This window comes from Xenopus laevis, chromosome 8L (assembly GCF_017654675.1).
Source record: "Xenopus laevis strain J_2021 chromosome 8L, Xenopus_laevis_v10.1, whole genome shotgun sequence".
Lineage (NCBI taxonomy): Eukaryota > Metazoa > Chordata > Amphibia > Anura > Pipidae > Xenopus > Xenopus laevis.
Window position 1 is genome coordinate 54333753 of NC_054385.1, and position 144179 is coordinate 54477931.

Genomic DNA, 144179 nt, shown 5'->3' on the forward strand with positions numbered 1-144179 from the left:
CCCCGACCTTGACAGTCTACCCTCATAATTTAAGTCTTCCGTCCCTCTAACCAATTTAGTTGCACATCTCTGCACGCTCTCCAGCTCATTTATATCCCTCTTAAGGACTGGAGTCCAAAACTGAACTGCATACTCCAGATGAGGTCTTACCAGGGACCTATAAAGAGGCATAATTATGTTTTCATCCCTTGAGTTAATGCCCTTTTTTATGCAAGACAGAACTTTATTTGCTTTAGTAGCCACAGAATGACACTGCCCAGAATTAGACAATGTGTTATCTACAAAGACCCCTAGATCCTTTTCATTTACGAAAACTCCCAACACATTGCCATTTAGTGTATAACTTGCATTTATATTATTTTTGCCAAAGTGCATAACCTTGCATTTATCAACATTGAACCTCATTTTCCAGTTTGCTGCCCAGTTTTCCAGTTTAGACAAATCACTTTGCAAAGTAGCAGCATCCTGCATGGCACCTATAGTTCTGCACAATTTAGTATCTTCTGCAAAAATAGAAACAGTACTTTCAATGCCCACCTCCAGGTCATTAATAAACAAGTTGAAAAGCAAGGGACCTAGTACAGAGCCCTGCAGTACTCCACTAACAACACTGGCCCAATTAGAAAATGTTCCATTTACCACCACTCTTTGTAGTCTATCTTTTAGCCAGTTCTCTATCCAGGTACAAATACTATGTTCCAGGCCAACATTCCTTAATTAAACCAGTAACCTTTTGTGTGGCACTGTATCAAATGCTTTAGCAAAGTCTAAATAAATCACATCCACTGCCATCCCAGAATCGAGGTCCCTACTTACATTCTCGTAAAAAGAAATTAAGTTAGTCTGGCAAGATCTATTACGCATAAAACCATGCTGGCACAAACTCATAGTATTATGATTTGCTATGAAGTCCAGTATCTTATCCTTTATTAACCCTTCGAAAAGCTTTCCTACCACTGACGTCAGACTAACTGGCCTATAGTTTTGAGGCTGAGAACGGGATCCTTATTTTTTTTTTTGTTTTTTTTTTGTTTTGTTTTTTATTACAACTGTATTACAATACAGTTGTAATCAACTGTATTAGAGCCAGAAGATTTAAATGAGGCAAGCCTCAACCAGAAGAAATTTGCCAAACAATGAGGCATTAGTAGCAACAGCAGCAGCAACAATCTTGTTGTAATCAACTGTATTAGAGCCAGAAAAATTAAATAAGGCAGGCCTCAACCAGAAGACCTTTGCCAAAATAATGAGGTATCAGTAGCAACAGTCATGTTGTAATCAACTGTATTAGATCTAGAAGAATTAAATGAGGCAGGCCTCAACCAGAATAACTTTGCCAAATAATGAGGCATTAGTAGCAACAGTCGTGTTGTAATCAACTTTATTAGAGCCAGAAGCATTAAATGAGGCAGTCCTCGACCAGAAGAAATTTGGCAAATAATGAGGAATTAGTAGCAACAGCAGCAGCAACAGTCTTGATGTAATCAACTGTATTAGAGCCAGAAGAATTTAATGAGGCAGGCCTCAACTAGAAGAAATTTGCCAAATAATGAGGCATTATTAGCAACAGCAGCAGCAACAGTCATTTTGTAATCAACTGTATTAGAGTCAGAAGAATTAAATGAGGAAGGCCTCAAACAAAAGACCTTTGCCAAATAATGAGGCATTAGTAGCAACAGCAGCAGCAACAGTCATGTTGTAATCAACTGTATTAGAGCCAGAAGATTTAAATGAGGCAGGCCTCAACCAGAAGACCTTTGCCAAAATAATGAGGCATTAGTAGCAACAGTCGTGTTGTAATCAACTTTATTAGAGCCAGAAGCATTAAATGAGGCAGTCCTCGACCAGAAGAAATTTGCCAAATAATGAGGAATTAGTAGCAACAGCAGCAACAGTCTTGATGTAATCAACTGTATTAGAGCCAGAAGAATTAAATGAAGCAGGCCTCAACCAGAAGAAATTTGCCAAATAATGAAATATTAATAGCAACAGCAGCAGCAGCAGTTATGTTGTAATCAACTGTATTGGAGCCTGAAGAATTAAATGAGGCAGGCCTCAAACAGAAGACCTTTGTCAAATAATGAGGCATTAGTAGCAACAGTCATGTTGTAATCAACTGTATTAGAGCCAGAAGAATTAAATGAGGCAGGTTTCAACCAGAAAACCTTTGCCAAAATAATGAGGTATCAGTAGCAACAGTCATGTTGTAATCAACTGTATTAGAGCCAGAAGAATTAAATGAGGCAGGCCTTAACCAGAAGACCGTTACCAAATAATGAGGCATTAGTAGCAACAGTCGTGTTGTATTAAACTGTATTAGAGCCAGAAGAATTAAATGAGGCAGGCCTCAACCAGAAGAAATTTGCCAAATAATGAGGCATTAGTAGCAACAGTCGTGTTGTAATCAACTGTATTAGAGCAAGAATAATTAAATGAGGCAGGCCTCAACCAGAAGACCTTTGTCAAAAAATGAGGCATTAGTAGCAACAGCAGCAGCAACAGTCATGTTGTAATCAACTGTATTAGGGCCAGAAGATTTAAATGAGGCAGGCCTCAACCAGAAGAAATTTGCCAAATAATGAGGCATTAGTAGCAACAGTCATGTTGTAATCAACTGTATTAGAGCCAGAAGATTTAAATGAGGCAGGCCTAAACTAGAATATCGTTGCCAAATAATGAGGCATTAGTAGCAACAGTCGTGTTGTAATCAACTGTATTAGAGCCAGAACAATTAAATGAGGCAGGCCTCAACCAGAAGAAATTTGCCAAATAATGATGAGTTAGTAGCAACAGCAGCAGCAACAGTCTTGTTGTAATCAATTGTATTAGAGCCAGAAGAATTAAATGAGGCAGGCTTCAATCAGAAGATCTTTGGCAAATAATGAGGCATTAGTAGCAACAGTCTTGTTGTAATCAACTGTATTAGAGCCAGAACAATTAAATGAGGCAGGCCTCAACCAGAAGAAATTTGCAAAATAATGAAGCATTATTAGCAACAGCAGCAGCAACAGTCATTTTGTAATCAACTGTATTAGAGTCAGAAGAATTAAATGAGGCAGGCCTTAAACAGAAGACCTTTGCCAAATAATGAGGCATTAGTAGCAACAGCAGCAGCAACAGTCATGTTGTAATCAACTGTATTAGAGCCAGAAGAATTAAATGAGGCAGGCCTCAACCAAAAGAAATTTGCCAAATAATGAGGCATTAGTAGCAACAGTCGTGTTGTAATCAACTGTATTAGAGACAGAAGAATTAAATGAAGCAGGCCTCAACCAGAAGAAATTTGCCAAATAATGAGGCATTAATAGCAACAGCAGCAGCAACAGTCATGTTGTAATCAACTGTATTGGAGCCAGAAGAATTAAATGAGGCAGGCATCAAACAGAAGACCTTTGTCAAATAATGAGGCATTAGTAGCAACAGTCGTGTTGTAATCAACTGTATTAGAGCCAGAAGAATTAAATGAGGCAGGTTTCAACCAGAAAACCTTTGCCAAAATAATGAGGTATCAGTAGCAACAGTCATGTATTAATCAACTGTATTGGAGCCAGAAGAATTAAATGAGGCAGGCCTTAACCAGAAGACCGTTACCAAATAATGAGGCATTAGTAGCAACAGTCGTGTTGTAATCAACTGTATTAGAGCCAGAAGAATTAAATGAGGCAGGCCTCAACCAGAAGAAATTTGCCAAATAATGAGGCATTAGTAGCAACAGTCGTGTTGTAATCAACTGTATTAAAGCAAGAATAATTAAATGAGGCAGGCCTCAACCAGAAGACCTTTGCCAAAAAATGAGGCATTAGTAGCAACAGCAGCAGCAACAGTCATGTTGTAATCAACTGTATTAGAGCCAGAAGATTTAAATGAGGCAGGCCTCAACCAGAAGAAATTTGCCAAAAAATGAGGCATTAGTAGCAACAGTCATGTTGTAATCAACTGTATTAGAGCCAGAAGATTTAAATGAGGCAGGCCTCAACTAGAATACCGTTGCCAAATAATGAGGCATTAGTAAAAACAGTCGTGTTGTAATCAACTGTATTAGAGCCAGAACAATTAAGTGAGGCAGGCCTCAACCAGAAGAAATTTGCCAAATAATAAGGCATTAGTAGCAACAGTCTTGTTGTAATCAACTGTATAAGAGCAAGAATAATTAAATGAGGCAGGCCTCAACCAGAAGACCTTTGCCAAATAATGAGGCATTGGTAGCAACAGCAGCAGCAATAGTCATGTTGTAATCAACTGTATTAGAGCCAGAATAATTAAATGAGGCAGGCCTCAACCAGAAGAAATTTGCCAAATAATGATGAGTTAGTAGCAACAGCAGCAGCAACAGTCTTGTTGTAATCAATTGTATTAGAGCCAGAAGAATTAAATGAGGCAGGCCTCAACCAGAAGATCTTTGCCAAATAATGAGGCATTAGTAGCAACAGTCGTGTTGTAATCAACTGTATTAGAGCCAGAACAATTAAATGAGGCAGGCCTCAACCAGAAGAAATTTGCCAAATAATGATGAGTTAGTAGCAACTGCAGCAGCAACAGTCTTGTTGTAATCAATTGTATTAGAGCCAGAAGAATTAAATGAGGCAGGCTTCAATCAGAAGATCTTTGCCAAATAATGAGGCATTAGTAGCAACAGTCTTGTTGTAATCAACTGTATTAGAGCCAGAACAATTAAATGAGGCAGGCCTCAACCAGAAGAAATTTGCCAAATAACGAGGCATTATTAGCAACAGCAGCAGCAACAGTCATTTTGTAATCAACTGTATTAGAGTCAGAAGAATTAAATGAGGCAGGCCTCAAACAGAAGACCTTTGCCAAATAATGAGGCATTAGTAGCAACAGCAGCAGCAACAGTCATTTTGTAATCAACTGTATTAGAGTCAGAAGAATTAAATGAGGCAGGCCTCAAACAGAAGACCTTTGCCAAATAATGAGGCATTAGTAGCAACAGCAGCAGCAACAGTCATGTTGTAATCAACTGTATTAGAGCCAGAAGAATTAAATGAGGCAGGCCTCAACCAAAAGAAATTTGACAAATAATGAGGCATAAGTAGCAACAGTCGTGTTGTAATCAACTGTATTAGAGCCAGAATAATTAAATGAGGCAGGCCTCAAACAGAAGAAATTTGACAAATAATGAGGCATAAGTAGCAACAGCAGCAGCAACAGTCATGTTGTAATCAACTGTATTAGAGCCCGAAGAGCTAAATGAGGCAAGCCTCAACCAGAAGACCGTTGCTTAATAATGAGGCATTAGTAGCAACAGTCGTGTTGTAATCAACTGTAATAGAGCAAGAATAATTAAACGAGGCAGGTTTCAACCAGAAGACCTTTGCCAAATAATGAGGCATTGGTAGCAACAGCAGCAGCAACAGTCATGTTGTAATCAACTGTATTAGACCCAGAAGAATTAAATGAGGCAGGCCTCAACCAGAAGACCTTTGAAAAATAATGAGGCATTAGTAGCAACAGCAGCAGCAACAGCCGTGTTGTAATCAACTCTGTATTAAAGCCAGAACAATTACATGAGTCAGACCTCAACCAGAAGACCTTTGCCAAATAATGAGGCATTCGTAGCAACAGCAGCAGCAACAGTCATGTTGTAATCAACTGTATTAGACCCAGAAGAATTAAATGAGGCAGGCCTCAACCAGAAGACCTTTGAAAAATAATGAGGCATTAGTAGCAACAGCAGCAGCAACAGTCATGTTGTAATCAACTGTATAAGAGCCAGAAGAATTAAATGAGGCAGACCTAAACCAGAAGACCTTTGCCAAATAATGAGGCATTAGCAGCAACAGTCATGTTGTAATCAACTGTATTAGAGCCAGAAGAATTAAATGAGGCAGGCTTCAATCAGAAGATCTTTGCCAAATAATGAGGCATTAGTAGCAACAGTCTTGTTGTAATCAACTGTATTAGAGCCAGAACAATTAAATGAGGCAGGCCTCAACCAGAACAAATTTGACAAATAATGAGGAATTAGTAGCAACAGCAGCAGCAACAGTCTTGTTGTAATTAATTGTATTAGAGCCACAAGAATTAAAAGAGGCAGGCCTCAACCAGAAGAAATTTGCCAAATAATAAGGCATTAGTAGCAACAGTCGTGTTGTAATCAACTGTATTAGAGCAAGAATAATTAAATGAGGCAGGCCTCAACCAGAAGACCTTTGCCAAATAATGAGGCAATGGTAGCAACAGCAGCAGCAACAGTCATGTTGTAATCAACTGTATTAGAGCCAGAATAATTAAATGAGGCAGGCCTCCAACAGAAGAAATTTGCCAAATAATGAGGCATTAGTAGCAACAGCAGCAGCAACAGTCATGTTGTAATCAACTGTATTAGAGCCCGAAGAGCTAAATGAGGCAAGCTTCAACCAGAAGACCGTTGCCTAATAATGAGGCATTAGTAGCAACAGTCGTGTTGTAATCAACTGTAATAGAGCAAGAATAATTAAACGAGGCAGGCTTCAACCAGAAGACCTTTGCCAAATAATGAGGCATTGGTAGCAACAGCAGCAGCAACAGTCATGTTGTAATCAACTGTATTAGAGCCAGAAGAATTAAATGAGGCAGGCCTCAAACAGAAGAAATTTGCCAAATAATGAGGCATTAGTAGCAACAGCAGCAGCAACAGTCATGTTGTAATCAACTGTATTAGAGCCAGAAGAGCTAAATGAGGCCAGCCTCAACCAGAAGACCGTTGCCTAATAATGAGGCATTAGTAGCAACAGTCATGTTTTAATCAACTGTATTAGAGCCAGAAGAATTAAATGAGGCAGGCCTCAACCAGAAGAAATTTGCCAAATAATGAGGCATTAGTAGCAACAGCAGCACCAACAGTCATGTTGTAATCAACTGTATTAGACCCAGAAGAATTAAATGAGGCAGGCCTCAACCAGAAGACCTTTGAAAAATAATGAGGCATTAGTAGCAACAGCAGCAGCAACAGCCGTGTTGTAATCAACTCTGTATTAAAGCCAGAACAATTACGAGTCACCTCAACCAGAAGACCTTTGCCAAATAATGAGGCATTAGCAGCAACAGTCATGTTGTAATCAACTGTATTAGAGCCAGAAGAATTAAATGAGGCAGGCTTCAATCAGAAGACCTTTGCCAAATAATGAGGCATTAGTAGCAACAGTTGTGTTGTAATCAACTGTATTAGAGCCAGAAGAATTAAATGAGGCAGGCCTCAACCAGAAGACCTTTGCCAAATAATGAGGCATTAGTAGCAACAGCAGCAGCAACAGTCATGTTGTAATCAACTGTATTAGAGCCATAAGAATTAAAGGAGGCACAGCTCAACCTGAAGACCTTTGCAAAATAATGAGGCATTAGTAGCAACAGTAGTGCTGTAATCAACTGTATCCGAGCCAGAAGAATTAAATGAGGCAGGCCTCAAACAGAAGACATCGGCCGACTAAGCGGCAAAATTAGAAGCAACATATTTAGAAGCCATGTTAGGCCTCAACCAGAAGAAATTAGCCAACAATGTGGCAGTATTCGAAGAAACATTTTTAGAAGCCATGTTCGGCCTCAACCAAAAGAAGTAGCCAACTAAGCGATAAAAATAGAAGCAACATATTTAGAGGCCATAGTAGCAGTAGGAGCTTTGATAGGCCCCACCAGAAAAAAAATTTGCCAACAATGCAGTAGTAGTGTCAGCAACAGCAGTAGGAGCCTTGATAGGCCCCCATCAGAAAAAAAATTGCTGACAATGCAGCACAGCAGCAGTACTACTAGGGCTAGTAGCAGGCTGCAGCAGCAGCTGCAGCAAGAGCAGCAGGTGCAGACAGATGGGGGATGGGCAATACTACTGAGGAGGAGAGTATGGGCAGCAATGGAGAGAAGAGGCTAAATCTGTGAAGAGGAAGAAGAGATGAGGCTAGTCTCTGCTGTCTGCAATGGGCACTTGGATATACACGCTTATCCATGCCTCATTCATTTTGATAAATGTCAGCTTATCCACACTGCCAGTGGATAGCAGTGTCCGCTTCTCAGTGACCACCCCACCTGCGGCACTGAAGACATGCTCTGACAGGACACTGGCAGGGGCAAGCCAGCACCTCCAGAGCGTACTGTGCCAGTGCTGGCCACTGGTCAAGCCTCGATACCCAATAATGCATGGGGTCATCATCAGGGCAAATGGCACGCTGACTGACCCTATGAAGTCAGCCACCATATGCTCCACCCGCTGCTGGTGGTGGCTTTGGGTGCTGACTGGGCCTGCAGCTGGCTGTTGAGGCTCAAAAAAGCTCTTCCACACACCCATGAGATCTCCGCCCTTGCTGCTGCTGCTAGTCCCCCATCTCTGCTGGGTGTGTGGAGTAGTGGAGGCCTGAGAAGTGACAGACTGGGGGAAGGCATCCACTAGTTTTGAGCACAGTGCCCTCCTCAATTGACCCACCCTCCTCTCTCTCTGGCTGGGTACAAGGAACTCCTCCACCTTTTCCTTGTACCGTGTGTCAAGCAAAGTGGCAATCCAATAATCCTCCTGGTCTTTGATAGAACAGACCCGGGGATCGCTTCGGAGGCAAGTCTGTATATGGGCAGCCATGTAAAAGAGGTGCCCCCAACCAACCTCTTCTTGACTGCCCTCCAGATGCAGCAGCTCATCTGGCTCGACCTGCCCCTGCTCTGTACCCTCCCAGCCGTGGACAATAGCTGGGGTGGTTGGGTGCTCCCCATGCTGTTCAGGCACCCAGTCCTCCTCTCCCTCATCCTCCTCATCGGGCACTATTTCCTCCTCATACACTTACAAGTACATTAGAGGACATTATAGAAAAATAGCAGGGGACCTTTTAACCCCTAAAGTGGATCACCGTACCAGAGGCCACCCCATTAGACTAGAAGAAAAGAACTTTCATTTGAAGCAATGTATGGGGTTCTTCACAGTCAGGACAGTGAGGTTGTGGAATGCACTGCCGGTTGATGTTGTGATGTCTGATTCAGTTAATGCCTTATGAATGGCTTGGATGATTTTTTGGACAGACATAATATCAAAGGCTATTGTGATACTAAGCTCTATAGTTAGTATAGGTATGGGTATATAGAATTTAATTAAAAGTAGAGAGGGGTGTGTGTATGGATGCTGGGTTTTCATTTGGAGGGGTTGAACTTGATGGACTTTGTATTTTTTCAACCCAATTTAACTATGTAACTATGTAACTATAAAGTCAAGGTAAACCCCATACAGTGGTCTCCAACTTCTTTACCTCTAGTCATAGTATAAAAGGTCTTGTACCTCTCTGCATAGTAGCATTACTTGGAATACTGAATACCTCAATTGAGAGACACTTTGAAAAAAATTTCAAGTATTGCAACATGTCCCTAGGCCAAGGAGAGGAGGAAATAGAGAAATAATCTTACTGCAACAAAAAGCGAGATGGATGCATAGACTCAATACGGTCATGCAAAATGGTCTAAATGAACACATAGGGGCAAATTCACTAACAATCGTAGTTTCACCAGGCGGAACTTCGCCGCACTTCGCCGCACTTCGCCACACTTCGCCAGGCCTAGTTTCGCCAGCGCTTCGCAAATTCACTAAAATCCGAAGTTGCGCACAGGGGTAGCGTAAGGTTGCGAAGTTGCGCTAGCATTGATTCGCTAAGTAAAGCGAAGTTACGCTAGCGAAGGCTAATTTGCATAGGGCGCCAAATTCAAATTTCGAAGGAGGAATAGGTATCAGCACTACAAATGCCTAGAAAACCTTCAATTCATCAAATAAATTTTTTATTTTGCCCTACACATGTGCCCACTGTCTAGGTAAGTTGCCATGAGTCAGGAAATGTAGGGGGGAAGGAGGGGAGCCCCAAAAATTTTTTCGATCTTTTTCAGCCTATCACCCATAATGTAGAAAACACGCCAGCGTTTTTTGGGACTTAGAAAAAATTTTGACTTTTTTTGAAACAATCCCTATCTACTCTATTGCGATTTGCCACGTCTGAGGTGGCGAAGGAAGTCTAGCGTAAAAGGTAGCGTTCAGTACACTGCGCGCGTTAGTGAATTTGCGTAGTTACGTCGCTAGCGAAACTTCGCCAGGCGTAAGGGTGCTAAGTAACACTAGCGAAACTACGCCAGCGTTCGTTAGTGAATTTGCGCAGTAACGAAAATGACAAACGCTAGCGAAGTAACGCTAGCGAAGTAACGCTAGCGTTCGGCGCTTCGGCGCTTAGTGAATTTGCCCCATAGACTATCATTGGATTCTTTGAGCAACAATAAATCTGATTATTAGTTAAGCAACTAATCTTGTAAAGGTCAATATATTCATTTCATGTACTGTATAGGGCTCCCCAATTTGGTGAGTACTTGCCTTGTCAGTTAAGTAATTTGTAAATCGATGTGATTTATGAGGTAAGCACCTTGACAGTGCAGTACCTTTATTGGTCATGTGTTTTGTATACTTGCATTCTTATCTTATATTTATTTTTTTTTTTCTCTAAAGGTCTCACAGTGGAATGAATATGGTTCCATAGGTTATTTGGGAATTTCAATTTTCAACCTTATGCATTAGAAAATAATGTATTATGGTACACTGAATAACTCATTTATATAATGGTAAGGCCAAGCTAATAATTATACTAATTTCCATACATTTCCACACATGCATTTTTAATCATTTATATATAAATTACCAAACTCCTCCAGTCTGATTAAAAAAGAAAAAGACTGGTAAACTGTTGATAATTGGACCATTGGACTTTAATATGTGAGAACTGGTTGGCAAGATGGCGGCTTTCACTCTTCCTGTTGGTTGGCAAAGATGGTGAACGGAGGTTGTTTGACAAGAAGGCAGCATTTCCTTTCCTGCTGATTGACAAAATGGCGACCAATGGTCAGCATCAAGAGACAAACAACGTCAAACATATGATTGTACCTGATGTCAGACGCCATGGACACTTGGGGGAGATGGAGAGTACTGGGTATTTTAATGCCAGTAGGTTTGAGGGACACTTGTATATGGTATCACTGATGAAGAAGGTGGGAGGCCCCTGAAATGTTTGATTTTGTACTCCGCACAATAAAACTTTTGAAGGTGTGTTGGGTACACCATATATAAATTTGAAGGCACGTCTTCTTTTTCTGTGTTTGTAAGTATGACCTGTAGGTGTCACTGTGTACAAGAATTTTAGTGTGCATACATAGTACTTTCTATACTGCTAAAAGTGTGAGAGTTTGAGATTCTGCTGAAGTATAATGGCTGCATGAGGATGTTAATAAAGCAATGTTACACCATATTAATTCTCTGCTTCCAAAACATAACACAATGCACAACTCAGTTAGTTTCCAGTATAAAAAATGCTCACTGGACGTTTATGAGCAGAACATATACTAAACAATATCAGGAAACCAACAAAATAATAAATACTGGGTTGGACTGGGACACCGGGACACCCAGGCCCTCATGAGCCCCACTGGCCCAGACCTGATCCCCACAGCCTCCTGAACTACTCTTTGATCACCCCACTCTATCATGGCCGCATGAATAAATAAGTAGGTACATGCTGGAGCAGGGAAGTGGGTGGAGGGGCGTTGCGGATTGGGGTGGCGGTGGGGGTGGTGGAAGGGCTCGGAGGTGTAAGGGCCACTAATGCGCCAGCTCCAGTGCACCCGGTCCGAGGCTAAATAAATAATTTTTTATCACAAATCATGGCAAGAATAAAACACCACACATACCACTCTGTAGGGGTTTAATGAAGATGATATTAAAATATATTACTGTCTCTCAACCCTATAACTAGCTATGAGGTTTATAACCTCCTTCCTAGAAACTGTGGGGTCAAGCAGTCTGTTGTACTCCTTCTAGTTTCTATCTATTAGACTACAGAATTTATTGAAATCATATATAGGAAAGAAAAGATTAGAAAGCTGACAGAGCTGTTGTATGGCACTGAATTAAACATATATAACCGTATGTAAACTATTCTCCAACTCACCTGAACAATCTGTTTGAGTGTTGTGTATCCAGTAATTAGAAGGGAAAACAAAATGCAAATGTTGCCTGTTCTCTATTTTCAGTTGCACTGAAAAAAGTGAAATGTTCCCGCACTTCAGGGAAATTAGAACACTATATCAGTCTCATAAATAAGAAACTTTGGATTTTATTCAGTTTTTTTAAAGGAGATAAACTTGCATAAATAGGATTGTTTTGCTTTCTCATTCTGTTCTTGTATGATGAAATAAACTTAGATATAATTTATGTCAGTTTATATACTAAGCAAATACAATAGGAATTTTAGAATTGCATCGAGTATGTAGCTGTGAATAAACAGTGACATCTTGTGACCAAATCTATGGCTACAACCAAGCATGATAGAGTGTTTTAGAAACAGATGTAAGAAACTAGGATACAGAAAAAGGAACCTGTCTAGGAATTCAAGCTAGACAGGTTATCTAGCACAGACAGCTTGAGTCCTCATGAGGAGTCATGAGTGTTTAAGACTAATGATAGCAACCTTGGGAGTGGCAGCTGTGCAAAATGTTGGACAATGTTGAAGACAAAGGACCTGGAGGCTTCAGAGAACGTGCACTGTGCTAGAAGTGTGCATGTGACTCATATTCTTGAAAATAACAGACAAGTTTACAGGTTGGTTTACTTAAGTCAGCCTTGCTCTGTTTGCTGGCAAATTGGTAGTTCTGATGCATCATACACCATGGTGACCAATGTTCTCAGCAAAGGCCTTTCATATACATACTGACAGGTGCCCACTAGCCTCAGGGGGCCAAGTGGGACTAGTAAGGGTTTGAGGGATATTTTCAATTAAGCACTATACTACATGGTTTGATTGAGTGAATGTAGAGCTGTAATTGACTATTCACCTCCTAATGTGCTTTTGACATGTACACCACTCATTTGAAACACGGACAAGCAACAGAAGAGATCTATGGAAAGCTTCAATAAAGGGGTAATTTTAAAGTTATTTATTTTTAGCCCAGATTCATGCATATATTGTTTATCATTGCTTAAAAGATTAAGGAGATTTTTAGTTATGGGTCCAGGGATAGAATAGGATATAAAATGCCTGCTCAGTAAATGCTATGCATAACAATGATTTTGTTTATCATGTCAAATCTAAAATGAAAGGGAAACTAAAAATGGCAACAGATGCTTCTGCAGGGAAAGGTGCAGAGGTCTAACAAACCTTATTACTGTATGGGATCTATTTGTAAGTAGTTGTTGCCCTTCTCTTGGGAACATGGTTGCTACATTTTCTTCTTGCACAAACAAGCAGTACCTTTACTTGCTGTACAGCCCTAGACCAAAGAATAGCATAGCATTTATACTTTTCTTTTACCTTAAGGGCTATATTTATATGAGGGGCATCAGACTAATCCTGTAGGTGGTGTAGAACTGGTCTTCTGCTCACTAGATTAGGCAGTGAAAATGAGAGAGATTGGTTTTTAGGTTAAATGCTGCTTCTTTACATGGTATTAACAAAAACAATCTGTTCACTTCCCTTATCTGACTTCAAAGTTTGTTCAGTATCCCACAGCAGTGATATTTAGCAAAGGACTGGAAGATTGATACTTGGCTTCTTTCAACAGTGGAAATTGTGGCATTTAACTTAATATCATTTACTTTCCCTTGAAATGTGATGAAATAACCCTAATGACATTGCCTACTTCAGATTGAAATATCATGATATACTGTGATAATCTTAACCAAACATTTTAGAGGTTAATCTTCTTCAGAAGTAATCTCTGGCTAGTGAGAAAGCAGGTGAGGTTTAAAATATGAATAAATAGATTAGGAAACTAGTGATCGTGGGGTATTTTACAATACTCACAGAGATTGTAAACTTTAGAGATAAAAATTCTTGCACAGCTGGATAGATGTGATTGGTAAATTTTTAAAATTCTTCACACCAAATGGCCAACAGCCGCTAACCACTGAGAAGCCATGAGAGGGAACCCAATTTTGCGTGACATATACACCAGTCAGTAAGAGGGAATGGGAAGTGAATGGGTAGTGCTTTGGGAATATAATGACTTGCTGTGGGGAACAAACAGCTAAGAGATACTGAAGCCATTTAAATGGCACAAACATGAGACTCACTCAATTTCATCCTTTGAGAAAGCAGTAAGTGAAATGTTTATCAGGGAATGTTTCTCTGATTTGTAACTTGCTTTTAAACAATCTCTAGAACCTTTTACATATATATACAAGCACTGAGATCATTTTTGAGGTACTGGTAGGAGCTTGTAATCCCTTTAACAGCTTTAGGAAAATCATCTAAAGTTTCCAAACTTGATAATATAGATTAGAGCCTCTGCAGGTGCAGCAAATACAATTTAGACACGGGAAGGTCCCTTTTTTTGGGTTACTTAAAAATAGACTTTGCTTTTTTTCAACTAAGCTGTCTGAGGGGCATAGCTTATCCTTCAGGGACCGACCTCGAGTATAGCAAAACAAAGGGGGAATTGCAAATAAGTATCCAAATTTTTTATCATGCTGTAGAATGGGCCAATATTGTTTAATCTCTGATGTGCTCTATGTTTCTGCTTTGTTTAGAATACTTTTCAGCCTGAATTATGCTCTCCTTTAGGTAAAATATACATATTAATGTCATATGAATAGGCAGCATAGCATCAAGTGCAACATTTGAACGCTTAGGTAGGCTCAAAAATGGAGCAGTTCCTCAGCAGATTCTGTTTTGTCTTTTGTACAATTATATGAATTTCTTTTTAGATCACTTGTCATGGAGGGGCCCGTTTGGAATTTGGATTTCTATTTTGGACTCACAATATGGTTCCATATATACTGTAGTTTTGGACATGCAGAGACAGTACCAGCAAGGGGGGTGTGGCATTCTGGTGTTCTGTTTTCACTCACCTGTACACACTTGAGAAAGGGCCTTTGCAGCCCGAAACATGTCGTGTGGACATAAAATAAAAACTCATTAGCAGTTATTCTGCCTGCTGTATGTTTTCCCACCTTCTCTGATTCTATTACAGAGATGTGCAGATATTTACTCCTCGGAGATTCCTTTCTACCTAGTTCAGGGCATCACCGCTGACGAGAGCTATGGCTGCTGGAAATATGTATGGTGGGACCCATGGAGTGCGAGACTGGAGATGATCCGATTGCCAGTTGCAAACCCCTGGGGAGACCATGTGAGTTTGCCTTCTCTCAGCGTGATGCTGTTCGATCCTAGGCTTGGAGGTGGGCCTGACATGTGGAGGGCACCAGCCCGAGGAGGTGCATGGACAGATCATTCTATTGCAGTACTCAGACACTGCAGAGCCGCAAATGATGCATCCATCCAGCAAGGACGTTCAGAAACTTGCCAGACTTGCCAGTGGTCGGTAGGTGAGCTGAGAACAATCTCCAGCTGATCTTTAATACAAATGAATGCAGGGATCCTCCGGTTGTGTGGGGATGCTTTTTGTTATATATCTATGAGGGGTGTTATATCTCTGCAGTAAGGAATGACTTGACTTAAATCGGCCCTATGGATTTGTCTGTAGGGTTCTAGTGCATGGGACAATTCTAACATTGGGACAATTTTCTTTATTTTTATTTTTGTTTGTATCAATTTTTTCTATTTTTCTTTCATTCTTTCTTATTTAGTGACACAGTTTGTTGCACAATGGGTATACTTGTATGACTGACGTGTTTGACATGAAGTATTATCACAACTTATATATATATATATTTTAAATTTAAGTTAAAAGTTCAAAAAAATTTAAAAATTGTTATAAAAAAGAATTTCCACACAGCATGGGGTAACTTGAAGTTGGTGGGTACTCCTGTAGGAGGTTGCTTTTCACATTGGTGGATATATTGTAAGTCCCTTCACACTGGTTCACGTTATATAGAGGCCTTGATAATAGGATCGTATTAACATAAGGTGTCCTGACTCGGATGCTTTGATAAGTGAGCTGTTTCATTCATTAATATATTATATTACTTTATTTTTTGGATATATTTAATTAAGTGGAGAGCTTAGTTTTCAGGAGTAGACCATGTAAGTAGGTGTAGTTGATTAAATCCCCGAATTAATAGAAACACCATGAAACAATCCCCCGAGACCCTAGGAGCAATATGGCTCATGAGGTACAGCACTACAGGAAAGGGGTGTTACCAAGTGACGGATTAACCATGGAGTTAAATTATCTGACTAGTTCCCTAAATCCAGAAAAAGTGCTAGGCTCCCTGGTCATGGTTTAATCTTCTACCTGTAGCAGCCGCCTTTGGCCTCGGGAGGAACCCTCAGCTACTTAGATGCCACCAGGTCTTAACTTGACAAGAGCAAAGCAGATGTTCTGAATGAGCAAAGCGGCACGAGTGTTTCCAAGGTTTTGGACAGAAGGCAACAGTTCTGGGAGTAGATGAAAAGTGTAGTGCAGGCCAGGGTTGGTACAGGCGGAATTCAATCTGGGTCAGACAGGCAGTGGTCGGTACAGGCAGAGTTCAAGCAAGGTCAATCAGGCTGGGGTGGATACAGGCAGCGTTCAAGGAGCAGTTAGGCAGGCATGGGTCAATATCGGCAGAGTTCAGAATAGTCAGGCAGGCAAGACAGAAATCGTACCCAGGATACTAACAAGTTAGATCTAAAAATGGGCAATGAGTTTGGATTCAAAACCCCTTTAAATATTCTAATTTTGCGCAACTCGTCATGATGACATCACGTGCACAGCACGCATGATGACATCACATGCACAGCACGCATGATGACATCACGTGCACAGCACACAAAACTCAGCACCATAGGAGAACCGGCTCTAAGAAGAGGCAGAAGCCTGTGGCAGGTGTCCCCGCCGGCCCACTGGACCACCATGGTAAATCCTCACAATTTCTGTGCTGCTACCACTGTTTTGCTTTGGGCTAATAGCATTGCTGAAATACAGTCCTGCATTTAGTGACTGGGTAAGCTGGCAAAACTGCCTATAATTCCTCTCATTACTTTAGGATTCAGGGATTTCTCTACCATTTAAAATACACAGTGCCCCGTTCCATTAGTCGAAAAAAACTTGTAGAGTTTAGGATAAATATACACATAGTGGGTTATTTATTTCAAGGTCAAAAGGTGAACTCACAACTCTAATGGTTTCTGATTTACGAAAAAACTTGAATGGAAAAAACCCGAATGACTGAGTTCTGGGTTAACATCCCAAATACTTTAATTAATCTCTTGAACCGCTCAAATTATTTGAGTTTATGAGTGATACCAGGATATAATAAATCACCTTGAAAATTCAAATTTTCCTTTGCCCCTTAGATAAATCTACCCTATAGTATGCACTTGTACCTAATGGTACATTGACTTTAGTTAACAATGATTCCAGATCCTAAATATATTACACAGTGAGGGACAGTGGGAACTTTAGCCCCAAATACATTAAATACAGTGAGAGACAGTGGGAACCTTTGTCCCAAAGATATGAAATACAGTGACAGGCAATGATTTTTGCCACCCCAGAACCCCTTACCCATCCAAAAAGCAGGTTTCCTAAAGGCTGGAGCAGATTTTAATATTGTGTAGATCAAATAAATCCAGACGCACGGTGGGGCATTTGGCCGACCGGGTTGCCTAGGGCGCACTGCTAGCCTGGCCTGCCCCTGAGTGCTAGCTCCTTCTTAGAGCTCAGATTCAGACACAATGCACTTTTATGGCTCCCTACACACTAGTATTATAGCTAAAAAAATATTTTTTGATTCAAGAATACCATTTTAAAGTGAAATTTTAGTAATAAAAAAAGTTAGTAATAAAAACTGTACCAAAAACTGTACCATCATGACGAAATCAATTTCTCTGTCGTAATGGAATCACTTCTAGTGCTATAACCAACTTAAGCTGCACTAAAATGCAATCTTGCAAAGCTTTTCTGAAGCAATATGCAGTTGCTAACAACACCTCTTTCTTCCTGGAGAATTATACTGTTATTGACCACTCAGAATTGTTTGATTGGAGTATAATAGTTAAACTAGTAACAATGTTAAAATTGTGTATAATACAGTTCTACTGTACTTTGCTTACACTCATGTGAAAAATGTATTTAGTTAGCAATGCATTTACTACTACTATTGAACACGAATGATCTTCTCAAAGTGCAGTATTAAAAGTGTTCCACAAGGTGCCAGTATATTAACATACAATGTAAAAGAATACGGCAAAACCTCAATTTTACATGCTCTCATTTTAAGTTTGCTTTATTGTGTATACAGTAGGTAAAACCAGATTGTGCAGTACTTATATCTGGAAAGTCTGAAGGCCCAAAATATGGCAGCATTGTCCTTCTAGAAAAATTGTTTTTTTTTGTGTTTATTAGACTTTCAATATGTTAATTTTAAATATTCTTATTAGTAAATTTAATATTATTTGACTTGTGCTATTTTTATAATTTATGACAGTCTCTAAGCAGCCCAGACCACACTACGCATGTGCACAGTCTTGGTCTTGAAAAGATGTATAACAAAGTTACAAGATGGTGACCCCCCTGTGGCCATATTTAAAAGTATAAATCATTTATTTTATTAGGCTTGTGGTGTAGTAAGTTTAAGTTTATGTTGAGTATACAAAATACATAATTTCTAGCATTATTCTATTTTAGACTTTAGTTCCAAATCTCAAATCAGTGAGGTCAGGGTTAACAACCCTTTTTTAAGCAGAGCCCTCAACAGTGGTGGAACTACCGGGGGAGCAGGGGGTGCGATTGGGCCAGGGACCGCACCCCCTCAGGGCCCCGGCAGCTTCCGCACCCTGTCCCCTCCCCGTGTGTGTGAGGCTCCCCCGCCCAGTCCGTTCAGAAGGAGGGGAAAGTGAAAGGGCAATGTCCTTGTGGAGCTACCGACTGACTTCAGTCTCCGCGCAGGGTCGCAGCTCAGCACGACACCGCACAGATTATATCACTAAACGGCAGCAGAGGATGAAACGTGGGCGGGGGTTTACCTCTGACAGCTGCTTCCGAACAGCCAATAGGGTGCGCTGCGCGATGTCACTGGTGGCGCGCTGTTTTCAAACGGGCCCTGCATTTTCAGCTCCTGCTTGTGATCTTCTGTCTGGAGGCTGCGTCAGGCAGGGGGCAGGAACAGTAACAGCAGCGGCGGCATGGGGGACCTCCAGCCTTACTCTTCCTCCATGAAAAGACTGCCAGGTGCCGGATCTCTAAAGCATATTAACAGCAACGGTCCCAGGTACCTAATATATATATATATATAGCCGACTTTGGCACTGCAGGGGTTACGTGACCCATGTCTTATTAGGGCACTTCTCTGTGAAATGGGGCTTAGTGCGTGTGAGTTTGCCCCCTCCACTCGTGGTAGTCATGCACTGTTTAACACATTCGCCTTTATTACCTGCTCTAATGATAACTTTGTATAAAAAAAAAACATATGGCAGCTCTCTTCTTTCTGTAAATATTTCATTCCAACTAGTCACCTACAGTGAGGCACCAGTTCAGCTATTGCTCTAGGTTGTGCATGGAATGTAACAGGCAGAGAGGCCTTACATGTGCCCCCCATAGTGTTACATTAAAGGGGTGGTTCACCTTCAGGTTAACTTTTAGTATGTTATAGAATGGTAGATTCTAACCAACTTTTCAATTGGTGTTCATTTTTTTTCTTTTAATATTTCTCTCCTGAGTCTTTCCAGCTTTCAAATGGGGGTCACTCACCCCATCTAAACAACATTGCCTTGTAAGGCTATACATTTGCTTTTGGTACTTTTATTTTTGTTCAGGCTCTCTGCAATTCATATTCCAATCTTTCATTCATATCAATTCATAGTTGCTAGGGTAATTTGGACACTAGCAACCAGACTGTTAAAACTGCAAACTGCAGAGCTGCTGAATAAAAAGCTAAATAAAGAAAACTGCAAATAGAAAAAAATGAAAAATATTAAAGTTAATGTAAAGGTGAACAACCCCTTTAATGCTGCACTGATTATCCCTTGCCATTAACACAATAAAAAAATGTATTTCAGACTCCTGTACCTATATCCTTTGAGTACAGGTATGGGACCTGCTATCCAGAATGCTCAAGACCTGGGTTTTCCAGATAATGGAACTTTCTGTAATTTGGATCTTCATACCTTAAGTCTACTAGAAAATCATGTAAATATTAAATAAAGCCAATTTATTTATTGCTTCTAATAGGGATTAATTCTATCTTAGTTGGGATCAAGTACAAGATACTGTTTTATTATTACAGAGAAAAGGACTTTTTTTTTAAAAAAAAGTTGAATTATATGATTATAATGGAGTCTATGGGAGACTGTGTTCCTGCCCAATGCATGGGGGGGGGTAGGGGGGCCCAGTTGTAAATTTACATACCAGAGCCCTTGGGGGTCTAGTTACGCCACTGGCCCTCAAACATCATGAAGGCTATTAACAACTTCAAATGGCTCAGGGAACATCTGCCATTGACTTCTACACGACCTTGATAGGTTTGAGGTGGTGTATTTTCTGATTCCAGCAATTTCCAGGTCGTTTTTTTTTTTTTAAACCCGAAAAATTAGATTTTGGCCTGAAAATCAACATGAAATCTCAAATTTCTAGAGGAAGACATAACTTGACCCTTAATAAATCTGCCCCTAAATATTAGTTCCTCAGCTCTCCCTCTTTATCAGCTTTTAAGAAACCTATACTGTATACACTAATCTATTTCTACAGTATGTTAGCTTCTCACAGGTATAAATAGGGGTTGAACAAGACCATACCAGGATCATTCAACCTCCTGCCCATTGTGTCGTTTACTTGCACTTTGAATACCAATATAAAACAGCAAGAAACTTTAACATGTTTTAATTTTGATATTTAATCAAGTTTCAACTAAGGTGAGAACATTTGTTTAAGCTAAATGCAGTTTCTAGCTTAGAGACAAATTATTTTAACCCTTCCGAATGTGGAATCAGAGGACCAGCTTTTACAGCTGGATTGCATTTTTAGATTTTTTATAGCATTCTGCATTGTTTTTCTTGTTCTTCTGTGTAGTTTTGCCTGCAAAAAGATGTGAGTTATTTTCACTTTGGTGTCTCAACATGCATTGTAATTATATGCATCTTGGGTAACATCCTATGGTCCAAAAATAAAACTGTATAAATTTGAATGCCAGGGCAGGAGTGTTCTGAATACTTTTTGTGGTTAAATATGATCATGTAACATGCATGCTTTGGGACAATTTTCAGACATGTCATTAAAAATGCTAAATGCTGCAAATCTTCAGTTCTGTGGTTTCTAGTAGAAAGACAATTTGTATTGTACGAATTAATATTATCGAATTTTCCCTGTGAAAACTCAACTTTTTTGGAATAGTGGATAAAAACGCTGACTTTTCCAGATTATTCAGAGCAGATAACGGTGTCAAGAAAAAACTTCATGGAAATTTGCCAATGACTTCTACATAACCTCTACAGGTTTGAGAGGTGTCATTTCAGATTCTGATTTTTAGCAGCTTTGGGGTATGAAAAATCTATTAAACATTTAGTTTTTATTTTTCTACTAAAAATGTGACTTTTCCATCTAAACACCTCACCCTGAAAAGAATCAAGGTTTTATAAATGGACCCCTAAATCTTCACTACAGTGGGCGACAAACTGGCCCTTGTTTCACCAGTGGTGAAACATATGCAGTGCAATGTCGACTTCAGAAAGCCGAAGCGCCACATGAGTTTCACCACTGGCAATATAAATGCTAGTCAGTGGTAAGGAAACAAGGGACGTTTTGTCATTCGCGGTAGTGAGGATTTATTGCGGGCAATAAAATGGCTGTGCCATTGCCCTTAAAGGAATTGTTCAGTATAAAAATAAAAACTGGGTAAATGGATTAACTGTGCAAAATAAAAAATATTTCTATTATAGTTAGTTAGGCAAAAATGTAATCTATAAAGGCTGGAGTGATTGAATGTCTAACAGAACAGAACACTACTCCCTGCTTTTCAGCTCTCTTTGTTTCCACTGGTTGGTTACCCTGCAATAACCAATCAGTGACTTCAGGGGGGGCCACATAGGCCATAACTGTTCCTTTTGAATCTGAGCTGAATGCTTAGGATCAATTGCAAACTCACTGAACTGTTATGTCCCAAGCAGGAAGTTGGATTCTGGCTATTATATTAGACATCCACTCACTCCAGCCTTTATATATTACATTTTTGGCTAACTAACTATATTAGAAACATTTTTTATTTATTTTGCATGGACTATCTTTTTAACCAGTTTTTATCTTTACATTGAGCTGTTCCTTTAAATGCAATCATTGAAGCTGTTTCAGCAATTTAGTAAAAAGTGCAAATTTAACAATGATTTAGTTTAGTACAGTAGTTTGGAGAAGAAATACATATTTTACTAGAAACAATTTGTCAGAATGTGTACTTTGTGAAAAAGATATGGTTTTCTTTGGTCAGTAAAGGGTTGCAGCAGTATTGAGTAAGTTGGCAGCATTGGTTGCATTTAAATTAAAAGAAGTCAGAATGGACAGGCTAGTTGGATTTTCTGGAAAAATAGTCCGCAAGCACCATTGCGTTTAGCATAATGATTCACTTGGAATGGAAGAGATAAAACAAATATCATCCAACTTTTTTGGGATATCTGCCTATATATGCCATTGCCATGTAACTTTTCAGAGTAATATGTTTGCATACACAGTATTTTTTTTGGGGGGGGGATTCTGTTCTGTCAGAGCAAATAATAAATACAGATTAAATGAAAAGAAATTATTGTCCATATGTTTAAAGTAAAAAAGAAATTTATTTCCAACCATGCCAAAAATGTCATCCATTTGTTTAAAAATGCATACATGTGTGCGCTTTCTGGCATAGACAGTGTATAAAGCAAATTCTAGGTAGAAATATTTCACATTTAACGATAAAAGTAGTGATTTTACATGTAGAATGCATTTTCCACACTATTGTGATTTTAAACATTAGAAAAACATTTATGTGGTTACTATAAAATACTAGAAATGACAAACTTTTCAAATCTCTTTTAAAAATGCGAATAGAATGTAGTTCTAGTAAAGGCTCAACACTTTTTTTTTAACCTAGTTAGTTACTAAAATCAGTTTACACATAAAAAAAGAGAGACAGAAAATGTTCATGGTATCTAGAGCCTGAATAAATGTGCATTTGCGCAAGTATCCATACATGGCCAAGGAGTCTTGGTTTGGAAAGTGAAGAAAACTCACAATTATTTAACAATAAGAAGCTTAGTAAATGTAACCCTTTAAATGCCAATACTCTTAAATTAAAATGCAACCTGAAGATGTAAAACACATGGCACTGGAGTAATGGTACTTCAATTGATGGCATTTGAAGGGTTAACAGTAAGCAATACACAATACTTAAGCAACAATGTGCCTTGCCTTTGTAACAAGCTTCTATGCATGGCTTTTAACAAGCATACCAAAAGTATAGTGTTTCATTTTTCATTGACTATATATATATATATATATATATATATATATATATATATATATATATATATATATAAAAACGTGATATTCAAGAGGACCAGCACTCCCATGTATAAAATATTCTCATTTATTTCTGTTACATCAATGTCCAACGTTTCGGTCCTTGCTAGGACCTTTATCAAGGACCGAAACGTTGGACATTGATGCAACAGAAATAAATGAGAATATTGTATACATGGGAGTGCTGTTCTCTTGAATATCACATTATATATATCCTAAACCTTACACCCCGGCTATATAAGCCATAATAGTGTGCCTTGGAGTGCGGATACTCACTGGACTGTGATATATATATCCTTTTATCCTTGATAAATGCCCCAACAAGGGCCGAAACGTTGGAATACACGAGTGATATGTCAATAAAATTGTTTGACAAAACTGCTGGAGTGCTGGTCCATTTTGAACTGGATATTATACTTTGACCGTGCACCCACCATTGACCAGTGTATAATTGCAGGTACTTTTGGAATCTTTATATATCTATCTATCTATATATCTATATATCTATATATATATATATATATATATATATATATATATATATATATATATATATATATATATATATATATTTTTTTTTTTTTTTTGTATGTGTTTTATGGGCAAATGACATGGTTTAGAAATTGACTGTCAAAGTAAAAACTAGATTAGAAGCAAGTCATTTTCTTCATTCCATTAACCTATATTAGAAATATTACAGAAGTCTCTACAGACTCTACAGTAAAAAGAAAGTTGCTAGCAATTGGCCAGTGGAAGCTGGATGTGCCCTTTTATGGTTCAATAAAATGTCTGACTTTGAGTTTTTTAAATTTTTAAGCTTGCAAAAATGTAAACATGCTATTGTAATACTCATTTCAATTTCACAGTACACAAGTTTATGACTACATTATGTACATTTCTAGGTGTGTGTAATCGGCACTCTAAATTTGAGGTAAAAATCATCATATATCAATGTGATATACTATAGAAATTAATACAAAAAACCCATCATTGATTTGTACTAATGGAAAGCAAATACATACTGTAATTCAATAAGATTTCATTTACAGGAATGCAGTTAGATAGCTGTAGTCATTAGTTTTTAACTGCCTGCAATCAGTGTTCTTTACACTGATTACAATTCATGAGCATTCAGTGTATAAAGGAACTGTAAACTGAACCGAAAACAGAAAAATAAATATATAGAACATATGTTGACATTACAATGGAAGAAATTATAATACAAAAGAACGAAGACCAATACTAACTTTAGTTACTATTTGCTGCTCTCTGTACAGGCTTTGAGCAACAATAGGGGGGTATACCGGGATTAGTGAATTGCTTGCCACATGACTGTATGCCCTACCTTCAGCACATGAGCCCTTTATTTCAACATCACACATCAGGTGCAATGCTCTACAGCTCACCAAACACAAGTCAAATCATTCATTTTAATAGAATGAGTAGAAAATATGTTAAAGGAAAGACAAGATGATCAGTCTAAATCAAATATCTAATGAACACGCATGGGCCATCTGTATAATTTTAACATTTCTACATTTTTAAAATTGAAATTATGACAACTATCATTTTAAAAAACAGGTATGGAACCTGTAATCCAGAATGCTCGGGACCTGGGGTTTTCTGAATAACAGATCTTTCTGTAATTTGGATCTTCATAACTTAAGTCTACTGAAAAATCATATAAATATTAAATAAACTTAAAAGGCTGGTTTTGCTTCTGTAGGGGTCTGGTAAATTAGCCACCCTTGGTAATATTGGCAGGCAAATCCCCAGTTTTAAAGAAATGGGGGCTCTATTTCATTATTTTGCCTTAAGCTATGCCCTTGGAGTTCAAACAGTGACCAGTAGATGGCACTATGTGAGAGTATAAAGGTCTGGGTAACCATGTGCTCAGGGTCCATTTTGATTTAGCCCGTACCTGAGCAGGCAGGAAGGGAATGGGTATTGAGTATAGGTACATTATGCCTAGTAAAGGATAAACTATACTTTGTAATAGGTAACGCTAGGAGTGACTGACAGGTTATTTAGCTGTGCACCTAAGGCTCCAACGAGGAGAGTCAGAGGGACTAAGATCCCGGGTACTAATTGCCCAGATGAAGGGACTAAGTACAGACTTAGGGATGTAGTGATTCCACTTAGGGAAAAGGCTGAAAGCTGGGTGTACCTTCATTGCTGTGTATGTTCTCTTCCCTGTGGGGACTAATATTGACCAGAAGGTGCTGTGAGTATATGCCTATCCACTGTTGATGTATGATCCTGTTTGCTCTTATGTACACTCCATTGAGGATTGTATTGTTCAAGAAATATGTTCATTGGTTAAGTTATAAGAACCACTGGAGCCCATTTATTGCACCGTGCATCAAGTTACAGTTACGCTACACCCCGCCTCCACACCATTTGCGAGGGCTTACTCCCTAAGAATTAAGGTCTCATACGGAGCACAGTACTGCTACACTTCCAATATGGATTTATTATATCTTAGTTTGGATCAAGTACAAGGTATTGTTTAATTATTACAGAGAAAAAGGAAATTTGATTTGATTGAAATGGAGCCTATGGGAGATGACCATTCTGTAATTTAGAGCTTTCTGGATAATGGGTTTGCAGATAATGGATCCTATACCTGTACTATCTTGGTTATATAAAATGCAGAAGACTTGAAGCTTGATGGCCTTTTCTAAGTAAGCAATTTCAAAAGTATGTAACGGTTACATGCTGATTGGATACCTCATTTCAGTGGAAAATTGCTGCCTTGCTTATTGCTTGTTTTTTTGAATACACAAAGTATTAAAAGTTGATGATCCTATTTCATTTGTTTTATTAATTACAATGGTATTTCATTGCAGGGAAGCTCCTAAGCCCATAACTATAAATTATAATTATCCTATCTTGTCTTCTTAGTATTTACTTATTCCCACAAATACCAGCTGCCTTAGAAAATATAACATCTCCAAATGTTTACTTAACTAGTTAATGTGCAATGTTATTCAGTGTTATGAGGACGTTCATTATTCTACTGGCTGAATAAAAAAATAGAGGAAATACAATTTTAGGTCTGTTAATTTCAGTTTGCAACTTCCTCAAGTAAAAAAAAACCTCTCCTTCAAGTACGGTCATTCAAGTTTAGGTCACAGAGAGAGCACTTTTTGAATGCATTTTTAGTCTTCCATCTGAATAAGTAATTCTATAATCCATATTCAGTGCAAAATATTTCTGACATTGTTTATAGCTTTTAACTCCATTGCTTGATAAACATTTTTTTTTACAATGGATAGAACTCTAGGGCTCAAAGCATGTTTAAAGCACATATTTAAAAAACAAACAAAACAAAAACAATCACAAATAAGAGGACATTATTTCATTGAAATACAACCATTATTTCTATTGTGCCTTAGAATAATTGCTTTTAGTACTTAAAATCTTGAGCACTAACATTAAAAATATATCTATAATGTTTTATGTTAATAACAACTTTTTTTTAGAACAAAAAACATTATGTAATAAAACAAATAGTAATGTTAAAGAGAAGCCAAAGTAAAGGGAAAAGTAAAAATCACATTTTAGTTAAACTGTCCTACACATTTTAGTTAAACTGTTCTACACATCTTTCAACTTCCTTTTTCCTTAATAAAAATATTTTCACTAGTTATATAACAGAATGTGAATTATTAAAATATAAGCCTTTCATACCAATCATCTTTCAGGATGGTACATAAATATATTTGCAAAGACTACATTTTGGTATTATCTAGAATGTTTACTGTGTCCAACCTTTCAGTATGTAACCATGGTTACATACTTACATACCATTTTTTTTGGAATTAAAGTTTGGCACAGTTCATACTGTATATATAGCAAATATCAACAGAAATTACATATGTACACTTCTGCAGGTCAACTTCTTTTTGATTTTCCCAACACCAGTCATTTTAAAGCCAGTGTTCACAGAGAAGAGAACTTGTGCAGACTGTGAATGGTCCAGTGTCTCCTTTTTGCTGTTTAAGTGCAATTTGGAAATATAACTTGTCATGGCAACTTAATTACTACAAGACAAGCCCCAGCTCTTCCAATATTAAGGGAAACATCCTATAGGGGAAAGGTAAAAAAAAGAGTTACGATAAAAGAGGAGATATACAACCCAGTAGGACATTCATTTTTTCATTCTAGTACCCTCATATACATGAAAAATAGTATGCTCACAGATTGTAAAATTTACAGACCATTGATATATTGGTCCAAACGTGTTTGTATATCTAAAAGAGAAGATATACAACCCAGTAGGACATTCATTTTTTCATTCTAGTACCCTCATATACATGAAAAATAGTATGCTCACAGATTGTAAAATTTACAGACCATTGATATATTGGTCCAAACTTGTTTGTTTAAGTCTTGAAAAATCATCCAAAAAGGTAAGAAACTGTTCTAAAAGAAAAGATTGGTAAAATACCTTTTTGAGGTAAAATTATTATGTATTGTTATTATATCTATAATCAAATATGAACTTTTAGTTGCCCTACTCCCACTAATCCCGAAAAAAACATGTACAAAAAAAGTTATATACCTGCGTCCATTCATTGGATTGTGCATCATATGATTCCACAATGTTAAGGTAAGACTGTCCATCATATCCACCCACAGCATACAGCCTGTCTCCCAGAGGACAAACTCCAACTGCATCTCTAGGTATGCTCAATGGGGCCACCATTGTCCAATTGTCCGTTTTGGGATCGTACCTTATGTGTGTACAGAAATACATTATAAATACTTTATATACATTTTTAAATAAAGTCTAATGAGAGGAACATACACCATAACATTTGCTTGAGATAATGTACTAACTAAAAAGATTTTAAACTATTTTAAGAATTACATGTGTTATAGAAAACAATGTCTTCAGCTTTAGATCAATCCTATCTACTTTACTAATGTGATTATACATATGTTTTGATTCTTCTATTCATTTGATTATTAGGTATAACGAAAAAAACAAGATGCCTAATTGCCTTGCATTGAAAATCACACATGCTACAAACAATGGGAAGGACATATAAACAAAATTCAAGTTTGGTTAATAGTGTATGTAACATCCCTTAACCAGGAGAAAGCACTGACATTTCTGGATTAGATATAACACTTGCATAACAATAAAAATACCTTTCAACACAATCAGAAAGTCTAGAGCAATGATTTGAAGCTGGAGCATCATGGCCTCCAACCGCATATAGAAAACCATTATATGTTGCCACTCCAACTCCTCCTCTTCTTTTTGACATTGGAGAGCACATACTCCATTTGTTTGTGTGGGGATCAAAACATTCCATGGATTTTAAGCAAGAACTTCCATCTCTTCCTCCCACAGCATATAATCTACAAAAGCAACCAATGCAATTGACTGAGGTTACACAGAAGTAATTTTAAGCGAAAGGCATATCTAAAAAAGGTTGAAAGATTTTGATCATTTGATTAGATTATTGACACATGAATTATTTTTTTTAAAAACAGAATACTGTACCGAACATTTTATATTTAATAATCAGTATACTGTACAGTATGGTTTTTTTTCATTTTTTTTTTAAATTGCATTACAGGTGGTTTAAAATGTGCTGGTCCCACTGACAAAATATATAATAAGGTATTCTATTTAGAACTGAACTGAACTCTAACATGTTTCTGTCTCTCAGAATAAACAGTATGTAATTGTGTTAATATTTATCAGTTGCTTCAATACTTTTACACAGAAGAACCAAAGCTAGAAAGCTGAAAATAAGTTGTCACATTAATAGCCCAGCTGCATCTGCTCTTTAGTTGCAGTGCTAAGCAATTCCAGCTTCCCAAAATGCCATGTCTGCAAATTAAAATGATGATAACTTTCAAACTTGGATAATTAATACATAAACACTAAAATACTTGCATACACTTAATATACACACAGTCCCCACAGAAATTATTTCTAGTGCAATTTACATTTTTAATCAGTTTTTATTTGCAATTTACAAATCTAAAATCGCATATAATGCAGACATATTATGACTAACATTCTCTTGTGAATTTTATTTGGATGTAAAATAATTTGTTGTAATGGACTGACTTGGGTTCCCTAATGTTATGGATGAACAAGAATTCAATAAAAACAAATAGGTAGGTAACTAATATTGAAGGTTTACAGAGGTAAGTCTTTTTTTATCATTTACGATAATGTATTCTCAATGTAAATGAGATTGAATGGGGGGGTAGATTAACACTATCCTATTTCATTTTAATACACTGCAAGTTGTTGTTTTGGGGTACTTGGGTCATGGTTTTGGGTTCACTTCCCCTGTGTGTATATTTTATAAATATATAATTCACAGTTGTAAAGGCATCAACACTCGCAGGTCTTATTAGTTATACATTTTATTTGTGATGCTAATTATATATATTGACTATTGACTTCTACATGACCTCGACAGGTTTTAGATGGTGTTTTTTCAGATTCAAGCTATTTCCATTATCCATATTTATTAACCCAAAAATGTGAGGTTTGACCAAAAAAAAACCTTGAAAACTTGAATTTTCAGGGAAAACACAACTCAAGCCTTAATAAATCTGGCCCTAAATCTTTGTAAACAGTTTGCTTCTATGTCATTAAACGTGTCATTTAAAACTTGGTCTCTTTCTAGAACTTTCTGCCCTTGTACACTGCCTGTCGCTTATTTAAAAGCCTAACTTAAAGGGATACTGTCGTGGAAAAACATGTTTTTTACAAAATGTATCAGTTAATAGTGCTACTACAGCAGAATCCTGCATTGAAATCCGTTTTTCAAAACAAGAAATGGATTTTTTTATATCTAATTTTAAAATTTGCTATGGGGCTAGACATTTTGACATTTCCCAGCTGCCCTCAGGTCATGTGACTTGTGCTCTGATAAACTTCAGTCACACTTTACTGCTGCACTGCAAGTTGGAGTGATGTCATTACCCCTCCCTCCTACAAGCTGCTGTAATGTAAATAGAGCCTTGTCTGCTGAGCCTGTCAATTGAACAATAGGCAGGAATCAAGATAAACTCCCACTGACACCACTTCAGAAGGACTGAAATAAGATAGTCCTGTGATCACTGCCCCCACTTACGTTTAAAAAAATAAATATATATATATATATACACACACACAATTCATTTTGGACACTGGAAAAAATATTTTATATAGATAGTTTATTATATTTGTTTACACAAAAATGAATGGCAGAAACACAGAAGTACACTCCCAGGACTGATGACAGGGAATAGAAAAAAAGGATAAAATAAGGAGGACATACTTGAAAACCAGGAAAATTTAAGAGGAAGTCTAGGAAGGGTTAAAATAGCTCAGGAGAAAGGACGCAGTAAGTAGTTAATGAAAAAAGAAGTATTGCAGGCAGGAAAGGAGCAAGGTCTGTGTGAGGTGGATAGCAGAGGGAACTCACAGCTCCTTTACCTCATCTAGTAACCAGTAAAACTAACTAGGAAGGCAGCAAGGAGAGAAAGTTCCCCTCACCAAAGGAAAGCAGAGAACAAACTTACAGAACGGCAGGAGCTTTGATAGTGTCTGTGGGAGGAGGGGCTGCTAGTGCAGCTGTAGAGCAGAACGTAGGAAAGTGAAAGTAATTGCTTCCCTGCAAACCATGTGACCGCTCTCCTCCAAACATCACAGTATGGGCAGAGAGGGGAGGGGAGTGTACAGCTAGATTCTCATGTAGTAGTGCGACCTGGCTTTTCATTACAGAGTGGCTGCCTCCAAGCACACAGGTAATGCTGTGCCTGCTGTTAGAGCAGCACAGGATGAATGTGTAATGAGCAGAAATGGAAGCCCCCATGACAAAATACAAACTAAAATAACGTATGCATGGATTTGTGGATTAACATTTTATTTGCCAGACAGTGTTTATGGATGTGTGTTTTTTATAAAAATGCAAAAAAAAAAAATTTTAAATGACGACAGATTCCCTTTAAGGAATTATTATTTTGTAAAAAAAGGCCTGGAAAAATCATACCCTATGCCACATTTGTACTACAACAAAGAGAAAGCGTTTGACTAACCTATATACATTTAACTGTAGGTTACAATGAATGATTCAAGTTTTCAAGGTTATTTTTTTGGTCAGGTTAAAAAAAAAACTTCGAGATTTATTATACCCAACCCTGGAAATAGCTCAAATCCAAAAACACACCATCTAAAACCTGTCACAGTCATGTAGGAGTCAATGGCAAAGGTCCCTTGATTCAATTGAAGATGTTAATGTCTTCATGATGTTCAGTTTTTTTCAGAGGGTTTTGCCAGAAAACTCAATCTGAATCAATTTGAATGATTCAAGGGTTTTTTTTTGCTGAAAACTTGATAAATTTGAGTTTTCGGGTTCTTAACCCCGAACTCGCTGAATCAAGTTTTTTCCTAAATAACAAAACAAAAACTGTGGTACCGTGTTAGCCAGTAGCAAAAATAACAAATAAAAAAACAAAAAAATACAAAAAGTATTGTAGAAGTGATACCTACAGTATATTGATGATCAAATCCACGGAGCAACTCAAATACCCAGAGACACACTATTTGATTACAAAGAAAAGACAACAGGGTACCTATTGTAGTTACCTACAACCCACAACTGAACATTATTAGAAAAATAGCCAGAGACCTGCAACCCATGCTCCATACAGATACCCGACTTAAACAAATATTCCCGGAACTACCTCTCTTGTCTACAACCACCTAATATGAGGAAAATGATTGTCAGAAGTGTTCTTCCTAAAACAACTAAAGCAGGTACATTTCCCTGCAACAGCAACAGGTGTGAAACCTGCAAATACATCCTGTGCAAAGATCAAGTTGCAATTCCGAATACACAAAAAGTCTACACCATTCTGGACCACTATTCGTGTGCTTCATCCAATGTGGTATACATGATTACATGTACTAGGTGCTCTACAGGAGGCATATACATTGGTGAAACAGGACAAAAATTGTGCACAAGGATGAACCATCACAGACATAAAATCAAATCATTTGATATACCAGTGGGGCAACATTTCTGCAGTCAAAATCTTCAGGACATGCAGGTCTTAATTCTAAAAGGGGACTTTAAAACTGAATGGGAAAGGAAGATTTATGAATATGGAGTTATTTAACACATTAAGACAGGGCCTTCATTTAGGGTCAGGTTTCATGTTATACTATGTGACCTGACTGAATCCAGACTCCTGGACTATTTACATATCACCCTAATTCATTGTATTATCTCTACATTTGATCTCTATCTATCTGTAACGTCCTAATTTATTGCCCATGAATACCTTTCACTGATCTGACAGAATATATGCTGTGCCTTTCTAGCTTTCATTTGTATTTTGCCTGATGAAGGGGCCTTGGTGCGCTGAAAGCTTCCTAAATAAAAAAACATTCAAGTTGTGAGTTCATCCAAGTTCATTCTAGGTATAAAAAAACTCTAAAATTTGTCCTTTGATAAATAACCCCCTAAATGTCACCTGTATAAAAGCCTGTGGCTTTGTACTTTTATATGGTTGCATAACTGTTTGGTAACTTATAATATATTTATAAATTACAGTAGAGAGTACACTATCCACTGTAAAATGCAAAAAGAGGAGCACACAAGAGATATTTCAGGGTGCCGAGAGCTGCACCCAACTCGAATACAGTGCCACTTGCATTTTGCAGTACTACATTCAGAGAAGTGGTTTTAGACACCACATGAGTGTATCCCGAAATATCCCCTAACTTGTGCATAATTCAAACATGGATGCTAGGCTTGACCAAGGACCACAAGGTGTTGTAGAGCCCTGTACTTGCTGTTAGTCTATGGGGTTACTATAACAAAAATATTTATAAAATATCAATTAAATATAAATATAAACAATTACATATCATGCACCTAAAATAATAATGTTGGTGTTCACTATTACCCTCTTAGTAATCTGTCTCTCTTCATTCTCTTTTCCTGCAGGTGTCAGAGTCAGATTTTGATTGACAGATAGATCAAGCACATAATGGGGGAGTGCTGCCTTTGCCTAGAAGATGTATTAGATCTCACTCTGACACAACTTCTGTCTCTCTACAGGAAAGTTTTGTGACACATGAAGGAAGAATCTTGATCTATACATACGTACTTGCTGTTTAGTGCTGCCACCCCTACTGTGCTTCTAGGAGTTGACATACTGGCAACATAATTCCACTGTCGTGCTTGAGGGTCCCACCGTTCTACAGTGTTAAGGTAGCTCCATCCATCATGTCCACCAACTGCATACATTGGCCCTTCCAAAACAGCAACTCCTGTGTGCAGTTAAAAAAAAAGACAAATAAGTATTTAATTTCTTCATGTGCAGTAAAGCTACACATAAAGTCTAATATCATATTCATGAACAAAATTAAGCAGATTTAAAACTGCTTCTTTATTACAGCCTGATAATACTGTAAGTATCTAGGTATTAAAGGAATAAAGCCTGCTTCATAAAAGAAAAGAAATCGATATGCTGTATTTAGTTAATTTGTTTGCTATGTACACTGTCAACAGTTGTAGGAATGTAGGCACTTAGGGCACAATTAAATTATAGTTATCAGCATGCTGTAACTCTGGGGTAATGCTATCCAATATATATGGTACCACATTTTTAGTTTATATATGACATTTAGGGGCAGATTTATCAAAGGTCGAGGTGAATTTTTGAATGAAAAAAATTTGAATTTTGAGCTATTTTTTGTATACTTCGACTAGGTAATAGTCCAAATTCGATTCGAATTTAAAAAAAATCAAAAATTTGAATACCTAAATTTATCATATACTGTCTCTTTAAAAATTCAACTTCGACCATTCGCCATCTAAAACCTGCGGAATTGCTGTTTTATCCTATGGGGGAGCTCCTAGAACCTAGAACTTTGATTCGAATTTGATCGAATGCACTATTCCTATGATTCGTACAATTTGAATTAGGCCGAATATGGATCTATTCGATCAAAAGCGTACCTATTCGACCAAAAAAAAACTTTTACTTACCTTTTTAAATTCGAATTTCGAAGTTTTTTCAATTCGACCCTTGATAAATATGCCCCTTAACGTACAAGCTGAAGCTAATGACACATGGGACAGTATTTCAACACAAAATAATGCTTCTTGTTGATGTGAATTTACTCATGAGCAACAAAGCACCTAAAGAATACTTTTAACTTGTGCCCTATGTACATCCTTTTTACAGCCTTTTTGCACTTAATGATTGTTTTCTAACCACTTGCAATTTTACATTGTAATAAATCTGTTCCTAAATATTTAATTTTACTCATATGCCACTCTGAGTTATTTCCATCAGACATTTTCTCTTAAATCTACAAATTTATATTCATATCATAAACCTTACCCAAGCCATGCCTGTGAGTTGACATCGGGGGCATTATGGACCACACTTTAGTTACTGGGTTGAAACATTCCACCGTATTTGAGGTTTTTAATCCGTCTCTCCCACCAACAACATATAGCTTATTGTCAATAACTGCGACTCCAAACTGAAGACGTCTTCCATTCATTGTACTAATTTGTATCCAGCTGTTTGTCCGCAGATCATATTTTTCAATTGTAGTAGCACCTGCCACAATTAAGGGAAGTTAATCAAAATAGCATAAATAATGTCTTTGTTTATGATTGAGATCTGAGCATAAAATCTAATTTAATAATCAAATACTCCACATTTTTTTCAGTAAAGCTAGATCATGCTTAAAGTCTTGTAGTAAATGTACAGGGGCGTAACTACAGAGGAAGCAGACCCTGCGGCTGCAGGGGGGCCCAGGAGGTACAGGGGGCCCCATGAGGCTGTCATTGATGAGCAATTTGAACATATATTGGTAAAACAGGACAAACACTGGATATGTTGGGGGCCCTAAAATTAATTTGCTGTGGGGCCCAGCAACATCTAGTTACGCCACTGACCATGTATTAATGTCCAAATTTAAAAACCCAAATGAAATTTGGATGACTGTACAGAACATAATTAGCGATGGGCGAATTTATTCGCCAGGCATGGATTTGCAGCAAATTTCAAAATTTTACTGACGGCAAATGTTTTCACGAAATTGCTGTTTTCAAAAAACTGCAGCGGAAATTTGCCATGCTGAAATTTTAATTTCCATGTCACTCCTGGCAAGCATTCACCAATGGGGTTAACTGCCCTGCGGGCCTCTGGACAGGACCTCCCCTAACAAGTTCAAAATGAGAGCACACCACCACTTACTTGTCTTTTTTGTCCTGTCCAGAGGCCGGATGGATGGAAGAAGGCATTAGGAGCAAGTGCCTTATTTCCAGCACGAGGGTGTTTCTCTGTCTCTCTCTGGCATCCTCGATGCTGAAGTCCGATACTCCCCTTGTAGGGGTTAGTTGAGGAGGGCCGTAGATGGCAAGAACAGCCTAAGGGCCAAGCTGTTACCTCCCGTTTAAACGGGTTAGGTGGGCGATGCTGCAAGGTGCGGACGCGCCTGTATAGAAGCGTCACAAGCGGAACCGGAAGTGACGTCATAACAGGACGCGGAAGACGCGAGGTGCGCTCCGGTGTTCGTGCGCTAGCACACAAGGAAAACCGGTAAGGAGGGAAGGTAGGAACCCCTCTCGGCCATCCTGTTGTTGGGGGTAAGGCAAGTAGCGCTGTATAGCGCAGGAGATGCGAAAACGCCAAGGTTGCCTGAGGGCAGCGGCGATGTCGGCAGCATTATGTGAACACGGAAGTGTTCTTTGGCGCCAAACAGCCTGTGGCTATGGCGTGTAGCCCTAATAATAATAGTAACTATAGTAATTATATACATATCAACCCTTGCAAATGTTGCACTGTGGGATGTACAGATGCAGCCACTTTGGTTTGTCTGTTTGACACAGAATAACTAAACACAGATATCCCATTTATCTCATTTAACACAGAAAACTGTGTCACAACAACCCATCTAATTAAAGCATTCACCATTGTGAACAATGGAGCTTTGGTATGCTAATGAAAAGGTTAAATGCATTAAATGAGTTAAGATGACTTAAGATAACACAGTTTCTTCAATTACCCCTGAGTCATGACGCATTTAACTCACAAATCCAAGTGGCTTCATCTGTATACTGTGCAGTTGTGCAATGATAAGGAAGGCAGGACTGCTTATGCAAGTCTCTAATTGAGTAGTGGCATTCTGTTGCAGGTACTCACAAGCATGGAATCCAGTACTACGGGCAAGACACCTCACCCCAAAGGGAAAAGGTGAGATTTTACTTCCCTGCAAAAAGGGATAGAGAGAGAAAGTTAGTGTGTACCATGGTTCTAAATTTTGTTTTGTTGTTATTGCAGCCTCCCTGTCTCGGAAAAGAAAGATAAAACACCAGAGAAAAGTTCTCCTGTGGTCCAGGAAGAGCCAGTACCTTCAGGCTCTCAGGCTAATCAAGCCCTTGTAGAGTCGCTAGCTTCGGTCATAAAGCAAGCAGTAGTGCAAGGTTTTCAGGAAGCGACTGGCTCTAAGAAGAGACAGAGGCATTCATACTCCAGACAGTTGGAGTCACTGTCGGAAATCTCAGAAGGGGAATTGTCAGAGTTGTCTGAAGTACACTCACCCTTAGGCTCAGACGAAGGGGAAATTGAGTCCGAGGAAGAATCTAATTTTGATGTATCAGTGATTGAACCTCTAATTAAGGCGGTGAGGCAAACATTGACCTTTCCCACAGATTCTTCAAAAGTTTCATCGGCGGATAAGCTTTTTCCTTCGTTAAAGAAGAAGTCGGCAGGTTTTCCAGTGCATGCCTCAATAAAAGAGATTATTAAAGAAGAGTGGAAGAAGACTGAGAAGAGACCTCAGACGGCTGGGAAGTTTCAAAAGAAATATCCGTTTGAGGAGGAGGATGCTAAATTCTGGGACTCTCCTCCCAAGGTCGATGCAGCTGTGGTCAGGCTGGCTAGGAAGACAACTCTTCCAGTGGATGACGCAGCAGTATTTAGAGAGCCAATGGAGAAGAAAATGGAGTTTAATTTAAAGAAATCTTTTGCAGCAGCAGGGGCAGCCTGCAGACCAGCAGTGGCTCTGACATCTGTCTCAAGAGCAGTGAAAGTATGGCTCTCAAATATAGAAGAAGCGATTTCATCTAATGTTAAAAGACAAAAATTACTACAGATGCTGGCTGATTGTAAACTGGCCATTGACTTCATGTCAGAAGCTTCAGTGGATTTGGTTCATTTCACAGCGAGGTCCATGGCGCTCTCGGTGGCAGCAAGAAGAGCTCTGTGGCTGAAACCTTGGGCAGCGGACGCAGCATCAAAGACGAATTTGTGCCAACTTCCCTTCGAGGGAGACATGTTATTTGGGGAAAAACTGGATGCCATTATTAAAAAGGTCTCGGGGGGCAAAAGTGTTTTTCTGCCTCAAGAAAACAAGGCGAAGCGAGGAAGGTTTGAACCTCCATACTTCAGAGATAAGGATAAATCTTTTAGGGCATCAAGGCAATACAGACCCGGGAGAGAATATTCAAGACAATCCTCTTGGAGGGCTGGACGCCCGGGCGCCAGAAGTAATTTGAAGAGAGCAAGTTTTTTCTCCTCTTCTTCAGCCTCAACACAACAACAATGAGATTACCTTGGCCCAGACAGAGATAGGAGGCAGGCTGACCTTGTTCGCTCAAATCTGGGCCAAGTCCGTACATGACCGATGGGTGTACGATACAATTCAAAGAGGTTTTCGTTTGGAGTTTTTGAAAGTCCCCAGGAGGGATTATTGTCTGATTTCTTCATTTCAAAATGCAGAACAAAGTCAAAACCTGATTCAGGTATACAGGGATCAGCTGTTTGCACTAAAAGCAGTAGAAGTAGTCCCGTCTCAAGAAAGAGGAAGGGGATTCTATTCAAGGCTGTTCTTAGTAAAGAAAGCATCCGGCGCTTTAAGACCGGTATTAGATATGAGAAAACTAAATCAGTTTCTGGAAAAGAAGAAGTTCAAGATGGAGTCCTTGGCCTCCATCATTCAGGCTGTGTCAGTAGGAGATTGGCTCACAAGTATAGACCTAAAGGATGCCTACTTTCACGTTCCAGTCTGTCCAGAGCACAGGAAGTTCCTTCGATTTGCAGTGGGCAAAATTCACGTGCAGTTCAGATGCCTACCGTTCGGGCTGTCACAATCACCAAGGGTCTTCACAAAAGTTCTAGTTACCCTGATAGCAGAGTTAAGGAAAGAAGGGATATCGACTTTCCATTATCTGGACGATATTTTGGTGACTGCGAGCTCAAGAGAAGTGGCAAGGCAACACACAGAGAGAGTGCTAGAATTTCTAGGGATACACGGTTGGGTTGTCAACATCGAGAAAAGCCACCTTATTCCATCAAGGTCACTAATCTTTCTGGGAGCAAATTTTCAAACAGAGAAGAATCTGGTGAGCCTTCCAGTCCAGAAACAGCAAAAAATAATTCAGGCGATAGCAGACTTCAGGGGCCGATCAGTTGTGACAGTGCATTGTTGCTTAAAAATTCTGGGTCTAATGTCTTCTACCATACAAGTGGTAAAGTGGGCAAGATGGCACTTAAGAGGTCTGCAGAATTTTCTATTGAGAAAAGTAAGGAACCCACAATTAAATTTACACAGAAAGATACATCTGCCTCAAGAAGTGAAACACAGCTTAAGCTGGTGGTGCAGACAAAGAAACCTGGACGAGGGTCTACATCTAGAAGAACCAGACTGGGTAGTACTGACTACCGACGCGTCAGGTTCAGATTGGGGAGCCCATTGCGAGAATCAATTTGCCCAGGGGTCATGGTCCCTGAAGGAAACTCCCTCGAATGTGCTGGAACTAAGAGCAATCGGAGAGGCCCTGTTTGCTTTTTCGGAAATGCTGAAAGGAAAGAGCGTAAAAGTATTGTCGGACAATGTCACGGCAGTCGCTTACATACAAAAGCAAGGGGGAACCAGGAGTATTACGTTGCTGGAAGAGTCCGTACCGATATTTCTTTGGGCAGAGAGATACCTAAAAAGCCTGTCAGCAGTGCACCTGCCGGGCACAGAGAATCTCAGAGCAGATTTCTTGAGCCGAGTGACCCTAGATCCAGGAGAGTGGAGTCTCCACGAAGACATCTTCCACGACTTAGTAGGAGTCTGGGGAAGACCACAGATAGATGCCATGGCTTCGGCGGAAAACAGAAAGTGTCAGAAGTTCTACGCAAGATACCCTTGCAAAGAGGCATTGGCCGTGGACGGTCTAAGACAAGATTGGTCCAAAGACCTAATATATGTCTTTCCTCCGATTCCACTGATATGGAAAGTCTTGAAGAAGGTGGATCGAGAGGCAGTGGATGCAATAGCAGTAATTCCCTTCTGGCCGAGACGACCCTGGTTTCCATTGCTGCACAAGTTGGCCGTGGCAGGCCCCAAGGAAATTCCAAAATTCCCAGGATGGCTGTCACAGAGAACATTTCTGTATCAAGAGAAGGATCACCTAGCCTTAGTGGCTTGGAGATTGAAAGGCAGAGGCTTAACAAGCTGAGTTTAAAGGAGGATCTGGTGAATTTTCTTCTAAGGTCAAGAAAAAATTCTACCTCAACTCAGTACTATAAAATCTGGGATGTCTTTGTTCAGTTTGCGCTATCTCAAGGGCAAGATCCAACCTGCCCGACAGCACCTCTGCTGGTGAATTTCTTGTATTCAGGCTATGAAAGAGGTCTCCAGTTAAGTACACTTAAAGTTCAAGTGTCAGCCATTTCTGCATTAACAGGAGCCAGTTGGGCATCAGATCCTCTGGTTCAAAGATTCTTTAATGCCTTTATGAGAGTTAAGCCTTGCATAAAGACGTTTTCACCCCCATGGGATTTGCCATTTGTGTTGAATACCCTATCAAAAGCCCCTTTTGAACCTTTGAAGGAAACCTCGTTGTGGAACCTCACGTTAAAGGTAATTTTACTGGTGGCGGTCACTTCAGCATGTAGAGTGGGAGAGTTGGCTGCCTTGTCTGCTTCAGAACCACATACAATAGTGTTTGAAGATAAGGTTATACTAAGACCTGCCTTCAAGTTCCTGCCCAAAGTGGTGTCTAAATTCCACATGGACTTAGAAGTATCCCTTCCTTCCTTCTGTCCAGCTCCAAAGTCGGAAAAGGAAGTACGTTGGCACACTTTGGATGTAGTCAGAGCAATTAAAACATACCTGAGAAGGACTGATACATACAGAAAATCTGATCATTTGTTTGTCATACCCTGTGGGTTCAGAAAGGGTCAAGCCCCTTCCAAGAGGACATTGAGTTCCTGGATTGTCGCTGCAATTGTCAAGGCTTACAATATAGCAGGCAGGGAGGTTCCCCGGGGGTTGAAAGCCCATTCTACAAGAGCTCTGGCGAGTTCCTGGGCAATGGAAGCCAAAGCATCGCCAGAAGCAATCTGCAGAGCAGCGAGGTGGTCGTCAGTCAATTCATTTATAAGACATTATAGACTGGATGTCCTTGCCTCCCAAGAGGCTAGATTTGGCAGAAGAGTTTTGGAATCAGTTATACATTGCTGAATAAAGCAGTTCTTTTTCTTTGTCGCTATATTGTGGTGCCCTCCCCTTTTTTTCTTTTTCAGAAACTTTGGAATTCCCATTGGTGAATGCTTGCCAGGAGTGACATGGAAAACAGGAAATTGTTATACTTACCGTAATTTCTGTTTCCTGGTCACATTCCATGGCAGCATTCACCAAGGAATTTCCCACCCCAGGAGTCTGGCTTTAGACTAAGACAAGTAAGTGGGGGTGTGCTCTCATTTTGAACTTGTTAGGGGAGGTCCTGTCCAGAGGCCCGCAGGGCAGTTAACCCCATTGGTGAATGCTGCCATGGAATGTGACCAGGAAACAGAAATTACGGTAAGTATAACAATTTCCTGTTTTTGCACCGTTTCGAATAATTTTCCGGAGTTTCGCGAATTTCTTGGCAAAAAGGCTCATTGACCATCACTAAACATAATTTATATCGAAATCACTAATACAAAAGGTGAACAAGGTACTAGGAGAGATAAATATTTCATAATATAAATGCAAACGGTGAGATGTGATCATTTTAGCAAATCCTGTTGAGTAGGTTTGCATTTAGTTGTGTGATTTGTAATGATTTCTATGATGTATTTAGTTATTGTAGGGATCCGTAGAGTTAAGTCCCCATATGGTCTGAAAAATCCCACATGGTTGGAAAACCCCTGCTATGGCCAGCTAAGTGTTGGACCTAAATTGTATAAGGGAGGGGGAGTGAGTCCTTTGTCCCTGTGCAGTGTTCCCTGGCAGAGTCTGGATTTGGCCAGAAGGTGTCACTGTTGAGCCATTTCTTCAAATAGCTGAGCTGCCATGTGCTCAGTGTCAGTCTACTTCCTGGTTTTACTTGTGAAATGCGAAAAATTTGCTAATCGTATTGAAGACAATGTGCATTTTTACATGCAACTTTTTAATGTTTACATTTTTCTTCCTCAAAATACAAGTCAATTGCCGTTTTTTCTTATTGCGACTTTTTATGTACTATCCATGGCTGGCAAATAAATTCGCTCAATACTATAAATTAATCCTAAACTAATCTGAATGAAAAGAAGCAGATATACTGAATGATATAGAATTGATCACACTCATGTCTAAATGCTATACATACTGCTGTCATCTAATCCTGAAGTATAGGCTAAAAGAAGAGTTTCTGAATGATATTTTTTTTAAAGGTATGTTTTATTGATTTGTTTCTGAATGACATTTTAATGATTTTGTTCATTGGCCTGTCACATGAATAAAGATGGCACCAGTACAAATTGGTAGTATCCAGGCCCGGACTGGCAATCTGTGGGTTCTGTCAAATGCCAGAGGGGCTGCCATAAGATGCCATAGACAGTCACTATTTAGTGGGCTGGTGGGAGTTGATTAGGCCTCTCTATACTTGGAATAGCCAGGACCTATTTTGGCTCCCAGTGCAGACCTGGTAGTATCTCTAGCTTAAAATTCTGTCAAAATTTTGCAGCATAAGCATTGATCTTCAAAGCTTATACTGCAACAGGAAAACAAAATGAATAAAGGCAATTATTCTAAAAGCGTGGGACCTGTTATTCAAAATGTTCCATAATTTGGATCACCAAACTTTTGAGTCTACTAAAGATAATTTTAACATTAAGGGGCCGATTCACTAACTTCGTGTGGAGGATTCGAAGTAAAAAAAACTTCGAATTTTTGTGCTCCTCGACTATCGAATTGGAGTAAATTCGCCTGAGTAGAATGATTCGAATAGATCAAGCGCAAAAACGCTGCGACTATTCGCCATTCGATAGTCGAAGTACTGGATCGAGCGCAAAAACGCTGCGACTATTCGCCCATTCAATAGTCGAAGTACTGTCTCTTTTAAAAATACTTTGACTGCCTACTTTGCCACATAAAACCTACCGAATTGCTTTAAAAGCCTATGGGAAAGTCCCATAGGCTTGTTTTTCAAGTTTTTGATCGAATAAAAAGGCATTCGATCGAATGAAAATCCTTCGAGCGAATATTCGATCGAGCACCTATTCGCCTGGTGAATATTCGCCAATTCGACTATTCGCCACCGCGTAAATTCGCCTGAATTGCCTATTCGATTCTATTCGATTCTATTCCCCAGTCGAATTTCGAGGGATTAACCCCTCGAAATTCGACCCTTGATGAATTTGCCCCTAAATAAACCCAACAGGATTATTTTGCTTCCAGTTAGGATTAAGGGGGTTATTTATCAAAAGTCTAATGTTTTCGTGAAAAAACTCGAATCACTCAAATTCATTGAGTTTTCAGGCAACACCTTCAGAATTTCTTAAATAAACAAAAATTTTAGTTTTTTTAACCCAAAAATAACCTCAAAAACTTTCATGGAAAACACAACTCATTCCTTAATATACAGTATCTGCCCCTACGTGCGATCAAGTACAATGTACTCTTTTATTATTACAGAGAAAAAGGAAATATTTTTTAAAATGTTGAATTATTTGATTAAAATATAGTTGAAGAGACAGTCTATGAGAAAATATATTTATTATAACTGAATACATGAATATAAGTTTAGAGAACAGAATTTTTGTGCTTCAGTGTTAAATGCTGCTAATTACTGTTTTATATTTTATTAATATTCAGTTGTAAAATACACAAATAACATATAATTACAAATCTAATTCTATTTAGCACAATCCTAATATAACTTTGATGTTACACAAATAAAGGAAACGAGATATGATAGTAAAACTGAACAGTTAGAAGGGAATTTTAAGAACTCGAATAGTAAAATTGTGAGCCCCAAAGAGTAAATATATAATATAACATAGAATTAATTTAGTAGAAAAACTATATCAAAGGCTCAAATGGTAATGTTAGATCATGTTAGATATTACTGCATTACAGAAAAATTGATACAATGCAGTTAATGGAAGTAATAACTGTGTGATGTAACAGTGGCAATGATTTGGACAGTTATTAATATCTATGAACTACTTTAATAATACTTATAATAAGTGATTATTTAGATCTGCTGGACAAAAAATAAATTCAAGCTTATAGTGAGTATCAGGTATTTACTACAGCAATTACAGACAGACAATTGTTTGCCATGCCACATGTAGCCAGTAACATGAATGGTTTTCAATAAACAGGTTTTGTGTGTAAATATACAAGAACCATGAATATCCTGTAAATTATATCCTTAAAAATTGATAGTGATGTATTTTTTGTGAAACGACTTACTGAAACTTGTGTATTATAATAAAGTACCCCCTGTTGTGAAATATGAAGATATTGGAAGTGACTTTGGAGTTCCATGACCTTTACAAAAGCTTTTAAATTGTTATGGAACTCCTTAAATATTCTTATATTTTACAATAAGTACTTTATTCAATATATATTTGCCCATTGTATATTGTGATCTGTAAAATTTCAAGATGAAACTTCTGGATGTATATGTCCTATTAAAGGCAGTCAGTGAGCAGTATTACAAGACATTAGCATTTAAGAAAAGTTTTTGGATAGCATATAACAAGAATAGTTCTTAAAAACATTCAAAATATTCATTAAGGCTGCTAATTAAACAATTGTTTTCCCCAACTGTTATGTTAATGAGGCATAGTTGGTTGCATGCATATTAAAAAAAAAAATATTGGCATTCCAGTTCTTTCTTCCTTATAAACCATCATTAATTGTTGAAATGCAAAATACCTGATGCTTGAAAAGCTTGAAACTGCAGCTAAGTTGCAGTTCTTTGTTAGACAAGAATATAGGTTTAATTACCACTGTCTTTAACATTGATCAGCATGATATTTTTTTTAATTATAGTTATTTTATGTCATTGTATAATTACTAGTTGTTGTTTTTAATACAACTTATTATTGCCTGTTGGAATGAACAAATCTGTGCACTAGTCTTACCTTTTGTAGCATCCATTCCACCTACAGCATAGAGGGCTCCCACTGTCGACTTTCTGGGTTTAGTCCTGGGACTCTGCATCATTAATCTCCTCTCTGGTAGAAGGTGATACTTCATTGCTTCCATAAGAAATTTCTGGCATTCCAAGTCATTTGCAAACATTGGGCTGTTTTCAAGATCTGCAAGCAACTGAATCAAGTAAACAAATTAGCTAAATAACCTTAACATTTTGGTTTAAATACAAGAAAATATACTTCTTAAATACACACAGCTGAAGTGTTAATAATTTAAAAGAAAAATGCTGAATAAGCTAGTAATGTACAAATAAATTTATATTTTTTAGTTTCCTTGTCCAAAGAGGGCAAATTCTAGTAAACCGAATCATTACAAGCCAAACCCTTCCACTGGTTTATGTTTAGGCAGGGACTTCCTTATTTAAAGCACTGCGTATCTTGACAGCGCTATATAAATAAATGATGATGATTTATAGAAGTTTAAAGGGATTGTGCGAAGTGAAAAGTGGGCTTGAGATCAATCTGGATATGCAGTTGTTGGATGTTAGTGTAAATTCCAAGGCAGATCAGAAGAGAGTCCTAAAATGTCTTCATTCCTTGATATGTATTTTAATTATTCCATGTCTTTCTCCCCAACCATTACTTTTTCTTTTTTCTTAACATACCTCACTGTCACTATATTCTCTCTCTCTTTTCCTTTCCTTAGCTCTACATTTTGGTTTCAATATGAAACAACCCTGTTTGCAATGATTTGCAAAATTATGCTAAAAGCAAAAGGATGAATTCACAACTTTAAAGTACACTCCAAAGCAATATTTCAATGTAATTATTTTTTATACTCCAGTTTGAACCCAACATTACCCTCATTAAAAAAAAACCCATAGTATACAGAATATTATTTAGAAAGGGTGTAAATTAATAGTTTTTTTTATACTGAGTTGTTTCCCCTTTAAACATAAAATGTATATGAATATCTTATTCATACACAATCTGAATATGTTGTTCATATTTAAAAGAAAACACTTTGGGCCCATTTACTTAGCTCGAGTGAAGGAATAGAAGAAAAAATACTTCGAATTTTGTATGGTCGAATATGGCTACTTCGACCATCGAATAGGCTACTTTGACCTTCGACTACGACTTCGACTTCGAATCGAACGATTCGAAGTAAAAATCATTTGACTCTTCAACCATTCAATAGTCGAAGTACTGTCTCTTTAAAAAATACTTCGACCCCCTAGTTCGCCACCTAAAACCTACCGAGGCCAATGTTAGCCTATGGGGAAGGTCCCCATAGGCTTCCTAACAATTGTCTGATCGAAGGAAAATCGTTCGATAGAATGATTAAATCCTTCGTATCGAACGATTCGAAGGATTTAATCATTCTATCGAACGTTTATTCCTTCGATCGTAGGAATAGCGCTAAATCCTTCGACTTCGATATTCGAAGTCAAAGGATTTACATTCGGCAGTCGAATATCGAGGGTTAATTAACCCTCGATATTCAACCCTATGTAAATCTGCCCCTTCATGTATTTATGTGGTGTTTGTTTTAAACACTTAGGGGCATATTTATCAAGGGTCGAATTTCTAATTGAAAAAACAGAAATTAAGTTGAAGTTTTTTTTTGGTTGAATAGGTCCGTTTTCGAATCATTCGAATTGAAAGAATAGCACATTCCATTGATTTCCCCCAAAAAACTTACATTTTTCAAAGTCCATCAATTGACTCCAAATAGGTTCTAGGAGGTCACTGATAGGCTAAAACAGCAATTCGGCAGGTTTTAGGTGGTGAATGGTCGAAGACAAATTTTTAAAGAGACAGTACATGAAAAATTTCGATATTCAAATTTTATTCAAATCGAATTTGGACTATTTCCTAGTTGAAGTACACAAAAAATAGCTTGAAATTCGATTTTATTTTTCATTCAAAAATTCGCCTCAACCTTTGATAAATCTGCCCCTTAATACTGGAGAGTCGCTGAATTAACACAGTGTTTTGAAGCTGTATTGCCTCTACTTCTATAGAAGCACTGATCGAAGCACAACTTGAAAACATTTTTAATTCTATGCCAGTGGTGCTCAGTAAAGCAATTTGAGACCAAATTGTGCCCCAAAGTGCTGAAAATGTATCCCAATGACAAATTTCAAATGAAGGGTTTCACACATCAATTAATTTCATCCAGAAAAAAGCTAACATCTATGAGGAGGATGGACATACTGTAGAAACACCTACTGTATTCCCAGTTATAATAACACAGTCAAAACTATTGGCCAACAGTGAGAGAAGATGTCTCCAAACCAATTTATGTGTCAAACAATGCCAAAATGTCACTGTTGAGGAGTGGGGAAAAAGGTGTTTTGCTTTTGAACAGGTCTAGTCTCCTATAGTAATCAATCCAGCAGGTAGCATTTGCTGGTCATCCCTTTAGACATCTTATAAGGTAATATGGGTTACCGCAGCTGGGCAAACGTGTTCCTTTTTTATTGGGGCTAAGAAGTGAAAAAGCTAAGATCTGTTCAACTGCAAGTGAAATTGCAATAAAAGTATGTTTGTAAGTAGTGCTGTCATATTGCAGTGGTATAAAGCTTTGTTAATTGAAAGTACCTGTGGAGGAAGTAATGGTAACCTAATGAAGGAAAGCAACATTCCCAGATCTCTTTGTCGAGACTGAATGTCATGCTTGACCCACTGCATTAAAGCTTGAAATATTGTTTCTTCATCAGGAACATTGATGTCATCACTAGAGAGCAGCTTTGCTATTTCACTTGCTGGCAGCAGGAGAAACTCTTGATTGCATATAACTTCAATAAAATGTTCCTTAAAAATTAAAAGAAATGTCATGACTCACTTTCAGGCTCTATTGTTGTTTTCTCTGTTAAGTTAGAAAACTTAAAGAACAATGCAATCCAAGTCAAGGTTTAATAAACAATTACAAATTATTTGGGGGTTTTTTTTGCAGAAAAAACCTATAATCCAAGAAAAGGCATTATAATTATTTAAATATTCTTATAAATATGTATGATTTGGAAACATTTTTATCCAGAAATTCCAAAATTCAACAATGTAATTTGCAAAATCATCTTACTTAAACAAAGCTTCATCTTCACTGGTTTGATTTTTTGCTGTAAATATAAGTAAATTACATTCCCTTCTTGTTTTTTTATTTCAAAGTTTGAATATCCTTAGTGCTTAATATTTCATAAGACACTAGCTGGCAATAACTTGCCATGGTATTATAAGCCATATTTTGTATCGTACTGTTTTATTTCTTATGGCTGTATAGAAGAACCATGAATTACATTTGACTTGCATAGAAAAATAAAATAAAGCAGTACAATAACTTCTACGTGCAAATGTCAGCTATCCACTGTCCAAACTGATCCCAAGAGCTCTTATCTCCTCTGGTCACAAGGCTTTAATAAGATATTAGAGCTTCAGTGGAAAGGTGAATTATTTACAGGAATCTGTTAGAGTCACAAGAATAATTTATGTAGCTACAAGGAGAGAGTAATACTACTGCTAGTTAAAGGAAAATGTACTCAATTAAAAAAAAAAAAAAGGTTCAATAACTTCTATTGTTAAGCAGCACATAAGCATTCAAGAACACATTCTAATTGTAAACTAAAAATAAAACTAATATTAAAACTAAAATTTCTAATTGCAATTCATAGCTCCAAGTCATGAGTCAACGATACTCATATGGATTGGTTTTCTAATATTTGAGTTGTGGTATTGCTGGAATTTTAATTGCCAGGTGTAATTGTGGTTCAGTCAGGGTCAATACATTAAGGGGCCGATTCACTAAGGGTCGAATATCGAGGGTTAATTAACCCTCGATATTCGACTAGGAATTAAAATCCTTCGTCTTCGAATATCGAAGTCGAAAGGATTTAGAGCAGATAGTTCGATCGAACGATCGAAGGATAATTCCTTCGATTGAACGATAAAATCCTTTGAATTGAACGATTCAAAGGATTTTAATCCAACGATTGAAGGAATATCCTTCGATCAAAAAAAGTTAGGCAAGCCTATGGGGACCTTCCCCATAGGCTAACAATGACTTCGGTAGCTTTTAGATGGCGAACTAGGGGGTCGAAGTTTTTTTTAAAGAGACAGTACTTCGACTATCGAATGGTCAAATAGTCGAACGATTTTTATTACGACCGTCGTAGTCGAAGGTCGAAGTAGCCCATTCGATGGTCGAAGTAGCCCACAAAAAACTTCGAAATTTGAAGTTTTTTTACTTCGAATCCTTCACTCGAAGTTAGTGAATCGGCCCCTAAATTAATAATTGGAATTAAATGACAAAGACTCTTATTTATATCACATGAAATAGTCCCCCTCACCCCCCCTATTCTTGAATGGACCACATCACAGTGGACCCCCAATACTGCCCTGTTTGCAGTGCCTGTTAATAAAATGCAGAGCAGATCAGTAGAATTTTCATGTGATAAACAGTGAAATAAGTTTTTCTGAATTGAATTGCATCACAAATTGAATCTTGTCCATGACTTTTCAGGTGATAACGTTTTTCTTACTGAATTGAATCTGGCAAATCTGGCCCAATATATCATTCATCAATCCCTGTCCCAGTGGAGTTTACGATCCCTATTGCATTCAAACACTATGAACATCAATTTATTAGGAGCCAATTATGTACTTGTTTGGAGTGTGGGAGGAAACTGGAGTACCCAGAGGAAACCCATGCAGACATACTAACCCTTTGCTGACAGGGCTATGTTAGAAACAGAAGGGTAAAACTGAGCAACTGTGCTGCCCTATTGTTATATAAAATGCATCAGCCATTCATTCTATTGTATATACATTTTTAATACATGCATTTAATAGTTGGAATCAAGTAATGCCATTAAAGGAAAATTCTTTCTATACCAAGCTTAGCAATATAAATGATAGCTCACTTCTTGGACTTCTTGGCATTCATCAAATGTCATGGTATTTGAAACTTTTAGTACAGTACAAGTATGACATTTAAAGAGCTACAGAGCTCTATTTCTCAAAGATTCTTGTTATATTACTTATAGGTATACTGTAAATATTGGTGCTCCTAATTTTTTCTAGTGTTTGGTCATTATTGAGCAGGTTCATAACTGGATCTCTTAGGAACACATTAGTCTCCAGATTCATGTGATCACTGCACACAGAGTGTGCAGTACAAATACCTTGAAGTGCTGACACCAGTAAATTCACCGACAGACTATACGTAAGTGCTGCACAAATGCATTCAAATCATTACCAGCCAATAAGATTTTTTTGGTCTTCTGTTACCTGCTTAGATCAGGTCCAATGCATGTTGCTGACTACATTGATTTCTGTGCATGTTGTATGCCATGTAATTAATTACTAATACACAATAATATGTGTGTGCTAGATGCCCAGGTTTAAATTAGCAATTAAAGGCAACTGCCCCAGAGGCTAATCCTCTAATTATGAGGCATAGAAGAGCCAACAGCTTGTTTAAAACTTTGAGTTTCAGAACTTGCAGGTATAAAGCATAATAAAGAAAATGTCCCATGAACAATCTGGATACACCCACCTTTAATAACAGCTTATAAAATCATATAGCAGACCCATGTCTTTTTTCCAAACAATAAACATCTGGCACTATGGCAGACAAAATGTTCCCAAGTCACATGCAAGCTGAGCCAAGGGTTTCACAATCTTGTTATTATTTTGCAGTAATAGCCTTTTTCTACTGTCTTAGTATTTCTGCAACAATGGTCTCCGGGAATAAGATTTTTGCAATAACAGTCTAATTCCCTAATTTCTCTGTGAAAAGGATTTCTCTAATACAGCTGACTGAAATGAAATCTCAAGAAAGAACCTTCTATAGCAGCTAATTAGTTATCATTTGGCATTATTGCATAAATTAAGCCCCCAGAAAATGTATGCATTTCCTTCCTCTGAAAATCTACTGAATATTTGCTTGTGCACTTTTTGTGCTTGTTCTTTTTTTCTCTCTAAATAATGCCTCTACATTTAGAAGCATGACATGCACGTATGAACTTCACTGAAAGAAGAGCTCACTGAAAGAAGCAACCGGTTAGAGTGTACAATTACTCTGTGAGAAGACCGCTTCCTGTCAATATCTCTCTTGGGCAGATGAGTTTTACTTTTTACAAACAGACTATTATTTCCATCAATCCAAATGGGTTCAGCTTCCTGTTTCATTGTGTAGTACAACACAGAGAGCAGGAAATGTCTTGAAAGGCTACCACTATTTACTTATAGCAGAGGAAATAAACATTCAAAGCAGCAGGCATGTTATCTTTATTTATACCACTATTCATACACCATTTAATTGGTATCAAGGGTACATTCACATAGATTAAGCATACACAGAATTTCAATAAATATTTGTTGGAAATGACCACATTTATTATTTCATACAGCCTTTGACTTTGATTACAAAGTAGGTCTTGGATTTTCTTGTTTATACAAGATTTTTCTGGTAAAATGTCTTAAAGAAGGCACAAAAAAAGAAGAAAGTGTATAGTAAGATTTTAAATAAATGTAGGCCCATATATATAATTAAAGGGCAAGGCAAATGACTGCCATAAAACAGCTATCTGAATTAAAAAATCAACACATGTGATGCAGTAAACGTCACCTAGCTTTGTGTTCCACCTTCTGTTGTGAATGTTGAGCCAAACCATTTTTGCCTTCACATTCAATAAATGTTGCAATGTTGAAGCCAAACATGGCAAACTTGATGAATATCTTGGCTCTACCATGTGAATACAGATGATAGTATATCTATTACAAATGAAACTGCAATGCTTTCTTTGAATGTAAACATCCCATGTCTTCCTGTTAAAGGTTAGTTACAGCGAATTCACAGCACTAATTTCAGGGACAGTCTTGGGAGAATAGCACCCTTTGCATATTAAGTCAACATTCCTTACTAATTACAAAACCAATGGATATAAAATTATACAATGCCCTTTTGTGTGAGACTTTTAAAATGACAATATTAAAAAATGGTTAGTCTGGTTTATCCTTTGTACTAACTAACTGTACAGGATATGCACCGTAAAAGCTTACCCATAGTATTTTATATTCTGCCCTTTCTTTGATATACTTTGATATCTGCATTCAACCGTAATCTCTAACACATTCAGGGGTTATTAAAGTCTGAATGCTAAAAACTCAAAACATTTGCGTTTTTTACTTAAATCTGAATTTTTAGTGGAAAAAACCCTCAGATTTATTATACCCCGTGGCTGAAAAAAGTCAGAATCTGAAAATCCACCATCTCAGACCTGCCTAGGTTGTACATAAGTCAATGGGAGAGGTTCCTATGCTATTTGGAAGTTTCAGGAGGCCCTTAAGGACTGAAAGGAATGGAAGGACAGGGACATGTCAGGGCAAGGAAGTGGGCCCAGAGACAAAGGAATGGGATTGTGGGAAATGTAGTCTGGGGGATGGGCTGGGAGGAGTGGGAGGAGGGAAAAGTAGAGGGCAAGCAGCCATTTTGTACCTACAGCCCCACCCACCTGCCCTAGAGAAGAATAGAAGGGGATGGGGTCGGTTACAGTGGCAGCTAGAGTTGAATATGGAGAGAGATTGAGTCATGGCGGAAGTTGGGTAGGTCGGAGGCTAGGGGTGATGGTGATTTGTCACTGGCAAAAGGAGAGGGACAAAGCAAAATGACTAGCCTCAGGATTTGGACAGGTGATTGGCAAGTGGGTCTCCACAAGGGCAGACTTCAGCGGCTAATGGGGGGAGAGATTCCACTGAATAGTTATTTAAGGCTAATGGGTTGGGAAAATATGTTAAGAGACATAACGTTAAATTATGTTAAATAAATTGTCTGCTGGCCTTTTCAATTCACAAGGAAACAATTTCAGGCAAAAATCTGAAAAATTTGGACTTTTCTGAAAAAATCTGAAAAAATTTAGTGATTCGGGAAAAAAATTTGAAAAAATTTCACTTGATTTTATCGAGTTTTTCCCCGATCCAATTCAATTGTGCTTTTTTAATAAAAAAATAAGGTCAAATTGTGGATTCTAGTTTGGTCTGACTTTTTTATTTTAAAAAATCAGATACATTCAGATTTTGCTAAATAACCCCCTTATTATTATTATTATTATTATTATTATTAATAATAATAATATTATCAACATATTTTACAGTGCTGTACAATAAATGGGTGTATACACTGAACACTGAACATACTGTGTAGCAGTGTAGTTAGTAATACTGTGTAAGGAGCTCAACTTTTGTATGCAGTTTTACTACACCAGGTTCTACTCGAGGTGACTAAACTTTATGCAGCATTTGTATGCAGATCTTGTTTGTGGCTTCAAATTCTTTAAACCTACCTCTTTTTAGACAGTGAGCTGCACACGGAATTGCATTTCTGTGCTATACCTCTATGTGGTTTATTTAATATTTAATATTGGTCAAACTTTTGGGCTCTAGCAATGCGTAAGGAGTCCCAGTGGGAGTTTAAAAAAATAAAGATTGACAAGGTTATCAGGAATGAAACCCCAGAGCAAGCTCATTAACTCACATGGATTTTCCTTAAAGAGTTCTCAAGTTTTCTGGCTCATAATTTTTCAGGTACAAAAAGTGTAAAAAAATGAGAACTTCTCTTTTTTTTTTTTTACAAACTATTGTACACCAGGGACACAAAAATAAAAGGCAAATGGGAAAGATGATATAAATGGGTTCAGTTTGCTAGAGAGTGTTGCACTTTATTTATTGACAACACTTCACAGAAAATATAAATTGTTCACATCAGTCCCTTCCCCAATGGAGCTTACAATCTTAAGTAGCTTGCACCAAGCTAGGCACAACATGCACATATCGATATTAACACAGAACAACAACTTGCAAGTAGGTACAACTACATTGTGTAAGGAATTTAATGGGCTTATTCTGTGCCTATTTCAGAACCTAATGATGATAAAGAAGCACTTTACTGGTTTAAAGCTAAAATCTTACCATTGTATAGCTGTGTGCCACTCTCAGAAGCTCCATGCAACCTTGTGCGTCTCCAAATGACCGAATCCCTAAACAATTGGAGGGATGAAGCTGCTTCATCAGGAAATTACAGCAAACATCAATAACTTGGGATAGCTGGAGGAGACAAGCTGCAGCGAGCAAGCTCTCAATTGTGTCTTCTTTAAGTTCTAAAACCCCTGCAGATTTTTATTGGGAAGCAAAATAAGTGTTATTTTACTGAGCAAGGCAGCATAATTTACATTTATGGTTATCATATCCATAAGAATATACAGTATATTATTGTCTATATTTATTAATAAGCGCAGGTCCTTAGCTGAGTACGCAAGCAAGAATGAATATTGGAGTTCATTAAACAGTATGTAGGCTTATAAATGAACCAAGAGATATTGACTAGGCATCAAATCTAGTTACTTACAGGGACAGTAAAAGGGTAAGCACACTCTCTGGATTCTTTCTAGGACAAATTAATGCAGTAGTGGTTATTTTCTTCAGACATATCAGTATATATGCAATAAATGGGAAGCCCTCAAGCTTTATTTAATAGTATTCATACAACAGTATTAGACAAGGATGCCCAAAGATATATTTAGGCACAGCCCATTATTTATTAGATCTCATATTATTTGCATGCTTAAGATTAAAGTAACTTGAGTGACTTGCCTTGAAAAGCACAAGTTGACATTAAAGCCGTAACAAAAATTAAACAAATTTTCTCCCTCTATTGGAGTTCAGTGACTTAACCACTCATGCTGGCCTCTCTCTACACCAGGAGTCCCTTGTTCTGTCCAGGTCCACAGCAGAAATGGTTCTGCCATAGAATAACTTTTTCTCTATGATCTTCATAGTATCATGTAAGAACATTTGCATTTCCATCTGCCTCCATACAAATAGTCATTTCATTAAGTACAATGAGAACTGGCAATCATCTGAAAATTACCAGTGGTAGATAAAACATTTAATGTGTTTTCAATTTTTCAAAGCATTTTATGCTTTTTAATATTTTAATTTATGTGAAGCCAAAACCTGTTTGAGTTCTACATTAAGGAAAGAAAAAAAATGATTTAACACTAATGAGACTTGTTGTTACTCTCAGCCTCCAAAATGTCTTGTTTAACAAAAAAACCTACAAACATTTTACTATCTCTTTCTGCAATTTTACCATGGTCTCCTCAAAGCTAGAGTGCCAAAAAAGACTTCTACGACAGCTTTGAACACAATAAAGCAAATCTGTAGTGATGTTTCCATTATCTAAAGACATCACTTTTAACAAATTACAACATTATAAGTTTGGTCTAATCACAAAGTTTAATACTATTAGCTCTTGCACAGCAAAGCAAATCTTAGGCTTGAGAACTTGCATCAGCAGTATATGATTTTCACCATATGGGGCAAGGAACACAAGCAAGGCTCTCTGTTTAATTCTAGAGGCTATAATATCTCTAACAAATTGTGATACACTATTTTTCATTCTTATTTTTGTGAATTGTTTTTCCGTTTACATCTTTTATTGCATACAGCCTTTTAAGTCATCACTGGCTTGACAGCCATGGAGCCAGAATACAGATAACAACTACAAGCCATTTTTGACTGGTATTTTATTGGCAACAGGACAAATAAATAAAATGCTTAATCTGTAACTTAAAAAGTTGTAAAAAAATTTACAGTCTAAAATAAAATAATTATACATGGTCTATATTAAAATAGCTTATTTCTTGCCATATATGGACCCTTACCAGATCTGTGGAACAACTTCCAAAGGAAGGCTGGCCTTTGTAATAATTCAGAGCTTTCTGGATCGTGGGTATCTGGATAATGGATCCCATACCTGTATTCAAGTTTATTCCCCAAACAGCGCTTGGTTATGTATGATATTGTTTTAGTGGATCCATTGCTGTGTTGTTTTCCTTTTTTTTGTTTTTTATATATACACATATATAAAAATTTGTGCGTGTGTAAAGAGAGAGAGGGAGAGACTTCAACTTGTACTATACACAATAGCTTCGCTAGGTAATTGCCCTCTCACACCTCCCTGCAATGCTTGTCAATTAAATTAGAGTGATCACCCACTTCTGCAGACAATTAGGTGTTATCCCTATCTTTCTCCTCTTAGAACAACTTACCAATCATCTCAACAACCCTCCATTTTCACCTAATGAAAGCACTGCATCTTGTTACTGACAAGCACAACACATGACTTCTGCCACTATTGTACCTTACTACAGAGAGGGTTAGCAGCAGTGCTCCCACGTGACACATTTTTACCTCAGTATAAATACAGGTATGAATTTTAGTGTGCACAGATAGAAGAGTGGTATTGGTAAATAGTACAAATAATAAATAGCCTGAATAAAGGTACAGTATATGTCATTATGGATTCTTTTCACAGTAAATTTACTGTACTACTAATAGGAAAAATGTACTTATCTTTCCTGTAGACATTATTGGAGCATACATTCAAATTGAAGATTAGACTTTGCTTCATAAATTAGGATTTGTCATTTTTTATCTAGAAGTTTTTAATGTAACTTAAAATTGAGATGAAATAGAAACTTTTGTCATTAATTAATATATGTTAGAGGGGCAGAAAAAAGTTTTTTTATGCCAGTTATAAATGTGCCGTGTTATCATGGTCATTGTATTGCTTGTGCTCAGTAAAGGTAATGAGATGTGCCAATGACTGTACTGTACTTTTTTTTTTGGGGGGGGTGAGTACGCTGCCCTGCAGTCTCTCTCTCTCTCTCTCTCTCTCTCTCTCTCTCTCTCTCTCTCTCTCTCTCTCTCTCTCTCTCTATATATATATATATATATATATATATTTAAATGTAATGTCTTGAGAAAGGCCTAGAATGGGACCGAAATGTTGACAATAAATTTTCTTTTCTAAACTGTATTTTGAAGCCCTGGAGTGCTTCAATCTTGGGGAACTACTATCTACAACACATTTGACAGCACCCAGGCATGAAGAGAACGCTTGACTGGAGTGCACCACAGCTGGAAATGTATATATATATATATATATATATATATATATATATATATATATATATATATATATATATATATATATATATATATATATATATAAACATTCACAAAGTACCTGCACTCCTTCCTTGTTAGTCGAATGTGGGTGCTTGGTCAATCAGCGTATACAATGTTCAAAGTGGACCAGCACACCGAACTTTTCAATCAAAAGAGTTTTATTTCAACATCACTCATGTGTCCAACGTTATCAAGGATAAAGGCCCTAATGTGGGCCGAAACGTTGGACACATGAGTGATGTTGAAATAAAACTCTTTTGATTGAAAACTTCGGTGTGCTGGTCCACTTTGAACATTATATATATATATTTATATATATATATCTGTCTGGATGCCGGCACAACTCATGTAGAGGTGTAAGTTATCTGGGTGCAAATAAAGCCCAAAAAGATAAGTATATACCAGAAGGAGGCTCGCACTCACAGGTCTTACAAAGAAATAACGGTGTTTATTAGTCAAAAATAAGAACTAACGTTTCGGCTAGCACTCTAGCCTTTCTCAAAGTGCACAAAACAACAAACAGTAACCTTTTAAACCCCAAGTGGCAGGAAAGAGGAAATGGTGGCGTCATAGTGCTGTGCCTATACTCTTTTGAGTACATCAGAACAGCAGTTGCCAGCAGTATCTTAAATAAAAAGTGAGACTCCTTTATACGCATAAATAAGTGTGAAAATTGCGAAGAGGTGTGATGTTTTTATATGATTTACAGTCTAAGCTTTGTGTTATCTGTGTAGGTACTGTAAAATAACTCTGTACACTAGTGATGGGCGAATCTGTAGTGTTTCACTTTGACTGAAGAATTTGCAAAATGAGGAAAAATTGGCGAAATGCATTGAAGTCAATGGGTGACAAAATAATTTTGACGAGTGACAATTTTTACATGCATGACTATTTGGTCCAAATGCTTTAAAGTCAATGGGAGTCTGAATAATTGTGACGCATTAATTATATGTGTGCGACAATTCTGACGTTCGACAATTTTTTTTGGACACAGTGGATTTTTAACCAGCCACCCCTACAGACTAGAAGAAAATAACTTTCATTTGAAGCAACGTAGGGGGTTCTTCACAGTGAGGACAGTGAGGTTGTGGAATGCACTGCCGGATGATGTTGTTATGGCTGATTCAGTTAATGCCTTTAAGAATGGCTTGGATGATTTTTTGGACAGAATATCAAAGGCTATTGTGATACTAAACTTTATAGTTAGTATAGGTATGGGTATATAATTTATGTGAAAGTATGGAGGGGTGTGTGTGGATGCTGGGTTTTCATTTGGAAGGGTTGAACTTGATGGAATTTGTCTTTTTTCAACCCAATTTCACTATGTAACTATGTAACTATGAATTTCTCCACAGTTTTGCGAATCTATTCTCTGGAGGCAAAACTTGGAAATTCGCTGCAAATCCATCCCTGGTAAATTTATTCACCCATCACTACTGTGCACCTTCTGTTAAAAGGTAAATAATAACTCAGATACACTCTACTAGGAAACTTTTATTTACATAAATATATCTGTTTCTGATGGCCATTTAATTTTAATCGTTCGATCGAAGGTATTATCGTAGGAACTATCTGTGCTAAATCCTTCGACTTCGATATTCGAATTTAAAGGATTTTAATTCCTAGTCGAATATCGAGGGTTAATTAACCCTCGATATTCGACCCTTAGTGAATCGGCCTGTTATTTTTTGATTGAATGGTTTTGTTTATTGATCATCATAACCAGGAATGCTTATGTACTTACGTACAGAAGAATAAATATACATATTTACATTCTTGTATATTGTGAAAACACATGGTATATAATCAAATATTTTCCCTTAAATATTCTCCCATGACAAAATTATAAATATGTATACACAAAAAACTCGAATATATCTTATAGAGCTATTTTTGGCAAAACTTTAATTTTTGATGGAAAAAAACCCTCACATATTTCTACATTTATTATGTAAATCTCCCGATGCTGCAAAAAGCCTGAATCCAAAAAACTCAGACCTGTCAAGGTCCTATATAAGTCAATGGGAGTTATCTTTGTCTGCATTGGATTTAGTCCTAAAATTCAACCTTTTTGGTTTTTTTGGGCAAAAACTAGAAAAAATCATGCAATTTGGGAAAAAATCCCTAAAAAATTTGCAAAACCATGGGAAAAAATGAAAAAAAAAGAACAACAAAAAAATTGAGAAATGCATCGAAGTCTATGGGTGTTTTTTCAAGACAACTTTATTCTGCAACTTTTTAGTGGTGACCTTATTCACAGCAATTTTTTTCAGTGGTTTCGGAAAATCGTTTGCATAGCGAAATGCAAAATGCAGAATTTTGCTGCAAATCCATTCCTGGCAAAAAAAAACTTTGCTCATCACCGTACCCAAATCCCTTGATGTCCACCCCTATTTTAATGTTCTCTTGCTACCTTTTAAAAGGTAATTGGCAATATTGTGCAAATCTTTTTTAATAACCTATGTTTGTTAAAATACACTAATGAATATGTATATATAAATATATACTATATATATATATATATATATATATATATATATATATATTTATATATATATATATATGTATATATATATATATATATATATATATATATATAGAGTTCAAGAGGACCCGCACACCTTGGTTAGTGAACCAAAAATTTCTTTATTTTTCAAACTTGTGCATCCAACGTTTCGACCCACATTAGGGCCTTTATCAAGGTCCTTGATAAAGGCCCTAATGTGGGTCGAAACGTTGGATGCACAAGTTTGAAAAATAAAGAAATTTTTGGTTCACTAACCAAGGTGTGCGGGTCCTCTTGAACTCTACATAAATACTTTGACCCAGCACCCACGTTCATGGAAGACTGGTTTAGAGTGCAAGCGTCTGATTCAGGTTATATATATATATATATATATATATATATATATATATATATATATATATATATATATATATATAAGGGATTCTGTCGTGACTGTTATGGTGTAGTTTTATTTCTAAATGACACTGCAAATAATTGACTCTAACATATAAAATTTACGTAACTCCTGAACTAATAAGTGTATTTTTCTTGTTGTAATATTGGTGTTTAGGCAGCCATTGCAGGTAATTTTGGTCATGTGCTTTTAGAAAGAGCCAGTGCTGCATTATGAAACTGCTTTCTGACAAGCTATTGTTTTTCCTACTCAATGTAACTGAAGGTATTGCAATGGGACATAGATTTCTACTATTGAGTGCTGTACTTAGATCTACCAGGGAGCTGTTATCTTTTGTTAGGGAGCTGCTATCTGGTGACCGTCCAATTTTTTAAGGCTGCTGAGGAAGGGGGAAAGGAGGGAAAGAAGGAGGGAGTGATATCAAATTTGCAGTACAGCAGTAAAGAGTGACTGAAGTTTGTCAGAGCACAAGTCATGTGACTGGGGGCTCCTGGGAAACTGACAATATGTCTAGCCTCATGTCAAATTTAAAAATTAAATATAAAAAAAATCAGAAAAACATATAATTTAGTGCAGAAGTCTGCTGGAGCAGCACTATTAACTGATGCTTTTTTAAAAAAACATGTTTTTCCATGACAGTATGCCTTTAATAATCAGCCGTTTTAAATCTAACTGTTTTAAAGAGAGGCAAAAACTCAGATGTAAAACCATAGTAAGCACTTTGGGCACTCTTCTGCTTTTTTCCCCTGATACCAGGGCCGGAACTAGGGGTAGGCAGAGTAGGCACGTGCCTAGGGCGCAAAGCTGGAGGGGCGCCAGGCATGCACCTTCTCTGCCTCTCCTACCCCTAGTCCGGCCGGGGTGTGTGTTCCTTTGCATCGCAGGTGCGCACACAAGTTCTTTGTTGCACATGCGCACGCACTGGTTTTCGCGTATGCGCACACACGCGGGTTTTCGCAACTTTTTTTGTCTCTGTAACTTTTTTGTCTTGGTAACTTTTTGTCCAAATGCATTAATCACTGGACACTTTTTCTTACGTTTTTTCTTACTCCACATGCATTGAAGTCAATGGGTGTTTTTTTCTCACTTCAAATGCATTAAAGTCAACGGGAATTTTTTTGGTGAGATGCAGAAATTAACCATAAATCCATGCATGCATAAATTTGATTTTATCACTAACCAGCAGCTAAAGAGGATATTACAGTGTGGCTTTAAGAATCCATGTAAGTCCTTTAGGTAAAGTGGATCAACTGATGCAAAGATATGTTCAAGTGAAAATACTGCCTGCTTTGCTTACATGTGACTTCTGATAGGCATTACACTTTTTATTTTAGCTGTTAACAACTAAACAATAGAGTAAACAAAACTAAACAATATAATAAATATCCTTCTGATGTTAACAGTATAATTTTGGCAATCAGAAATTGCACAGATCTCTCAGCATGTCGGATAGCAATGAGATGATTGACATAGAGGAAGAAGGGATTATGCTTACTAGAGAAGCCTTTACTCCTCTGTAATTAAGTTTGAATTGTATACCTTGGATAGCTAGCATTAGGAAAGATACATTTTATTGGGAAGGAGCTCATTTAATATAGAGAGTGACATATCTATTTTTTATCCTTCTGTACTTGTAATCAGCATTTACTCTGTAAAATGAATATAATGTTTACATGTGGTGCTGCATACTCAGGTGATGCTACACAAAATATTCTTATACACATGCATACAATTAAGAAATTGAATCCCTGCTGCCTATATAGGCATCCTGCTGTGGGCCCAGTGACAAAAGCTCAGAATAAATACTGTAAAGCAGAGGAGTTCAGTAGTCAGCAGATACAAACTACACAGCAAAATTGATTATTTACACTTAAAATCAATCAGTTCATTAGAATTCTTTGAAAGATATTTTTCGATCAGAGACAGAAAAACCCCTGACAGTATTGCTTTAAGAGAAAAAAAATATACAATAGATTTGCAAGTATTCAAGAAGCATTCATTCATTACTGCCTTCAACTCTAATGGGAATTTCTTAGTGACTCATATTGATTTGACAAATATTGCTCTTCTTAGTCTGCATGAGAATATTTAGCAATAACTGATTTCTCCTTTAAAAATTCCCCTGTCCTTTGTTTTAGATTTATTGTGCTTTCCTGGAGGCATCTGTTTAATTTTTGAATAGGGATTAATAGGGAGATGTTTTTTATAGTGCAGACAGAATTTTAAAAAGGTTTTTTTCTACTGAGAGCCTCACTAAACCATGCCTTGAATCTTTGATCTTGACACTTGGAAAATAACTCCTTCATTCATGTTTGTAATACCAGTTACTGCAATTGGAAACTTGTATTTACTGTATGTGAGCATATGAGCTTACAGGAAATTCAATTTAAAACGTCATATGATTTTTTTTTTTAAACTCACACTTCCCCCATAAGAAATTACATCTCTTTACCATTAGCTGCTGGAGTAGTGATATTAGCCTTGTAGCAGGGCAAAGACCAAACATGGCGGCACATTAATGAAAACACTGGGGCTCATTTATTAAAGCAGCGCAGCGCATAAGTGGACGCAAAAGGTTGTCTGCGCCATCACAAGCATGATCGCTAATATATTTGCGTGATATTGCGCATAACACAGAGCTTTTGCGATGGTTTTGTTTATGCGCATTGCGCAAAAGATTGGGCATTTATGTCGCAAACGATGCCGTGGTTGTTAGGGGCGTGGCTGTGGGCGTGGCTACAATGCGCTTGCACTGCGGCCGTCGCAGATTTGCGTCTGTATATGTGCAAAACTGCACCCGGGCAACAGCACCACAATTTTTACGCCTGCCTCTTCGTGGCGTAATAGTAACGCTCTTCAAAATGCGCATTCCTGCCCAGCTGCGCTAGTATATTCAAGATGAACAACCCTTGTAAAGTGCATATTAACCACGCCTTCCACCCAACATGTTTATATTGACCAAGGTTCCTTTAAGGGTATCAGGTAGGCTAAACACCTTTGCAACCAAACAAATATTAGCACAGAAACAAATGCAGATGCGTCTAAGTGAACGCAATATGCGCAATATGTGACGCAACTAATTAAAGCAGCGCATTCATACATGAGCACAACTAATCCTTACCTTTGCGGTATCTTCCTGTGCGCACAATTTATTATAAGCACTGCGACAGCTGATACGCAGTTTCACACGTCGCACCTGTCTTGTGTCTACATTAGCGCACAAATCGCACTGTTAAGGTATCGTGCGCTACATTATTAAATACTCGCATGCGCTGGGCAAATGTCTGGCCACTGCGCTCTTTTTAGCGCTGCGCTGCGTTAATAAATGAGCCCCACTGTCTCTATTCTATTAGGTCTTCGACAGGACCCCAAGCCTGATGCTACTGCTGCAGCCCACTCAACACAAGAGATGTCTGTGTAAATGTATGCAGTAGTGATTTACCTGTATAGGCATAATGTACAAGAGCCTTTAATGCATCTGGGTCCACACCTTCAATTTTTATCTCTTCTTCTTTTGCTTCCCGCACATCATTAGTAAACATTGCGGCAAAATAATCTGACACTGCGCTTAAGACCAACCTTTAAAAATGAAATATATACAAGAATTTTATATCATATATTAGAACAACATTCTTACTAAAAGCAGCATTTTCTTTTCTTTGTGCACAGAAATAAAATCTGTTGTGGAGATGTAATTGCATAATCCAATATTTTCTTAGCCTGTCTGTTTTGATATATGGTAATACTCTTTTTCTAGTCAGTTGAGTAGATTAAACTATATGTTATCACACTGTGCTTTCACTGTAAAGCTGATTGCTGTTTCTGAGGCCTAACAGAAAAGTAAATATGACAAAACCTGGTGCCTGGTCATGACTACTTTCATTCTACTGCAGTATTAATGAACTGTATGCTGGCCCTATACTGAATTGAAGCTTACATTCTCAGCAGTTCACAATGCAGGTCATGTTAGCATAAAGATGTTACTAGATTAGACACATGTTTATTGTTGTAACTACTAATAGCTCACTCTTCGATCCTGATTTGTCCAAGGGTGCTCCTGGCCCTCCGATTTTCATCTACTATTGATGAAACCAGCCGATGGTGGGGGAATTACTAAAGCAAATAGCACTATTTTGCTGTTTAAACTTAAAAAGATACATTTGTGGTTTAATTTTTTTTATTCAATTTCTAATGATTTTAACAAGGCATTGGGTTATAGCTATAAAAAAATCCAGTCACTGATCAAGACTACAAATAACAGCATGTAATTTAAAATTAATGTGTTTAATATGATTGATGATATTACATAAGTATTGTGGGAAAGTCAGATCAATTTTATCCACAAAGAGATTAATATGAATATTGTGGGTGATCACAACAGCATTGACTGTAAACATGGGAATATATAAAGATATAGGAACTAATATTTACAGTAGGTCCAAGACAACACTGTGGAGGTCATGCATGTGTTTGCTGGACCCTGTCTAACTGTTTTGTACAAAAGACTAAATTGTGCTGTGCATCTGCAACTGCCTTGTACATTCCCCTTGCTGTGTGGGAATAATTAAATGCATATTTTAAGCAATGGTTAATTTTGTCAAGAGTGAAGAGGCTAAAGCACACTGCTACAAATCACCCAGCACACATAATTTCCAGTGCACAAGGTCTCCCAAGGAATGTAATAGAAAACAGTGCAGGGAACAGGGCATACCAGTATTAAAAAATATAAATACAAATAGAAAAATGCTACACATTTCAACCCCAAGGATGGGGTCTTTGTCAGGGGCACATGCAAAAAATATAAATGCAGGTACATTTTTGCATGTTCCCCTGACGAAGACCCCATGCTTGGGGTTGAAACGCGTTGGGTTTTTCAATTTATTTAAAAAAATTATGAAATAGAATAACTGCTATTTTTTAATACTAGTGTGCCCTGTTCCCTTCCCTATTTTCTGATAGTATTATGGGGAATCTCAGGCAGCCCCGTAAAGTGAGCACCCCGTTTTTAACCACTGATTTTCATGGTGTGCCAAACTAACAAACTATTTATTAAGGAACCCAGTAGAGGCCTCTGGCATACTGTAAACATGGCACTTAATGACCCAACACACAGAAGGGGTTCCTGTATTTGAATTTATATTGAACATGTACAGATGCAGCCACTTTGGTTTGTCTGTTTGACACAGAATAACTAAACACAGATATCCCATTTATCTCATTTAACACAGAAAACTGCGTCACAACATCCCATCTAATTAAAGCATTCACCATTGTTCGTGCTTTGGTATGCTAATGGAAAGGTTAAATGCATTAAATGAGTTAAGATGACTTTAGATAACGCAGTTTCTTCAATTAACCATGAGTCATGACGCATTTATCTCACAAATCCAAGTGGCTTCATCTGTATACAGTGTCTGAGCTTAACAATTGTCCCCATTTTCCAGGGACATGTCATGTCCCCAAGGGATAAAATGTCTCTGAGGATGTCCCTGATTAAATCTGTAATGGAGTAGCTTATGTTTTCATTGCAATGCTGCAACGCCCACTTAGAAATTGGCTTTTTGCTTCAAATCCAAGACCAAGGCTAGTACTAATATTTCCAATTAATGCTTAATTTCTATCTGCACATAGATTCGATCAGGAGAAGGATAGTTCTCCTTTGATCTTCTGGATGCACATAACTAGTTACTCACCATCCGCCTGTCAAATGCATGTGCAGCACTGTGTTACACATAGTCAATAAAGGCTATTTGTAATAATAATCACTATTTGCAGTGCAGATGCAATGCTTGCCTCAGAGTAAGGAGTCTGACGTATATGACAGTTAAAAAGACTACAGCACAATACTATTAAAAATATATTGCCTAGGGCTCAGCTTGCATCAATCTCTGCACTGTCTGCTCTGAGTTAGAAAAAAGGTTAGAGGATTCTAATCACTTGTAGCCCTGTAAGAGCTATATATACCAGTTAGAAAAGTAATACGACATGGGTAAGATTATATAAAAAAAGTTTAATGGTTAACTGCATTTACTAGCCTGTCTGAAAAGCAGGTGCAACGAAATATAGAATCTAACATACCACGAGCTGTGTTACATTTTAAACTCAAATCTCAAGTTCATTTTTTTAAAATTATGTTAAATCAGAAATTGGCCTTTGCTATTCCTTTTGCCAGCATCTCCTTCATCTTATTCCCAAGATATCTTGCTCACTTCTATTATTGTCTTTCATATAAATTGTGGGATCTGTGGTCATGGCTGGAGGAGGGCTGATTGCTAGTGATGAAAACATTTTTCGACAGGGATTGGTTTATGTTGAAATTCTGTGACTTGCCAACACCAACAAAAAATGCCCATTAACTTCAATGTGTTTTGCAAATTTTTCCCTGATTCACAAGCAAAATGGGAGAGATTCACTCATCGCTACCGATTACTAATACAAAGTTGCAATGCCATGAGTAGTCAGGGGAAAAGAGAGGAAGGAATCGTAGGAGACATACAGTGCTTTCAATAGTTATTACTTTTAGTGGAAAGTTGCTTATGATTACATTGTTTTCATCATGCACAAAATGCTTTTAATATCATTCTTGTATATTACATTTTTTGCTGAAAGACAGTCCATTTAAGAGCTATAGACTTGGTGCATCCACATTTGAATACGCTACATTTATACTGACTATGACTAGCTACAGTTTTTATTCACCAGCTTTCAAGCACATTGGACACAATGCAAAGTATTATACATGTATGGGACTCTTTATGCAGAATGCTCAGGATCCAAGGTTTTCCAGATAAGGGGTCTTTCTGTACCTGTCTACTAAAAAATAATTTAAACAATACATAGACCCAATAGCATTGCTTTGACAACAATAAAGGTTGAAAATATATTAGCTGGGATAAAGTACAAGGTACTGTCTTATTATTTCATAGAAAAAAAAATCATTTGCAAAAATGTGATGTATTTGATTAAATTTTACTGCAGGTATCGGATCTGTTATCCGGAAACCCGTTATTCAGAAAGCTCTGAATTACAGAAAGGCTGTCTCCCATAGACTCCATTATAATCAAATAACCAAATGTTTTTTTTAAAAAAACCTTTTTACCTGTAATAATAAAACAGTACCTTGTACTTGACACAAACTAATATACAATTAATCCTTATTGGAAGCAAAACCAGCCTATTGGGTTTATTTAATGTTTATATGAATTTATAGTAGACTTAAGGTATGAAGATCCAAATTACGGATCTGTTATCCAGAAAACCCTAGGTCCCGAGCATACTGGATAACCCAGGTCCCATACCTGTATATGGGAGATGACATTTCTGTAATTTGCAGCTTTCTGGACAGATGCTATACCTATACTTAATTCAGCATCTTGTATAGTATAGTCATGGATCAAAATCCTATTTAGTTTATATTTGTTGTGCATTGACTTGGCTTTATACCTGTGTGCTGGAATTTTGAGGTTTCCGGCGATCAGTAGAACATCACATAGCTGCTTGTGTTGGAGGTAGTTTTCCATTTTGCGAAATGTCTGTTCTGCATGGTTTAAAGACTGAAAATACTCATCTGAACCACTGGACTTCATTCTATTAGGAGAACTGCTTGTGACGTGAAGCCTGCAATGATATAAAAAATACATGTAGTGATTTCAACTGTCCGTCTAGGGTGTCTGTTACCCAGCACAGTGTGATTCTTCAAGCTCATTGTATGCTATTTTTAGCTATTAAAAATATGTGCCAACCATAGTTAACATTTGAATTGTATATATATACACACACACACACACACATGTTGGAGGGAGGTGCTCAATCAATTGGTGAATCATACAAATATAAGGGATCAGCACACTCCTTTTTTCCAAAGTGTATGAATGCTTTAATTTTTGCATTTGTATCCCTTATTCTTATCGTTAAATGGTGCTTAGTGATACCATTGGTTATAATATATGATTAGTGATGTCATTTCTGTCACATAACTCACTAAAATTTGTGCATTAAAATTTACAGGTGTAAAATTTACGCCCTGATACAAAATATGAGGATATTACAAGTTACTTTAGACTCGAGTTTCATGACCTGCCCTTCGGCCTCATGTTTTTATATGGTCACGGAACTCCTCTGTAACTTATAATATCCTTGTATTTTACAACAGGGGTACTTTATTTACTATATATAGTGAATTTTTACAAAATTCACAAAACTTGTTTGCTTTTTTTTATGTGCCAAAATATACTTGCTATGTTTTTTTGGGGGGAAAAAGTCGCATACTGTTGGTAATCACATTTTTCCATTACTTTTCAGTGAGGCTGAAAAATATCCCACGTTGTGTCATTTGTTTATCTGTTAGGAACATCTGTAAGGAGCAGTTTGATTTTCCCCCAGTAAACTTAGTAAAAAAAAAAATGAGTTGTTCCCATTGACTGGTATACAACCTCGACAGCTTTTTCTTGACAAGCTTTTTTTTTTTTTAAATTAATAAATCCTTCATGACTATGACTATTCATGACTGTTCATCATTTCCGAAAAATACTCTTACGCTTTTTCAGCTTTTTCTTGGATTGAAGAATTCAACAGGGGTAAAGTTGGAATATGTAACTGCACACCCCTGTGCCCCTGGTTCAAACAAGGATCTATTGCCCAGTAGATCAGAGGAAATAACTTAGTATTGAACAAGCATGTGATTTAATGGTTAGAGATATATAAATATTACAAGGCAAGCTTTCTGGGTACTAATGGCACATATTATTAATTCTCCTCTAATGATATCATTAGTCAAAGAATATGATGGTGGTCATCAGAAAAGGCCCCTTAAATCCTCCATTACCTTCTAGGTGCTATTTCCTTGCTCTATCATTTTCCAGGCATCTTTATGTTGGACTCTCTTCCTGCTTTGCAATGTTAGTCAATTCCTTTCCACTCCTCTGGCCTAAACTCCTCTGCTCCTAATATATTATTAAAACAATCTTTTGTGTTGAATTCAGTATTTGTCCTAAAATGCGCATTCTGCACATGCCTAATAACAATGCTACTGTACTTTCTGCCTATAGTAAAACAGTGCTATATCAGTCATTTAGCCTATTATTTTCTCAAATTTCATTGTTACTGACCTCCAAGCTAGGCTTCAAGGTTAAAAATTGAAGACTTTGGCCAGCTTTTGGTCTAGGTACATCAACATTGAATGGGAATTTATTTTACATATACAGTACTGAATCCCACATATTAAAAATATTATTAAAGGGAACATGTCACCTTAAGAAATAATTCCAAATCCTATGTTATATTAAACAAAACTTCACTTGCACATTAAAAATGATTTAAATCTTGTTTTTTTTGTCTTTGAATTCACAATAACAGCAAGTAGGCAGAAGCCATTTTGTTAACATTGTTATTAAGGCAAGCTATGCATCATGCCAAAATATTGTTTATATGCCAGAATGGGGGACCTGATGCCCATGCACTGGCTACACAATTAGATGGTGAGGAGGGAGGGTGAATGTGGGGAGTGCAACACCTAGGAAGTGCAGAATGGAAAGTGAAAGTAATTTCCTGCCCCGCCTCTGTGCCTAAGGCATAGAGGCGGGACAGACAATATATGATTGACAGCTGAGTTAATAACAGGTATTGTGTTTTAATAAAAAAAGAATTTGGATTTCATGTTTAATTTAAAAAGGACTTTTATTATACAAATGTTTATGTCTGTCTGAGAGGTCCCCTTTAAGCCACCAGTTTTTTAGGTGGCATGTTTGTACATTTTTCCAAAAAAATGTTCATGCATTTTTTCCTCATTGTGATTCAGTTCACAACCTTCTTATTTAAGTTTCTTTTTGCTACTATAGTTGTATCGTTTAAGAAACTAGAGATGGAGCATAAAAAGATTAATATTAAGGACATTTTACAGCATTTGCTGCTTTTTTCTGTTGTATGGTTGATGAGTGCATGCCCTGCTGAATACTAATTTTCTGTGCCTATATCCCACTACCACAGGGATTATGGAAATTAATATCTTAGTCAGAGGAAGCTTATGACTAACTTTACAGTTGGATAAAGAAAACTGATTTCATCTATAAACAATATATAACAGACAAAACTTCCATTCTCATTCAAGATCGAAATAAGAAACCAATAAATCCTACAAAATATTCAAACAAAATCAAAACACATTTACATCTTTTATACTGGAAATATAAAGTGAGAATTTCATCTTAAACTTTAAGAGCAACAAAACTGTGTCCCAACTGCAATAAGTGAATCTAGTGATTTAGTTTATGATACATTTATTTAAACAGATAATATAATAATATCTTCATATATTTTACACATGGCTAGGCCTACTGCTGTTGAGGGAAAAATTAAATTCTTTCTTGCCAAAGAAAACAATAACTTTTTATAATGCTTGCTATAATTAATATTCAGCAGCATCAGACACATTTCTACATTTTTATGAGAGGGAATATTTTGCACTCATTTAAGAAAAATGTCTATAGATTGAATTAGATGGAATGCTTGTGGCTAATTTTCAGTCTCTAATTAAAACAGTAATATTATATCTTGTCTGAATCTGTTCATTGCTATGCCAAAGCCTGGATTTTAGTATACAGGTATGGGACATGGTATCCAGAATGCTTGAGACTTGGGGTTTTTTGGAATTTGGATCTCCATATCTCAAGTCTACTACAAAATCATGTAAACATTAATTAAACCCAGCAGGATTGTTTTGCAATAAGGATCACTTATATCTTAGCAGGGATCAAATACAAGGTACTTTCTTATTATTACATAGAAAAAGCAAATGTGGAATTATTTGCTGAAAATGGATTCTATGGGAGACAGCCTTCCCATAATATGGAACTTGATTGCAGGTTTCTGGATAACGGATCCCATATTTGTATAACATATGGACCACATAAAACCCTAACATTCAGTTGTGAAATGTATTCTTTCAAGCACACTTGTTTTATCTGGCCTACAGGGCTCATTAGCTTGAATTAATCTATATGAAATTGCATGTATTGCACAATTCATATTTTACTTTTTCATCCTAATATGCATCCCCTTTAAATTGTTGCAGCTATTTCTGAAATCTTTCCCTGCTAATGACAAACAAACTACAATTCTCTTAACTCTTTTCTTGCCAGGCTGCTGTATCTGCATCTAAAAGTTTCAGAAACACGTGTTGTATCACATCATTGTTTGTGTGCATTGTTGCCTTTTTGTCGTTCTGATTTTGTATATAAATAACACACATAGGTTTTTATACAAATATGTTTTCATATATTACATATATAGTATCTAGTAGAAATACTGTAACAGCCAGTTGGTTTAGATTTATTTCTACTAGAAAAATGTGGTTTTCTACAAGGGAAATGTGGCAATAAAGTCACTTGATACCAAAAAAAAAAACATGTTTTTGGAAAGTACACAGTCTGCTGAATTCAAAATTGGTAAATATATCTTTCTACATGAAATTACCAAACTAAAAATCGATACTGAATTTAACAGTTTAGCTGTATGATATTCTGAGCTTGGCAAAACCCTTCCTTTAAATTATAAGATTTGTACAAGATACAATATCATGAATATGAACACAGAGGTCTTCTGGACAGTGTGATAGCCAATATGCATAGGATTAATCTATGTAGCATGTAAATAACCAATAATTAAAATAACACACACAATTGTACATGCACAACCAGTAAACAAGAACAACGCATTAGAAGCACAAAAAAATGTCAGTAAAAGTAAAAATAATTCAATAGTGATTTGGTGGTCTCTATTTAGGATAGACAGTCCCAACTTGTAGTCAAATGCAGAGTATTGCAAAATGTGTTTACTGCAATCCCCAGTCTGTATTTAAATATAAACTTTCATTGATAAAAAAACAGAACCTTACTGACTACAGGTTGACATGTAATTACAGTGTAACACTGTAATTACAGTGTAACATTGCATTTATCTTTTGAAACTGTAACCAAAAAACAATTGAGCCAGACAATTAATAGAATACCCTACTGGTAATATAGACTGCAGGAAAAACCAAATTATATTCTTAAATAAGTGCTGTTTTCCAGGATATTAATTTCCCTTAGGTCACTATATGATACCAGGTTTTGTTGATTTTTATGGAAAATTATCAGTGCTTAAAAAAGAAGTGCAATATCTAGCCTGCCAGTTAGATAAGTGTCAACTTAAAAACAGAGTTGGCCTCCAGCTTTTTCAATTGGAGAAGGGATGGTGTGCTGCCAATCTACTGCTGCTGTTACAGCCAATCTTCCTGAAATAAACTGATACTGGAATATACTATCAATAGTACATTGTTTCAAGAGGGAATAATGCATACAAAATATTTGAAAATCATGAACATATTTAAACCAATGTATAGTGTACACTCTTTAGTGTTATTTCTATCCATTATTATAATTATTATTATAATTATTATTTCTATTTTTTTAAATTATAGCAGATTCTAGGCATGTTAATATATGATTTTTGCTGTTTTATTTGACTGTCAAGTAAATCCTGATAGATACTGATATTCTTTAAAGGAGAATTCAACCCTAACATTAAAAAAACCCTACCCCGCCTACCCTACATAGACTACCCTGAGACCGGTGTGGCTGGACATGCACATTTGGAGCATTTTTCTGTTTTGCGACAACTGCAAAACTCAAGAAAATTGACGAAGCTCCAGTCGCATTCTGAAGATTACCGAAGCAGCTGAAGGTGGTGCCTGTGAACTCCGATACCTGAATCTGCTCCCATGGGTACGTAAAACATAAGGGGCATTTGCCCTGGGTAAAGCTTAGGCTGGGGGGAGGAAGGAGGTGGTCTATGTAGGGTAGGGGGTATACTTTAGGGTTGAATTCTCCTTTAAATAATCATTAAACTGACTATTACAATTTTAAATAATAATTAGTGTAATATATTATTAGAATATATTAGAATAGAAAGGCAAAATATTTTAAAACTATGCCACACACCTGAAGCTGCATTTTGTTTTGAGGCTGTAAAACAAGACTTAATATAATCTCTATCCTCTCTATTTTCTGACACATGCTATTAAATGTGAGGATAGCATCTGATCAAATGCTGGAGAGTTGTTGAAGAGATTCAAAAATAGAATGGAAAATTAACATAATGTCTACTTTTGAAAACTCACAACAAGGTTGTCTTTTTTTTTGTTTACTGCTCACTAGTTATTCACAATGCAATTCAAATAGAAATAATGAATACCCATGTGAGCAAATATTTTTATCAAGGCCAATACATTAGGTAAATTATGGTTAGTCATGAAAAGGTTACAGACTTCACAACTATATTTTCATAAATTTATTATATTTTACTTGATTTGTAATGGTTAAAAGGCAGAAAGTACAGCAAGATACTGTACTTTATACAGAATATTCATTTTAAATACAGAAATGCTAAGCATGTGATCTAGAACAATCGGTATTTTTATGGCTCAGCAGACAAAGTGACTAGAAATGTAAAAAGCCAGTATCAGCATCCAGAAAAAGGCTCAACTCCCAAATTTCCCACCTGCCTATGACAGCTTGGGTGTCAGGAAACAACTTTTGGCTTTACTATTAGTATAATAAATTATTCTTACTCTATAGATGATATTGCTAGTTTACTGTTCAAGATGATTTCCCACAGGATAAGTAAAATGCTTAGTGCTTAGTAAAGGGTTACATTTCACATTCCCTAGAAGCAAGTAGCATATAAATTCTTTCTTCTTGGGACTATGCAAGTGATGTTAGGTTAATTAACTTATTTAAAAGTATTCTTGTCAGTCAGGAAACCTGACTTCAGGAAACTGTTTGGAGGCCTATTTATCAAAGGTTGGATTTTAGTGGTTTCAGAGGTTTTTGAAACCATGACTAAATTAACATGTCATGTGACATATTTTTTTATCAAAAAAAAGTGTGAATATAAAATAATGCACTAAAAAAAACCAGAATACCTTTTCTAAAAATGTGAGTTTTTCTAACAATTCCTAGCAAAAAAAAATCAGAATGGATTTAAAATGGTCTAATAGGATCAGAGCAGCTCCCACTGACTTCTATAGGACTGCAACAACTTTTTAACTGGCAGAATTTGTATTAATGTTTTTTGTTGTTTTTCATATTTTTTTAAAAATAATTATGAAAACCACAAATTTGTAGAGATTTGTGGAAAAGAATGAAATGCTGAAAATGAAAAAAGACATGTTGCTGGAATTCTTCTTTGAATCTTATTTAATATGTATCTTATATAAATTCAGGATTTAGTTTTGGATCCAGCTGATTCCAAACCTTTTTCAGCAGGATTTGGATTCGGCCAAATCCAAGAGCCTGGCTGATCTGAACCTTACAAAATGCAAAAATCTTACTAATTTGGCCAATTTCCACCTGCCCCCTGTCATTCAGATTTAGTTCTGTGTTTGTCCAGATACATTACGAAGGATTTGGGATTCAAACTAATCTCTTGGGGGTTATTTATTAAAGGCTGAATGCCAAAAAACTCGAAAAATTTTAGTTTTTTTAGGATGTAAAAAGTCAGAATCTGAAAATACTCCATCTTCAACCTGTCGAGGTCCTGTCAACGGCAGAGGTCCTATTTGCAATTTGAAGATATTATGGTCTGTGCTGGGTTTCATATGATAATCCGAACATTTCAGGCTTTTCCGTCGATTCTTCTGATTTCACAGAAAATTCAGACTTTTTGGGTGTCAAATCAGAAACATTTTGATTTTTCCAGGACAATCTGAAAAAGTCGTGGTTTTTTTTCATCCAATTTTTTTTGTTTTTTTAATAATAAATAAGGGTAAATAGTGGATTCTAGTTTGGTCTGACTTTTTATTTAAAACATCACAAAAATTAGTATTTTGATAAAGTAATGTATTGGTATTATTTTTTCAAGTGAACTGAAAGAATTTAACAGATTATAGAAGTGTTCACTGGATCAATCTAATTACCTAACTTCATAAACTTTATCTGTATGTTAAAGGTTGGAATGTATTCTGTGGTGGATATCTGTGAAATTAATCAAAATACAGTGCAAGGCCTAATGTGGGATTATTAGTTATAAGATTTTTGTATAGGAATAGCAGTGAACAGTTATGACTTTATAATCCCTATATAAAGCATATATTATAGGTAGTTGAACATTACTCTGTCTAATACACCCTTGATGTCAATTTGATGTATGGGAAATGAATGAAAACAGAGACAGAAAAGATAATATACAATATGAGTAAAATGACAGACATAAAGGCAAAACACTTTTTTCTAAATCACCTACATTGCCATTGGACTGTCATTGAATTGTCACTGGATGACAAATCCCACCAGCTAGAGACAATTCTATAAAAGCGAATAAAGATGTTGCACACAAAAACTCGGATGGTGGTATTGCCTTTTTCCATCGTTTATGTGTTTGGGAGTCCAATCAAAAGGATAACTGTGCCAAAGTATCTAATGTAATTATGAGTATGAATGAGTTTGTGTGAATTGTGAAGAGGGTGCAGGATGCTTTTTAATGTTAGTAGTTATAAAACGATTGCTAACTATAAGCGAAGCCATTGTAGATAATTGAATGACACATATCCACACCACGGAAATAATTCAATTCAAAGAGCTAACTATTTTATTTATAAATATGTGCATTTTATATGTCAGTCTTTTAATATATGTAACTTTTGTTAAAAAGCTATTGTTTTACATCACCTCATACCCGATATAACCTACTGAAGTCAACATGACAAATTTAGACAGAAAACACATTTACAGAGTTGGTTGAATTTAACAAACAATCATATACTGTAGGCTGTATTTCTATAAGCAAAAAGAATGCCTTCTGTGTTCCATTTGATTTCTTGTAGGAAAATAAGTGTTCAGCTCAAGCAGTCTGAAACCTTCAGCAATTTGAAATCAAAATACTTTCTCATCATTGCCAGGTGTAATCTTTAAAAATGGAATTGGAGAGCACATTTTTAGTATAAAACAGAAGTATTTGAAAATGTAAGATAAGAGTTCTGAAAATCCTCATGTTTAATATATTATATTACAATATCAATAGGCTTGATTTAGGTGACAGATAATATCAAATGATATTATAATAATTGACAATGACAAATTTTTCATTCTCTATCGATGCAAGAGAGAACAGAAAGCATAAAGTGCATAATAACATGTGATTTGCTACAAGTGCTGTGGCATACACTGTGAATGCGCTATGTCCTCTATGGACAGATACTTGGTGAATAATTTATTCAGAATTGCAGCATAAAACACATACCCAAAATAACCTTTTTAATTCTTAAACTAAAAGCACTTACCGAAATCCCAAGATGGTCCCAGTTTATGCAGAACAGTCCTGAACTATGGAAATGGGAAAGGTTTATGGGCTGATTTGTTAATAATCAAATGTGGATGATTGGGTAAATAAAAAAAAAAACATGATTTATTTATGTTAAGGCAAGAACACATTTCTTTCCTTTTAAAAGGGGATGTGGAGGACTCACCATACACAAGGGCTCATTTACAATACCATTTTTTCACCATGTATTTTACCCAGAATGCAGTGCTTCACCCACAATTCCAGCATAATGCCAGCCATGAGGGGCAAATGTATCTGGTACATTTGCACCCAATTTTTGGAAACATTTGATATTACGTGTCTGTGTTTTGATTAATTGAAAGCGATTGCGTTGCAAATTTTTGGAGTCAGGATTACATTGTTTCAGCACACATCATCAAAATAACATCTGCACTATTTTGTTAAAAACATGAAACAAAAATAAATCATAATGGCACTCGAAAAAAGCAGCAGATATTTAGTTGACATGACTTTAGACATGACAATTTTGAATTAGCTGGATAAAGCCCTTTTAAGGAATAACATTGTGTCACAAAAAAAGCTGTGTACAGGTATGAGATCAGTTATCCGGAAACCCATTATTCAAGACAGCTCAGAATTACGGAAAGGCCATCTCCCATAGACTCCATTTTATCCAAATAATCCACATTTTTTTAAAATTATTTCTTTTTCTCTGTAATAATAAAACAATACATTGGACTTGATCCAAACTATGTAATTAATCCTTATTGGAAGCAAAACCAGCCTATTGGGTTTATTTAATGTTTACATGATTTTCTAGTAGACTTAAGGTATGAAGAAGATCCAAAGATCTGTTATCTAGAAAACCCCAGGTCCCGAGCATTCTGGATAACAGGCCCCATACCTGTGATAGATGTAATATGTTTTGTTATGCTGCATTACTGCACATTTTACAGCTATAAAAGATTTTTTTGATAATGCAACTTCCTTGTGATCTGGGTGTTATACCTCAATAAGTTTCTGTCTGCACAGCGAGTGTTACATGTGAGCTAAGTGTTACATGTGAACGTGTTTAGCAGCATTAAAAACCTAAAGGCATTGGTGTTTGTGCATGCTGGGAGTGCTGGGTGCAAGGAGGGAGTAAGTATTGTAACTGCTGACTGCTGTGTGTTTGAGTGTTACCTGACTAAACAATTATTTATTTTCTCTGTTGTGGGGTAAGCTGAAAGATACACTTGGTGCATTTACTTTATCTATTTTGTCTAGGATATAGTTCCTAAGGGGCAAGTGTTTTAAAGTTAACAAGAGGTTGTTTTTTACTGTTGGTAGCTAACAGAATTTTCCCTCTCTTTCTCTCTGCCTGCCTATTAAGGGGAAGTAGATAATCAGTTATTTTTTTACTACCAGGCTTGGTGTTCTTTGGTTTGATGCCTCAATATGTTTTTGTCTGCACAGCGAGTGTTACATGTGAATTAAGGGGCACATTTACTTAGTTCGAAGGAAGTGAAGTGAAGGAATAGAAGAAAAAATACTTCGAATTTCGAATGTTTTTTTTGCTACTTCGACCATCAAATTGGCTACTTCGACCTTCGACTACGACTTCAACTTCGAATCGAACGATTCGAACTAAAAATTGTTCGACTATCCAACCATTTGATAGTCGAAGTACTGTCTCTTTTTAAAAAACTTTGACCAAGTACTTCGCCACCTAAAACCTACCGAACATCAATGTTAGCCTATGGGGAAGGTCTCCATAGGCTTCCTAACAATTTTCTGATCAAAGGAAAATCGTTTGATCGATGGATTAAAATCCTTCGAGTCGTTCGATTTGAAGGATTTAATCGTTTAATCGTTAAACGATTTTTCCTTCGATCGTACGATTGTAGGAAATGCTGTAAATCCTTCGACTCCGATATTCGAAGTCGAAGGATTTTACTTCAACGGTCGAATATCGAGGGGTAATTAACCCTCGATATTCGACCCTAAGTAAATGTGCTGGGATACTGTAAGTACCCAGTGTAAATATGTATAAAAAGTGGGTTTGCCGGTATCACTCAGTGTGTGTCTTGTTAACATGTTTGTGGTGTTGGAGCAGCAGTTCCATGCTCTATTTACGTGTGAGAGATACCAGTGGGTTTTCATCTTGGAATCTGAACTGCAGACGCTAAGTGGAGAACTTGCAGCACTGAGCATGGCAGCAGACATGGTGGAGGAAAGGAGACTCACAACCACTGGCAGGGGCCTGTATAGTGGGGGTGGAGGAGGGTAGTGGAGGCAAATGAGGGAAATATGTTTGTGACAGTCAAGAAAGGAAGTAGGGGACAGAAATGTGAGAGGCTGGTCCAAAACAGATTTGCCATTTTGGGTGAGAACAGCTCTGAACTGGCATGTATGTAGCAGGCTGACTGTCAAAGCACCCTGGAAGGCAGTGATTTTAATAAGGATGGTGGGGGTAGTGCAAGAAAAGAAAGGCAGGTTTTAGTTACAGGGGATTCAATTATTAGAAAGGTGGATAGGGTAATAGGGTTTGGCATGTGTTGAAACAAGTGGACAGATTGTTGGGTGGGGTTGGGGAAGACCCAGTGGTCTTGGTACACATGTATACCAATGACAAATGATGATGGTGCAGCTAGGCATGGGGGGGAGGGTGTATTAAAGGATTCTGTGGAAGACAGGTTAGATGATAGGAAGGGAAAATGGGGGAGGAGATTTGGTTGGGGGTACTGTTAAGGACAGGGAGGACCACATGTTGTATTTAAAAAATCCTCGCGCTGATTCCGGTAATAAATGTATGTTCTCAAATGCAAAGAGTCTGGTAAAATGGGAGAGCAGGAGGTGCTGGCACTGGAGGGAAAATATGATGTGATTGGTGTGGCCGAAACATGGCTGAATGAATTGCGTGACTGGGCAATTAATATCAGTGGATATACTTTGTTTTGGAGGGACAGAGGCAATAGAAAAGGAGGAGGGGTATGTCTGTTTGTTAGGCAGGAGGAGGTGATGTTAGAAAGCAAAGCTGGCTTAAGAGTTATGGGTGGAGGTTCTGGCTAAATATCCAGAAGGGATTTTTTTACAGTAAGAGCTGTGAAGATGTGGAATTCTCTCCCAGAATCAGTCATGCAGGTTGTACATACTAACTCAATCTTTCACAGACATACCATTGTCAGATAGTCTTATTCAGTTTGTACATACCTCACTTAATGCTGCATTTCTGTAATGTTGGAGATTTAATCAGGCAATCTATTTTTATGTCTCAAGGTTACAGGTAATGGTACTGGTTAGATGATAAAGCACTGTGTGTCTATGTCTGCTAAGCTCCAGTGTCATCAATGATTCCGATAAGCTCCAGTGGCATCAACGACTCTGATTCTGAGCTGCTCAATGATCCATCCTAGTCAAAGACTGTAAGTACTGAATCTTTTTATAACTCTGGAGCAGGTTTATGCTGCAATCTGCTTTTAGACTGTGGTACAGGTAAGGGAGCCATTATCTAGAATGCTTGGTACCTGGAGTTTTCCAGATAAGGGCGTTTCTGTAATTTGGGTCTTCCTACTTTAAGGGGCAGATGTATCAAGGGTCGAATTTTGAGGGGTTAAATCCCTCAAAGTTCGACTGGGGAATAGAATCGAATAGGGAATTCGGGCGAATTTACGCACTGGCGAATAGTCGAATGGGCGAATATTCTCCCGGCGAATAGTCGCATGATCGAATATTTGATCGAAGGATTTTCATTCAATCGAATGCCTTTTTATTCGATCAAAAAAAAGCCTATGGGACTTTCCCATAGGCTTTTAAAGCAATTCTGTAGGTTTAATCTGGCGAAGTAGGCAGTCAAAGTATTTTTAAAAGAGACAGTACTTCGACTATTGAATGGGTGAATAGTTGCAGCGTTTTTCGCTTGATCTATTCGAATCATTCTACTCAGGCGAATTTACGCCAATTCGATAGTCGAGGAGCACAAAAAACTACTCGAAATTCGAGTTTTTTTCCCTCTATTCATTCACCCGAGCTTGATGAATGTGCCCCCTAATCTACTAAAAAATCATTTACACATTATTCAAACCCGAAAATATAGTTTTGCCGCCAATAAGGATGAATTTTCTCTTAGTTGGGATCAAGTACAAGATATTGTTTTATTAATACAGAGAAAAATGAGATGACCTTCCCATGGTTTAAAGCTGTCTGAATAATGGATGAATAATGGGTTTTTGGATAATGGATCCCATACCTGTAACAAGATACATTATTGTTTCTTGCACTTTTTGTTAGTCCCTCAAATTGACTCATCATCCATCTCACACCTCAGGATATAAGAGATCCTTCCTAAGTAGCACAAATAACATGAAGCAGATTCTCATATCTGTGGGGGCCCAGGGTTAAGGCAGGCCAGACACTGCTGCATGGTTTAACTTCCCCCATCAAATGACATGCACTGAGAGTGCTTGGGGAGTTGGGTGAATAGTTGGTGGATAACTGTCCCGTTTCACTTCCCCGAAAAATTCTCAAAATTCCTGAAACGGCAAAAAAATTGGTGAAATGCATTGAAGTCAATGAGAGTCAAAATTACTTTGACATGTGACAATTTTTATGTGCGTGACAATTTTGACGCACAACAATTTTTTGGTTTTTTTTTTCCACAGCAAATTTTCACAGCAGTTTCGCAAAAGCATTTGCATGTGGCAATGTGAGGAAATTCGCCGCAAATCCATGCCTGCTGAATAAATTCACCCATCACTATTGGTGGATACTTAGGGGTTCAAGTACACATAACATTAGACCATTGCGCAGAACACTCATAATCCTATCTGTGGGCCACTTTAGCAACCAGGCCATCTTTAACATGCACTAAACAGCCAATTATTAAAAAGACAATATCGTTAGCCCTGTTTTCAGAGCTTTCCGTAAATTATACCGAATGTTTTTAAACTTTGATATATGATAATATTTGATACTGTAATACTGTATATACCCCAGCACAAGATTTTTATACCCACATTCTAACAATTACTTCTCTATGAAGTAAGCTGACCCAATGTTGAAAGATTCTACAAAACATAGACGAAAATAATAACTTTAACAGCCAGAAAAGCAGCAAATCACTATGTGCATAGTTCACTTAAGGCAATAAAAACCTTGAGCCTTTGACCTTCATGCATCAAGAAGGATTAAAGCAGTTGAGAGAATTTCTGCATGCAAAATAAAGATGGAATATTATTTTATCCTTCTCAATATGCAGTAAAATAACAAACCATTTTTGAGGCAGGGAAACTGCAAACACAATTAATTATACATGAAAGCCTTGTTGTCTTGTCATGCATATTTGATAAATAATAAAAAAAGAATTTCACCTATTTTTTTGCTCTGCTGGGTTTTTTCTCCCAATTTCAGCATTTTGTTAACAGAAAGATTATTTCTCATAGACTCCATTTTATCCAAATAATCCACAATTTTTCTCTGTATTAATAAAATAGTATCTTATACTTGATCCAAACTAAGATATAATTCATCCTTATTGGAAGCAAACCAGACTATTGGGTTTATTTAATGTTTACATGATTTTATAGTAGATTTAGAGCATGAAGATCCAAAATCACGGAAAGATCTGTTATCCGGAAAGCCCCAGGTCCTGAGCATTCTGGATAACAGATCCCATACCTGTACTAGAAAATGCACCACATCAGCACTGCCATATTGCAAGAGTAAATAATTGAAGCCTGTTTATCTGGCCTAATAAATTCAACATTTCACTTTTGCAATAAGGAAATGCTGCAGCAGTTGTATTTTCTACTATTTTTTTCTACTTTAGGTGAGGTGATTCAAATAACAGAAAGATCCCCTATCCAGAAAAGCCCGGGTCCAAAGCATTCTGGATAATACACATTCTTCTATTTTTATACAGCTTACTTAATTAGTTCTTAATTCTTTTTTCAATTAATTTTAAGGAATGTGTACTGCCTACCTGTGTTTTCTGGGAAACAATAAAATCCTTCCTATATTGTTACCTTTGTTCCCTATTATTAACATTGGTATCAAAGCATCATTTTCATCAGTCAGACTAGTACAATACCAGCCAAGTGGCAAACCTACCTTCCTGGGGCGTGTGCAGGACCTGCAATAAAATTTTATTTTTTAAATGTATTTTTCTCTGAGTTTCAGTTCTTAACACACCTATGCAGCAGCCAATGACCCAGATATACACCTCTAAATAAAATCACAGAACACTCATGCCCTATTTATGCCAAGGCTACTCTCTGTTCTGACCAGGCAACAAAGAACTATATCCCATCTGTCTCATAGACCATTCTGGGAGAGACATACGTTCCATGTATGACTTTTCTGGTACTATGCCACAATATTTGCCAGCATACCAATTAATTATAAAAATGCTTCTTCATGTATGCAGCAAAAAAAATACACTTTGGCAATTTATTATTGCATCAGTGCCACCTTAAAGATGTACTAATAGAGAGCCTCTACTTAAAAGAAGGGAAGTGTTTTCAATCCACACATTAAACACACTGGAACACACTAGAATAAATTAAAAATGATGGTCTTTATAGTTTTGTAGAACTTTGAATCTTTGAAAGATTATATTTTAAAAAGTAATAAATTGTATTATCTTTTATTTTGTGAATCAAGTAACTGTGGACAGCTTGAGTCATGTAAAAGAAGTAAATGTTTCTTGGTTTCATAAAGCGATGTGAATATCAGAACGTGACATGCTTTTTTTTAATACATAAATGCAAAAGAATTTGTAAAACAAACTGGATTGCTGACAATTTTATGTGCTTGTTATTAATATTATTATAGTTGTGTCATGTTGCAATTAAACATTTTTTTCAAAAGACACATGTATACACAGTATATAACCTGTAAGCTTTATAGAACACAACAGGTTAGGTTAAGACCTCCTTGAAATCTCTTCTATAAAAGAAATACTTTATTTGAAGGTATTTAATAACCTTTAACAGGCCCCCATATTTTTAACTTCACTTTGACCCACCCAAAATACGTCGGTTGGAAGTCCAACCAATTTTTAAAGATCTCAAAATCATAGCTGGTGACCCTTAGACTTTGCCAAAACACTGTAAGGTCAAGTGTAAATTGGAGTATTTGCCTTAACCTCTAACAAATGCTTCCATGACCCTCTCCTCCTCTTTTCTTAATAATCCTTTTCCTCTTTTTTCGGTCCTTTTCTTTTCATTGGGGTTTGCTATTCTCATTTTTTTTAGTCCCTTTCTTGATACATGTAGTACAGAGGTTTCCAAGGATGTTCAGTTATTACTTACAACCAACATGAACAAAATGTCTACTTTATTTATCTGCATGGCCCCAATATATTTTTACTTTATTACTGCGATTTATTTAGGCCCCCAAGATTTTTTTCCAAATATATAGTCTTAATTTAGCATATATATTTCTGCAAGCAGACCTATAATCATATGTGCATTTACGGGTTAATATTTTAACATTAGCAAAGAAAAATAGATTATATATGCTTCATCAATGGACACTGTGTGGCATGTATACATGCTGTTTTAGTCTGGGTAACATTAGAGAAGTGTATTCATACATGAAAGGTTTTCTTCAATCTGCCAATCTCCCATTGGGTCTAGCTGTTGCTGCTATCAGTTTTAACAGCTGGGATGATTTCAATAGACTTGATTAACTGAGGAAATTGAATGCTAACAAATGAAGTTCAGAAATATATAGAAAGAGTGTCCTCTTTTTTTCAGTTAACCTTTGCTTTTGTAGAGCAATAGTATAACTGCATCTTACACAGCAAGATGGAACTTTTCCAGCAAAAGCTACACTTTATTTATTTTTCAATTTGATATAGCTCTTTCAGGTACTCATGCGTTCTAACTAGCAAGCAATATTTAGTCCTTTAAGAAGGAAACCAATCTAGTCTAATCGTCCAGAACATTGCTAAAGAGGACAGTGCTTTAATGACTAAAAAAAACGATTTATTTATTATGCTTGTTTATAATATTGAAGAGTGCGATTCTGGTATATTCACATTTCTACTATAAAGGGCCCAGTGGCTCTGACTGGTTCCACAGATTCAGATCCATATCTCTAAAAAGAGCTGGTGTTATAATAAGAAAAGTATATTGCTTATTTCTTTAAAGCTCATCCGTCCACCAGAATAAACAGAAAATGTTTCAATATGCATAAGTAATGCACCATTTTACATACCAATTATATTTACAAATAACTTGAATGTATATTGGAAAGTGGTTGACAATTACATTTTCTTTCATTTGGCAAAATTGGATTTTGAGGTTTCCATCCGTTTACCTGCAAAACACTTAAAGGATGTATGGGTTCCTATCAAGTGCTAAGATTTCAATAAAAACTCAATTTAAAAATCTTAAAAATTACATGCAGAAATGACACAGGAATGTACTAACCAGATATAAGCTGAAATACATATAAGCAAGTAACAAAGGACCAGTTAAAGGTGCAAATATGATTATGTCTTCCTTTAACTAGTTTAATGTCATCTACAGAAAAGTAATCACTTAGCACGAGCAAAATGCCTTATATTTGTTGTTAATAATCAGTAACAACAGTCATTGCTTTGTAACACATCATAGAGTTTGATTTAACTATTCATTTTTCATGCATAAACAAAAACTGCACCTAATCGCCCAAAGGCTTTCTCCTCTTATGTAATTTACAGTGGGGAAAAGGGTTTAGATGGGTGATGCCGTTTTTCCAGAGCAAAAATAGTGCATTTCTTGGCGAAAAATTCTAATACTGTTGTTGGATTTTATCCTGGTGTTTTCTCTGCTGCAAAAAAAATGCATTTTGCAGGGGGGAGGGCAAAAATATAGAGCAAAACTAATACTGTCATTAGAAGATTTATCTTGCATTATATACCAAGCAAAAACTATATATATGTTTTTTGGCAATGCAAAACACATGCAATTCTAGTGCAGATTTAAGAAAATCAGGAGAAAAATTCTCATCTATACTGACAAGCAGTGACCACTACCACTCCACAGGCAGGGATACTTCTGGCTATTTTGCTGCCTAAAGCAGCAGACTCAATGTTTCCCCACTCTTTCCACCTCCTATATCTCCTACGTGTCAAATTATTGCAGGGGGCTGGATCAATAGCAAGCGTTATTGCAGTCTGCTGCAAAAGAAATCAACTCTGCCATTTAAAAAATGAAATTCGGGATTGCCACTTCTGGTTCTAACCTTGCCTCATAACAAAAGTGCCCTTGTCATCCTGATCCACTGACGCAGGCATCAGCCTGGATAAATGTGTAAATTTGTTAAACACTTTGCTGACCTAAGGCAAGTTTTGATCAACAGCAAAATGGACAGGATTAGAAAAATCCTTCTAAATTCCTTAGGCTGATCTACAATAAATCTAACCATCGTTTTTCACAGTACTAGTAAATTGACAGTCACTCCATGAAGGGATGGAGAGTTTTCTTGGTATAAAGACACCCCCATTCTTGTGATCTAAATTAAAGGAAAAATTTTAATTTTATTTGGACATGAAAGCAAAATTTTGGTTTGCTGGGCAGTATATGATAAATTAGGTGATGAAAAAGTAAATAAGTGCTGTAGCTCCTCTTCTCTTCCAAATTGTTCAGGTTGTTGACCAGAACAAAAAACACTTGAAAAATGTCCATAACGTGTATTTTATGTAGCTGCCAAAAATTCAGAAGCTCTTTTTTAAATACAGTTTTGAGTTATAGACGTTATACTTTATTGACAGTACGGGATCTGAAAACATTCTGCCTTGGTTTGATCTCAGTTAGACATTGTTATTTTTAGGGGGTTATTTATCAAAGTCCGAATTTATCTCAATATTTTCTACTACAAACTTCAATCAAATTTGCTCGGGTTTTTTAAACTTATTTATTTTTACATTTTCCCGAAAATTTGCTTTGCGGGGAAAAGAATCTGATTTTCATGATTATATCTGATTTTCACTATTTTTTTGGAATTTTCACCTGAAAACTCAGAAAACTAGGGTATTGCACTAAATCCAGCGCACATCAAAAAATCATTGGGACCTCTCCCATTGACTTATATGCAACCTCGACAGGTCTGAGATGCCGGATTTTCAGATTCAGACTTTTCCATCCTCAGGGTTTAATAAATTCTGAAAAAAATTTTTTTAAAAGTCTGTGAAAAAAAATCACACATTTTTTCTGATTTTTGCATTCGGAGTTTAATAAATAACCCCCTTAGTGTAAGGATTTGGAAGCACTTCTTTAAAAGACTTAATCAAACTCCTTACCCAAATGGTATTACAATTAGAATGTATTTTAGAGACAAGTTCTTCCTTATTTCTCTGTTGACAGGGGCCATTAGCACTTCAAAAGCTAATAAGAGGTAACATCATGGTGGCTAGCTGGTCAACTCCAGAATGTGGGTTAGTCCGAGCGCTGGGACAATGTTGTCTATGGCAGCTAGTCAATGCCAGAGCGTGAGTTAGACTGAGCGCTGACGATTTCTTTCTGTTTTTTTACAAATTGTAGCCAAATATTGCCTGGCTGCCATTTAGCCTTTAAAACAGGGAATCACATATAGATGTATGTTAATTGGCTTGGGGCTAAAACGCTCTTTGCTATTTCACTATAGCCCCTTAGTTAAGGGGAGGTGCACCATGTTCTTATTACTCAGTCACATGTTTACTGGGGGACTGGATTTTAAATGCACTACAGAGCTAAAATGCTAATAGTGTAGGAAGGAAATTATTCACAGGTGTATGTTTTTTGTCTGGGGCTTAAAAGCTCCCAGCTTTCTCACTAGAGCTCCTGAGCTAAGGGTAAGTGCACAATGGTCTTACTGGGGGACTTGATTTCAAATGCACTACAAACTTATAATGCTCAATTGTGTAGGACTCACGTACAATGAGGGGCCTTGACGTGGCCTTGACGTGGCACGTGAGCTTACATATTTTGGCCAAAGTGTGGTACCAACACCTCATTTTTTAAAGGCAAATCGAGCGATGGCAAATTTTCTCTTTCTCTTTGTATACAAATATTGCCTTTTTATCGTTTTCGGCAGCTGGTCAACTCCAGAATGCGGGTTAGTCCGAGTGCTGGGACAATGTTGTCTACTGCAGTTGGTCAACGCCACAGCATGAGTTAGACCGAGCGCTCATTTCTTTCTGTATCATGGTGGCTAACTGCCTTTTGTATTTATCACTTTCATGTAGGAATAGCTATTTCAAGTAAAGGTTAGCTGGGATAATTAAACAAGGGGGTTTAAAATGTAGGGCTAAATATATATTAAGTGGACTTTACTGACAGATAGACATAAAATTCGCATAATCGTCTTTACATTAATTTCTCTAAAACACCAAGGGGCACATTTATTAAGGGTCGAATATCGAGGGTTAATTAACCCTCGAAGTAAAATCCTTTGACTTCGAATATCAAAATCGAAGGATTTACCTCAAATAATTTGATCGATCGAAGGAAAAATCGATTGAAGATGAAATCTTTCGAATCGTACGATTCAAAGGATTTTAATCCATCGATCAAAGGATTTTAGAAAACTTATGGGGAAGGTCCCCATAGGCTAACATTGTAGCTCGGTAGGTTTAAAGTGGCAAAGTAGGTAGTCAAAGTTTTTTTTAAAGAGACAGTACTTCGACTATCGAATGGTCGAATAGTCGAACGATTTTTAGTTTGAATCGTTCTAATCGAAGTCGTAGTCGAAGGTTTTTTACTTTGAATCCTTCACTCGAGTTAGTAAATGTGCCCCCCAAGTGAGGAGGGGAAAAATTTAATAATAAGTTAGCGTAAAAAACCCAAGCAGATTTGATCAGAGTTTGTAGCAGAAAATATTGAGATAAATTGGGACTTTGATCAATAACCCCCGCCCAAGAGTATTTTATCAAAAACAAAAAGCAAGAGTTTACCAATATGTACCTTCAGTCACTTCTGGATAGTTTCATGGTTTGTCATTCTCTTTCACTTTCAATTCCTCTTTACATTTTGTCATTTGCAAAAAAAAAAATAAAAGATTATGATGCATATCCTTAACATTATCTATATGATACTGTATACTTAACTGACACTGATGGAGCATTATTCAATGATTCATCCTTCTAAAATCACCAATTTTATTTATATACTAAATAATTTTTTTGATTGTGTAGCTAAGAGTAAAAAAAATGTTAACACTTGGTAGAAATTTGGTTTTAGGGATTTTTATTGGATTTAGCCAAGTCTAATAACAGTGTAAATCTTGCACTGGATACTTAGCTTTCTTGTTTATAATAAAAATGTATGGTATTTTGGCAAAAGATGCTTTGAAGTATTTAAGATTCACTAGAGATGCTAGAAGAGTTTGGTGTATTCAACTTTAACTGCTTTCAGTTAGTTTCTTTCCTTATTGCTATTATTTTTGTTAATGCTATAATATAATCTGAAATTACCGGTAATAGGTTCCAAATGAACAGCTGTTCTAAACACATTCAGTGCAAAAACTGTCATTACCCTAGCAACAAGAACCCTTGGTAAACTCTCAGAATAGCTTATCAAACATTTTAGACTTTTCGTTTTAGTTTAATAATTCACACATTGATATACAGGCTAAGGTTTTAGTTGTAGAAGGTGAGTGGTATCAAACTACTATAGATCAGTGTATGCTTTTCCACTGTGTGCCTGGCTCTGTAATGCCAATGCCAAATACTGCTGTGGAATGTTAAGAGATTAATTTGACCCTGTATCTTGCTTTTGAGAAACCAAGTCAATGAAAAACTGAGGAAGACTTTCTAACAATGCATCATGGGACTTACTGACACATCTCTGGCTTTTCTTTCAGAATTAATCTAAACACATATACACTCCTACATGAGTGTGCTTATATACATATTCAAATTTACCCTCTCTGTACAATATAATAACCATAACCTTTCTTATTCTTTTTTGTGTATTACGCACAATGGATGTTACAGAAAACAAAGCTGCTAAAAAAGAAAGAACAATGCTTCTCAAGAAAGAACAATGCTTCTCAAGAGGTTTAGCCTCAACACATGCCTTTCAGTTGTTATGGCCACGGGGTCTAGGATATTTTCCGGCACTAATCACAGTAAGAATATTTTTTTGTGTGTTTGTGTTTGTGTGTGAAAACAGAAAGCTGCTTTATATGGAATTTATTGCTACATACATTCTACTTCACATAATTAATTCCTCTATTCATTATAGACTTATTAGAGCTAATTTACTATAGGCAGTGATGCACGTGCTGGAAGCACAAAGGAGAGCAAAATATGCGACATTTCCCTACTCATATGCGCATCTTATTTTGAAGAAGCTGCTCAGATGATTAGTGAAAGTTGTCAATGATTACTCAGCACGTCCAGTTGCTCTAGATTTACTTCTACTAGATATACCATGACCTGGATGAATGAAAACTTTCATAGACATTTTACAATATATTTGTATTGATTCATATGTGTAGTACCATATTACTAACAATGCTAATGTAAAACTAAATAGTTTCTTTAGACTGAAGTGTGAAAGTACCTTCAATGGACAAGTAAAATGGAAACAAATGCTAACAATTAATAACCTTTAAGCTACTCCTCCTAAAATGAATGCAAAATTATGGTCAACCAGAACAGGGGCATGCAAAAACTTTATAACTAGATCAGCAAGTGAGCATACCTACTTAATCTTCTGATGTACTTATTTGTGAGAATCATGCTCTTTCTACCATCTCCAATGAGATAAGTTTCTTGAATTGCCATATCAGCTCATTTAACCCAAACCACTATTCCCATTATAGGGACCATTTGTCATAATGCTGTTTGCTGCTTCAATGCTGGTCAACAGGTCCATGTTAGTATAAAGTGGAACAGTATTATAAATTGGAGCATGGCCACACACCTCTGGATATAGATTACTACATAGGCTGCACTGCTAGATAAGTCACCTTTGCTCACTTCCCAAATACTCCTGTGAGATTCAACACTTTTGAAATTAGATAATAAAGTGTTAAGAATTGTATAGGTTGTTATGATAAAATAACAGCAGGAGTTTACAAGAATTAATGTTAACATGGTGATTACCCATCTGAACCTGATACAGTATTCTTAACTAGGGATGTAGCGAACGTCGGAAAAAATGTTCGCGAACATGTTCGCGAACGTCCGGACAAAAATGCGAACGGTTCGCGAATGTTGCGAACCCCATAGACTTCAATGGGAAGGCGAATTTTAAAAGCTAGAAAAGACATTTCTGGCCAGAAAAATGATTTTAAAGTTGTTTAAAGGGTGCAACGACCTGGACAGTGGCATGCCAGAGGGGGATCAAGGGCAAATATGTTTCTAAAAAATCCATTGTTGACACAGCGCTGCGTTTTGTGCTGTAAAGGGCAGAAATCACACTACGTCACTCAGGTGGTGTTTCTGGAGACGGTATTATTATTGATATTTAGACAGAATGTGAAAAAGCTCACACAGCTAGGTGGCAGTGGTTTGAAGAACAGATGCAGATGAGAGATCAGTAGCAGGACAGACACACAGCCCACAGCAGCTACATACAGAGCACTGCAGTAGAAGGTAGATTACTAGCCAGCAAAGCTACCTAACCTAAAATGTCCCTCAAATCCCTGCAGAGTTCTGTCCCTACAATACAGAGCAGTATCAAGTAGATTACTAGCCAGCAAAGTTACTATCAACTGTCCCTCAAATCACTAACAGCTCTCTCCCTACACTAGCTCTTCCAAGCACACACAGGCAGAATGAAAAAACACTGCAGGGCTTCAGTTTATATATGGAAGGGGAGTGGTCCAGGGGGTGTGGGGGTGGTCCAGGAGGGAGAGCTTCCTGATTGGCTGCCATGTATCTGCTGGTCTGGGGGAGAAATGCCAAAAAAAAGCGCTAGCTAAGGCGAACCCAAATTGGCGAACGTTGCGTTACGTTCGCGAACATTCGGCGGACGCGAACGGTCGATGTTCGCGCGAACAAGTTCGCCGGCGAACAGTCCGCGACATCCCTATTCTTAACATAAATAAGATTTTAACCATTTAACTTGCTACACAGGAAACTAACATAGAACATGTGTTTAATTATTAATTTAATGCAGCATACGCAACATTACCACATATCTCAGGCAAATTTCTTATTCAAATTGCCTTATTCAAATTGAATTGTCCTGGAGGACAACATTTAGTAATAGACTCTTGAGTTATCATTTGGTCCAGACAATGAAGTCTAGGGAGTAGAAACTGCTTACAGTGTCAGAAATCCTAGACAGAACAAAGACAACTGCCATAGTAATTAAATGTAGACAACAGTTAAACACTAAATTTTCTCAAGCAATATGTTCAGCTGCTACAGCTAATGGAACCAGTGGAACACAATTTTATATTTGTCTTGTCTCTTAACGCAGATGAGCTGCGTTATAAAAAGATTTTCTCTGAAGAAAATTGTCATCTTGTGTGTGAAAAGAACTGCATGAAACAACATATTTGGATGTGGTTCATCTCACAAGTAATCCTACCTAGTTGACATTTCTCAAGCTTTAAACCACCGTGTTTCTATAAGACTTACATAAACCTACATTAAATATAGCACTATCACCGGTAACACTAGATACAGTCATTTTGTTTCTGGCAACAAAATCCATTGCAGTTAATTACAAATAACTGTACGGGAGCCACAGAAATGTGTATCAAGCACATTTGCAAAGTGATTTCTCTGTTAGTGTAAGAGAAAAATGTCAGTGGAATGGTTTGCTTTGATAAATACTGAGCACAAGAATTAACTTTCATTACTTTTGTATGCAAATAACACTCTGTGGGGCATAGCAAAAAAGGTGTGAGATGGGTCACAACATGACTCCTGCAGCTGCTATTACAGTATGTCTGCAGAGTTCTGCTTCAGTGAGCTTAGTGACTGCTGTTATATTACCATTACTTACTGATCTGCAGCTCTCAGTCGCAGCCCAGTGGAAGGGGGTGCACAGAAAGTTAAATCTGCCCAGTAACCATAAACTCATTGCTTGTTAAACCCAAATGCAGTAGGGTAATAGAACAAGGTTTTAGTTTCTCATTTTGGATCATAGAACTTCATAAGAATTGGACACTGTGGACCCTTTTAGAACCATATAGTGAGCTTCACTTATTTATCGTTCCATATCTGTAATAGAAGTTTGATTCTTGTGAGCTTACAATATACTTATTGAGGACCTGCATGATATTAAGCCATTCATTCAAATACATTGTCAACATCTCATGAGACTATATGAATGAGCCAACTTTTTAAAATTCTAAAAATCTGAAATTATTTTACATACAAAAGGGTTGTTTCCCTGAATAAGCAATCATTAACATTCACACTTCAGCACCTAGGGCTAATTTATGAATTAGGCACTAAAACAGACACAAAATTGAGAGTGCTAGAATGCTATTGGTACTGTGCTACAGCACAATCTTTTTTCCATCTAGCCTGCACTGGTGAGCACAAGGTATGAAGGATGCAAGAGACATGTGGATATAAATTGGGATGGGCAAATTTTTTTGCCATATTTCACTGCGGAAATGACGCTCATATACTTGTATGACGTTGTGCGTCAAAAAAAATTTGCTGTGCATCAAAAACATTTTTGACGCCAATAGACTGTAATGGGCGTCTGCGACATTTTGTCGGCGAAACTTAACGGGTCAAATTCGCCCAAGTCTAGATATAAACCAAATGAGGCTTCTCTACCACAGACATGCAGTAAAGGCTGCAGTGAATGTAATACTTTAATCACTGTTCTGTTACCATATCTTCTTTCTATTGTATTGGAATGCAGATTTACTGATGCTTACGCCTTTTACTGAGGCAGGACACCATTCTAACCAATCTAACCATCTGTTATTTGAACTAGGATATACTGTATAAAAAAAATAACTGTTTCTGGTCTCAGATGAAGGGTTCAGTAAAAGCTATCATTTTTGCTGTGTGCTAATGTGCAGTAGTTCTTTTGTTTTATTCATGGATTGCACCTTCCTTGGACTATATAAATACATACAAGTATGAGATCTATTATCCAGAATGCTAGGGGCCTGGGTTTTTTCAGATAACGTATCTTTTCGTAATTTAGATCTTCATAATTTAAGTCTACGAGAAAATGATGTAAACATTAAATAAACTGAATAGGATTATTTTGATTCCAATAAGGATTAATTATATCTTAGTTTGTATCAAGTAAAAAGTACTGTTTTATTATTACGGAGAAAAAGGAAATTATTCTTAAAAAAATTGGATTACTGTATTTGGATAAAATTGATTCTATGGGAGACAATCATTACATAATTCAGAGCTTTCTGGATTATGGGTTTCTAGATAATGAAATCAATATGGGATCTATACATATATACATACATGCAGTCACAGAATTTTATCATTGAAAAAGTTTTTTGTGTATACCATATATGCCAGTTACATAACAGATAATGGAGCTCATTTTTCAACACTGGGCAAATTTGCCCATGGGCAGTTAGCTATAGCAACCAATCAGTTATACGCTTTTTAAAGCCAGCTGCAAGTAGAACAATGAATGCAGCAATCTGATTGGTTGCCATGGGTTACTGCCCATGGGCAAATTTGCCCAGTGTTGATAAATGACCCCCAATAACTCCTTCTGCATGCTGTTTGAAAAGTGCAACGTATAAAGGTTTTTTTATTTGATAACACTGTACATATAAATTAAAGTGAGCTAATTTAAAAAAAAAAAATTACAATTTCTGGGAGATCTTAATTGAGAAGCTGTTGTTATGTGGATTTGTTGTCAACAGTTATAGACTCTTTTTACTTTCCATTTTCTTATCAATCGTTCCATTAAATAAAATAGAGTAGCACCAACAACCATGATTTCCATTGCTGCCAAAATACAGCATAAGAAATGTTTGAATGTTTTATCATATAAAACATATAACAATAAGGTTCTCATTTACTAACAATCCAATTTTGTTTTTTTCCACGAATCTCTAAAAAAAAGCTCTAAAAATTTGAGATTTCTTAAGTTTAAAAACCCTGAAAACCATTAATACAAAACTTTGCTGAATAAAAGTTGTTTTAAATCAATTTGAACTTTTAGAGGTTTTCATATTTGTTTTCCATCCTTTGATAAATAGAAGAGAATTTACCTTTATGTGCCATCTCCATACAAGTAATTTTCTAGTTTATACTTATGGAATAGATGTCGTTATTGCTTTGTTTTCAATATACTAGCTAGATTTCAAGTGCTTAACACATGCCACAGACAGATATTACAAGTAACACACACTCATGTTAAGTATTCAAATGCAATTCTGAGTAATGTAGAAATAATGGAACACACTGTTATCCATTCTCTGCAACAATTACATTTTCTTATTTGATCCAAGGAAAAAGGAAGATTAGAAGTGCTTCTAACTGCAAGACATTATTTCCTTTTAAACATACTATTTATTATAACATGAAGCTTCTCAGATAATACTAAATCGTTGTATTTATTTTGGTTGAAGGACACAACATTGAACTGTTGACTAATGAACAAATTCTTTCAAAAGAAAGTCCAGTGTTGATTGTAGCGTGAAAACAGGGTTAACTTACCAAAACGTAATGGGGGTCCAGGTGCACAAGCCCCAGACCTTCAGCTTTTGGGAGGCAACGGATGCAAGTCTTATATGAATATCGAATTGAACTGTTAGCCCTGAAACATTACAGGTGTAATTTATGTGACAAGACAAGAATATATTGTGTAAAATGTATTCCCTCTTGTAAGTACAGGTATTAGAGCTCTTATCCAATATCCAAAAAGTTTCAAATTACTATCAATTGTCCACCTTTCATAGAATCCATTTTAAGCATTTTTTAAATTTTGCTTTTATCTGTAATAATAAATCAATACTTTGAATACGTGAATAACTAAGCTGCATAAATCTATATAGATTTCCTATTTGGTTTATATAACTTTTAATTTTTTTTTAGTAGACTTAAGATAGAGTGGTTCAAATTATGAAAAACCCTTATCCAGAAAACCCCAGGTCCCAAGCATTAATTATAGCAGATCCTATACCTGTATATGGATATTAGAAATCACTATTATCATATAAAAGCACAAAGGCATAGGCCAAGTGCTTTATATAGGTAGTGCCCATATCCAGGAATTATATAGTTCTTTCTTACAGAAAGGAGCTGCACTTTATGTGGAGGCTTTCAAGAAATACAAGGATGAAGTCCTAGTAAGCCGTTAATTTTGCCAAGCTATAAAGCAATCCACTGAGAAAATGTACCGCTACACTTTTTCCTACTTACTTGTGAAATCTGTTTACTGAAAATTATTTGTGAGGAGCAAGAAAAGAAAAAGAAAGGCTTTCATCCTAGAGAGAGAGAGAAAAAGATTTAGTCCCCCATGACCTCCTGTCAAAAAGAGGGTGTTTTTCCCTATTAATGGATACAACAAAAATTGCTTGCATATGCAATGAGCGTTTGAATTACCCACAAATTCCTGGGGATTTGCACTATTAAAACTCACTTATCGAAAACACAGGAAACTGATCATCAGTACTACAGATGAAGCCACTTGGATTTGTGAGATAAATGCGTCATGACTCATGGTTAATTGAAGAAACTGCGTTATCTAAAGTCATCTTAACTCATTTAATGCATTTAACCTTTCCATTAGCATACCAAAGCACCATTGTGAACAATGGTGAATGCCTTAATTAGATGGGATGTTGTGACGCAGTTTTCTGTGTTAAATGAGATAAATGGGATATCTGTGTTTAGTTATTCTGTGTCAAACAGACAAACCAAAGTGGCTGCATCTGTATAAGGAAAAACTCAATCTGGAATCAAAGCCAGAAGGTAGGGGGAAATGCAAGAAGGAAAAATGCATATTGTATGAGTTGTATTCTTTGCTATTATTATACCTCTTGTTTTATCAATTACCAACTATTAATAAAAATCAAACATTGAAATTTGCCTTTTAATATATTAAAATATCTGCTATGTATTAGCAAATGAAAATGCACATTTTTTTTACACATTTGTTTTGCAATCTTTGGAATCTGTAGTCTTGAAAATATTTTTTTAACATAAATGTTCTGTCACTTTTTATGTCTGCATGGAGCAATTTGTTTTGTTGTACTCCATTTCCTCATTATTGCAAGGAATCCAAATTTACTCTCACTATCAAGAGTCCCACAAGACAAAGACCCATAAGGCAAAGCAAGATCTATTATTCTTTATCTGAAAGGCACATCAATATTTACTAGTTTAACAATCAAGAGAAGCTGCAGTATAAAAAAACATGTCCCTTCCCCATACCGTTGAAACCGGATTCCAGCGAGAAACATGTTGAGGAAGTGAGAGCAAGGCATAGTTCTGCACTATTGATAGGCCTTTGCTGCTCTTATCTTTTTTAAGAAGTAATTTTATTTGTGAATATACTGATTTTCTCATATTTGCATTTGGAGTGTACATTTGCTGTGGGTAAAATACAGTAGCTCAGCTGAGATTCAGATTCCTTGAATTTTAAAACTATATAAATACATTACATGCTCTTATGTTACAGAATTGTATTTATTCATTATCTGTTACTTATATAATACTTTTATGCAGAGATTGTTTATTCTTTAGATCAGTCCTTACATCAGGGGAGCTTAACATGGGGAGGCACATTTATTAAAGTTAGAATTTCAAATTTTTTTAAACTCTATTAAATTTGATTATACTCGAAATTCGAGTGGGGAGATATTTATAAAAGAAATCGAATATCTAAGATGAATTTTCCAGACCCGAAAAGTCAAATTGAACTTGATTAGAATTTGACTAAACTGATTTGAGTTTTTTCTCGAATGTCAGGAAGACTACTAACTAGTGATGGGCGAAAAATTTGCGGTAAAAATTCGCCGGCGTCAAAAAATTTTTTCCGAAAAACGGACGCCGGCGTCAAAAACGGGTGCCGGCGTCAAAAACGGGCGCCGGCGTCAAAAACTAGACGCCGGCGCCGTTTCGCAAATTCGCCTATCACTACTACTAACAGCATAAAAATGGTCACTGGACCTTTCCCATTGATTTATACATGAAGTCGCCATGTTCTTGGGTGGCGAATAGTTATATTTCAGTTCTAAAAAGGCCAGAGTATGATAAATCTCAAAATTAGAATTCAAATTAAAACACTAATCGAGTTTGGATAATTCACAATTCAAATTTGAAAGTTTTGACTTGATTTTCAATTCAACTCTTAGGGGCCGATTCATCAAGAGTCGAATATCGAGGGTTAATTAACCCTCGATATTCGACTAGGAACTAAAATCGTTCGACTTCGAATATCGAAGTCGAACGATTTAGCGCAAATCCTACGATCGAACGATCGAAGGATTATTCGTTCGATCGAACGATTAAATCCTTCGAATCGAACGATTCGAAGGATTTTAATCCAACGATCGAAGGAATATCCTTCGATCAAAAAACTCAGGCAAGCCTATGGGGACCTTCCCCATAGGCTAACATTGAGTTCGGTAGCTTTTAGCTGCCGAACTAGGGGGTCGAAGTTTTTCTTAAAGAGACAGTACTTCGACTATCGAATGGTCGAATAGTCGAACGATTTTTAGTTCGAATCGTTCGATTCGTAGTCGAAGTCGTAGTCGAAGGTCGAAGTAGTCCATTCGATGGTCGAAGTAGCCCAAAAAACACTTCGAAATTCGAAGTTTTTTTAATTCGAATCCTTCACTCGAGCTTTGTAAATGTGCCCCTTAATATATCTGCCCCATAAGGTGATAATGTAGTAAATTGTCTTAAATGTGCTACTTGTCTAGTAACCCATAGCAACCAATCAGCAGGTAGAGTTTACTGGTCAGCTGTTTAAAAACAACTCATTAGTTGTCATAGGTTCCCAGGTAAGGATAAGTTTAAGACTTTTTATTATTTCCCCCCCTCCCAAAGATCCCTATCACAAATACTATGGTCAAGTTTGTCAATAATCCATTAATCAATCTGAATGTTTTTGGAGTGTGGAAGGAAAGTTCAGTACCTAGAGGAAACCCACACAGATACAGAGAGAGCATATAAATTCCTTGCAGAGAGTGTGTAGATCAGAAGAGTACAACACTAGTACAAAAATGAAATACTATTGTAACAAAAGGTTTTGCTTGTAATTAAGATATGCCTTTGAAAGTAACAAAGGCTCTAGTCTGCTGTATCATGGTAGCGCTCTTCAAAAATAGGAATATAGTTGAGAAATGTTGACAGATGAGTGGTGGGCGGGAAAGAGAAAGAACAACTAATTGGAATACAGGAATATATCCTTCTATACTAACTGTATTTGACATTTTCTTGTATCATTTCCATATTCTAACTTGTTTAAAATTAGCAATTAAATGAATTCTACTCCACAGCATTAGATGATGCTTAGTATACTTATGGAAAGCAAATATGGACCTTTTCCATGGAGAAAAAAAAAAAACTTTGGCAGGTTTTCTAGCTAATAGAGATTAATAGAATTATTCATACTAGTGTATCAGTTCATTAGTCAGTCTGGCAAACCAGCACAGCTATGTTCATATTGTCAGTTTGATTCAGTCAGTGTGATTTAGTCAAGGTGGCAGATTTAAGTTGCCGAATTGTCCCAACAGCTTATTTGCATTTGCATAAATAAGAACAAAAAATTTGCATTTCGCAATGTAATTTCCTTAAATAGACAGTTATAATACTGCAAATTTTTATTGTCAGTACATAATGTTGCCATTCTGCTTAAGAGATGGGATAACCAGTAGCTCAATCTTACGTGAGCCTGCAGCTTTCTTTTAGACAGAGGAGAAACTGCAAACAGATACCATGCTTCTCTTGCTTCAAGAAGACATAACTTTATTAAAGCTTCTGCATTAGCAGACAAAGATCATGTTACATGACACTGTATCAGTATCAGATTACTATGGGATCTGTATGACAGCACACACATTAATACATATCTGAACACATACTCTTTACACACAAAAATAAGAATAAGAAGGTTGATGGATAAGGTTGGTATACACTTTATGGTTTCTCAAAATAGTACTAAATTCAGAACAACTGTTCAAATAAAGCAATCATTTTTCACATTGTGAATATTTTTCCATTAATAGAGCAATTTCAAGTGTCATACAGCAAAGATGTAGCATAGACTTGTTACAGTTGAATACCTTCAAACATTTTAACATAAACAAGTATGGCAAGTTAGGCCTGATCAGCCCAAAACTTTCCGCTAAGCCCCACAACTTTGCAGCTTATGATGTGGAATTGCCTATCCTAAATCAGGAGCACTGGGAAGCAAGTTCCTTGTTTTGCTCATATAATCACTAACAGGCCTTGATATATGAAACGCCTTTTTGCTGTACGTTTTGGGGTTATATAAACCTTATACTACATCAAAATTTTCAGTGTGCTGCTGGTATCTTTCCTTATATAATCACTAACTATCCTGTAATGGTTTTCGAGGTACGTAAAAAACCCTACTGGAAATGCCCAATACAGAAACCCGTTATTCAGAAAGCTCCAAATAATGGGAAGGCCATCTCCTATAGACTCAATTTTAAATATATATATTTTTTAAATTATTTCCTTTTTCTCTGAAATTATGAAACAGTGCCTTGTGCTTGATCCAAACTAAGGTATACATTTAATCCTTATTGGAGGCAAAACAATCCTATTGGGTTTAACTAATATTTACATTCATTAGTAGACTTCAGATATTCAAATCCAAATTACAGAAAGATCTGTTTTCTGGAAAACCACAGGTTTCTAATTTGCCTAAAATGGTTTTTATCCTTTCTTAAAACAATTTAATTTATCTGCATGAACAAACACAGAATTCCACAATTTACAGTTATCATTGTCCAAATCTTATGATTTTAGTTCCTTTCTGTTGATCATATGGGATGAGATGGTACCCTCTGTTCAAGTGAAGTTTCATATGAATCAATACAGTCATCTCTAGTGTCTCTCCCTTTTATGAAAATGCCAATATTTGCCATTAAAAAATAAATAATGGCTCCAATACAAATATGTAAAACAGGGTAAAGCTAGATAACTATTCTGCCATCATGTTTATGTAGAAGTAAGCTAGAAATTGCATCGTAGTGCATTTCTTTTCAGGCTTTACAGATCAGTTATTTACAGTTGCTCCAGGATAACAAAAAAAAAAATAACTGTAAAATGTTGATCCTACATTTTATATTAAAAACAGGAGAAATGTGTGCAGAAAATGTAATACTTCCAGGCAATTGTACATTTATCACCAACTTCCTTTTAAGCAAAAAATGCTTATCTGAATCTGCACATTAACATAATGCTGAATAGCTTGCTGCACAAAAAGATAAGACAGTAGTTCATTTGAAAGCACAAAACACATTACACCACAAGATATGTGTGTTTGTGTACAAAGTAAACATATGTACAGTTATGGGAATTGTTATCCAGAATGCCTGGGGTTTTCTTAATAAGGGATCTTTATGTGATTTTGATCTACATATCTTAAAGGAGAAAGAAAGGTATTTTTACTTTGGGGTGCCAAAAGTTAGGCACTCCCAAGTGATTGCATGTACTTATCTGAAACCCCAGGCCGGTGCATCTATTATTAGAAAACTGCACCAGCCAGGGATTCTTCCAGCGTTCATCTTCTGACTTCTTCTTTTTTCTTGTGGCTGCGAATGCACAATAAAGGGAAAAGTTGAACTTCATTTAAAAAGACGGCTATTTCGTTCTACTGCACATGCCTTTTCCCCCTGGAAATTTGAAGAAAGAAGAAGCTCTGTGGTGCTCATTGGAAGAATCCCTGGTCGGTGCAGTTTACTTCTGATAGGAGCACTGGCCCGGGTTTAAGGTAAGTACATGCAATCACTTGGGGGTGCTTAACTTTTGACACCCACAAATAAAAATACCTTTCCTTACTGTAAACAGTAAATAAACCCAATAGTATTGCTTTGACTCCAATAAGGATTAATTATATCTTAGTGGGATCAAGGACACAGTACTGTTTTATTATTACAGAGAAAAGGCAAATCATGTAAATATATACAGTATATACTAGTTCAAATAACAGACGCTTAAATTGGTTGGAATGGTGTCCTGCCTCAGTAAAAGGCATAAGCATCAGTAAGTCTGCATCTCAATACAACAAAAAGAAGATAAGGCAACAGAACAGTACTGCATCCCCTATCCAGAAAGCTACTAATTATGGAAAGGCCATCTCCCATAGATTCCATTTTATCCAAATACTCCACATTTTTAAAAATGATTTCCTTTTTCTCTGTAATAATAAAACAGTACCATGTACTTGATCCCACCTAAGATAACATTCATCCTTAGGGCTATTCCACACGGGGAGATAGCGACGCGTTTGCGGTCGCGGCGACAAAGCGCCGCGACCGGCGCAGGCGACAGTTTTGTATGGGCGCCTATGTAAAAACGCCTGTGCTAACCACACGAGGCGATGCGCTTTTCAACAGTCGCCTGAAAATGCCTCGCCAGGCTTTTTCAGGCGACTGTTGAAAAGCGCATCGCCTCGTGTGGTTAGCACAGGCGTTTTTACATAGGCGCCCATACAAAACTGTCGCCTGCGCCGGTCGCGGCGACTGTCGCGGAGCTTTGTCGCCGCGACCGCAAACGCGTCGCTATCTCCCCGTGTGGACTAGCCCTTATTGGAGGCAAAGCCAGTTTATTGAGTTTATTTGTTTACATACAAAGTTAGCAATGGATGGAGGGCACACCAATTTAGCAAAATGTTCAGTGGAGCAAAATGTGAGGTGCAGGAAATCAAAACTTACCCCCACATAGAGTAACTAAATATAATTCAATTTATCCATAGGTTTACATACTTAAAAATATAAAACTTCAAAGGCAAAAGTGGCATAAAAGTGGCATTCTGTTATGCAGAATAAACATCAACAAGTACAATTCAGTGTTGAATTAACAAGCGCTGTATACATACATCATATAATTGAACATATTTATATATACCACCCAATAGTATTGCTTAGCAACAAAAGACAAACAACAAAGAGTGGATACACCTAACGAGAGAATGGGAATAGCCCCAACGCTTCAGCACTATGGCCTTTGTCAAGGGGATTCTGATGTGTGTCAAATTTTCTGGAGGTATAAATAGCCCGTTTAATTGCTCGCAGGGGTTCTCCGTACGTGCTCTTCTTATACTTCTGGGTATGTGACGTCACATACCAGGAAGTATAGGAAGTGCACAAACTAGGCCATTGTGCCGAAACTCTGGGGCTATTCTCATTCTCTCAGTAGATATATCTTCTCCTTGTTGTTTGTCTTTTTTTGCTAAGCAATACTATTGGGTGGTAAATACTGCAAATTCATCAAGGGTTGAATATCGAGGGTTAATTAACCCTCGATATTCAACTGGGATTTTGCGCAAATACTATACTAAGAATGATTCGAAGGATTTTAATCCAACCATTGAAGGATTATCCTTCGACCAAAAAAACTTAGCCCATAGGCTAACATTGGGTTCGGTAGCTTTTAGGTGGCAAACTAGGGGGTCGAAGTTTTTTCTTAAAGAGACAGTACTTCGACTATCGAATGGTCGAATAGTCGAACGATTTTTACTTCGAATCATTCGATTCGAAGTCGAAGTCGTAGTCGAAGGTCGAAGAAGCCCATTCGATGGTCGAAGTAGCCAAAAAAACACTTCGAAATTCTAAGTATTTTTTCTTCTATTCCTTTACTCGAAGTTAATGAATTGGCCCCTTAATGTTCAAGTATATGATGTATGTACACAGTGCTTGTTAATTCAACACTGAATTGGTCTTGATGTTTATTGTGCATAACAGTAAAAAAAAACGTATATACCAGTCTTGCCTTTGAGCGTGCGAACCTATGGATAGATTTTATTTGTTTACATGAAAGATCCATTTTTCGGAAAACTCAAGGTTCCAAACATTCTGGATAAAAGTCCCCATACCTGTATAACAGATACACAAATAACATGTATAATATATTATTATTATAAAGGGTACTAAGTGATGTCATTAGTTAAAATGCATGCAACGTGATTAATTTGTCATGTCTCACTATTCTGTATAAAAAAAAAAAAATGTACTTCCTTTTGTATAATATGAGTACCTTTGAAGTCCATTAATTGTATAAAGGCACTGGCCTTACAGGAACCAACATCATTAAAGGTGGGGTTAATAAGTATATTATTTAATTCCAGATAGACAATCCTCAGCATCCACTTATGTGTCTCAAGACCATCAATTCACCTGGAAGAAATGTTTACATAAACTGTCTCCTCGCTAATATTGCTGCTTTATAATGAAATGACCACAGTCTGTACTGTATTATAGTATGTTTTTTATTTAGATTTGAAAAATATGCACAGAATTATGTTTCTCTGTACTCTTTCGGATGAGCACTTGAGTTTTGGGCATACGAGGGCATATCTGTGCCCTGCACCTTGCAAAAATCAGCAGTGTTGGTGGGCACAATCAAGCCCTGTACTTACAGAATGCCATAAATCACCGGGTAATAATGAATCTCCTTTACAACGTGCAGCCACTACAACTTAAGGAATGGGTAAAGGGTATAAGGGTGGGCATTTACTGTATGAGCTATAAATACATCTTGGCTGAACAAAGTCAATAATATATCATATGGAAACCCCCAGGTCCATGCAGTCCAGAATGAAATGCAGAGACTTTTATCCACAGATGCAGAAGGCAGGGTTGTCACCTTCCATCACCTTTGTATTTTTTTGGGATGTATAGTTCTGGCACTAACGGTCACTCCAGGGGTTGCTGCCCCCTAATCTTACCTATTTCACATCAGAGGAGTGTGACGAGGGGGGGGGGGGGCTACACAGCAAATGTAGAAAGCACAATTACAATCTCTGCCCTGGAAGAACAACACTGTTTAAAGTGAGTAATTACAATTCCACTGAAATAGTACAATTCTAATTTAATAGCAGCAAAACACAATAAAATGTGTTAGTCATAACAATGTCTGTCTATGAAAAAAAGCCTGCTTCACTTGCTAGCTACTGACATGAACATGCCATACTAAAACATTTTTAGTGATGCATATTTTTACATTTCTAGAAACTGACTGAACAATTTTATGCATCTGACATCCTAAATACAGTGGGATATTAGAAGCTATGAATTTCAGAACAAGCTCTTAGAAATAGCATCACATATACATTTGAAAAATGTCATTTTCACATCAGAGAGTTCAAAAATATACAAGCCATTGCTGACACCATTAGATATTCAATATAGGCTAGAGGACAAGCAACATCTAAAAGTTTAATATTGGTGTGTAGTTAGTTATCCTATACCACAAACGTGTCTTCTGGCTGATGCTGGGAACATTTTCAGTGGGGGCTGTAATTCATGGCACTCGATTATCATTTTATATATTTATTATGCCCTCCTGTTTGTTACTTTTTAATTTTTTGTTGTATTTTTTCTCACCAGAATTTTGATGATGTAGGGGATCCATTACGCCTCTGCCCCATAGACTTAGGTGAAGGCCATGTGGCCATCAGGCTTTGGCCTAGCCATGAGGGGTAGGATGGTCTGAGCACCATGCCCCTTTGTGCCTTCTAGCTGGGGTGTCAGGGACAGAGGGACCCACCATATAGTGAAGAGCAACGTCATTAGTTCTGTGTAGGTACAGAATTTTTAATCGATTATAAGTAATGTTTCTTATTCCTGTGAGATAACCATACATTTAGGGGGTTATTTACTAAAATCCGAATTTATCTCATATTTTATTTTTTTTTAAAAAAACACGACCAAAATCCCATGCCTGATTTTAGTTTATGTATTAATTAAAAAACTCAATAAAATCTAATTTGTCTGTCTTTTTCCTGAATTGCTCACATTTTTTGGGCTGGCAAAGCCAGTTTATTGAGTTTATTTGTTTACATACAAAGTTAGCAATGGATGGAGGGCACACCAATTTAGCAAAATGTTCAGTGAAGCAAAATGTGAGGTGCAGGAAATCAAAACTTACCCCCACATAGAGTAACTAAATATAATTCAATATATCCATAGGTTTACATACTCAAAAATATAAAACTTCAAAGGCAAAAGTGGCATAAAAGTGGCATTCTGTTATGCAGAATAAACATCAACAAGTACAATTCAGTGTTGAATTAACAAGCGCTGTGTACATACATCATATAATTGAACATATTTATATATACCACCCAATAGTATTGGTCAACACGACCAAAATCCCATGCCTGATTTTAGCTTATGTATTAATTAAAAAACTCAATAAAATCTAATTTGTCTGTCTTTTTCTGAATTGCTAACATTTTTTGGGCTTCTTTCCTGAATTGCTCAAATTTCTCGAGTTTTGAGCAAAACCTCCCAAGAAGTCAAATTTTCGGGCTAAACCCAGTGAAGATCAACAAAATTTCAAATTGATATCGGTGCCTCTCCCATTATACAGGACCTTGACAGGTCTAAGATGGTGGATTTTGGCTTTTTGCAGCATCAGAAGTTTTCTAGTGGAACACACCGAATTTTTTTTCAAGATTTTAACATTCAGATTTTAATAAATAACCCCCTAAATTTTAATTTCTACATTGTTCTTCTTTGAGCTTAAGAAGTGCCGTATAGTGACCTTATGCTGCAGCTACATGGTTATCAAAAAACACTGCCTACGAAAAGCTGTGTTTCTGGAATAATTAATTATCACTTATACACTTTGGTCACCAGCTTTCAAAGCACCTCAGTATTAAACATAAAGCCTATATGTGCAAGTCTTTAAATCCCATGGGTCCTCCTCACCAGTCTTCACCCAGAAGGTAAACCCAGAGCTGATATACAGTAGTTAGTTGGATACTTATGGTGTATTGGGATACATGGTCCAAAATTTGCTACTTGTCTAGTAACTATAGCAACCAATTAGAAGGCAGAATTTACTGGTCAGCTGCTTAAAAACACATATCTTATTGGTTGCTATCTGATACTAGATGTGTTTTTTTTTTACACTAACCTATTGTGTTAGTCACTCTTGGGGCCCTATCCTAGGTCAGCTGACCTGCTGAAAGAATTCTGGGGTTTTCGTTTTGTAACATTTGAAAGCACCAAATAATTTATAATAATATAACAATTGATTTTATTCTAAACATGTGCAACTTTCCATCGGCACATATAAAGCAGCTCTTTTCTAAAGCCTCTTCAGTCTTCAAATCATAAGCTGTAATCAACAAAAAAACTCTGTTCTGAAACCTATACGAAAATAATCATTTCCTGATTCTCCCAAGGCGACCAATGCAGTAATCCAGGGTCAACTGAATATTGTCATGGGTATATATTATCAGTTTTCCATTTCTTTCCTATTATGTTGGCTAGCACTCATCACCACAGTTACTTGTACGCATCTCTGATTCATTACACAGGATTTCAGAAAGGCAGAGGAGAATGGTGTGATCTTTCCAAAAGGCCCCCCGAGGTGTCACAAGAAAAACCATATCAGTCTTGCTCATTTTAAGGTTGTACTGTTAGTACTTATTTCATGCACAGACCATAAAGTGCTCTAAAAAAATGTATAACTTGGGGCAACTAAAGTGCATAGATAAAAGGAAAGAAATACTTTTTTTTTTGTTTTACAAGTATTGCCATTATGAAAAGTTTTATTTTTATTTACTGCTCTCCCAATACTATAATAATTTAAATCATTCCTTTGGAACAAGTAAATGCAGTTATAGCACACTTGGGGGGCCTGAATTACAAAAACAAGCAACTATACAAGGGTATTTGCCAATATTATTACAACAATAGGTAAAGAGTGTCCTGTCAAAAACAGCTGGCAATCTAAAAGATAGCGGCAAATCAGCAATTAGTTATATAATGTAATATATTTTAAATAAGTCCTCATGCACCTCTGCTTTTTCACAACTATATAACACCAATTTGGTGACAGTTGCACACTCATAGAAGCTAACTTTAAACTGTTTTGAAATGCTCCAAAAGATTTTGGTTCTAGATCCTGTTAAAAGAGTTGTTTATTCACATGACGTTGGAGGTGGCAAACATACCCATTGGTATGCAAACCCTCTGCAGGGGGAATAAATGTACTCTAAACTCAGGCATGTTATAGGAAAATGATTGTTTAATTTCCTGTACATGCTTTCTCTTGGAATCCATTAGTACATTCAACATACACTGCTGTTCAGTTATGAACATTTTGTTGCTTCCACTGTGAGTTTTTCCCCCTCTAGGTTTTCCTGCTAGCAGATTTTTAATTAAAAAAGCTACATTTTAAAACAATGTTATACATGTATAAATCATAAATAAAGTTTGTTTTCAGCTAATATATGCATCTGTTTTAATCAAGGACTTGGCTGACATTCCTTGTTTTCTTACTGAGTGGGATTAAGTATATTACTGAGCCTATGATTAAGTGTCTGTGGAGATTCGAAACATGTAAGGCTATGCCATTAGAGCTGAATATACTTTCTTTTACACGTCTTGTGTAGAGGATTGGTCCTACTCAACTGCAATATGGTTTGGATCTGTTCCCTTATGTGAGGGTTCAGGATAGTGCACCTGAACCAACTCACATACTTGGTGAGTTAACAATTGTGACTATGTTTTCTTTGATAAGTATATTAATGTATCTGAATTAGAAATCAAAAATAATTGCATCTTATATAGAGGAAAACAGGTAAAAAGTTTTTTTTCAAAATAAAAAGTTACCTGGAGATGTTTATCAGTATGAGTATTGAATTGCAACATTTTTATATAAGAACAGATGTTGTAAAAAAACTGTAGTGCATTTATGTTCTCTAGTCAATTATGAGACATTTGCATTTCTGTGCCTTTTTCTACGTTTTATAATAAGCTTGCCATAACGGATCACATGGGGTAAAGAAACCATTTCCCTGCTATGCCTCAAAATATCTATTCCTTATAAAAACCCAGCCAAGAAACAAAAAAGTATACATAGGAATTGTACACAAAAAATGTATTTACTTGTAACGCAGCCTTCGTTTGAGCTGAGTGAGAGATAAAGGAACACACAGAGGAAACTGGTGTTGTTCCTTCAGATTTCAAATCACTGAAAAGATTAACCAAGGAAGGAATTTAAAGCGATCCCTGACTAACCCTGTATCCTGTCTTTTTACTACCACAATAAAAGGACTCGATTAAGGTCAAGGATTTTTAAACTGCGGCGCTCTAGTTGTTTTTTTATATATTTTTTTAAACTATATGTCCCAGTATTCCCCAGCTACTAACACAGAATGCTGGGATCTGTAGTAAACACAAGCTGGAAGACTGCTTTTTGGAGATCATTCATTAGATCAAATTGCAAAACAACAATACTGTTGGTTCCTGGTGTTTGGATCATAAAGAAGTGAGCTATGTTTAATGATCAGCTTACTCATTCCATGCACAGTTTGCTTACACCATTGACTCCTCCAGCATTCAGGCAGTGTAAGAAAAGCTGCATTTTGCAAGCTTATTCCATTTGTAGCAAGTCTACAGACATCTTACACACCAACACAGACTTACTAATGCAGAAGTACTTCTTGCTTGTTAAGCTAATTTGCTGTCATCTCAGTATTACTGAGCAAAAAAAAGTTGACTTTACAGTCCAAAATACCCACAATGACGTATACAAACACTATCCAATTCATTAACTTCAATGTCAGGGCTGCTGTCAATGAAGCATATATTAACACTCCAAAACAATCATATGCCTTTTTATTCTTCCTCACACTGTCCTTTTACAGGAAATATTACTCTAAAATGTTATGCAAACTGGAATTAGCTCTAAGGGTATATTTACTTGAAAGCTTAAGTCTTACTCTGTATACACATGTTAAGAGAAATGCATGCATTCTACCATAAAACTCTGTATTCCCTATAAGCTGCTTCATTCCAAACCGGATAGAATGTGCTCAAGAGAATCTGCCATCTCAGACCTGCATCATTTTCACGAATTACCTGGCAATCTCTGCATCAAGATAGCTTCACTCTATAACTAGCATTTTATTACCATGGTTGCACTGAGTTTATTGCTGTCTCTGTAAAGCAGCCAAACAGCCAGTGTAGTGTACTTGGAGATAAACCGTGTGAAAAGCCAAGCAAAGTTGCTCCATTTTTCATATGGCTCAAGGTTAATTGCAAATCTAGAAAAGACAAAGGGATGAAGAAGCTGATTTGCAAACAGGTTTTCCTCCATCTTCTCTCTTTGTTTGCTGAATAGACAGCCACAAATAGTTTTACATCTTTTGCAGAGTGTGCCTCTGTATCAATTACAGCTCTCTGTCACTGCCAGGGCATAGCTGGTAATACAAATGGCTCACTCTGTATTTTAAATGATACACATAATATAAAAAATATGATTTAATGATAGTTATATATAATATGATAACGTATTCAACCCAGGACTTTATACATAAACCATATGATTCCAATTAAGTGAGCAAAAGAACTTTATGACATTTATAAAGAGTGCCAAACTCTTACCTGTCAATGGCAGCCTCGGGGTGCTGCTCTGGGATTGTCTGCACCTCCTCAGCACCCTTGCTCTCTTCCTCCTTCACCAGTTTCTCCTCAGTGCCAGGCTTTGGAATATCCTCACTTGCCTGAAGATTTTCAATCAGGTTTTGCTGCTGCCAGGGCTGGATGGATCGATGGTATGCAGGGGCTGGACCTGGCACTGGTGCCAGTATGTTATGGACAGGGCTGCTGTTTTTCTTTAGTCCATTCCTGTCCCGTGAGTGGCTTTTCAACCTATTGTGAACCGGTGACCCCCTGTGCTCATATCCTTCCTGCTGCAGGCAGCCACCGGAGCCTGCAGAGCCCTGAGAGGGGTGGCTGAACCACCTCCATCGCAGCCTTAGGATCTGCTTCACATCAAACTCTTTTTTCCCAGATACTGACATGCTTTTACAAAAATGATGTGAATGGTGTAGAAGAAAAAAACAATCTAATCTATGTATATATGAATTAAAAAAGAAATGGCTAAGGTGAGAGGTAATAGAACACTGATGTATTTCCAATGCTGGTAAAAATCCTTTCTTGGTAGCCTTTCTGTCTGTCTCCTCTGCCTCCTAAAAGAACCTGCAAATAGCACGTGTCCCTGTGTAGCATGCTGCAGGCACCTCAGTCCCATACAAGGCTAGTGCTAAATGTGGAGGTGGGATTCCAAACTGACAGGGTGATGAGGTCACACCTTGAACAAGTAAATCAGCTCAGGAGGAGAGGAAAATAGCTGCTAGAATACTCCTCAGCTCAATGCTGGGCTCGCACACTGGCAGCTCTGTTACACAGGCAGCACAATACACAGCCTGAGCTCACATGATCTCCTCTCTACTCACACTGCAATTTAAGAAGTGAGAAAGCACATCCCAATGTAGCAGCAGCCTGACAATAGCAAGGCTCTGCTTCTGTGGAACAAAATGTATGCTTCACTCCGGGAATAGATGAATAGTTGGTGCACCTTGCATCCCTCTGTAGCTCTTGTGTTTGTGATGATTCAGGAATAAATGCTCAGCTCTATTATCCCCAGCTATGCGTGAAGTTTAATCACGTGCACTCTGCTTACACATGAGAAAGGTGATTATGAGTCAATGTTTCAGCTTTCTATCTTTACTCCGTGTTTAATGCTCCTAGAGAAAACCCAGTGTATGCAATGTGTGATTTAGGAACCGTGAGGCAAATCAGGATTGGAAAGAGGTCTGGGAAGGATATGTAAATAGGAAATGCAACCGTCCAACTGATGTTGTAGTACAACAGAATGCCCCGGGGATATAGTTTAACAAAAGCAGGAGGGAAGCAGCCTGATATATGATAATTCTCTGAAGGGACACCCAGTCTTGCTGAGGGCACAAGGAAAGCTCCTTCTGGAACCTACCCCAAAACTGTCTCTGCAGAAAGTGGCCATCTTTGTGTGCCCAAACAAACACGTGGTTGTTATTTGTCTCCAGATCAAATCTCCATCCACTGGTGACAGGGTCTAAGAAAATTAGTATTTCATTAATTATTCAGTAGTGTATTTGGAGAAAATGGACTCCATTAAAGTGTTGCTAAAATATGTGCCCAAAGTACATGAGCTTCCAATGGCTTGAAAAGATTGCCTTTTATCCTGTTCTTTGTTTATTTATTGATATCCACATTGACAAATTACACAGACAAAAATGTATTCATACAGATATATAAAGATACATTTGCAGACCCCCCCAGGTGGCAAACTCCTGCTATGTAACATGAATAATATTAGGTTTTATTTTTTTAGGACAAGCATTGTTTTTTCCACTATCAGTTCTGTTCACTCTGCAAAGGGCTGCCACAATTTCCTCTTTGGCAGCTGCCTCATACTGCAAAACTTGTGGCCCCCTATGTTCTCTCTGTATAGACAGCCTTATACTGTATGTGTGGACTTACCTTTACTTTGTGGTCTTATACTTGTCTAATTCCACTTTACTCCATAATTTCTGGGTACCTTCACCACAATACATGAATAGGGCTAAATGGAATCTCTAGATTGACAGACACTTAATGACTGTGACTGTTGTAATGTAAAAGCAAGCATCAGTCCTATACAAGGTCAAAATCAGACAAGTTATACATTAGTTGCCCTTTAATTGAAGAAACTCTACACTAACATGTTATGGGCACCAATGTCTAATAAATGCTTTGATAATTACACGCTTAGTATGGTTAGGCAAGAGTTTTCTCATCATTCATGATTATTTGATCACAGAGGACACTGTTTCCATTCTTTCTGTGGATGACTGCATCATTCATAGGAGTGTGTTTACACTGATACTAATCTAAATAATAAATACAAATATGCACATAAGACTATTCTGGAGCAAAATGAGCAACGCCAGAATGTTTTGCTTCAAAGGTGGTATAATCATTGGTGTAGCAGGGCCTCACACAATGACAGCAGCTGGCTTAGTTTAAATATTAAAACAACGGAACTGTTTCCACTGTTTTCTGTGAAACAAGGTCCCCAAATATTTCTACATCGGTGACCAATAATATCTTGTTCTTCACATATTTTCCAGACATTTTGCAACATGAAATGAAACAATCTCACTGTGCTTCCTTCATTTCTTTGCACCTCAGTTGGTAGACCTTGTTCCTGCTGAGTGTAGGTTATATAAAATTGAAGGTTAACCAATGCAGAGGCATTGGGGTTTGGACGTATGCTTGACAGAACACATATAGCATAAACAGGATAGCCCATGTGTATAGCAGATCAGATAGATGGGTAAGCCAATTGTTCTCCCCCCCTTCCTCTGAATTAGTCCAAATACACATTCATAGAGTCATGCATGTCAGGAAATCCCAAGGGAATTTAAAGTGATGGTGTTTGTCCCTGAGGTCAAACATTTAGTGACTGAAACGTTGGACTAATCCAATAAATTTCTTTATTTTGGTTGTGCAAATCCTGATAATGGCATGCTGATCTATTTATACAGGTATGGGATCTATTAACTGGCAGCTTGTGGGCTGGGAGTTTTCTGAAAAATTAGTTTTTCAATAATTTGGATCAGCATAGCTCACATATACTAAAAAACTTTCAAAATTGTTTGTCACCAATGTAGATGTATGCAGCTTCATAAAAATCCAGGGTGAAGTTTTTGAAATAGAGATATGGAAATCCTTTTATTTATATTATATATATTTATATATAGTGTTATTAAAATATTGTAAGTAAATAGTATCTGCACAGTGTATGTCTGAAATCAGACATCTATTCTTATGTGTGTTGTTTTTAGGTTGTTTTTGCACAGAATAAAGCATTTATTTATTACCTGCACTTTTTTATTTTATTACCATCTGTTTGCACAGTGGATATCACCCTTGTGGGCAAAACAGAGCCATAATATAGCTATCTATTACTGACATGATATATGCTTTGATGCATCCTTTAACCTTTGCATTAGGGGTGCACATCAATTAGATTAGAGATGTAGAAGCTAATTGTGAAAAACAGTTCTGATAAACAGTATAAACAGCTATGATTACATTCTATTGCAACTGTCATGCCAGTCATTAGGGGAAAGCTGTGCAAAGCAATGTTGGTTAAATGTTTTGCTTATAATATAAAGGGTAGACTTTTTTTCCATTGCATATCTAAAACTGATGTGTCAGTAAATAAACATTCTATTGCCTCTTACATCTAAACTATTGTTTCGTTTTTTTATTGCTTGAATTAGATTTCTCTCCAAATGGGAAACATTCAACTGCTCTAAGTTTAATTTGACATTGGGTACATTCCCTTTTGATGAAATATTTAGATGTGAAGAAATGCAAAGATGCTATTATTTTATCCACTGGTTTGCCTGCCCTTAGGTGAAATAGGACCATGACAAGCATAATTTAATTAATGTACAGCAGGCATGGTCTTTTATTTTTAATTCGTTTTTTCATGCTGGAGTCTTGGCTTGATGTGAGCAAAGCACTCATTAGGAAATCTAATCAGGTGAATGCTGGCAACCTCATGTTCATGAATTTTCCATCACCTTATAAAATATTCAGATTTTTTTAAGTCCTGATAAATTAGCATATACTACTTTTGAGTTGATGTGTGTAGCTGAAAAAGCAATGTATATGTTCTCTTTGGTAGATTATTTAAAGTCCTGCCAATATTTCATAGTGTGGATAGCTAGACCTGGCAAAAGGCAGTTATAATGGCATTGAAATGTTTGCTTTGTTTACAAATGCCAACATATTTGATGAAAATTCCCCCCCCCCCCAAAAATGTTCTTTTCTTTGGACAGGTTTCACTAAGTACAGGACTATAGAGGATACAATTATTTTGTGGTTAAGCTCTGTATTAAAGTCTCTACAGTGCTGCAGTGTTCCCTTATGGTTGTTTCTTTGTTGTTGTAAATATGTGCGTGTCAACTGAGAGAGTCCCCAGTAGCGACTGGTAAATAATGTTTTAAAAGTGACAGTATTCACCCCAGTGTAGCCAATTGGTTATAATAGTTCATGGGACTGAATCTATATTTACTCCCTTCAAATCCTCATCAGCTGAACCCGACCAGCACTGGTGTAAATAACCTCAAAATGCTGCTTACTATAGGTATGGAATATTTTTTTCCATAAATGTATTATTCAGTATTCTGAATATAGAAATTCCTTTGCCCATAGAGTCCTATTTGAACAATTCTTCAATTTCTGACTGATGTCCTTTTGTCTAACAGTGCCTGGTGTTTTATGAGCTAGCGCTAGAGCATTATTACTAAACTTAAGGCATGGAGTCCTACATAAAGGATATATTCCAGGTCCTTAGCTACATCCCATACATCCCTAATTTTGTTTAGTTACCAATGACTTTTTTTTTCCAGTTCCTTTTCTTTTTTAAATCGTTTTTATTTAACATTTTACTAAAATAGGGTCTGGGTATAGAAGGTAAAAAGGAGGGGTACAGATACATATTTATGCAGTACACATACAAAGGTCTTAATAATTATGCAGTAGCTACATTAAGCTGTGACCAATCCTCAAAAAGCCAAACATATTTTGCAGTTGAATAAGATGAGGTATACTGTATTTTAACATACAATTTACTTGTAAGGGCAGCTTCTAGCTAGATACGTTAATTGAATAAGAAGCAGGTTATTTTTTTATGAGGGGAGCTGCCTCTTTCTAGTCATAATGAATGTTTTCCTTGCATAGAATAATAGCGATCTCCAGAGATCTGGATGGAACAAGTTTGTTATGGCCAGTAAACAAATTGTGTGGAGTTTTTGGGAAACTGTTTTTATCTTGAATTATTTTCTCCCAATTTTTCGATACTTTTGGGCATGACTATATCATATGCATATAGGAAGTTCTATGCTCTTTGCATTTGGGGCAGTGGGCCTTATCTGCAGCATACTAAGGGGATATATAGGAATTCCTGCACTCTTTAGAGGATTCTTTTGGTTCTTTTCAGGCAAACATTAAAATTACTTTCTTGTGGCTACTGCACTAGACAAATTCCTTTGACAAAAGCTGATATGAAGTATCTATTATCTGCTGTTTTGTCCAGCAAAGATCTAATGAGATTGTGAGATGGACCCTTTCTAAATTTTAATAAGCCATCCTCATCCCCTACACAAATTTTAATCTTAATGTTTTTGCTCCATTGGTTGTAACATTGTTTAAGCTTTAGAAATACCAGTAAGGCATCTTATAGACTGGGGTTTTCTGGTCTATGGGACCTTTTTCCAGCACATTACTTCAGTTCATAGTCCTCACTGCTCAACTTCTGGATTAAGAAGAACACAGTTGATGGTACCTGTTGTTAACACCTTATAATGAGGAAACAATATGAAACCTAATCCTTCAATGTGAGTAGCCCAGAATGTTCTTTGCCATCAATCATTAGTTACACATGCATGCAAATAAAAATAATAAAAAAACTTAATATACTTAATAAGCTCACAGTCAAATACAATGTTCTACTGTATTTTTCACAAAATATTAATATAATTTAATGAATCTGTCACAGCTTTCATTTTCCCAAATGTACAAAACTCATAACTGTTGATTCTGTAGAGATTAATAATAATTTTGCAATCACACAAGCTTGCACTATTCATTGTCTATTTGGATTTGTGTATTCAAAACAGCCAGCATATTGAAATACATTTTTTTCTGCTTTACTTTTACCCATTTTTTATACACACTATATTCCTGTGATAGCTCCTTCTTTCCTTGTTTTCTGTGCATGCCTTTATCATTCCCATTACTTTCCTTCCTTTTCTTATTCTCTTATAACATTTCTTTTTAATCTTCCCATTTCTCCATTAATGTTACTTTCTTAAAGAACACCTGTTGTCAAATGACAATCAGCCCAGTTTCAGTTGGACTAATGGAGCCAAGTCACTTCCTTATCTAGGTTGAAGCTCTGCCTCATTTAGTATTCAGAGCTTTCTTTCTCGTTTATTTAGGAAGCCAGTCAAAGACCTGTCTACTGTGCATGCTTGATTGACTTCCATTAGAGCAGGAGGCAACAAGCTGCGCACTGGACAGATCTTTGACCGGCTCCCTATCCAAACAAGAAGGAAAGCTCAGTAGCCCAGTGATCCCCATATTCTAACTACCCCTTCTACCTATCTGTATTATTCATCTTCTCCATGAGAGAATGTGACCAAGACCATTTAAACTGCATTTTATTTCTTCTGAAAATAATATTTATATGTACCATAGAGCCTTTGTTGGTATGATGGTTAGCAAATTAAATTTTAGTGACTAATAAACTTCTGTACAAGGAAAAGTGGATTCACTGGTGGCGCAAATATGTTATGTAGAACCCAGTGAATCCAGTTGCCAAATTTTTGGCTGGGACTGGTGCTCCTTTTAGGACAAAAAAAGAAAATAAGAGAATGCTTAGTATCCATCATATCTTGTTTCCTAGCACCTGCTTGCTTCTGCAAGTGTCAGTTAGTGCTAGGGATACCTGGGTGCTTGCCTTTAAAAATTGTATTAACTGGAGGGTACCCCAATGACTTCAACTTCCCTTGTTTTGTTTGGAACTCCTGCAGGCTGTCATCCATGCCTGTTTTCAGTAAGGGGTTTGAAGTATAAAGATTTTTTCACTTTGGGGACTAAACTTGGTCCAGCTTTCTTAAAGTAGATGCCAGCTTACCAATTGTCAACATTAGTGGTGGCCCAGAACCCAAAAAAAAACAATATTATATTATCATTTTTTTTGTGATAACTAAAGCTTTTGCAAAAATGTAGGATTATTAAAGAATAGGAGCGGGATAAAGATGACATTTGTAATATTTTGTTGATAATAGGATTGAGTCTGCATGTGTTAAAGAATCCCTCAGGACAAAATGTATCACCTTATTTTTCATCACTCCGTGAAGCATACTCTTCACTTCATAGAATAATTTCTTATTCTTAGACAGTTAGAAGACATAATATACTTTCATACTCATGTTATTAGAATAGATTAAAATCTATTTATATGATAAGATGTTCTTACTCTGCAGAAATAAAACCTGTGGCTGATTTTCTTCTTAGTTCAATGGAAAATAATAGAACAAGTAAGAATCCAGTGGGGATAATGCATCCTAATAACCAGTTTCTTGTTGATATAAATGACAGCCAGAGGGGACAGGGAGCACTGAAAACATGAAATATAATAAACAGCAAGCTTAAAGCGATCTGGAAAATAAAAATACATTTTGAAATATGGTATGCAGGAACTCACTTTGTGATTAATCTCATAACTATTTAATGTCACCTGATTGCACCAAAGTGGCAATAAGGATATATAAATCCTCTCAGGACCAAAATGTTAACGCTGAAAGATTAATAAAGGTACCATTTTTACAGCTAACAGCAAGAAGCTTCTAGCACTACGGGATGTATAAATACTTTTTCAGTCCAGCTGAAACAGTCATTAGTGTGTCAGATACATTTTTTCATGCATTTATTCATTATAACTTTAATTTACTGATTAAAAGACCAAGATTAAGGTTCTTTGGAAATTGAAGCAAAACTGGGATACAAATTCAGGATACATACATGTGTAAGAATGTAGCTTATGGATATTAAAAGTGTTAAGAATGTGGTAAGAATGTAGGTTATGGATATTAAAGGTGTTAGGGTAGTTAGCAAAATGAATTCCAAAAATTAATTGCAAGCCATCTTCAAGCTCTACAATATAAATGTTACATTATTATTAATAGTTAGTTAAACTGCCTAACACATTTTCAAAAAAATTTGAAATGTTAAGTTAGACTTTTTAATTTATTGAGGGTCAGTGCAGTTTGCTCTAATACACACCCTCCTGCAGCTGTCACACAACTCTGAATGCCATTGCTTGATATGGAATTTACTTAAGTTTCCACATAATCTGTGTAAATTTAGAGGGGCCCAATGATTTTGTTGTGGGGCCCAATAATTAGTCAGTAGTAGTTAATATAAACAGTAAAAATAATGAATTCATGTTCTAGAAGTCAGTCAATTTATTGGTAGTCAGTATAATTGACCTTAAGTTTTTTTAATTTAGCTGTAGTCAGTAAAGTTTGTCTTAACTTACAGCCACCTACCTGCCGCTGTCTAGCTGGTCTGTGTTGCTACTGCTTTACATCCATGTAAAGTATCAGTCTTGTATGTAAGTAATATAAGTTTCTAGCTCCTCAGTAAGAGGACGGCTCGTGTTTAGGAGCCGAAACGTTGAATAAACAGTAAGAAGTTTTTTGCATCACAAAAACCCATGAGTGCGGACTCTTTTCTTTATTGATTGTACAATTTTTGTGTTCCAGCACCTGGGCAGTGACCTAGTACTCTGGGTGCACCAGGCCCATTCTTCCTTGTATGTATATATATATATATATATATATATATATATATATATATATATATATATGTATATATATATTTATATATATGTATATATATATATATATATATATATATATATATATATATATATATATATATATATATATATATATATATATATATATAACAAACAGGGGAAAGTTGTGCTCACCACTATTTTTTAAAATCATTAGGCGGGGGTGCAATGAGGGTGTGACCACAAAAAATAACCATAGAATTCTTAATGAATCAGATGAAAATTGAGCATAGGACTGGCCAGATATGGGATGACTTTGACGTAGTTGGCCAGCTTAAATATATTGCAATATATGGACAAACAATCCCTGTTTTGTTTAAAGGGTAAGGCATTTTTCAGTAGCAGTATGCACAAAATGTTGCTGTCTTAAATATATTGATAATGGGTTGAGTGCAGAGGAATCTTGTATTTGTCTATATGTTTTTTGTGGTCACACCCTCATTGCACCCCCGCCTAATGATTTTAAAAAATAGTGGTGAGCACAACTTTCCCCTGTTTGTTATAGTTATACAGGAGCAGTGACCAGCTCCATGTTGTAGCTCCCACCCCTCCCAGCTATAGTCAGGTGATCCCACTGGTGTCTAATTAATAAAAGGGCAGCCAAGTTTGGGAGTTTTACTTTGAAAGCAGCTAGTAAGTTGCAGGTAAAACGTATTCGTCCCTTTTATAAAATGTATAATTAAACCATAGAATTCTTAATGAATCAGATGAAAATTGAGCATAGGACTGGCCAGATATGGGATGACTTTGACGTAGTTGGCCAGCTTAAATATATTGCAATATATGGACAAACAATCCCTGTTTTGTTTAAAGGGTAAGGCATTTTTCAGTAGCAGTATGCACAAAATGTCGCTGTCTTAAATATATTGATAATGGGTTGAGTGCAGAGGAATCTTGTATTTGTCTATATATATATATATATATATATATATATATATATATCCTTTAAGACTGAAATTGGCACATATGCTAAGTATATTGTTAATTTAAAAAAAAATCGATTTTGACAAAAAATAACCTTGAAACTTTAAATTTTTCATGGAAAACACAACTCAACCTGTAATAAATAACCCCCTAAAAATAAACAACCCTGGGCCCATCTACAAATGCAATGCACAAAATTGTGCATGCTTAATCATTCACAGGCACAATGGAAACCTGGAATCAACAAATTATTTGTATGGTTGCCTTTACAAATTGCACCTACACAGTGTTTTTGGTGCCATGTACATTGTCTCCCTAGAAGTGACACTAGTCATGACAATGTATTCTAGCAGTCAAACTTAGTTTGGCCTCCCCATAATTCCACTTATGAAAACATACTATACTATAGTTCGAAGGGAAAACCAAGACAGCAAATAATCATTCATCCTCAAATTTTCTCCTAATTGGCTTTCAGCCTCATCCCCCCTTCCACTGCCTTGAGTTCCCTTGTGATGTCAATCCTACAATTTAAGAGTCACTGTTCTACACAATACAGTTCCTGAGAGATCAATTGGACCCAAATAAGCTGGCTACGCTACACATAATGAGATTTATAGATCTCCTTTAAACATCAAATGTTGTTGCCTTTATTTGCTTGAAATTTACACGCTTACTTGGTAGCAAATTTGATCATTTGTATTCACCCTTAGGAAAATTATTTCTACCAGTGGACTAATTCATTAGGTATTTGGTGTTCAAACATTGTGATTGATAATATCGAAATAGTAGTGCTTTGCCCTGTGGAATTGTTATTTTTTAATATAATCTCCACAAATGCACTTAATCATTAAATACATATACAGCAGATGGTTCGTTAATTCAGAATTTACATGCTTTACATGGTGCGCAAATATATCATCGCTGTGTGTTATCTCCCTTGTGCCTCTGATTATGGATTGCAAGGCCGCACTGTTGTAACTCAACACCTTATTAGCTAACAGAGCTGAGCTCTGTGAACTAAAAATAACGGGACATATTTTGCTGTAAATTATGACTCGTCATAAATCTGCTAAATGTATACTGTAAGTGGCTTGTTACAATTCCTGTACTTTGATGACCTCTGTCCTGGATTTGTGGACAGGCTACAAAAGCCGGGCCTAGGGCGGTAAAGATTGGGGGCGCCATGCTGGCCGCATCTCTGCAGGGGACTGGATGGGAATTTGAAATAGAGATTTAAATTTCCCATCCCCAAAGGAAGCCATCTCGCTGGGCTAGAAGCATCAGAGTTGCCGGGGGTGGTCAGATGGTAAGAGTGGCAGGGTAGGTGTGGGCAGGGGGGGTGGTCTAGGGGAGCAGAAACTTTAAATCTGGATGGCCTTTGTGATTCTAAATCCTGATATTTTTTATAACTGCATAAATATTACATTATAGAATACTGTTTTAGCTCTGACAGAATAGATTGTATGTTGCTTCACCTGGTCTATACATTTACTCCTAATATTTATCAACCTTAACTTGCCTTGCTTACCCTTACCCGTTACAGTACCTCATTTTTATAAGCAGAGGATCATGAAATCATACATACAGGGCCGGATTTCCCTTTTTGCCGCCCCTAGGCCGCCTGGGTCCTAGCTCTGGCCCACCCCCCTACGAGCATATGCGCCAGTCACCCTAAATTTACACTGTCCACTATATTCTGTGTCCTGCTGATTCTACCAAGTGCCCTGTATTGCTGGTGAGTAGCTGACAAGCTGCAGGCAGTTACAGGCACTGGCTTCCTTAGCTTGTACTAATGAGTCACATTGTCGCCAGGCCCAGATTTCAGAACGCCTAGGTTCTAGTGCCCCCCACCCCCCTGCAAGTGCATACACTGACCACCAGGTCCTATTGCCTGCCAGCAAACACGCTTACATCCTTTGCCTTCATCCTGCAAAAAGGAATGTTGGTGATGCTGTCACACACTAATGATGTGCTTAATTCCTGACAAAACATATACTATGGTTGTACAGTTATTTATTTATTAATGGTCAAGATGTTTTTTACCCCCAAAAAAATTTGTTTCCAAGTGTATTTTTCAATCAAAACTCGAACAGGTTTTTTTTTTAAGGAATTTTATTGATACATTTGTACAACACAAAACAAAGAAAAACAAACAAAGGAAACAAAACAAGACAATAGTGTAGCAGGTAAATTCAGTATGCAAATCTCATTGTATGATGATACATTTATTTAAGGCACATTATACCAAGTCTAGCCAAGAGTTAAGTAACTTTTCCAAATGCTGACACATCTGATGTCAGGGCAAGCAGTCTGAATGTAGGGTTTCTGTTGACAAGTTAGTTGAATTTACCCTGTTTTAATATGGAGTTGGGATATTGTTTTCTATGAAAAGTTGGCAAAAATATATATTTGTTTTGGTTCTGACTTCAATCTCTTCAAATAAATCTATCTTTGAACAATTGCCAGCTCCTGATATTTGATGAATGCAGGAAGAAGTCTCATCCCAACTCTATCCACTTACCACTATCTTTTATTTGTTCTGAGGATGGGCTTTAACTAGCATACTCCCTATGGATAGTTTATGAAGGCTTTATACATATATTAAAAGGATAATTTTATAAGCTATGTGTTTGTTTTTCCCCAATTAAACAAAAAAAGATGGAACTTCTAAAAATAGCATAATGGGTGGATTAAGTTTTGCTTTCCACATATTTTTGTGGATGCAAAATAGGGGGGGGCACGTCCGCTGTACTCACGATGTAGCCGGGCCACCACTGCTGTAAGGAAAATGCAGAATCGTGTAGAGAGGGCGGAGCTTCTTCTATACGTCTTTCTCCTCCCCAGCTTCTAAACTATCGGTAGTTTTCCTAGAACGCATGGTGATTGGATAAGCTTATCCAATCCCTGTGTAGATCTAAGGGGACTACTAAGCACTATAGCTCCGCCCACCGTACCCGATTCTGCAGCTCACAGAGAGCAGGGGGGGGACTTAATGTTTTTGTTTTTTTTAGTTTATTGAACCCCTGGCCACCAATGACTTCTTGTATTATATTCTACGGGGCCCCTGACCACCTAAGTTTTAGTAAAACTTTTATAGGGGCTCTCTGTCATCACTGTTTTTTTTTAAATTTATTGGGGGGCCCTGACCACTAATGATTTTTTTTAACTTATAGGGGGGTCCCTGACCACCAATGATTTTTTTAAACTTATAGGGGGGCCTGACTACCTATTATTTTTTTTAACTTATAGGGGGTGCCCTGAAACCAAATATTTTTTTTAACTTAAAGGGGGGTCCCTGACCACAAATATTTTTTTTTAACTTATAGGGGGGTCCCTGACCACTAATTAATTTTTTTTAACTTGTAGGGGGGCCCTGACCACAAATGTTTTTATGGGGGTGGGGCTTGGGGGAAGGATCTGGGGTGGGTGGGAACCAGGGGGCCCAGAAAATTTTGCCGTATGGGGCCCCGTGATTTTTGATGGCGGCCCTGCTCACAGTAACAAAGCCATTACAATTGCTGTATATTTAAGGGAATATAAATGGCAGATAAACTATTTATATGCATTTCATCATTGGCAAATATTATTGTGAAGTAATATTTCACTAATAAAATTTCTCCATGAAAAAAAGCCCATAGACTCCAAAGTATTCTGTGCTGAAAGTCTCCATGAAATAATTGATTTGGAAAAACAACACCAGCATCCATAGGTGCCAATGTATTCTTGCTGCAAAAAATAAGTCATTACAGAAAAAGTTGCATTAAAAAAAAAACATCCATTAACTTTAATGCATTTCACAAATTTTGCAAATTTTCCTACACTTCTATGAATATTTCAGCAAAGTGAAACATTACATATTTGCTCATCACGATTCATTAGCTTTACAATCTATATATTTTTTTCGGCTTATGCCCATTGGAATAGCATTACCATTTCTACATAAACGCAATCTATTATTCTCAGACGTTTTACTATTATGGGTGTTCCAGTGATAGCTACTGTAATTCAGAATTGAAGATCATCTCCCATGGACTAAATTTTCATCAAATAATTCAATGTTTTAAAGCATAGTTCATGTTTATTTGTAATAAAAAAGCAGTACCTTGTACTGGATCCTAATTTAGATATAATTAATCCTCATTGGAGGCAACACAATCCCTTTGGGTTTATTTAATATCATATAATATTCATTAAATAGAAAAAGTATGGCGATCCAAATTATGGAAAGTCTCAAGCATTCTGAATAATAGGTCCCATACCTATATTTAATGTCTGCTTTGAGAATGATGTGTAGGTAAGGCCATCCGACAGGACACTAACCCAATGTAATGCATGTACTGTACTATCTTTACATATAAATACAGTGGGAGCAGTAACACATCGCAACCAATCAGATTGTTGCATTCATTATTCTACTTGCAGCTGGCTTTAAAATGCTAATTACTGATTGGTTGCTATGGGTAACTTCCCATTGGCAAATTTGCCCTGTGCTGATAAATGAGTCCCATTGTGTTTGGTAGCACACATTCACAGCAGTAAACAGCAGGTGCAAGGTACGCTGTGGGCAATTTTCATATTGCCCCTTTTTTGTAAATGAGACATAATACTGCAGACAAACCCTGCAAGTGTGTGATATATTCTAAAAATGACCACACAGGGTCTCCATTTACTAATAATCACTCTCATAGTGTAGCTATGAATAACACCATATACATATTTTTAAGAGGAATATGATGTCTTCCAACTTCAGGCACAAATGCCTCAATGACTGAAGGCAATCGCTGCACACTTTCAGGGTCAGTTTCATAAGCAATAAAATAAACAGATCTCAATAGAATAAATGCATTGTGGACTTTAGAATGAAAACGTATTAGTGGTAGTAAACATTCAATACTATAAATGTCATAAAATCTACTTGAGCCATGATGGTCAGCCACAAAAGGTTTAGGCTATTAACCAATGAAAATGTGTTCAAGAGTCCATGCTATACAGATGAAAACCTATTGAAGAACTTAATCAATGACATGTGAGTCAGAAGGGTTAAACTTGTAAAGGAAATGGCTTGGATGTGTTTTTGTTCTCTCACTGAATGTGCAGACTGACATTAAATTTCCTGTTATCGTATCTTTTTGTTTTCTGTCTCATTCCAGTGCTCATTTGAAAGAAAAAATAACATACCCCAAAGTATGCTTACCAGCATCTCAGCATACCTCATTACTTAGTCGCTATTAAAAGAAAATATAGTGCAAGTGAGTTCACTTATGACAGCAGCTAGAATTTAAAGCAATGTGTAAGATTAAGAACTGACTAGGCAGCTGTTAAATTTTCATGATGCCAAGAATATTACAAGATTTATTGTGAAGTAGCCAGAATGTACAAATGAACAGTAACAAATCTCCAAAGACATTTCTGTGCCACTGCCAGGCTACTCTTCTTGGGAACCTCTTGGGATAATGATCATTCCTGGTTTGGTTATTTTCAACCACCTAAACAAGAGAAAAACATAATTTTATCTCCTGGTATAAGAGGACAAAAGATTAAAAAAAAAATGTTTTACTGTAAACATGCTGAAGAGGAAGGAGCATTTTGTTCCCTGAGCAGTAAACAGCTTTCAATTGTAAAAAGCATCTTTATATTTGAAATGGAACCTTAGATGTTTCTGTATTAAAGTACATTTTCCCTTTTGTGTCAAAATATTTTACAAGGTTGCGCAGGATAGTTTCAAGGCTGCAGTAAAAACAGTTTTTAATAAAAAGGTGTTTGTTTGTATTGCTGTGTTATTCTATGGGATTAGCTTTACCCTATTTTGCTTTTTCTTAAAGTTATACTGCATACTACAATTTAAACAATTATTTGCAGTTAATATTTTTTATATTCAAACACAATTTCATGTACAAAATGATTGACCCCGTTTATGTCTAATGTGATTGATTTCCAGTGATGTACACAACTCAATATGAATGTTTGTTTTACATGTGTTTTCTTTTATTCCCTATTTAAAGGAATTGTTCAGTATAAAATTAAAAACTGGGTAAATAGATAGGCTGTGCAAAATAAAAAAAATGTTTCTCGTATTGTTAGTTAGGCAAAAATGTAATGTATAACGGCTGAAGTGAGTAGATGTCTAACATAATAGCCAGAACACTACTTCCTGCTTTGCAGGGCCACTTCCTTAAAGATGCAGTCCTTGTCACAGGCCCTCGAGTGCCCATATGGTAAATACATCTCTGGCAGTGGGGTAAAATGATTACCCCATATGAATCAAGGTAAACAAGAGAGGGTGTGTACAATATTGTCCAATCACAAAAAGCAGTAAAGCATGTTTACTAAGTGTATACCCAATATACAGTTTTATCACTAAGGATAGAAAATCAAGAGAGAGTTCAAGAATAGTGATGGGTAAATCTGTTGCATTTTGCTTCGCCGATTGATTCACAAATAGGGAAAAAATTGGTGAAAATTTTCTAAACGCATTGAAGTCAATAGGCATCAAAATCATTTTGACGCGCAACAATTTTTGACGCGAGTGATAACTTTTTTATGCGTGATAATTTTGTCCAAATGCATTAAAGTCAACGAGCGTCCGGATAATTTTGACACACGAAAATTTTTATGTGGGCAACAATTTTGACGCGTGCCACAAATCCATTACTATTCAAGAACACATGAAAACCCATGCCTTTGAATGCTATTATGATAGGACACTTACATTCATGAAATGAAATGAAGGCTTTGAATAATTTCAGCTTTTTTTATTTCTTTTTTTTTTTACAAGTGAGCAATATACTAATAGCCCCACATGCCATGTTTATTGCTGACTATATACATACATTTTCTGCTCCATTAACCCCGAGCATACTAGGTAAAACTGAAGACTGTGAGTACTCTCCTGACTACTTTTTTAACATAATAATTTGAATGCTGTTATTCTCTTTTTCAAAGCTGCAAAAGAGGTATATTTATGGATTTGGGTTAGTAGGCCTACAGCTCATTTAAAATAAAGATGTAATTTGTTTAGAAGTGACAGTTTATAGCTATGAACCTACATCTTCTCAAGCGGATACCCTTTCATAACTCAAAGCAGATCAGTCTTTTCCAGATGCTTCTCCAGTCACATGTACTGTACAATGTACCTCCTTTAAGATAATATTAATGGTATACAGTATTAGTGTTGCAATGAAATAAAGGACACATATTTTGCTAGTTTGTTTTAAATTTGGTGTTTAGTTGTATATTTCTTTTCATAAATAGAAACTAATCACCTACCCTTTTTGGAATTTTTGATACACTGTGTCACCTTTTTTCACCATGCATAGTTTTTCTGGAACACCTGTTTGTTAATTGTGTGGGTGTAGAATGATGCCTTTATTGTTGATGGATGGTAAAGAGTAGTGTTATACAGCACAAGGCCAGATTTGCTTGGACTGATATGAGTATTATGGAAGCATCAATAAGATGATATAATAACAGGACCAAAGCCTGCAAACCACTATAAACCAGCAGAATTTAGGGGGCATATTTATTATGCTCTGTAAAAAACACCGGGATAATACACTACACATCACCAGGCGTCGCTGTGTAAAAAAATCATAACATTTTTACTTGTTTTTTTCTAAGTACCTACTGTTATTGTTCAAATAGTGGTGGACCAGTTCATTTCAAATAGTTGCAAGGTGCTAACGAATGTGATTAACTCAGTTCTTTTGCAGATCCAGTCCATGTGACTACAGACAGAGTCTATACATCTGAGCAGGATTTGGCCACCAATAACAACCACTGTTTACAGTTTTGTGGGTTGTTGTGCTAGTCATTATACCTTCATTTTTAGATGGACATCTCGCTCTTTTTCTCATAGCCTACACACAGATACCAAGTACTTATGCTGACATAGGGTTTTCCCTAGAGTGCATTCGGTGAAGTTCCCCATGTTTTAAGATTCAGTTGATATACTTCAAGTTTGAAATATATCTGCAGATCTTTTATTTTCTTGGGCAAACACTGACTGACCTTAAGCCCTAGGAAAAGCACACTACCTTAGATTAAAAAAAGTCAGTTTATCACTCTTACAGATTTTTTTTTGTTGAGGCAGCATTTTTGCTTTTGTTGCGTCCCTGAAGGGAATTGCACGCTATCCATACAAATGCACTGCTTGCCATGCAATTACCTTGTATAGATTGTCATATTCTAAGTTGGTTTAATATTTCATTATGCCTTTTCCCAGTTCTATAGAAACTGTCACATAATATCAGTTGAAGCATTGTCACCACTACATCTATCAGAATTTAATGAAGTTGGTTGGAGTGAGATATATATTATGCTAAGTAACTACAGAAATTTCAAGCATACAAACTCTGCTTCAAGTACTCTAGCAGAGGAAGAAAATATAGTGCAATAACATTATGGGGCAGATTTTTGCACTTTGTTTTCCACGAAAATTTGAGTTTTGAAGGTTTTTTTCAAAAATTTATTTTTCAGGTTAAAATAAATAAATTTATTTTAAAAATGTGAATTATTTGAGATTTATTATACCCCAACCCTGAAAATAGCTTGAATCCAAAAATACACCATCTAAAACCTGTCAAAGTCATGTAGAAGTCAATCAATTCGACCTATCGGGTTCTTTATCCCAAATTCACTGATTTGAGTTGTTCCCATTCAAGTTTTTTCTTAAATTTAGAAAACATTCATCAGAAAACATTCGAGTTGATTCGAGGTATAAAAAAACCTCAAAAAAACTCAAAACTCAACCTTTGATAAATAACCCCCAAGTGTCACTTTAGAATAGAGTAGCAATTCATGTGAAGAAATATTAACAAAAGAAATGTTTACTTATTTGTTATGTCCATTGCAATTTATAATCACCCCAAAAGAACTGTAGAAACTCAAATGGGTATACAGGTATGGGGTTGGTTATCTGAAAACCCGTTATCCAGAAAGTTCCAAATGATGGGAAAGTCATCTCCCATACACTTTATTTTAATCAAATAATTCACATTATTACGCATAATTCACATTATTTATAAAAAAAAATACCTACATTTCAAAAACTCAATCTCATAAAACCAGAAAGAACAACTTAAGCTCATCATTATGTTTCAATGAGTCTGCCAACTTTAAAATCTCAAAATCGCAAAAAGGAATGTTGGCCTGGAACATAGTATTTGTACCTGGATAGAGAACTGGCTAAAAGATAGACTACAGAGAGTGGTGGTAAATGGAACATTTTCTAATTGGACTAGTGTTGTTAGTGGAGTACCTTGCTAAAAAGCAAGGCCCCATGCTTTTTAACTTGTTTATTAACCTGGAGGTGGGCATTGAAAGTACTGTTTATATTTTTGCAGATGATACTGAATTGTGCAGAACTATAGATTCCATGCAGGATGCTGCCACTTTGCAGAGTGATTTGTCTAAGTTGGGAAACTGGGCAGCAAACTGGAAAATGAGGTTCAATGTTTATAAATGCAAAGTTATGCACTTTGTCAAAAATAATATAAAAGCAAGTTATACACTTAATCGCAGTGTGTTGGGAGTTTCCTTAAATGAGAAGGATCTAGGGTTTTTTGTAGATAACAAGTTGTCTAATTCTGGGCAGTGTCATTCTGTGGCTACTAAAGTTCTGTCTTGCATAAAAAAGGGCATTAACTCAAGGGATGAAAACATAATTATGCCTCTTTATAGGTCCCTGGTGAGGCCTCATCTGGAGTATGCAGTGCAGTTTTGGTCTCCAGTCCTTACAAGGGATATAAATGATCTGGACAGAGTGCAGAGACATGCAAGTACACTGGTTACAGGGATGAAAGACTTAAATTATGATGGTAGACTGTCAAGGTTGGGGTTGTTTTCTCTGGAAAAAAGGTGCTTGCGAGGGGACATTAGAGGACATTATAGACAAATAGCAGGGGACCTTTTTACCCATAAAGTGGATCACCGTACCAGAGGCCACCCATTTAGACTAGAAGAAAATAAATTTCATGTGAAGCAACATAGGTGGTTCTTCACAGTCAGGACAGTGAGGTTGTGATGGCTGATTTAGTTAATGCCTTTAAGAATGGCTTGGATAATTTTTTGGGCAGACATAATAACAATGGCTATTGTGATACAAAACTCTATAGTTAGTACAGGTATATGTATATATAATTTATGTGAAAGTATGGAGGGGTGTGTGTATGGATTCTGAGTTTTCATTTGGAGAGGTTGAACTTGATGGACTTTGTCTTTTTTCAACCTAATTTAACTATGTAACTATGTAACTATGAATTGAAAAATGACTTAGATTTTTTGTAATACATTTCCCATTGACTTCTACATAAACTCAGTTTTTAGGTGCAGAATATTTATATTTAAGTTTTTAAGCTTTTTGTGTTATGGTCTGTAGGTAAAGGAGCCCAAGGACTGACAGAATACCCTTTAAGTGCAGTTGGAGAGCCTCGCCTTATTCCGGGTTTTACCGACACCCTCCACCCGGTGCCCCGGACTTTCTGCTGCGGAACAAGCAAGAATCCTAAACACAGCCAAGGTGTTCGGCGTAAGGTACAAAGGATCAGGCAGAAATGAGTCGTGAACAGGCAAGGGTCAAAAGGCAGGCAGCAAGATACGGAGGTCAAAAAACAGGCAATAAGTTCAATATCCAGAAGATCCAAACAGAAAAAAGGAGACAAAACAACTGAGAACAAGCTTGGGCACTTAGTTAAAGCAAAAAGCACCTTTTAATTTAAAATTTAGCACCATTACGTGATGTCAGCTTGTCCGACGACATCACCGCGCATCTTTATTGCGCATGCAGCCAGAGGAATCCGGGGGGCGGTGCGTCTATAGGTAAGAATGCGTGCCAGTCTCCCGGAATGCATTACATTTTGCTATTAATAAATCTTGAAAATTTGAGTTTTAGAAATTTGAATTCGAGATTTTTCACACACAAAAAACTTGAATTTCAATTTGAAAGTAGATAAATCTGCTTCTTAGTTTCTTAATTGACAGTGCCCATTTAACCCCACCTACAGTACCTTCTGGATTCCTCTAGTACAGTGCTCCTTAATTTCCTAACTCTGGATTTATCGCAGGAAAAGTGTTTAGAAATGGAGGTGGAGGGAAGTGGTAGAGGAACCCAGGAGCCAGTTGAGGTATAAACTAAGACTATAACTTAGGAAGCTTATGGTTGTAGGTCATGTGAGGGACATAGCACTTGTATAAATACTTTATCTTTCACTTGTTGTATTATTGGTCTCCTATTTAATACTTACAGTTTCAAGTACTGTGTAACATGCTTGCTTAGCACCATATTTAGGTTAGCAGACAATCTCTTCCCTTGCTATAATACAGATGACAAAGCCATAATGCACCAATGTGATACCCAATTGTACAAGAATTTGCTGCAACTGGACATCCAGTACACAATTAAAAAAAAATACAAATCTACAAATGTAGATTCACACATGTTTTTATACACAGATCTTTGTTGAGACTGAAAGTAGTGTTGGGTCAATGATTCAGTCAAACACCAGCGTGTGGAAATGTCACTAATGTCATTATGTTATGCACTCTTTTAATAGGGCCACAAGGTTACATAGCACTTCACAGCGAGACCAGCATTATAATACATAGACAGGTTCAGTAAATGCACTAAAACACATAAGTGATATGAGTACATGACATCACTGGAAGAAGGACTAACTCAATTACTAGAACAGATATTTTTTCATGCCTCTTTTTTAATGAAAGTACATTGCTTTGAATTCTGACTGATATGGTTTTCATTGTAAGAAGGATACACCTTCTTTATTATGCATTTTTTCAATGTTATGATTGATTCAACCTTTTTTTCTTAAATAATATAAAGATAATTTACTATGGTATGCATGCTATTAGATATTATATATATATCAGTGCAATCCTAAAGAAGGATTCTTAACACTACTATAATCAATAAAAGGAAGCGGTAAAAACTGAATATCATGGCTTTGGATAATGCTTGGAACCATCTGTATGTATTACTCCACTAAGCCTGATAAATGATTTGCTTCAATCAGCGAGCATTGAAGGAAGCACTTTGTAGCAAGGTTTGTCAGTAGTGCCTAGTTTACTAATTGTGTGCTGAGACCTCATTTATTACAACATAAGTACAGTCTGTACAATAAAGAAAATGGATTTACAAATATTCATTGTGGGATGAACAAATCAGCCACATTGAAGAATGTTTATTGCCTTTGCTACTTACAACATTTCTAAGTACAAGTATAATCAGTTAGATGCTCTGGATTTGTGTACTATTGTAGGGCTATTATCTTTGTGTGTCATATTTGTCTGTTCTCAAAATTTCCTGCAAGAGTCTATTTTTTTTATTTAAACAAATAATTTGGGTGCCCTCTGATATGATTAATGTTATGATATCCATCTTTAAAAGGGTTATAACTCATTTGTGGCTCCTTCCATTAGCAATTGCAGAGCTTTGAAATGTGGAAATGAAATTATGTTCACCCTTCATGGATGAGATCCCAGGACGTCTTCCCCTCTATTGCAGTGTCATTTAATTGATGTGCCATTTCATTGGTGAACTCGTTGAAACACTTGTGTTTTACAGCAGTTAAAAAGAAGTGGCGGCATTTAACATTTCTGCAGTTTAACTGTTTGTCTGCTGTATAAATTATGGATTTTTGGGGATGGATGCTTCTCAGAAGAGTGCTGGATGATTTTTGTTATTGGATGAATCATTAGTTGACAAGAATCCCATTCTTTCCACATGTTTTGAGTCCCAGGGAAGATTACCTTCCGATCAGCATCCCATAGTTCAGTCACAGATGCTTTTACAACTGGGACATGCCGGCTGTCTTCGTGGCAAAGATCCATTTAAAGGCTTTATAGGATAAATCAATTCTTCTAGAAACTTCAGAGCATTGTCTAAGATTCAAGGCTCTATTAAACGAGCAATCTCAAGGGGAATATTCCATTCCAAAAAGCAGTTAGCATAAACAAACAAATGGTATGTCTATTACAAGTACTCCCTATGAATAACATAACATAGACTGCTTGACAGATCTGTAGAAATGTCAAGAGCTTATAAGGAAATATACCACATTCTCATATACTCACATATAACATTTTGCCAATGTGAGCATGTCGTTACTAAGTTTACTTACCTGACTTAAATATCACCATTACTGTCAGCGAAGTCTATCACTTCACCAAAAGCTTTTGAACCATTTTATTCATATTTATGCCATTACAGCACCAACTTCCAGATTGCAAAAAATGTTATAGACAAATTGGTACATTTTGTGTATTTTCCATAGAGGGCAGTTAGTAAAATTTTAGTGTTTGTGGGTTTCCATCCAATACATAAATCACTCAAGGTCGTTGTTACTTAGTTGAGCCATCTCTAGTAAGTCTAAGGTATAAAGCAACATGGTTTCTAAATGTATTAAAAAGCTAACGCAAAGCATCCTTTTAGTGGGTATCCAATGAGATAAATAAGCCTTGATTTCAGCATGTGGGGAGTTCACAAGCCATTACATTTCTAGGGGAAAGTTCAAAAGAAAATCCTTCAACTTCCTGGTGCTTTTAACAGCTAAATGCAATGGAGCAAACATATCTTTTCATGGGAACAACACTGGGAATGAAACAAAATTACTTATCTGTGTAACGTGCTTGCTCAGTACCATCAAAATAGCTTGTTTAGCATACCATCTCTTCACTTGCTATAATACAGATGACAAAGCCATAATGCACTATTGCGAAACCCAATTCTACAAGAATCCGCTGCACCTGGGCATCCAGTGCACAACAAAAAGCTTGCTCTGTACCATCAAAATAGTTAATTTAGCAGCATGAATCCCTGAGTGGTGTACAACATATATATATGTTTTTCCCTGCATATGAATTGCAATGAATTAGTAAAAAAAGGTAAAAACATTGGCAGAAGAATGTGGAAATAACCAGAGGCAAACTGATATATTTTCTATGTCAAAAAGTGAAAGCCTTTTTGACATTATAATGAAATTATAGTTCATAATAATTAAAACATAAAAGCCCTAGAAGTTAATTTTAATAAAATATTGTTGACCCGCCTTCATTGGTTTAAAAACACATGGGTACACCCATTTTTGAAAAAATCGCCATTTAAAAGCAACTATTATGCCATTTTAATTATGATTTGTGAGCTTCCTTGGAATTATATAGCATATGCGGTATATAAGCTAAACATTCATCTTAGTCACTCAAAAGTGCCAGTATGTAGCTATCATGTTTCCATGTTCAAAATTACCTAAGTAAAAATTTTTACACAAGAGGCATCTCGTGCAAAAGCTCAGTTACTATTGTCATGTGCACAAGTGCTAGAGCACTTATGGGCACACAACTGCCTGTTTTACACAGGCCAGCAATGCTTAGCACAAGAGAGTATTTTACTTAAAGGAACAGTAACGTTAAAAAATAAAAATGTTTTAAAGTAATGAAAATATAATGCAGTGTTGAGCTGCACTAGTAAAACTGCTGTGTTTGCTTAAGAAACACTACTATTGTTTATATAAATAAGCTGCTGTGTAGCAATGGGGGCAGCCATTCAAAGGAAAAAAGGCTCAAGTTACACAGCAGATAGCAGATAAGCTCTGTCTGTTTAATGGTGTTATCTGTTATCCATTAGTTAACCTGTGCCATATAGCCGTTTTTCAAATTCCGCTATTGCTCCACAGCAGCTTGTTTATATGAACTATAGTAGTGTTTCTGAAGCAAACAGATCAATTTTACCAGTGCAGGGCAACACTACATGATATTTTCATTACTTTAAAACACTTACATTTTTTGGTGTTACTGTTCCTTTAATACTTGCCATAGGCAGGTGGAGAGTAAAGTATATGGCTCCCTAGCACCATAAATCCTAGGGAATGTCTGCCTACCACCCACTTAATTGGCAGCAGCAAATCTCTCCATGAGCCTAAATTAGGTTTGACACAACAATATTTAATATGTTGCCTTTAATCAATATTTTTTTTAAAAAACATACATATGAAAAAGGTATTTTTTTATCAATATTAAATTAAATGAAAGATCTAAAGTAACTTACCTCAACATTACAAGAAATAAAATTGATTGTTCCTGTACTATTTTTACTCATTCAAACTCTCTTGATAAAAAAATGAAAATATTTTTTAAATACTGCTTTCAATTGCAAATACATTTACAAACAACTTTAAAAGCACTGCAAATTTAATTTAATCAATTCTGGAAATTGCTTAGTATTAGATTTGTATCACTGTTCAAAAAGTAATTTTTGGTTTGAGGGCTGCTTAAAATGTAAAATCCCTTTTTATCAAAAAAATATATGTGTAAAGGTGGGGTGATCTTTGCTTTCAGATCTTAATACAGTGTAATTTCATACTGTATAACTTTACTATAGGCCAAATGGCTGTAAAATATGCAAGAGTGATATCAGTTAAACAGAAAGAAATCTCATTTGTTTGAATCAGTTTCATAAGTAGATACTTATCAAGAAGGTATTACAATCGACTGAATATCTATGACATAACAACATGATTATTTCTGGAAGAATGTAGGGAATCTGGCTTGACTCTCACCTCCACTGGTAATTCCATGTTCAATTCCATATCTGGTTCTTACTTTAGCAACCTATATCAATGGTTGCCCTGAGCTATACTTTAAATGAAAATGAATGAATTTTAGTTATTGGAATTTAAACATCTAAGGACAGGTTACTACACTGAATAAATGCATTAATATACTGCAAGCTCTGAGAAGTGGAGGAGAATTATAAATTCCCTAAACTAATCAATTGCTATATATGCTATCTTTTGTGAAAATAACTGTGGTATATTATTTATCACAAATAGAGTGGTTAAAAACTTGTTTGTAGTGAGCTGCTGCATTTTTTTAACCTGAGATATGCTTATATTCACAGACCCCGCATTCAGTCCCAATAATTTGAACTCAGAGAATGTAGCTGTGATGGTAAACTGTACTTTTGAATAATAGATTTCTCTATGGTCTTCTGATTTCCAGTAACTTTGGGAAACACCCCACTTCACTCTGTCAATGTCCATTTTCATGGCGTTTTATGTAAAGCTCCCTGAAGGAACCTATTTTCCCATTCCATAGATGGTCCTCCACTTACTGGTGGACTGGTAAAAATTAACTTTCCTGATGACTTTGTTTATCTGTGTGAATGATTCTGAATATATGCAATTCTTCACCATTAGACTGCCATGCAACCTTGACTTGACCTTGACTCACAGCCTCGCTGCCTGCATTTGCCTAAGCTTTCAGTGCTCTTGGTTTCTTACCCATATATAAGAAAAACTAGGTAAAATCAATCAATGACTCATGGAATGTGTGTTGTTTTGCTGTCAAATGTTAACTTTTTTTTACCTCAAAAATCTAGATGTTACCTCAACTGTTCTTTGCTACAGGAAATGGTCTAAGACTGCATGCAATGGTGGGAATTACTATGTAAAATATATAACCCCCAGGCACCCTCTAGGTTTGTTTGAAGTTGACAATTAAAGATTACTTTCCCTGACTACTTTGGCTCATTGACTTCCTATTGGACTTAATGATCTTTAAGAAGAATGGGACCAAAGACAGGCAGAGTAGTGGAAGTAGTAGGCGCCACATGCTCTTTTGTTTCATGCTAGGTTCAGGCAGCCTTGTCATTTAAGGAGCAGTATGCTTTCCCTTGAAGAACTGACAAGGGACATTTGCCCAGGGCCCTCTGTGCCACTATGTTTGTTTTTTTTTGTCCCTCTCTCTTAGCCCTAACCCCTGCTGATGCCCTCCTCACCCCACGTTAATTATATTGCTCTTCTCTATCCCCTGCTTCTTACCTGTAAAAGACATACAGTATAAGATTGTTTTTTAAAAAAAAAAGTACATTACTTTCAAGCTAGTGCGTGTTTGGAAATCATATCCTGGTATGAGCTGAACAATCAGCATGCTTAAGATAATCTAGATAAAATATTTATTCATTTTGTTATATTTATAGAATGTAAAAAAACATTTTTAATCACATATAAACTGTACTAGTCTCTATAGTGTAGAGACTGCTGATGATGCTGGTGTGACCCAAGCAGTGAATATTTGGAAGGAACATCTTGATATGTTAGTTGATATTTTTACAATAGCTAATGATTAATGAGAAAATATGTTCTTTTTAAAAATGTAAACAATATCACTCTCTTCAACTCAGGTTTTTGCCATCCTACTGTTCTATAAGTGTCTAACATGGACATGTTAAGTTTGTTTGGAATGTTGATGTCCGTATATCAAGGCTTAGAGAGAGAGAGAGAAGATAAATCCTTCACTGATGCTAGCCACATTCTGGGATACTGATGTGTTGATGAGGGTTGACAGATGTTGTTTGTATATGACCAGAGATTTTTTGAGGTTTTAGAGGTATATGTATTTTTTTAGTGCATTATTTTCCATTTGTACTCTAATTAGGATCTTTTAATGAATATCATTTCATTTGTAGTTTTAGAGAAAGTGAGTTTTGGTTTCAAAAACTTCTAAAACCACTAAAATCTCACCTTTGATAAATAGGCCTCTAGACTGGACTCATTACTTGAACAGGAAAGTCCCAAACAATGTATTTCTAATTCATGAAGTTCTGTTTGACTTGACAGTGCTGTTCTTAGGGTGACTCAAACTATGGCATTCAGTATATTTATCTTTTTTTTATTTTAAATATTATGTTATCATCTGGGGCTACATCGGATTCTACAATGCTTATATTGCTTTTTAATGATACGCTGAAGGATCTGACACTTGCACACAGTGGGTGAGATTCAATTCAGTGCAAAAAAGGTTTATAAGTGAGAAAACTCATGGATGAGATTCAATTTGAACTTATCTCATGGTTTATCATGTGAAAATCCATGACGATATTCAATTTGAGATGCAATTTAATTCAGAAAACCTTATTCCATCACATGAAAACTCACATAAAGGAGCGGTACGACATAGTGCCACATTTTGTTTGCCCATGCTATCAACTAGATATTGGCAACATTGTTTCATATATGGCTCATTAAGTGCAGAAGACAGGGCCTCTGCTCCGGTTTGTGATCTCAGCTCCCTGATCCTAGGGGACAATTAATATGGTCTGATTCCTGTAACATCTGCAAATCGCCAACACCGCATTCATTACCCAACACACCACAATGGAGGCTATGGAATTTTTTGACTGCGATCAGTCACCTGTTATTGGTTTATTCCTCTGTAATCCGTCCATAAGATAGTGACCTTTGAGTCAAGTTAGCTTTACTCTCCTAATGGTTTTTTTTAACTTTATGGACATACTACATTATTTTATTCCTTATAATTAAAGGTTAAGTTTTAATATTCACATGGTGGGAACCTCTGACTAATACAGTGGGGGGGTGCAAACATATGGGTCAAACTTTTTTCTTTCCTTTCTTTTGCTACCATCTGTTTTCTGCGTATCTACACTATAGAGACTAGTATCTATGGCTTCCTCTGTTGTCAAACACTTGGACATTACTTAGATTTTTGTGAACTCTAGGGCCTCAGTTAGAATAAAGGTCCTGCTCAATGCAGTAAGGTTGTGGAATTAACCTCAGATGAAACAAAATGAAGAATGTTATATAAACTGTGAAAAGTATACTACTGGGTGCCATTTTAATTCCAATTTTGTTTAGCTTTAACCTTTTTTTTTAAAACCATATTACAGTTCCCTTTGCCTCTTTAGCAGGATCCTGTGTTCAGCAGGTGCCAGCAGACACCCCTATGACATATACACATGTCTGTTTTGTGTGTGAAGCATCAGCACATGAACATTGCTGTGTCTTACCTCCTGATGCATCTGTTCCTTGTCAAGTCATCAAGCACAGAAGACACAGTCCACAGATTGCAGCCTTAATACAGATATGACTGGTACTAATACAGATTGAGGTTCTCAGAGCTGACAAGGAAGTTGTTTAACCCTTTAATCCATAAGTACACAAATACATACCTCCCAACTGTCCCATTTTTAGAGGGACAGTCGCTCTTTTGATAGCTCAACCTACAGTCCCTCATTTGTACTGGAATTCTTGTTTTTCTTTGCACTGAACAGCCAGAAAAAGAAAACAAAGTTTCTAACTCAATTGGCTTTTGCAGCTTTTTTGCAGCCACAACAGAAGATAAGATACATTTGTAACAGTTCAAATGCATCTAGATAAGCAATCTAGATAAAACGTAAGTAATTGTAACAATATAAGATAACAGGTCCCTTGGGAAAAGTTAGACTCGCAGCTTAAAAGGCAATTCACCTTCATTAGCAAAACTGTAATAACTGAAAAAAAACACAGAAATATGTTCAAACTTTTATAACCTGTGAAATTTTGTAAAATAAACATGGTAATTAGGGGTGTGGCCACAAAAACGGGTGTGGTCAAACAATTTTACCACGCAGCAACTTTTTTGTCCCCATTTTTTTTTCAAAATGTTGGGAGGTATGTAAATACAGCCAGCTTGGCAGAGCACAGAGCAGAAAAGATTCACTAAGACTTGTACGGCTGCATATGTATTACATTATTATTTTAAATCCAGTATCAAGAAGTTTTTTTTTTGAGGTTTAAAAAATGCTTTTTTTAAAAAAAATAATAATAAATAACATAACACAGAACAAACTCATTCAGGCTTTTTAAAATTTACCCAAAGCCAGCGTAGCAAAATACAGCTATACGTCAGTGTTTATCACACAGGTGCATGATGTTATTGGTACCACTTCACTTAAAATCAAACAATCCATGCTCCTATGCTCAGTGCAAATCCAGGGATAACTTTAATAACAATGTTATGACTCTCCCACTCTATTTTATTGACAACCTGAGAGCTCCCAAAAATAATAATATCCAAGAACAAACCTTGAATGTAAATGCCATCAGTCAAATCAGAGCATCTGCCATTCCTGCAGCAATAAAAAATATGACTTTGTTTATAAGTTAAAGTTGTTTTGAAGTCTGTAGGTCAGTAGTTTTGCAGATGACTGCTGCTATCTGTATGACATCCATGTCTGCACTAAGCAGATGTGGCAGTGTAATTAGTTTGTCTTATGCATGTTTGTGAATGTGTGCATTGGACCATAACTCTAATTAAAACCATCTCCCAACTCTTAATGGAGAATAATTGAAGATTGCTATACCAATTCACACTCGGGGCTGCTTAAAAGAAACATTCTGGGTAAACAATATACATTATTTTGGAAAGAGTATTTTTGCATGTAAGCATATGGAGCATTTGTTAAGAAGCATAATGCTTTTGTTTGTGTAAAGTACTTAATTATATATTGGATTATGAATTTGCCTATGACATACAGATTGCTGTGAGCACGGTCTGCCTTGCATTGATAGTTAAACTGCTTGATATTTACTTTCTCAATTTTGTTTTGGTGAAATGCCTTTTAGTAATCATGTTTTGTGCAAGATAAAAAGATAAAAAATACAATATAACAGTCTATCATTGTGACTAATTTCTATTAGTTTCTTTTTTTTTAAAGCTGTATTTGGAAACAAACTAGATACAAACGCTTTTGTTACGTGCACAAAGAGAATGAAAACACATTATAGGCAATATTCACAGTCCAACATTAATGTGGCATATGGTAGCGCATTATATTCCAAATATACGATATGACTTATTTTATATAGTGCTAGGAACAAGTGCAGGGGTGTTAAAGGGCTGCAAAGTTGAAGACATAGAACCCCCCCCCACACACACACACCTCTGTTTGTTGCAACAGCACCACTAACAGGCACAAGGAGGTCCTGAATATAAGTGGGGTTCTCTAATTCTTTGTAACAAATGGATTTTACACATTCTTAATGATGCACAAGGCAGGGCCCCCCACAATTTCTATTAAATACTAGGAAATCTAAGAGATGCATTCATTTAATTCAGGGTATGAAATGTGTTTAACTTGAAAGGACAGAATTTATACTGCAGGGTAATATAAATGTATAATAATAATATAATATAATGTGATTCCATCATGTTGGTGCTTATTTAGGGATCAGGCAACCAGATGGATAAAAAGACTGGTTTTCTTGCACTGAAAGAAATATGTGAACACTGCTTACATGGGTTAGATTTGTTGATGTATTCTCTCTTCTGCATTCAGAAGATAAATAATACAGATATAAAAGCCAGGCAATTACATGTATGTATCGATTCCACATTTATGCAGATTTTTTAAAATGTGTGGTGAAAAGGAAAATATATAAGACTACTAATTTGGGTAGATTTCAGTTACTTCATTATAAGCGCTGACCTGAATTAAGGTCACACACACCTCTGCCAGTTTATTTATTATATTACTAAAAGTAAAACCTATAATATAATGAAGCTATTTTTACACTTTTCATATGCTAGTTGCGATGGGATCCCATAAAGTCAAAAGGGATTGTTTACAATCACAAGTGCAGTGTCCAAGTGACAATTACAAATTCAAATTTTTTTTACTCACAAAATAGTATTTTTTTCTATAATTGCAGTCACAGTTGTGCCAAATGCAACATATTGAACATAATTGCAAATATCCAGTTAGAATTATTTCATACAAATTACTGTCAGAATAATTGAAATTACTTCTTTTGCAGTGCTCAAAGTTTATATATGATGTTTAAGTGTAATTATCTAGGCCTAACATGCTTTTGTGTGATTCTTTGCAATTAACAGTGGGATCCCTGGAGTTACTGCCACATTCTTGCATGCAATTTATCAGAACTGACACACATGGGGCTCATTTAGAAACACTGGACTAATTGGGCAACAACCCATAGCAAGCAATCAGTGATTGGCTTTTTTTTCAGACAGCTGCCGGTTAAATGTTGAATGCAAGCATTTGATTGGCTGCCAAGGATTACTGCTAAGGTGCAATTTTTCCCTATGTTTATAAACATAACTATATGGAAGTACGAGGAGCCTGTTTTGACACAAGTACCCTTAATGAAAATATACCCAATGATTGCATCATTAGGTACAGTATACTACCAGTATCAACAACTATAAATTAGCTCTGAAGTGAACCAAATGACTACATTCTAATGGCAGCAAGAGAAGAAACCTTGAAGAGTATGGATAAGCAATTTTTTCACCTGTTACAGATTTGCCAGTAATTCTCTATTTTGCGGGAAATTTACAAATCTACCATATCATTTTGCCCTGTGTTTTGTTTCACCAGAAAAAATGTGCTTTTCACTCGTGGTGAACAAGCATTCTTTGACTCCAATTAGGGATGGGCGAATTTGACCCATTTAATTCTGCCAAAAATTCACCGCCAGCGAAATGTTGCAGACACCCATTAAAGTCTATGGGCGTCGAAAAAAATTTGTTGCAAAATTTTTTTGACACTCTTTTTTTTTGACGCACGCTGCCATACAAGTCTATGGGCGTAATCTTTTCGGCGAAATGAGATGAAAAAATTCACCCATCCCTAACTCCAATGCATTTTCCCAATTTTTTCCCTGCAATTTTCTCAATGAAGGGGAACTGGACAATTTCTCTTGTTTTTTTTAAATAGTCTAAAGTTATAATCTAAAGCGCAATATTTTATATACAAATGAATATTTAACTTATGAAATGTTGAAATAAAAAAATCTTTATGTACATTGCTTGGCAATTAAATAATTGGTGCACCTTTCACACTGATGATATGATGGATGGGCATGCAATCTGTAAACAGATTCCCATTACCCCCTCCATTGTTTTTAGGAGGGGGTAATCTAAACTCTTGTATGCAAAAAAAAAAAAACCATTACATTCAAACCGTAACCAAAGACTGAAAGAGAGCTGTTTCTTTAAGCTTTCACATGTTGATTTCAAATTACACATATTGTCTTATTTTCTTACTATCACATTTTTTATTGCTGTGATTTCATTAAAAAAAGTATATTAAAAACTAAATTCCGCACTAACTCTGCAGTATTTAACAGATAACTCTGCAGTAGATAACAAATATTTTATTTATAATCATAAGATACATACTTTATGTATTGTCTTACTGATACGTGCAGGGGATTCTCACTGGAACACTACTGGATCAATACACACATGAGCAAATTTTCTCAGAAACTTATCAAAAATAATTTACAGTATAGGTTAGCCAGTACAAAATATACCTGTATTGAAAGTTGTTTTCTTGTGGTTCAAAGAAAATGTCTTAGGGTAAAAAAACAAGAAAATAAGTTTTCATTAAATTAAGTAGGAGGGAGAACAAGTCCTGCTGAGTAATTCTACCAATTAATTACAGTGCATTCAATAGTTTAACACAATCATTCTTTCTCTATAATTCTGCATATTTCTACATATGTCTATAAAAATAAATGTCACATAGTTTGCTACATTTTGAAATAAATGAAAGTGGAGTGGAGTTAACATAAATTATAATAAGCATTTGTATTAGATGTTAACAAGCTTATTATATGTGACTGCTTTATGGATTTAGTATTAAAATACAGCTCTATGCTGTTGCATTATTTAAAGAAATCTGCTTATTATATAGCACACACTTTTATTGGCTTAACATTAATCTCAAAAATATAAAGTAACATGTATATAACTAAGTGATATAAAAGTTTTGGTGGCAACAAGTAAGAGGTAAATGGGCACTGTATTTCTAGAAGGACCTAATATGTTACTTGTAGAAGAGGACAAAGGAATGCAAGCATAGCCCATTCAATGCTGGTATCACATAACTCACAAACTAGAAGTGGCCATTGAGAAACACGCCTTGGCTTTGCAACCTTAGTGGAGCTACTGGCCTCCAAGTGATATCTGTGACCAGAATTGGCACTATGCTATATTGTTGTTTTATTTTAGATGCTGTAACAATAAAGAACCCCTGTGATTAGTGAGCAGGTTGAGCTATAGTTTTAAAGCAAAATAAAAATAAAAGACCAAATAAAGGGGCTGTATCCCTTGGGAAATTAGTCCTCCATACCTCTACACTACACTAGGTTGGGGAATGAAATAGACATTTCAGTTTCACGAATAAATTCTCTATTATAAATCTATTATACAGATGTTGTATTCATTACCAAGGCCTTCATATTTTATCAAATCAGCATCTATCATGAACCATGTTGAATAGATCAAATGGTTCAAGACAGAACAACATTTTGATGTTTATTTTTTGTTATTTTTTTGTTCTTTATTAAAAGAAATTTGCAGAACATACACTACATACAGTCTCTCATCTGGACAAAAAAGACACCTACGTTAGAATGCTGTTCGTAGACTTCAGTTCAGCATTCAACTCTATTATTCCTCAGCATCTGATACAAAAGCTGAGCCTGCTTGGACTGAACATCTCACTCTGCAGTTGGGTTCTGGACTTCCTGACCGACAGACCTCAGTCAGTCAGGATTGGAAACATCATCTCCAGAAGCACTACAGTGAGCACCGGAGCCCCTCAAGGCTGTGTGCTTAATCCTCTACTGTTCACTCTGCTGATGCATGACTGTGCAGCTATGCACCACACAAATCACATCATAAAGTTGCTGATGACACGACTGTGGTGGGCAGGGCCGGAACTAGGGGTAGGCAGAAGAGGCAGCTGCCTAGGGCGCAACGATTGAGGGGCGCTGAGCAGCTGCCTCTTCTGCCTACCTCTAGACCGGACTCCCCTTTCCATCACGCGTGTGACGTCACTGCGTATGCGCATAAAATGTTACAGCCCATACGCGCGCAGCCACAGGAGAAGGAGTCGGCGAGTGTCGCCGCGCCATCGATCCACATGAGAAGAAGGGGGCGAGCTAGCCGGCTGGGTTGCCTAGGGCGCCCGGCCGGCATGGCCCGCCTCTGGTGGTGGGTCTCATCAGCAATAATGACAAGTCACCATACATAAAGTA

At 36.6% G+C, this 144179-nt stretch overlaps 1 protein-coding gene across 1 annotated transcript; it reads right to left on the minus strand.

Moving 5' to 3' along the window:
• Positions 1 to 25975: 25975 nt before the first annotated feature.
• klhl4.L (kelch like family member 4 L homeolog) lies at positions 25976 to 110519 on the minus strand. Its single transcript, XM_018229935.2, has 11 exons — positions 109542 to 110519; positions 67209 to 67382; positions 63208 to 63344; positions 53782 to 53978; positions 47419 to 47631; positions 44800 to 44986; positions 34798 to 35022; positions 33556 to 33718; positions 28576 to 28788; positions 27983 to 28154; positions 25976 to 27504 (listed from the first exon to the last, which is right to left on the minus strand). Exons 1-11 carry the CDS (start codon positions 109958 to 109960, stop codon positions 27445 to 27447), a joined length of 2160 nt encoding a protein of 719 aa, XP_018085424.1. The 5' UTR covers positions 109961 to 110519; the 3' UTR covers positions 25976 to 27444.
• Positions 110520 to 144179: the final 33660 nt, after the last annotated feature.

Excerpts from the sequence above, each read along its gene's own strand:
- klhl4.L (XM_018229935.2), bottom strand. The coding sequence starts at position 109,960 with ATGTCAGTATCTGGGAAAAAAGAGTTTGATGTGAAGCAGATCCTAAGG. Across the intron at positions 67,383-109,541 it reads CCCGAGGCTGCCATTGACAG|GCTTCACGTCACAAGCAGTT; the intron begins GTAAGAGTTTGG and ends ATATCATTGCAG. Across the intron at positions 63,345-67,208 it reads CTCAAAATTCCAGCACACAG|GTTGGTCTTAAGCGCAGTGT; the intron begins GTATAAAGCCAA and ends TCATTTTTAAAG.